Consider the following 144,179-nt stretch of genomic DNA (forward strand, 5'->3'; position numbering starts at 1 on the left):
GCGTCATTAAATTGCCGAACACCGAACCCGAACTTTTACTGAAAAGTATAAAACATATTTCAGGTCTTTCTGCAACCATGGGTCTAGGACAATTTTTGGGATAGTGTCAAAGGCAACTGTTTTCGGCTTTAGCCATTTTCTGTGTAGCATGGTATTCTCATTTAATGAATTATGGTAACAAAAATCTGTATTTCCTTCAATATCTTGCCACTCGTGTACATTTATTATGTGATGGAGAAATTAGTTCCATTTATTTATCAAGGTGGCATAATCAGCCTTGCAATTTGTGCTACAATACCATACAGTAAATGGTTTTTGATGGGTCCGACCCAATCAGACAATATTAGACTTTTATTTTTTCTTGCTGCTAATACTTTTTCCCCAAAACTTTTAGTGTTGTGCCAGAAATCAAACTCATGTTTGATGCCACTGTACTGTTCACAAATCATTTTACAAATTGAAACATGAATCATTTTTACATTTAGATTCTTTGCTAGTAGAGAATGCAAAGCGTTTTTACAAGCACATTTTTCCAAATTGACAGATGAAACACCAGGTGCAAGTTGCTGACTTTGCCATAAACGATAATAATGTCCTTTTTGATACTCGACGTAGACAGTTATATACCTCCTCATTTTACACTTCAATATTTTTTTGAAACACTTGCCTAGCAGTGCACCTCAACATGAAGATCAATTTATCCAGACAGCTTTAGAACACAATTAGAGATGTCCCGAACTATTCGCCAGCGAACAGTTCTCGGTGAACATTGCTTGTTCGCGTTCGCCGAGGCGGGCGAACATATGCGATGTTCGGTCCGCCCCCTATACGTCATCATTGAGCAAACTTTGACCCTGTACCTCACAGTCAGCATACACATTCCAGCCAATCGGCATACCCTCCCTCCCAGACCCTTCCACCTCCTATCAAAAAGCAAGGACAGCATCCATCTTAGATTCATTCTGAAGCTGCAGTGTTAGTTAGAGCAGGGAGAATGCTGCTGCTGCTGCTGCTGAATTAATAGGGAAAGCGTTAGCTAGGCCTGTGTTCTGTGTCCACTACATTCCTTAAAGACTCATCTGCTGTAAGGACAGCGTCCTAACAGCACCCCAAAAAGACCTTCTCAGGGCTTGTGCATCAGTCTGCTTTTTTTAAAATTTTATATATATATATATATATATATATATTACAGTTGCCTGCCCGTGTGTGAGCGGCCACAGGCCCACAGACTGTACTGTGTGCACACCACTCATATAGGGTGGCACAGTAACTTGCAGATAAAAAAAAAGTCATTTAATTTTTCCTCTGTAATATAATTGCAGTTGCCTGCCAGTGAGTGTCAGGCCCACTGACTGTACTGTGCCCACTGCCAGTGCCCACCACTCATATCGGGTGGCACAGTACCTTGCAGATAAAAAAGTAATTCAATTTTTCCTCTAATATAATTGCAGTTGCCTGCTAGTGAGTGTCAGGCCCACAGACTGTACTGTGCCCACTGCCCACCACTCATATAGGGTGGCACAGTACCTTGCAGATAAAAATGTCATAGAATTTTTCCTCCGTAATATTATTGCAGTTGCCTGCCAGTGAGTGTCAGGCCCACAGACTGTACTGTGCCCACTGCCCACCACTCATATAGGGTGGCACAGTACCTTGCAGATAAAAAAGTCATTAAATTTTTCCTCTGTAATATAATTGCAGTTGCCTGCCAGTGTGTGTCAAGCCCACAGACTGTACTGTGCCCACTGCCCACCACTCATATCGGGTGGCACAGTACCTTGCAGATAAAGTCATTTAATTTTTCCTCTGTAATATAATTGCAGTTGCCTGCCAGTGAGTGTCAGGCCCACAGACTGTACTGTGCCCACTGCCCACCACTCATATAGGGTGGCACAGTACCTTGCAGATAAAAAAGTCATAAAATTTTTCCTCTGTAATATAATTGCAGTTGCCTGCCAGTGTGTGTCAGGCCCACAGACTGTACTGTGCCCACTGCCCACCACTCATATCGGGTGGCACAGTACCTTGAAGATAAAAAAGTCATTTAATTTTTCATCTGTAATATAATTGCAGTTGCCTGCCAGTGAGTGTCACACCGACTGACTGTACTGTGCCCACTGCCCACCACTCATATAGGGTGGCACAGTACCTTGCATGGATAGTACTACTAATCTAAATAAAAATGACAGGCAGAGGCAGGCCACCCGCAGGGGCCGTCGTGGTTGTGGTGCTGTGATTTCCTTTGGCCCTAGAATAATGCCCAGTGTTCAGAGGCCACGTACCCTGAACTCGAAAAATTCTGAGGACATAGTTGACTGACTTACACAGGACACCCAATCTTCTACAGCTTCTGCTTGGAACCTTGACGCACCATCCTCCTCCAGCTCAGCTTCGGGCACCTCTCAAGTTACCACTTGCCCGCCCTCCGCCACCACCAACACTAGCACCACAGCCGCTTCACTTGATCTGTCAGAGAAGTTATTTACACATTAGTTGGAAGAAATGAGTGATGCGCAACTATTATTGCCAGAGGATGTAGATAACAGGGATATGTCTCAGTCAGGCAGCATTACACACATGGACGTACGGTGTGATGATGATGATGTTGTACCCGCTGCTGCTTCCTTTGCTGAGTTGTCAGATACAAGTGAAGCGGTTGATGATGACGATGTGTCCGTGGATGTCACGTGGGTGCCCGCTCGAAGAGAAGAAGAACAGGGGGAAAGTTCAGATGGGGAGACAGAGAGGAGGAGGAGACGAGTTGGAAGCAGGGGGAGGTCGTCGCAAGGAGCTAGTGGCACAGTCAGACAGCATGTATTGGCACCCGGGGTCAGCCAGACAGCACGCCAATCAACACATGCTGTTGCCACCACCAGAATGCCGTCATTGCAAAGCTCAGCAGTGTGGCATTTTTTGTGTGTGTCTGCCTCTGACAACAGCGATGCCATTTGCAACCTATGCCAAAAGAAACTGAGTCGTGGGAAGTCCAACACCCACCTAGGTACAACTGCTTTGTGAAGGCACATGATCTCACATCACAAACGCCTTTTTGATCAACACATGAGTACAAGCAGCACACAAACTCAAAGCCACCATCCTCCTCCTGGTCCAGCATCTTCAGCCACGTCAACCACTGCTGTCCTCCTTGCCCCCTCTCAACCACCCGCCACCCCGCCTCTCACCTTCAGCAGTTCCTGCTCATCTGCCCACAGTCAGGTGTCTGTCAAGGAAATGTTTGAGCGTAAGAAGCAAATGTCACATTCACCCCCTTGCCCGGCGTCTGATAGCTGGCTTGTCGGAACTCTTAGCCCGCCAGCTTTTACCATACAAGCTGGTGGAGTCTGAGGCCTTCAAAAAAAATTGTAGCTATTGGGACATCACAGTGGAAGGTACCCGGCCGAATTTTTTTTTAAAAAAGGCAATCCCCAACCTGTACTCTATTGTGGAAAAGGAAGTCATGGCATGTCTGGCACATAGTGTTGGGGCAAGGGTCCATCTGACCACTGATACCTGGTCTCTAAAGCACGGTCAGGGCAGGTAAAGCACGTACACTGCGCATTGGGTAAACCTGCTGACGGCTACCAAGCATGGAATGCGTGGCTCTGCAGCGGAGTTGGTGACACCACCACGACTTGTAGGCAGGCCTGCTGCCACCTCCTCTACTCCTCCTACTCCATCCTCTTCCATAACCTCCTTGGCTGAGTCCTCTTCTGCTGCTGCGTCTTGCTCCACATCAACTGCACCCCCCCAGCTCCCCAGGGGCTATTCCACATCCCGGATACGACAGTGTCATGCCGTCTTGGGGTTGACTTGCCTGAAAGCAGAGAGTCACACCGGACCAGCACTCCTGTCCGCCCTCAATGCACAGATGGATCAGTGGCTGACCCCGCACCAACTGGATATCAGCAAAGTGGTGTGTGACAACGGAAGAAATCTGTTGGCGGCATTGAATTTGGGCAAGTTGACACATGTGTCGTGCATGGCACATGTGTTGAATCTGATCGTATAACGCTTTGTGTATAAATACCCAGGCTTACAGGACGTCCTCAAGCAGGCCAGGAAGGTGTGGCCATTTCAGGCGTTCCTACACGGCCATGGCGCACTTTTCCGATATTCAGCGGCGAAACAACATGCCAGTGAGACGCTTGAATTGCGACAGCCCGACACGTTGGAATTCAACACTCCTAATGTTCGACCGCCTGCTCCAACAAGAAAAAGCCGTCAACGAGTATTTGTATGACCGGGGTGCTAGGACAGCCTCTGCGGAGCTGGGTATTTTTTTGCCACGTTACTGGATGCTCATGCGCAATGCCTGTAGGGTCATGCGTCCTTTTGAGGAGGTGACAAACCTAGTCAGTCGCACCGAAGGCACCATCAGCGACCTCATCCCATTTGTTTTCTTCCTGGAGCGTGCCCTGCGAAGAGTGCTGGATCAGGCCGTAGATGAGTGTGAAGAGGAAGAGGAAGAGTTGTGGTCACCATCACCACCAGAAACAGCCTTATCATCATCGCTTGCTGGACCTGCGGCAACGCTGGATAGAGGAGTCTGAGGAAGAGGAGGAATGTGGCTTTGAGGAGGAGAAAGACCAACCACAGCAGGCATCCCAGGGTGCTCGTTGTCACCTATCTGGGACCCGTGGTGTTGTATGTGGCTGGGGGGAAGAACATACCTTCAATGAGATCAGTGAGGACGAGGAACGGGACATGAGTAGCTCGGCATCCAACCTTGTGCAAATGGGGTCTTTCATGCTGTCATGCCTGTTAAGGGACCCTCATATAAAAAGGCTGAAGGAGAACGACCTGTACTGGGTGGCCAGGCTACTAGACCCCCGGTATAAGCAGAAAGTGGCTGAAATGTTACCGAATGACCGGAAGTCGGAAAGGATGCAGCAGTTCCAAAACAAGTTAAAAAGTATGCTTTACACAGCGTATAAGGGTGATGTCACAGCACAACGGGAATCTAACAGGGGAAGAGGTGAAAGTAATCCTCCTCCTACCACGACCACGCCGGCAAGGACAGGACGCTTTACAGACGCGTTGTTGATGGAGGACATGCAGAGCTTTTTAAGTCCTACGCATCGCCACAGCCCTTCGGGGTCCACCCTCAGAGAACGACTCGACGGACAGGTAGAAGACTACCTCGCCTTAACTGCAGATATCGACACTCTGAGGAGCGATGAACCCCTTGACTACTGGGTGTGCAGGCTTGACCTGTGGCCTGAGCTGTCCCAATTTGCGATAGAACTTCTGGCCTGCCCTGCTTCAAGTGTCCTGTCAGAAAGGACCTTTAGCGCAGCAGGAGGTATTGTCACTGAGAAGAGAAGTCGCCTCGGTCAAAAAAGTCTAGATTACCTCACCTTTATTAAGATGAATGAGGCATGGATCCCGAAGGGACTGACAGTGGGGGATGCATTTGACTAAAAAAGGGCTGATGAGATGCCTTGGGCTAAAAATGGTCCCCACGCTGCTGTATTTAATCTCTGCATGCTGGATGACTTGCGTGACTTCTCCGCCACCAACTAGAGTTCAAGCCGCAATGTTTTAGTATACTTTCTGCCTGGAAACCATCAATTTTTTCCTACAGCAGCGGCTGCAATAATACCAAATTTTTCAGGCATGTGTACATGCCTAATTTTTCTGGCCTCTGGTGCTGCACTGTGGCTGCAAAAAAACAAGCAAAAAAAAGGCACATACAAGTGTCAATTCCCCTTCGTGATCGTTACCTTGTTGTGGTGAAGGGGCTTGCGTATCACAATGAAGCGATCACCTCTATGAGTGTGTTGGCAATGTTGGCACACCCCAGATGATAAGGTCATTGCTTCATTGTGAGCAGAACAAAAGCGATCGGCTGGATAATTTTGCATAGAAAAAACATAAATTTTATTTGTGATCATCTAAGGTGATCATTAAAGCCTACTAGGCCAACAATGGGCCCACACTGCAGAATTATTGTTTTCTGGGTCACTTAACTGTCACTGAACTACCTCAACACGACCATAGGCTTTGAAAAACCGCCATCCCAAACGTGCGCACGAGCACAGTCATCACTACACCAAGATTGACGCATAGAGGAATAAAATTTATGTCATGAGTGTGTCAACTATTGACAACTCTTTGCGGTTGTCTAAAATCTATTCGATACACGTCCCCTGATAGGGGACGTAACAGGGATTAAACTGATAAGAATAGTACTACTTAACACACCACTCATAGAGGGTGGCACAGTACATTGCACGGCGCACGCGCCGTGCCCCAAATTGGAAGTAAGAGGACCGACCAACCATCTTTTTCCATCTCCCGGTTCCTAAAATCTATTCCATACATTGGCCCCTGATAGGGGACGTAACAGGGATTAAACTGATAGGAATAGTACTACTTAACACACCACTCATATAGGGTGGCACAGTACATTGCACGGCGCACGCGCAGTGCCCCAAATTAGAAGTAAGAGGACCGACCAACCATCTTTTTCCATCTCCCGGTTCGTAAAATCTATTCCATACACCGGCCCCTGATAGGGGACAAAACAGAGATTAAACTGGTAAGAACAGATTTTTTTTATTTAAAAAAAAGAGGACAACATCTGCAGAGCTGGGTATTTTTTGGCAGCGTTACTGAATGCTCATGCACAATGGCTGTAGGCTTATGCGTCCTTTTGCGGAGGTGACAAACCTGGTCAGTCAAAACCAAGGCAACATCATCGACCTCATCCCAAATGCGTTTTTTCTGGAGCGTGCCCTGCGAAGAGAGCTGGATCAGGCCGTAGATGAGCATGAAGAGGAAGGGTTGTGGTCACCCTCACCACCAGAAGCAGCCTTGTCGTCGTCGATTGCTGGACCTGCGGCAACGCAGAGAGAGGAGTCTGAAGAAGAGGAGTCAGAGGAGGAAGGTGGCTTTGAGGAGGTGGAAGACTAACCACAGCAGGCGTCCCAGGGGGCTTGTTATCACCTTTCGGGGACCCTTGGTGTTGTACATGGCTGGGTGGAGGAAGAGACCTTCAATGACATCAGTGAGGACAAGCAACGGGACATGGCTAGCTTGGTATCCAACCTTGTGCAAATGGGGAGTTTGAGGTTGTGCAAATAGACTGTTTGCGGTTGTTTGCGGTACGTTAAACGGGGAGTTTGGTCTGTCAGAGTTTGGTCTGTCACTGTGAAGTGGGCGTAACCCTTACACTACCTGATCGATACAACATCATACCTGATCGTATACACACACTGGATGTTTTAAAGCACGTTATTCCAAACAATTTAGGAATGTTAGGTGATTTATGCCCTTTATAGATTAAAACCCGACTCTGCGTCAACTACGTAATTTTCCATGGGAGTTTTGCCATGGATCCCCCTCCGGCATGCCACAGTCCAGGTGTTAGTCCCCTTGAAACAACTTTTCCATCACTATTGTGGCCAGAAAGAGTCCCTGTGGGTTTTAAAATTCACCTGCCTATTGAAGTCTATGGCGGTTTGCCCGGTTCGCCCGTTTGCGAACATTTGCGTTAATTCGCGTTTACCACTCACGACGCGACACCTCTAAACACAATGTATTTTTCATCTTGAGTAGTTTGCGGATATACAGTACTTTGCTATCATAGTAAGTTTTGTGGTCAGTTCTCAGTTAACATCTGTGTAATAGGTTTGTGATAATCAAGATCTCTACTGCTCACTTCCGTTACTTTTCAGCTTTCAGGTACATACAGATGTAGCAGGGGTAACACACACACTCTTAAATCAAATTTGTTACTCATCTCGTTATCTTGAAATAAAAGCCATTGAAAAGCAATTACTTAACGCATTTAGTTGCATTTAGTTTAGATAACATGTCTCATGAAGCATGTGTGTTAACCCTGCTACATTGTATGCTATTGGTGCTAGGATTTTGTCAGTTTGATCAAGTATCAAACTGTGTTTAATGGAGTCCAGAATAGAATTGGTTCATTCAAGACAAGTTCTATCAAATGTGGAACCTGTTTGTCCAGACTTCCAAAATTGGCTCAGGGTTGCTAACCATTGCAACTGTAAGCTCTTCAGTTTGCTTCTTTTTCTCTGGTATTTTTTTCCTCCTTCCTCCTCTTTAATACCTTTTTGGTTATAATATTTTTGGCCTTCCTCACTTCTGGCCTTAGTTTACTGCATTGTAATTTCTAGTCTTGGGTATACATTCTGGATAGTGACTTATCTGTTTCCGTCATCTGGTCTTTTTGGATGACTGCCACATTTGCTGTTGTGTCAGAGGAATAGCTGCTTATATCCAGTAGTATGTGCTATTCATAATTAGGGCACATAGTTGTATTTTCACAATGTGAAGATGATATCTGACTGTCATTTTCCACTCTTCTTATATTGTAATTGTGTTCTTGTTTTTAAAAATAATCGGCAAAACATTTTTTTCACTCTACGATTCAATTTTGCGTTCATGACATAGCTGTCTGCTGTGAAATGTTTGGAGTAAGAATCCGTTTTTTTCCATCACAAATAAGTTGCATGAATCCATCTAGATCAGGAAACTCTTGTACAGTGTTAGCCACCTGCGATTAATGTTATTTTTAGGAAATCCATGCAGAATCACGCCAGGATCACAATATATTTCCCCCGGAAAAACATTCCAGGACCACACAACCTGGCATTTTAGAGTTTGGTAAAAACTAAAGAAAAAAAAATATTTTAAATTGATTGGGCCTCTTTTGTATGATACCTATCTCTGGGTGAATTGGGTTCTGTTAGTGAGTTAGTGAGTTTTCCTCTATTCTGTACACTGCTTGTCTTGCTTGAGCACACAGCATTATCATGATTGTTAATGCTATGTGCCGCTGCTTGACTTTACAGTTGATGTAAAGTTATCAATATGATTGTGTAACAGTAAGTTTAAACAGAGGCAAATATCATTATAAATCCTGATAATGACCTGTGCTCCAGCAAGACGAGCAGTGTCCAGAACAGAGAAGAATGCTCAAACAAAACGTTATTCAACAGAAGCGCTGTCTTTTATATGACAGGGCCATGTGGCTATTTTAAATATATATATATACAGTTAATTTGATCATGCCTGCTGTTTCGGTAGGATTTGATTCTGCTGAATCCATCAACGTAGTGTGCAGCCATGCGCTGCTGCCATTCAGTACAGCCACTTTCACAATTATGTTGGCCAGTATCGATCCTGCCGCTGTACTCCAAATAGAACATAGTGTGACTGGATCTTCAACAGTACCAATTAAAGTGAATGGTGCCCGACAGACTGCCCTGAACACACGACTGAACATGTTGCTGAAGAATACAGCTGGCTGTGTTCCAGCCAGAAAAAGCATGCAGGATGAAATGAGCGATAGTGTAAAGTAGAGATGAGCGAATCAAAGCTGACGAAGTGGAATTCGATCCAAATTTCAGGAAAAATTTGATTTGCAACTAATGCAAATTTCCTCCTAAAATGGTGGCTACACGTGTGAGGACATGGGACATGGGGCAAGGAACTCTGGGAAGGCGGGATCACCCAGATTGACATACCTGCAGCAGCCAGTCGGCCCTGTGATGTCAAGGCCCTATAAATACGGCAGCCATTTTAGATTCTGACATTTTCCAGCGTTCAGAGTGCAGGGACAGACATGTGAAGGCGCTAGGGACAGCAATTGGAAAAACCTCTATGTTTAAAAAAAAATAAAAATAAAAAAAAGGTTTTATAGGTGCAGGGAAAGGATAGGGAGGAATCATTTCACAGCATCTTAGTGCAGGGAGAGACATCTGAAGGCACTAGGGACATTGATAGGAAAGTGATTTACAAGTGCAGGGAACGAATATTTGGGGATCCAAATAGTCATTAGAAAGCTATCATTCAAGCTTTTTGTTATTAGGCTGCAAGTGCTATGTTGAAAAGCCTTTAGTAGCTTATATCTTAGTATCTTATTCAGTACGACAAGAAAAATATATACGCATTTCCCTTCTGCAGTTATTTCTGTTGAAAGTGTATAGGGGCGTATTACAGTAAAAAAATTAAAATATATACGCACTGCACTGTTGCAGTTATTTCTAGTGAAAGCGTATAGGGGCGTATTACAGTAAAAAAGAAAAATATATACGCACTGCACTGTTGCAGTTATTTCTGATGAAAGCGTATAGGGGCGTATTACAGTAAAAGAAAGATAAATATATACGCACTGCACTGCTGCAGTTATTTCTGGTGAAAGCATATAGGGGCGTATTACAGTAAAAAAAGACAAATATATACGCACTGCACTGTTGCAGTTATTTCTGGTGAAAGCGTATAGGGGCGTATTACAGTAAAAAAGAAAAATATATACGCATTTCACTGGTGCACTTATTTGTTGCAAAAGCGTTCAGTGGCCTATTTCATTACACTACTTCCTATAGAGGACCCTATCTGGGAAGGGTTTATTTATTACTTTAAACACTAATGCCTACACGGCTACTAACCACTCTTGTCTCAGACTAATAAAACATAACTTTTACTTATTCATGTTAAGAAACTAGTGAAAAAATAATTGTGAGCTACCTAAAGGATTAAAAACACTGTGCCCCATGAGATTTGCTGTGTGTGAAGGGGTCTATAAGGTGCATAGGTTGGCGGGAGTGCACTAACACCGCTCAACAAAGCACCATCAACCCAGCTGTATAAACAGGTTCAAATCTGTGCCTGATATGTACTTGGCCCCCGTATCTGGGGTATATAGAGTATAGACACCAAGGTTAGATAAGCCTGGTGGTAGCGTATGTTATTATATCAGGCACACAGATCACTACAATAGCTCTGTAGGGTCAGCAGATTTAAAACCTAAATTCCGCCCCCCAACATGTTTTGCCAGCTATTCTTGCTTCATCAGGGGTGTCGGGCAGACCTAGCTTGGTCTCCCAGAATATCTTTGATGAAACAGTTTGATCATTCGGGGAGCATTAATATTACTCACCGGTTCCCAAAAATTATTTTCAGACACATAACTTTGCCACTTAACGAGGTATTGTAGATGGTTCCTGAAAATTCTGGAGTCCAAGATTTTCTCTACAACAACCTGTTCTTGCCCTTCTATCTCCTCCACTGCATTAGGAGATATATGGGCAAGAACAGGTTGTTGTAGAGAAAATCTTGGACTCCAGAATTTTCAGGAACCATCTACAATACCTCGTTAAGTGGCAAAGTTATGTTTCTGAAGAGAATTTTTGGGAACTGGTGAGTAATATTAATGCTCCCCGACTGATCAAACAGTGGAAAAGGGTTGGGCACAGCAGGCTTTAGTAGAGGCACATGAAAAACAGGATGAATCTTCATAGATCGTGGGAGCTTGAACCGAACAGCTACTGGACTAATTATCCCTATAATCTTATAAGGCCCAACAGACTTTTGTCCTAGTTTTAATGAAGGAACCTTAAGTTTCAAATTTCTAGTGGTAAGCCATACTTTATCCCCTATTTTAAAGATTGGCGCTGGTCTACGAAATTTATCTGCCGCCTTCTTGTAATTTTCTTGAGCCCCCTCTAATGTTCCTTTTAGTAGTTCTTAATTTTGCTGTAATGCAGAGATCCTTTCCGCGACTGCTGGAATATGTGAAACAGCAGGGAATTTGGGAAGAATATTTGGATGATACCCCAAATTTGCAAACAAAGGTGTTTGCTTGGTGGAGGCATTTTAGGAGTTATTGTAAGAGAACTCAGCCACAGGAAGCAGATCGACCCAATCATCTTGTAAATGACAGATATAGCATCGAAGATACTGTTCCAGAGTCTGATTTGTGAGTTCAGTTTGTTTATTAGATTGCGGGTGAAAGGCGGTTGATAGATTAATATCAATCTCAAGTGCTGTGCAAAAACTACGCCAAACTTTTGATGTAAACTGCACCCCACGATCTGAGATAACTTCATCAGGAACTACATGAAAACGAAACACATTCTGAACTACAAGGTCAGTGGTATCTTTGGCAGAAGGTAGGCCGGTACATGGAATGAAATGTGCAGCCTTGGTGAGCCGGTCAGCTACTACCAGAATTTAATTTTTTCCCTTCGAGATAGGTAGATCTACGATAAAGTCCATGGAAATAGAACCCCAGGGACGAGAGGGGACCGACAAAGGCTGTAATAAACCCATGGGTGAAGAATTTGGAGTCTTGCATCTAGCACAAAGTTCACATGACATGACATATTTCCTTACATCCTGTTGATAATTGGGCCACCAAAAGAAACGGGATAAAAATTCATGTGTCTTCTGCACTCTTTTGTGACCCGCAATCTTGGAATAATGGACTAACTTTATAATTTTCAGTCTTATTGTTTCAGGTATATATAGCTGCTGCCCATGGGTCCACACCTTGTTCTTAGGCATTAAATGCACATCATCAGGTGGTCGAGACAGCAAGGAGTCGGTGTCATAGACCTTTTTTATCTCTTCAAGCAAGTCTTTATTATGGATCACTCCCACAAAATTAGACTCAGGAACAATAATCTTGAGCGGAATCGTAGAAGTGGAATCATTGGAAAATATTCTAGATAGAGCATCTGCCATGCCGTTACGGAAATGGGCCTGTACGAAATTACAAAGTTTAATTGATTGAGGAAGAGACTCCAATGAGCTTGGCAAGGAGATAAATAGGGATGAGCGAACCCGAACGGTATAGTTCGGGTTCGTACCGATTTTTGGGGTGTCCGTGACACGGACCCGAACCCGAACATTTTCGTAAAAGTTCGGGTTCGGTGTTCGGCGCTTTCTTGGCGCTTTTTGAAAGGCTGCAAAGCAGCCAATCAACAAGCGTCATACTACTTGCCCCAAGAGGCCATCACAGCCATGTCTACTATTGGCATGGCTGTGATTGGACAGTGCAGCATGTGACCCAGCCTCTATTTAAGCTGGAGTCACGTAGCGCCGCACGTCACTCTGCTCTGATCAGTGTAGGGATAGGATGCAGCTGCTGCTGTTAGGGCGAGATTAGGCAGTGATTTATTTACTGAAGTGATCGATATACAGCTGTGTATCATACAACCTCAGCTATTCAATTGCTCACTGTTTTAAGGCTGCCCAGAGCGTTTTTCAGTCACTTTTTTCTGGGGTGATCGGCGGCCATTTTGTGTCTTGTGGTGCGCCAGCATAAGCTGCCACCAAGTCCATTTTTAACCATCAATAGTGTGTTTTTTTTTTTTGCTATATCCTACATCAGGGGCTTGGCTGTGCTTGCTATTTTAATGAGTGGTAAAATACAATTGCCAAAATAGCAGTACCCTAAATCTGGTGTTTCAGCTGTGGCTAGCCAATTGTAATACTGTCTGCTGTCTGCCGAAGCACAGTTTTTGTTCTGGGTTGAATACAATTCCCAACTTAGCAATTCCCTAAATAATTGTTTTCTGCTGTATCAGGCCAAGTTTAAATCTATCCATAAAAGGGTATATTAGATTGAAGGTGCTGATAGGGTCATCCTCAATAACTTCACACGCTACCGTGCATTTCCAAGTCTAATTCTGTCCGTAAAAGGGATACCTGTCATCCAGGGCCTAAATACTAGGCCTACAATTTATATTCAGCTAAATCTGTCGTTACTGCTGTGCCTGTATTAGTGTAATACGGTACCTAAATAGATAGCCAGATAGTGTTAGGTGCCTGTAAAAAAAGGCCTGAATTTGGATTCAATACATTGGGCCAAATAATTTTTTTCTTATTGTGGTGAACGGTAACAATGAGGAAAACATCTAGTAAGGGACGCGGACATGGTCAAGGTGGTGTTAGTGGACCCTCTGGTGCTGGGAGAGGACGTGGCCGTTCTGCCACAGCCACACATCCTAGTGAACCAACTACCTCAGGTCCCAGTAGACGCCAGAATTTACAGCGATATTTGGTGGGGCCCAATGCCGTTCTAAGGATGGTAAGGCCTGAGCAGGTACAGGCATTAGTCAATTGGGTGGCCGACAGTGGATCCAGCACGTTCACATTATCTCCCACCCAGTCTTCTGCAGAAAGCGCACAGATGGCGCATGAAAACTAAGCCCATCAGTCTGTCACATCACCCCCATGCATATCAGGGAAACTGTCTGAGCCTCAAGTTATGCAGCAGTCTCTTAAGCTGTTTGAAGACTCTGCTGGCAGGGTTTCCCAAGGGCATCCATCTAGCCCTTCCCCAGCGGTGGAAGACATAGAATGCACTGACGCACAACCACTTATGTTTCCTGATGATGAGGACATGGGAATACCACCTCAGTACGTCTCTGATGATGACGAAACACAGGTGCCAACTGCTGCGTCTTTCTGCAGTGTGCAGACTGAACAGGAGGTCAGGGAGGAAGACTGGGCGGAAGACGATGCAGGGGACAATGAGGTCCTAGACTCCACATGGAATGAAGGTTGTGCCACTGACTTTCAGAATTCGGAGGAAGAGGCAGTGGTGAGACCGAGCCAACAGCGTAGAAAAAGAGGGAGGGCAAAAGCAGAACACCCGCCGCCAAAAGAGTCCGTCTGCTACTGGCCACCGCCATCTGGGACCGAGCACCCCAAAGGCAGCTTCAAGGAGTTCTCTGGCGTGGCAGTTCTTCAAACAATGTGCTGACGACAAGACCCGAGTGGTTTGCCATCAGAGCCTGAAGCGAGGCATTAACGTTCTGAACCTTAGCACAACCTGCATGACCAGGCACCTGCATGCAAAGCATGAACTGCAGTGGAGTAAACACCTTAAAAACAAGGAACTCACTCAGGCTCACCCTGCTACCTCTTCTGATGCTGCCGCCTCGGCCTCTTCCTCCGCCTCTGGAGGAACGTTGGCACCTGCCGCCCAGCAAACAGAGGATGTACCACCAACACCACCACCTCCGTCACCAAGCATTTCAACCATGTCACACGGCAGCGTTCAGCTCTCCATCTCACAAACACTTGAGAGAAAGCGTAAATTCCCACCTAGCCACCCTCGATCCCTGGCCCTGAATGCCAGCATTTCTAAACTACTGGCCTATGAAATGCTGTCATTTAGGCTGGTGGACACAGACAGCTTCAAACAGCTCATGTCGCTTGCTGTCCCACAGTATGTTGTTCCCAGCCGCCACTACTTCTCCAAGAGAGCCGTGCCTTCCCTGCACAACCAAGTATCCGATAAAATCAAGTGTGCATTGCGCAACGCTATCTGTGGCAAGGTCCACCTAACCACAGATACGTGGACCAGTAAGCACGGCCAGGGACGCTATATCTCCCTAACTGTCACACTGGGTAAATGTAGTGGCGGCTGGGCCCCAGGCGGAGAGCTGTTTGGCGCACGTCCTTCCGCCGCCAAGGATGGCAGGGCAACATTCTTTGCCTTCTGTTGCCTCCTCCTCCTACTCGGCTTCCTCCTCCTCTTCTACCACCTGCTCATCCAGTCAGCCACACACCTTCACCACCAACTTCAGCACAGCCCGGGGTAAATGTCAGCAGGCCATTCTGAAACTCATATGTTTGGGGGACAGGCCCCACACCGCACAGGAGTTGTGGCGGGGTATAGAACAACAGACCGACGAGTGGTTGCTGCCGGTGAGCCTAAAGTCCAGCCTGGTGGTGTGCGATAATGGGCGAAATCTTGTTGCAGCTCTGGGAATAGCCGGTTTGACGCACATCCCTTGCCTAGCGCATGTGCTGAATTTGGTGGTGCAGAAGTTCATTCGCAACTACCCCGACATGTCAGAGCTGCTGCATAAAGTGCGGGCCGTCTGTGCGCGCTTCCGGCGTTCACATCCTGCAGCTGATCGCCTGTCTGCGCTACAGCGTAACTTCGGCCTTCCCGCTCACCGCCTCATATGCGACGTGCCCACCAGGTGGAACTCCACCTTGCACATGCTGGACAGACTGTGCGAGCAGCAGCAGGCCATAGTGGAGTTTCAGCTGCAGCACGCACGGGTTAGTCGCACTGCGGAACAGCACCACTTCACCACCAATTACTGGGCCTCCATGCGAGACCTGTGTGCCCTGTTGCGCTGTTTCGAGTACTCCACCAACATGGCCAGTGGCGATGACGCCGTTATCAGCGTTACAATACCACTTCTATGTCTCCTTGAGAAAACACTTAGGGCGATGATGGAAGAGGTGGTGAGGATAGGGAAATGAATTAAAATAAAAATAAAATAAATTAAAATTAACCAATATCAATTGGAGAGAGGTCTCACGGCAGAGAATCAAGCTTCATGTCATAGCAGAGAATCAGGCTTCACGTCACCCAACACTGGAACAGGCCATTGTCAGATATTTAGGCCCCGGCACCCAGACAGAGGAGAGAGGTCCCATAGCAGAGAATCAGGCTTCATATCATAGCAGAGAATCAGGCTTCACGTCACCCACCACTGGAACAGGCCATTGTCAGATGCCGGGGCCTAAATATCTGACAATGGCCTGTTCCAGTGGTGGGTGACGTGAAGCCTGATTCTCTGCTATGATATGAAGCCTGATTCTCTGCTATGGGACCTCTCTCCTCTGTCTGGGTGCCGGGGCCTAAATATCTGACAATGGCCTGTTCCAGTGTTGGGTGACGTGAAGCCTGATTCTCTGCTATGACATGAAGCTTGATTCTCTGCTATGACTTGAAGCCTGATTCTCTGCTATGCCATGAAGCCTGATTCTCTGCTATGGGACCTCTCTCCTCTATCTGGGTGCCGGGGTCTAAATATCTGACAATAGCCTGTTCCAGTGGTGGGTGACGTGAAGCCTGATTCTCTGCTATGACTTGAAGCCTGATTCTCTGCTATGACTTGAAGCCTGATTCTCTGCTATGACATGAAGCCTGATTCTCTGCTATGGGACCTCTCTCCTCTGTCTGGGTGCCGGGGCCTAAATATCTTACAATGGCCTGTTCCAGTGGTGGGTGACGTGAAGCCTGATTCTCTGCTATGATATGAAGCCTGATTCTCTGCTATGGGACCTCTCTCCTCTGTCTGGGTGCCGGGGCCTAAATATCTGACAATGGCCTGTTCCAGTGGTGGGTGATGTGAAGCCTGATTCTCTGCTATGACATGAAGCCTGATTCTCTGCTGTGACATGAAGCCTGATTCTCTGCTGTGACATGAAGCCTGATTCTCTGCTATGACTTGAAGCCTGATTCTCTGCTATGACTTGAAGCCTGATTCTCTGCTATGACTTGAAGCCTGATTCTCTGCTATGACTTGAAGCCCGATTCTCGGCTATGACTTGAAGCCTGATTCTCTGCTATAACATGAAGCCTGCTCTCTGCTATGGGACCTCTCTCCTCTGTTTGGGTGCCGGGGCCTAAATATCTGACAATGGCCTGTTCCAGTGGTGGGTGAAGTGAAGCCTGATTCTCTGCTATGCCATGAAGCCTGATTCTCTGCTATGGGACCTCTCTCCTCTATCTGGGTGCCGGGGCCTAAATATCTGACAATGGCCTATTCCAGTGGTGGGTGACGTGAAGCCTGATTCTCTGCTATGCCATGAAGCCTGATTCTCTGCTATGAGACCTCTCTCCTCTGTCTGGGTGCCGGGGCCTAAATATCTGACAATGGCCTGTTCCAGTGGTGGGTGATGTGAAGCCTGATTCTCTGCTATGACATGAAGCCTGATTCTCTGCTATGACTTGAAGCCTGATTCTCTGCTATGACTTGAAGCCTGATTCTCTGCTGTGACATGAAGCCTGATTCTCTGCTATGACTTGAAGCCTGATTCTCTGCTATGACTTGAAGCCTGATTCTCGGCTATGACTTGAAGCCTGATTCTCTGCTATAACATGAAGCCTGATTCTCTGCTATGGGACCTCTCTCCTCTGTTTGGGTGCCGGGGCCTAAATATCTGACAATGGCCTGTTCCAGTGGTGGGTGATGTGAAGCCTGATTCTCTGCTATGACATGAAGCCTGATTCTCTGCTATGACTTGAAGCCTGATTCTCTGCTGTGACATGAAGCCTGATTCTCTGCTATGACTTGAAGCCTGATTCTCTGCTATGACTTGAAGCCTGATTCTCGGCTATGACTTGAAGCCTGATTCTCTGCTATAACATGAAGCCTGATTCTCTGCTATGGGACCTCTCTCCTCTGTTTGGGTGCCGGGGCCTAAATATCTGACAATGGCCTGTTCCAGTGGTGGGTGAAGTGAAGCCTGATTCTCTGCTATGCCATGAAGCCTGATTCTCTGCTATGGGACCTCTCTCCTCTATCTGGGTGCCGGGGCCTAAATATCTGACAATGGCCTGTTCCAGTGGTGGGTGACGTGAAGCCTGATTCTCTGCTATAACATGAAGCCTGATTCTCTGCTATGGGACCTCTCTCCTCTGTCTGGGTGCCGGGGCCTAAATATCTGACAATGGCCTGTTCCAATGGTGGGTGACGTGAAGCCTGATTCTCTGCTATGATATGAAGCCTGATTCTCTGCTATGGGACCTCTCTCCTCTGTCTGGGTGCCGGGGCCTAAATATCTGACAATGGCCTGTTCCAGTGTTGGGTGACGTGAAGCCTGATTCTCTGCTATGACATGAAGCTTGATTCTCTGCCATGAGACCTCTCTCCAATTGATATTGGTTAATTTTAATTTATTTTATTTTTATTTTTATTCATTTCCCTATCCACATTTGTTTGCAGGGGATTTACCTACATTTTGCTGCCTTTTGCAGCCCTCTAGCCCTTTCCTGGGCTATTTTACAACCTTTTTAGTGCCGAAAATTTCAGGTCCCCATTGACTTCAATGGGGTTCGGGTTCGGGGCGAAGTTCGGGTCGAGTTCGGTTTCCGAACCCGAACATTTCCGGGAAGTTCGGCCGAACTTCTCGAACCCGAACATCCAGGTGTTTGCTCAACTCTAGAGATAAACATTTGGTAGATCTAACAGATTCCAAATTGCAGTGATCAGTCAGAACTATTATTTGCTGTGAGGTTCCTTGAAGATTATGTCTCCATTCCTTAAAAGCTGCAATGATAGCTAACAGTTCTTTATTCCCCACATCATAATTCTTCTCAGCAGGGGATAAACATTGGGAGAGAAAAGCACACAGATGCAATAAACCCTTGTCTCCTGTTCTCTGAGACAGAATAGCCACTATAGCACAGTCTGAAGCATCTACTTCCACAATGAAGGCGAGTTCTGGGTCGGGGTGAACTAATACAGGGGCTGTAGTGAACTTGGACTTTAGGAGACAAAAAGATTCCTGTGCTTGGGGAGACCAGGCAAAAACATTTTTTTCTTAGTCAACTGTATAATAGGAGTAATTATTTCTGAGAAATTCTTAATGAAGCGTCTATAGAAATTGGCAAATCCTATGAAACATTGAACATCTTCTATGCTCCTGGGAGTAGGCAGGTCTACTGTTGCTTTAATCTTGCTAGAGTCCATGTGTAGACCATGAAATTATATAGCCAAGGAATTGGATCTCAGTTTGGTGAATATCACATTTTTTAATCTTAATGTGGAGTAGTAAAGTTGATTCTTTCTTAGTGAGTCTCAGATGTCTCTGATGTTCTTCCATAGAGTTGGCGAAGATCAAGATATCGTCCAAATAGATGACAACAAACTGGTCCAGAATATCTCTGAAGATCTCATTGACGAGATGTTGAAAAGTGGCCAGGGCATTGTAAAGACCAAAAGGCATAACATGACATTCGAAATGTCCGTAACATGACCTAAAAGCTGTCTTCGATTCATCTCCAGATCTGATACGGACCAGGTTATAGGCGCCTCGCAGGTCTAACTTGGTAAAAATGTTTGCTTGTCGCACTCTCTCCAAAAGCTCGGGGATCAATGGTAGAGGATAACGTTTTTTGATTGTATTGTTAAGTTTTTGGTAATCAATGCAATGTCTTAGAGAAACGTCCTTCTTCTTAACAAAGAATATAGGAGCCCCTGCCGGTGAGGAAGATGGGCGGATAAACCCCTTAGCCCGATTTTTTTCTATGTAGTCCTTAAGGGTTTTTAGTTCAGGGCCTGCCAAAGGGTAGATGTTTCCAAAAGGTATAGATGCACCAGGAAGCAATTCTATAGGACAATCGTAGGGTCGGTGTCGGGGGGCTTGTCCGCATTTTGTTTATCGCAAACATCCGCAAATTCCTTATATACAGAGGGTAACTATTACCTTATTATCTTGAGCAGGACTTTCTGAACCTTGTTCAGACTGAGCTGTCAAAAGAACATCCTCTGCTGGGAAGCTTATTTCTTTGGTTTCCCAGTTGATAACAGGGTTATGTGCTTGCAACCAGGTAGGCCTAGAATAACAGGGAAATGTGGAGAAGAGATCAATAGAAATGGGATGTTATAATGATTTCAAGTGGTTCCGTCTCTTGATCCACTGGCCCTGAGCTCAGTAGAGATCCATCTACGGTCTCCATTACCACGAGTGAGAGTTTTTTCTGAAATTTAACCCTATGACTTTGAGCAAAAGAAAGGTCCATGAAATTGGCAACAACACCGGAGTCCACCATAGCAGAGGTGGATATCCACTGAGAGTTAATCAAGAACTTAATGGGAAGGAAGCAATGGGAGTCTTTACAGTATTCTCTTTCTTAATATGAGGGGCCACCGATGAAATGGAATGGATGATTGCTTTCTCAGATAATTCAGTTTCCGAAGCAATTGATTCTCCATCTGAAAAGTCAGAATCTGTAATAACTGCCACAAAGCTCCGCGGACGGCTAGGGCAGTTGATAAGGAAGTGGTCAGACTTTCCACAGTAAAAACTATACTTTCAGTCTGTGCTCCCTTCGATCAATGCTTTCATGTCTTATTATGGAATCTACTTACATAGGCTCAATTCCTGATTCTCAGTAAATCTTTCCTTGGGGTTCCTTGGAAATGGAGACAGGAAAAGAGGGGGACTGCATAGTATCATAATTCAAGGTATCCCATTTCTCTTGTCGTGGTTCAGACAGTCGGGTATCGATTCAAATGCAATGGTTAATAAAAGCATCCAAACCTAAAGCAGCCTCCGCACGGGCAAGTTCATCTTTTAATGTGCTGCATAGTCCTTTCCAAAAAAAAAAACATTTTCGCTGCGTCGTTCCAAGCGGTGAACTCCATTGCATACTCGTGACAGGGCGTCTGCTCTGGCGCAATGCTAGTAATGCTGCTTCAGCTGTAGCACCTCAATTGGGGTCGTCAAACATTTGACTCGTGGCATAAATAAAGTTCTCTAAGTGATTTAGCCGGGCGTCTTGAGTCTCAATCAACGGACTAGCCCAGGCAATGGCTTTATGTGTCAGCAGCATAATAATACAGTACATTATACTTTAGTTCTATCAGTAGGAAACTGAGTTGAATTTGCATCAAATTATTGCCTAACTTGATTGAGGAATCCCTGGAATTTGTCGCGGTCTCCGCCAAATCTGAATGGTGGCAACTTAGGGGTCATTGCAGGCACTGCAGCATGTGGTACAGAAACTCTATTCTCCAAGTGGACTATCAGGTCAGATAATGTCTGCAGGGTACCAGGTAGCTCTTAAATCACTTGTCCATAAATTTAGATGTTGTGGGAAGTCTGTCCTTCAAAGGCGTCATATTTTTTTTTAAGTCTGCATCTTGGTGTGCATAGCCATAGCAGTCCATTGAGTATTCTGTCATGGTACTAGTGGAATACTGCTGGAATCCAATGGCAGGGACAAGGCCTAAACACAGGAGGCACCGCAGTCTTGAACAGGAGGAAGCAGGAATGCAGACGAAGGCAGGTGTCCATGAGTAGCAAGGTAAACCGCAAGGAAGTTCCAGGCGAGAGGACTGCACAAGCAGGGGCTAAAACACAATACTCAAGCAATGAGTAACAGGCTTGAGAGGTTTATATATGAAACAGAAAGTAAGATGGCACCTAGCAGAGACACAATCCACCATCTTAACTGAGTGAAAACTTAAGGGCAAGACAGTCTGAACTAAACAGACATAATAGGATGATTCCTGACACGTCCGTATGGTGTGGGGGGAATCCGAAGACCCTTTCCATCTCCGTGCTCTGTTATATGTGGTAAAATCTTTATTAAAGTATTTTGGTGGAAAAACTAATTTTATTCCGCGTTCAGCGCTGCACTTAAAGTATATACGTTAAAATCTTTTGTGAATTATTTTGGTGGAAAAACTAATTTAATTCAGCGTTCAGCGCTGCAGTTATATGTGGTAAACTCTTTTATGACTTATTTCGGTAGAAAAAAATATTGTATTCAGCGTTAAGCACAGCACTTATATGTGTAGTGTCCCACTACGTAAAGGTGGGCACTACTTAAGGGTCAATTGGGTCATGTTGTTCCCCACCTCCTGTGGAGCATGGTCATGGTATTTTGTATTGCATTGTAATGCATATTTTCATGTCATTTCCTGTGTACCAGGCCTGCTAGGGGTGTAGTTTCTCCTCCTAAGCTGTAGAGGGAGCTAGGGAACCCCCTAGTATATATAGACAGGCCTAGTCCAGCTGGGGGGTGTGTGTTTGAGTCCAGGAGAAGATCCTCCTGAGTTATTCTGCACCCTGCAGAGTACAGAGCAGAGCTAATCCTATACAGCCAAGTGGAAAGCTGAGGGGCAGAAGTTTATTGTCGGCAAGAGAATTGATACCAGAGGAGGTTTCCCTACCCAAGGATAAAGCCAGTTATTAGGCATACGGGCCTTGGAGAAAGCCAGACAGGATTCTGCAGAAAGTACAGCCTGATCTGTGAGTTTAATTCCCCCTGAGTTATCTTGCTAGGATTCTACCTGCCACCTGGGTAAAGCGTGCCTGCTACTAAATATTCTTCATATGGAACTGTTTGGAGTTTGTACATAGTTTGAACTGTTCAGTAAAGAAGAATTCTAGTTCACTGCAAGCGTGTGTACCTCCATTATTCCTCCTAACAATCGGTGTGCCACCGTTACCGGCACTGGCGTCACGAACTGTAAGGGATCTTGCCACAGGCACGCTAAACCTTCAACACCCAGGGCGCCTCACCTATCACCCGGCCTGGTCCCCATATTTAGAGAGTGCCCCAGAGGATCTACTTGCCAGCCTCTTCATCACTGACTGTACGCCTGCCCAGGGTATACTACAAACCGTGAGTACTAAGAGCAACCCTCGGTCTGTCTACTGACCCGCGTGACCTCACACTCGCTCCCCCTGAAGGACTGGCGTACTGCATATGCGGTCAAATCTTTTGTGAATTATTTCGGTGGAAAAACAAATTGTATTCAGCGTTAAGTGCTGAACTTATATGCGATCAAATCTTTTGTGAATTATTTCGGTGGAAAAACTCATTTCATTCAGTGTTCAGTGCTGTAGTTATATGTAGTAAAATCTTATGTGACTTATTTCGGTTGAAAAAAAAATTGTATTCAGCGTTAAGCGCAGCACTTATATGCTGCAAAATCTTTTGTGACTTATTTTGGTGAAAAAAATAAATTCATTCAGCGTTTAGCGCTGTAGTTATATGTGGTAAAATCTTATGTGACTTATTTCGGTGGAAAAAAAAACCTGTATTCAGCGTTAAGTGCAGCACTTTAATGTGGTAAAATCTTTGGTGACTTATTTTGGTGGAAAAAAAATTGCATTCAGCGTTAAGCGCTGCATTTATATGCAGTAAAATCTTTTGTGACTTATTTCGGTGGAAAAAAAAAATTGTATTCAGGGTTAAGCGCTGCACTTATACGCGGTAAAATCTTTTGTGACTTATTTTGGTGAAAAAACTAAATTCATTCAGCGTTTAGCGTTGTAGTTATACGCGGTAAAATCTTTTGTGACTTATTTTGGTGGGAAAAAAATTGTATTCAGCGTTAAGCGCTGCACTTATATGCAATAAAATCTTTTGTGAATTATTTAGGTGGAAAAATAAATTTAATTCAGTGTTCAGTGCTGCAGTTATATGTGTTAAAATCTTTTGTGACTTATTTCGGTGGGAAAAAAAATTGTATTTAGCGTTAAGCACTGCACTTATATGTGGTAAAATCTTTTGTGAATTATTTCGGTGGAAAAACAAATTTCATGCAGTGTTCAGCGCTGCAGTTATATGTGGTAAAATCATATGTGATTTATTACAGTGGAAAACAAAATTGTATTCAGCTTTAAGTGCAGCACTTAAATGCGGTCAAATATTTTGTGAATTATTTTGGTAGAAAAACTAATTTATTCAGCGTTCACCGCTGCAGGTACATGTGGTAAAATCTTTTGTGAATTATTTCGGTGGAAAAACTAATTTCTTTCAGCGTTCAGTGCTGCAGTTATATGTGGTAAAATCTTTTGGGAATTATTTCAGAGGAAAAACTAAATTTCCACCTCCTCCATTAACTTCCGCCTCTCTTGATTCTCATCCTCAACACACACTGACTTGACACCCCTCCAGCTATATATATAAGTGGTGCCAGCACCACCTAGGGGCGAATAAAGGTAAATGACACTGCCAGCCTGTTTAAGGGAATTACAGCAAGATAGCACAATACATTTGATATGACATTTAGCAACAGTTTAAAGTGCCCACATAGTGGGACACTGCATCAAGATGAATCAGGCGTGGATCAGCCAGGATTTCCACACACCAATGCCTGATGCATCAGACTAGATCATCCATGGTGCCACACCAACAATTTGACAAAAGAGACCAGTTTCTTCTGGCTACCTGCCTCAGCTACTATTCTGATGCTGTTACCCGCCTGATGCCACACATCTGATGCCAAGTGCACCTTCTTTCATCCACCATCTTCAGCGGGTACTGGTATTGCCACCAACCTCCACAGTATAAAAAAGAAAAATTGTAACAGCACAATGAAAAAATTGAGGTAAAAACCATTCCTTACTGTGGTGGTGCCCGCCGTGTCAGAAGCCAGTCTCAAACTTCCCCAACTTCAGATGCATTTGTAAAAGAAACCGCAGCACTCTCCAGTCTTGATTCTTTTTAAAAATTTTACAAATGCAACCTCCACAGTATGTCACCTTGCCACTGTGGCCTCCTGATGCTGCTGCAACCTCAATACTCTGTCATTGTGCTGCTCTGTGGTGTCCTCATGCTGCTGCCACCTCCAGACTCTGTCATTGTGCCACTCTGTGGCCTCCTCCTGATGCTGCTGCTGCCACCACCTCCGGGCTAGGTCATTGTGCCATTCTGTGGCCTACTCCTGATGCTGCTGTTGCCGCCACCTCCAGACTCGGTCATTGTGCTACTCTGTGGCCTACTTATGCTGCCACCACCTCCAGACTCGGTCATTGTGCCACTCTGTGGCCTACTCCTGATGCTGCTGTTGCCGCCACCTCCAGACTCGGTCATTGTGCTACTCTGTGGCCTACTCATGCTGCCACCACCTCCAGACTCGGTCATTGTGCTACTCTGTGGCCTACTCCTGATGCTGCTGTTGCCGCCACCTCCAGACTCGGTCATTGTGCTACTCTGTGGTCTCCTCATGCTGCTGACACCTCCATACTCTTTCATTGTGCTGCTCTGTGGTCTCCTCATGCTGCCTCCACCTGCAGACTCGGTCATTGTGCCACTCGGTGGCCTCCTCATACTGCCACCATCTCCAAACTCTGTCATTGTGTCACTCGGTGGCCTTCTCCTAATGCTGCTGCCGCCATCTACGGACTCTGTCATTGTGCCACTCGGTGGCCTCCTCATACTGCTTCCACCTCTAGACCCTGTCATTGGGCCATTCAGTGGTCTCCTTATGCTGCTTTCACCTAACCACTATGTCATAGGTCCACTCTGTGAACTTCTCATGCTGTTCCCACCCTCCCCACTTCATGACTCGTCCACTATTTTGGCTTTCGGCCTGGCTGACATCATCATTTATTTGACACTTCTTCTGATCTGTCAGAAGGAAGGAAAAATGAGACGCACAACAGATCCTGTCTGTGTAGCAGCTTTAAGGCCTGTATGGTCCCATAAGAATTGGCTTGTGATTTGGTAGCCAAAAGCAGGAGTGGGTAGAAAACACAGAAGACATGCAAATATTCCATTCACGTGTCATCTCTGTTTTACATCCACTCCTGTTTTTTTTTTGCTTTAGCAATACTGATGGATTATTGAGTAAATGCTGACCGAGTGAAGGCGTATGCTCCACAGACAGGATCCGTTTTTTACGGGTTATTGTTCTGACGGATCAGAGGAAGGGCAAAATATTCAGTGATGTCAACACAAACTTACTGCTGACACCCTCTCCACTTTGTCGGGGGGCTCTACTTGTATAAGCGTTTAATAGAACAGGTTCTGTAGACATCTATGTGGAATCCGCTGACGACGGTATAAAAGGAGTGCGCTTCTTCTTGGCACTAACATCAACCTGTAAGGCTGAGTTGATACTTGAGTTATTTTGGCAGTTTTGGCACTGTGACCAGCCAAATTAGTGAATTATGCAGTGATTCTAAGAGCGACGCCTGTCATCTGCATGTCATACTGATTGACAGTATTATTTTACTACCAAAGCAGGCTCCCTATGCGTGTTACTGCAAGGCACAGTGTTCTACACCACTATAAAGACTCTCAGCAGCCAGGAAATAGCAATTTCTCAACGCCATTCGCCGCAAAAAAAAATTGAATCAAAGCAAATTTTTCTGAAAAATTCGGCGAACCGGCCAAATCGAATTTTTTCAGAATTTGCTCATCTCTAGTTTCAAGCTAACAACATAATTTTTGAGAAATTCAAAGAAAACTAAAAGTATTTTTCTAACACTATATTAATTTCCTTGAACGACTGGTATCCACAGATGCACCAATGGGAAGACAATAGATGGCAATGTTTCCAAAACAATTTCTGCTGAGACAATGCGTGAAAATCGCAATTAGATTGACTGCTTTTGCCTGAATTTGGGAATAGAACAGAGCCCATGGAAATCCTTGTATATTTATTACTTTTTTTAAATACCTTGAACAACAGGTATCCGCTGTTGCACCAATGGGAACACACTGGATGGAAATCTTTCCAAAATGATTCCTGCAGAGACAATGTGCTAAGATTCAAAACAAAAAAATATGATATTCACAGGTATTCATGAATAGTGCAGAGTTCATACTGCAATTATTAGGTCAGTTATATACATAAATTATTGAAAGCCAAAAGCCTGTGTGGTTCATAAACACAGAACTGGGGCTGACCTGTCCACTATCACTTATCTCTGACTCTGAGTATGCTTCAATCTTGGTTTGGACTCAAATTCAATGATGCAAAGAAAATATCAAATTACTGACATGTGAATTCAGCCTCACACATATATTTCTAAATTTATATAGAATTCAAAGTGGTTGATGTTTTATTAATGGGAAGACAAAGCAGCAATTATAAGTTTGAAATATAAAATAAGGTCAAGAACAAGTGGTTAAAGAAATGTTCTACATTCAAATTAGTTATACTGCACAGATATGTGCCTCCTTGAGATTGGTTATGCTAACCAAATTTGTGCCACTCTCAAATTGGTTAAACTGTCCAGAAATGTGTCCCCCCTCAGATCAGTTATGCTAACCAGATATTTTCCACGCTCAAATTGGTTATACTGCCTAGATATGTGTCCCCTTCAGATTGGTTATAATAACAGATATGTGCTTCCTCGATCTGCATTATGCAACCCAGATATGTGCCCCCCTCAAATTGGTTATTCTGCCTAGATATGTGCCTCCTTCCGAGTGGTTATTCTTCCCAGATATTTCCCCCCTTCTGAGTGATTATGCTGCCCAGATATGTGCCTCCTTCAGATTGGTTATGCTGCCCAGATATGTGCCCCCTTCACTGTTGTTAGCCTGCCAAGACTGATGCCCCCTTCAGAGTAGTTATACAGGCAAGATATGTGCCCCTTTCACAGTTAAGAAAAAAAGATACTCACCTAGTTCCTCAGAATCTTTTATTATTAATGAGTAGTGTTGAGCACGAATATTCGAATCGCCAAATGTATTTGCGAATATAGCCACTTCGAGAATTCGGGAATATTTAGAATATAGTGCTATATATTTGTATTCACGAATAGTGTTGATCGCGAATATTCTAATCGCGAATATTGACACTCAGCAAGATCCCTAGCAACCAGTAGAAAAGTTGTCTACCCCTTAGTGGTGTTCGCGAATATTCTAATAGCAAATTTTTATCGCAAATATATTACATTGCCGATTTTTGCGATCAAGTAACTAATAACTGGAGATCACGAATTCTCGAATTTGCGAATTTATGGTGAATATTCAGCCAAAGATTCGCAAAATATCGCAAATTCAAATATTGCCTATGCTGCTCATCACTATTAATGAGAACACTGCGCTCAGACTGGGGGAAAATGTCAGGGCCGGAAACTGTGTGGCTGGGCCCTTTCTGAGGCAATGTGATCGGGCATGCGGTGTTGCATGTCGCCGCCCATCACATTTTCAGTCTCCCATGAAGGCATATCGGGAGATGGAGAAGACTTGACAGCATTCATTGAAAGAAGCCTGTAATGTAGAGCCGCAGTGGATGGACTGGATGAAAATGGGACAGTAAAAGTGGAATATTCATATAGAAAACACAGCATATATAGGGTTTGTAGGGCATGAAGAAGCTATATGTGCGAAGAAAAAGAAAATAGCAGTTACAATTTAAATAGTAGATTAAACATGTCCTATTATGTAAGCCATACCCATTATTGCCTCTGTCAAGAGCTCTCCCAGATTGACATCTCTGCACACATGTGCTGGGTCAACACACAAGACACATGCATGGGATAATAAATATGTTTCCTGTTGTTATTACAGAAACAGCTTCACTATGTGTGTATCTACTTGTGCAACATGACTGCCTGTCTTATAAGTTCTTCTCAGTAAATTACTATTCACCTCTTAGATACCCGAACAGTTAACTGAATACAAGGGATCAAATAATGAGTGTGATGCCATTAGAGATGAGTGAAGCGACTTTGGATACTACATCCAAAGTCACTTCATTAAAAAATTTGTTATAATACTGTACGGAGATTTTTCTCCGTACAGTATTAGAATGTATGGGCTCCGATGAGCCGAAGTACGCATGCGACTGTTCAATAACTTCGGTAATTGATTATTACAGTGAAAAACCTTTGAACCAAACTTGGCTTTGGTTCCAAGGTACCACTCGGAACCAAAGCCAAGTTTGGTTCCAAGTTTTGAAGTGGTTTTTCACTGTAATAATCAATTACCAAAGTTATTCAACAAAATCACGCACGACTTTGTGAATAACTTACTTCGGCTCGCCAGAGCCCATACATTCTAATACTGTACGGAAAAGAATCTCCATACAGTATTATAACGAATTGTTTAGCGAATCGGCTTCGGATGAAGCATACGAAGCTTGCTTCAGTCATCTCTAGATTTCATGTTTAGTCTTAATAAATTATCATATCACTAATCTAGGACAAACCATTATTAGGTCAAACCATTATTAGTCAAGGTTTACTGGCACTGGTATAAAAAAATGTAATAAACGACAAAGCAGCATACAGATGAAGTCGATAAATGAGTCCTATTTTTGAAAAAATCTATATGAATAAACTAAAGAACCCTTAAAACTATAGATTTTATTAATACACTTAAAATGACCTTGACCGGTCAACCAATACACATATACACTAAATGGGATGAGAAAGGGTCCAGGATTGAGTTAACAAGAGGATATCAATCGTTAAAGGGACAGTACTATCCCTATTATGTTCCTGATTGATCCTCAGCCCAGAAGTATCACCTAATGGTGGTGACCCCCCGTCCTCGTGCCTATCCTAGATAACCCTAGTTAGCCCTGAACAAAAGTACCCTGTCACCCTGACACAGACCTACCGGAACCGCAGTTATCCTGGACCTTGGTGGGGCTGAACGCCAGTCAGTGGGACATCTAAATTTATCAACCATCCCACTATAGGTATATATATATCTTTTTTTTCACCAGCCCCACCTTTATCTATAAGCCCACTTTTTTGTTTTGTGTGAGCACCCGTCTTTTGTACCCCCTGATGAACCTAAAGAGTGGGGGAAACGCGTTGGAGTGACAGGGTACTTTCTTCAGGACTAACTAGGGTTATGTAGGATAGGTACGAGGACGGGGGGTCACCACCATTAGGTGATACCTCTGGGCTGAGGATCAATCAGGAACATAATTGGGATAGTACTGTCCCTTTAACGATTTATATCCTCTTGTTAACTCAATCCTGGACCCTTTCTTATCCCATTTAGGGTATATGTGTATTGGTTGACAGGTCAAGGTCATTTTAAGTGTATTAATAAAATCTATAGTTTTAAGGGTTCTTTAGTTTATTCATATTGATTTTTATTAAAAAAATGTCAGCAGAATAACCAAGGACTAGAACAATTCTACACAAACAAAATTTTTACAAACCCCCCCAATTTTTTATGAAACGTTTGTAATTCATCACACTGGAATCGCTCAAAATATTGGCCACCATTTTATAGATCAGAACACACAGAAGAAAGCATGTACCTCCAAAAATTTATAATTTTTTGACAATTTTTTATATTAAAAAAAATCTGACAGTGCAGGCTGTTTGTTACCACTGGCTAGCATTCATTTACCAATAGTCATGTATGTTGCTGTTACTTCACCATTGATGCTGTCTTGGCGTAAATAACTTTTCAGGGCAATCAAGGCACTTTTCATTTGTTTATTAAGACTGGAATGGATTTTAAAAGAATTTTGAGAAATGTGTATATATATATATATATATATATATGTACTTACAGTGGCATGCAAAAGTTCAGGCACCCTCGGTCAAAATTACAATTACTGTTACTGTGAACAGTTAAACACGCTGAAGATGAAATGATCTCCAAAAGGCATAAATTTAAAGGTGCCACATTGCCTTTGTATTTTATGCAAAAACAAAAACCGTCATTGGCTAGTATCACAGCTTGTAAACGCTTTTTGTAGCCAGCCAAGAGTCTTTCAATTCTTGTTTGAGGAATTTTCATTCATTTTTCCTTGCAAAGGTCTTCCAGTTCTGTGAGATTCCTGGGTTGTCTTGCATGCAGTGCTCTTTTGAGGTTTATTCACAGATTTTCAATGATGTTCAGATCACCTTACACCTTTTGAGGTAGTCTATTGTGGATTTTGAGGTGTGTTTAGGATCATTATGCCTTTGTAGAAGCCACCCTCTTTTTAAAAAGTTATCAACACAGAAAGTTCAAAACTTCAAAGTACAAAGTTCTGTGTTCAGCACCAGGGACAACACATTAGACTCGTCAAATAGCTGTGTATCACAGGGAACGTTCCCGGTTGTTGTTGCCACTTTGATAACTGTTGATAACTTTTGAACCACAAGAGATATTGCAAATCTACTTTTGGCAATCGATTTCTGAACTGGTCTTCCTTGATACAATACATGACCCCATACCATTATAAAAAAATTCTCCTTGATCTTATATGGCGGCTTCCATGTTGGCAGTCATGTTCCGAATATAGCCTAAAAGATAAGCACCCTCACCCATTACTTGCTGGGGTATTCAGATATTAAATTTCCCCTTTCGTTTCTGAAATAGAAGGGTGTCCTGAGACTTTTGACTCACCCTATATATGTAAAAAACCCTAGGTCTACTGGTCGATGATGTTTTATGCATCATAGTTGCACTGGACACTGCACAACGGTGCATTTTTTTAATAAAAAAACCTTTTGCCAAGTTGCTTCAATTAACCACCTCAGCCCCCAGTGCTTAAACACCCTGAAAGACCAGGCCACTTTTTACACTTCTGACCTACACTACTTTCACCATTTATTGCTCGGTCATGCAACTTACCACCCAAATGAATTTTGCCTCCTTTTCTTCTCACTAATAGAGCTTTCATTTGGTGGTATTTCATTGCTGCTGACATTTTTACTTTTTTTGTTATTAATCGAAATTTAACGATTTTTTTGCAAAAAAATGACATTTTTCACTTTCAGTTGTAAAATTTTGCAAAAAAAACAAGATCCATATATAAATTTTGCTCTAAATTTATTGTCCTACATGTCTTTGATAAAAAAAAAATGTTTGGGTAAAAAAAAAATGGTTTGGGTAAAAGTTATAGCGTTTACAAACTATGGTACAAAAATGTGAATTTCCGCTTTTTGAAGCAGCTCTGACTTTCTGAGCACCTGTCATGTTTCCTGAGGTTCTACAATGGCCAGACAGTACAAACACCCCACAAATGACCCCATTTCGGAAAGTACACACCCTAAGGTATTCACTGATGGGCATAGTGAGTTCATAGAACTTTTTATTTTTTGTCACAAGTTAGCGGAAAATGATGATTTTTTTTTTTTTTTTTTTTTATTACAAAGTCTCATATTCCACTAACTTGTGACAAAAAATAAAAAGTTCTATGAACTCACTATGCCCATCAGCGAATACCTTGGGGTCTCTTCTTTCCAAAATAGGGTCACTTGTGGGGTAGTTATACTGCCCTGGCATTCTAGGGGCCCAAATGTGTGGTAAGGAGTTTGAAATCAAATTCTGTAAAAAATGACGAGTGAAATCCGAAAGGTGCTCTTTGGAATATGGGCCCCTTTGCCCACCTAGGCTGCAAAAAAGTGTCACACATCTGGTATCTCCGTATTCAGTAGAAGTTGGGGAATGTGTTTTGGGGTGTCTTTTTACATATACCCATGCTGGGTGAAAGAAATATCTTGGTCAAATGCCAACTTTGTATAAAAAAATGGGAAAAGTTGTCTTTTGCCAAGATATTTCTCTCACCCAGCATGGGTATATGTAAAATGACACCCCAAAACACATTCCCCAACTTCTACTGAGTACGGAGATACCAGATGTGTGACACTTTTTTGCAGCCTAGGTGGGCAAAGGGGCCCATATTCCAAAGAGCACCTTTCGGATTTCACTCGTCATTTTTTACAGAATTTGATTTCAAACTCCTTACCACACATTTGGGCCCCTAGAATGCCAGGGCAGTATAACTACCCCACAAGTGACCCCATTTTGGAAAGAAGAGACCCCAAGGTATTCACTGATGGGCATGGCGAGTTCATGGAAGTTTTTATTTTTTGTCACAAGTTAGTGGAATATGAGACTTTGTATGAAAAAAAAAAATAAAAATCATCATTTTCCACTAACTTGTGACAAAAAATAAAAAATTCTAGGAACTCGCCATGCCCCTCACGAAATACCTTGGGGTGTCTTCTTTCCAAAATGGGGTCACTTGTGGGGTAGTTATACTGCCCTGGCATTCTAGGGGCCAAAATGTGTGGTAAGGAGTTTGAAATCAAATTCTGTAAAAAATGACGAGTGAAATCCGAAAGGTGCTCTTTGGAATATGGGCCCCTTTGCCCACCTAGGCTGCAAAAAAGTGTCACACATCTGGTATCTCCTTATTCAGTAGAAGTTGGGGAATGTGTTTTGGGGTGTCTTTTTACATATACCCATGCTGGGTGAGATAAATATCTTGGTCAAATGCCAACTTTGTATAAAAAAAATGGGAAAAGTTGTCTTTTGCCAAGATATTTCTCTCACCCAGCATGGGTATATGTAAAATGACACCCCAAAACACATTCCCCAACTTCTACTGAGTACGGAGATACCAGATGTGTGACACTTTTTTGCAGCCTAGGTGGGCAAAGGGGCCCATATTCCAAAGAGCACCTTTCGGATTACACTCGTCATTTTTTACAGAATTTGATTTCAAACTCCTTACCACACATTTGGGCCCCTAGAATGCCAGGGCAGTATAACTACCCCGCAAGTGACCCCATTTTGGAAAGAAGACACCCCAAGGTATTCCGTGAGGGGTATGGCGAGTTCCTAGAATTTTTTATTTTATGTCACAAGTTAGTGGAAAATGATGATTTTTATTTTTTTTTATTTTTTTCATACAAAGTCTCATATTTCACTAACTTGTGACAAAAAATAAAAACTTCCATGAACTCGCCATGCCCATCAGCGAATACCTTGGGGTCTCTTCTTTCCAAAATGGGGTCACTTGTGGGGTAGTTATACTGCCCTGGCATTCTAGGGGCCCAAATGTGTGGTAAGGAGTTTGAAATCAAATTCTGTAAAAAATGACGAGTGAAATCCGAAAGGTGCTCTTTGGAATATGGGCCCCTTTGCCCACCTAGGCTTCAAAAAAGTGTCACACATCTGGTATCTCCGTATTCAGTAGAAGTTGGGGAATGTGTTTTGGGGTGTCATTTTACATATACCCATGCTGGGTGAGAGAAATATCTTGGCAAAAGACAACTTTTCCCATTTTTTGATACAAAGTTGGCATTTGACCAAGATATTTATCTCACCCAGCATGGGTATATGTAAAAAGACACCCCAAAACACATTCCCCAACTTCTACTGAATACGGAGATACCAGATGTGTGACACTTTTTTGCAGCCTAGGTGGGCAAAGGGGCCCATATTCCAAAGAGCACCTTTCGGATTTCACTCGTCATTTTTTACAGAATTTGATTTCAAACTCCTTACCACACATTTGGGCCCCTAGAATGCCAGGGCAGTATAACTACCCCACAAGTGACCCCATTTTGGAAAGAAGAGACCCCAAGGTATTCGCTGATGGGCATAGTGAGTTCATGGAAGTTTTTATTTTTTGTCACAAGTTAGTGGAATATGAGACTTTGTATGTAAAAAAAAAAAAAAAAAAAATCATCATTTTCCACTAACTTGTGACAAAAAATAAAAAATTCTAGGAACTCGCCATGCCCCTCACGGAATACCTTGGGGTGTCTTCTTTCCAAAATAGGGTCACTTGTGGGGTAGTTATACTGCCCTGGTATTTTCCAGGGGCCCTAATGTGTGGTAAGTAGGTAAATGACCTGTGAAATCCGAAAGGTGCTCTTTGGAATGTGGGCCCCTTTGCCCACCTAGGCTGCAAAAAAGTGTCACACATCTGGTATCGCCGTATTCAGGAGAAGTTGGGGAATGTGTTTTGTGGTGTCATTTTACATATACCCATGCTGGGTGAGAGAAATATCTTGGCAAAAGACAACTTTTCCCATTTTTTTATACAAAGTTGGCATTTGACCAAGATATTTATCTCACCCAGCATGGGTATATGTAAAATGACACCCCAAAACACATTCACCAACTTCTACTGAATACGGAGATACCACATGTGTGACACTTTTTTGCAGCCTAGGTGGGCAAAGGGGCCCAAATTCCTTTTAGGAGGGCATTTTTAGACATTTGGATACCAGACTTCTTCTCACGCTTTGGGGCCCCTAAAATGCCAGGGCAGTATAAATACCCCACATGTGACCCCATTTTGGAAAGAAGACACCCCAAGGTATTCAATGAGGGGCATGGCGAGTTCATAGAAAAAAAAAATTTTGGCACAAGTTAGCGGAAATTGATTTTTTTATTTTTTTTTCTCACAAAGTCTCCCTTTCCGCTAACTTGGGACAAAAATTTCAATCTTTCATGGACTCAATATGCCCCTCAGCGAATACCTTGGGGTGTCTTCTTTCCAAAATGGTGTTATTTGTGGGGTGTTTGTACTGCCCTGGCATTTGAGGGTCTCCGCAATCATTACATGTATGCCCAGCATTAGGAGTTTCTGCTATTCTCCTTATATTGAGCATACAGGTAATGAGATTTTTTTTTTCCGTTCAGCCGCTGGGCTGAAAGAAAAAAATGAACGGCACAGATTTCTTCATTCGCATCAATCAATGTGGATGAAAAAATCTCTGCCAAAAAAAGAAAAAGGAGGGGAAAGGCGTCTGCCAGGACATAGGAGCTCCGCCCAACATCCATGCCCACTTAGCTCGTATGCCCTGGCAAACCCGATTTCTCCATTCACATCAATCGATGTGGATGAATAAATCATTGCCGGGATTTTTTTTTTTATATATACAAAGTGTTTGCCAAAGTATATGAACACCGCCACCTCCTCAGCTCATATGCCTCGGCAAACGTATCTTTTACTGCAGAGGAGAAATCTCGTCTTGCAGCGCCGCATACACCGACTTGCGTGTAATCTGACAGCAGCGCAATGCTTCTGTCCGAATGCACATCAGTGCTGCAGCTAGTCGATCGGTTGGTCCACCTGAAAGGTAAAAAAAAAAAAAAGAAAAAACCAGGCCGCAAAGCAATAACTTTATTAACTTTAGAACAGAACATATTAACTTTTTTTTACTTTTGTAACTTTTTTACTTACCGGTAATTTTTTTTTTGTTTAGTTTTTTTTACCTTTATAGAACAAACCTCTCCTTCCCCATGGGACAATGTGCAAAGCGCAAATCGCCCAAAGATGTGGCGAAGTACGTTATGCACTTTATCCCAGGTGAAAGGAGAGGTTTGCAGCAGCTGTGAGTAAAAGGGCCCTAATAGCCCTGTGTGCCTGTCCTGTGAGATGCAATCCCTATGCTAGGTGTACCTGTGTGTGGTACTTCCGGAAACACTCACCTAAGCATAGGGCAGGGTGGTCAGGGCAGTCAGGACAGAAATAGCGGGTGTCACGCCTTATTCCACTCCTGCTACAGACACGACATTTTTTTCGGGGTGGCGGTTGGGTTGAGGTACCAGCAACGACACTGGGGAAATGTCGCTCGTGTAGACGGCTAACTACACTGGTGGATGGGGCCACGGAACCTCCTGGGTAAAGGAGGTTCGCGATGATCTCTTCCTGGAATTTGAGGAAGGATCCTGTTCTCCCAGCCTTACTGTAGAGAACAAAACTATTGTACAGCGCCAATTGAATTAAATATACAGACACCTTCTTATACCAGCGTCTGGTTCTGCGGGAAACTAAATAGGGAGCCAACATCTGGTCATTGAAGTCCACCCCTCCCATGAGCGCATTATAGTCGTGGACTGAGAGGGGCTTTTCAATGACACGGGTTGCCCTTTCAATTTGGATTGTCGTGTCTGCGTGAATGGAGGAGAGCATGTAAACGTCACGCTTGTCTCTCCATTTCACCGCGAGCAGTTCTTCGTTACACAAGGCAGCCCTCTCCCCCCTTGCAAGACGGGTGGTTACAAGCCGTTGGGGGAAGCCCACGCCACAGGCGCAAATCCGTTCTAGAAACAAATGCCTAAAGAGGGCCACACTTGTGTAAAAATTGTCCACATAAAGATGGTACCCCTTGCCGAATAAGGGTGACACCAAGTCCCAGACTGTCTTCCCACTGCTCCCCAGGTAGTCAGGGCAACCGACCGGCTCCAGGGTCTGATCTTTTCCCTCATAGATCCGAAATTTGTGGGTATAGCCTGTGGCCCTTTCACAGAGCTTATACAATTTGACCCCATACCGGGCACGCTTGCTTGGGATGTATTGTTTGAAGCCAAGGCGCCCGGTAAAATGTATTAGGGACTCGTCTACGCAGATGTTTTGCTCAGGGGTATACAAATCTGCAAATTTCTGGTTGAAATGGTCTATGAGGGGCCGAATTTTGTGGAGCCGGTCAAAAGCTGGGTGGCCTCTGGGACGGGAGGTGGTGTTGTCGCTAAAATGCAGAAAACGCAGGATGGTCTCAAATCGTGTCCTGGACATAGCAGCAGAGAACATGGGCATGTGATGAATTGGGTTCGTGGACCAATATGACCGCAATTCATGCTTTTTTGTCAGGCCCATGTTGAGGAGAAGGCCCAGAAAAATTTTAAGTTCGGAAACTTGGACTGGTTTCCACCGGAAAGGCTGGGCATAATAGCTTTCCGGGTTTGCGGTTATAAATTGTGTGGCATATTGGTTGGTCTCTGCCACGACTAAGTCCAAGAGCTCCGCAGTCAAGAACAGCTCAAAAAATCCCAGGGCCGAAGCGATTTGAGCCGTCTCAACCCGAACTCCAGACTGGGCGGTGAAAGGGGGAACTACAGGTGCGGCTGAAGTTGGTGACTGCCAATCAGGGTTTGCCAGCACCTCAGGGACTCTAGGGGGTCTACGGGCCTGTCTGCGCGGTGGCTGCGACGGGGTAACTACTGCACGTGCCACCGTACCAGCTTCAACTGCCCTTCTGGTGCTCGCTACTTCACCAGGGTGTACGGCAGTGCTGGTACTAGGTCCAGGAAGGGCTGCGCTGCTGGTGTATGCCTCACCACGTGATCCGGCAGCGACAGCCCCACTCTGCTGCTCTTGAAGCGGATCCTGCGTAACCTGTGGTCTAGCGACACGGGGCCGGGTACGCCTGGTGCTGCCAGGGACCTCAACCTCCTCGTCCGAACTTTGGGTCAGAGAGCCACTGCTTTCTACAGGTTCATATTCTGACCCGCTAGATTCGTCAGATGAGGGTTCCCACTCCTCATCCGACTGGGTCAGAATCCTGTAGGCCTCTTCAGAAGAATACCCCCTGTTTGACATTTTGGACTACTAAATTTAGGGGTATTCCCTGAGACTACCCAAGAAAAAAAGCAAACCTGTCTTACAAAGGGGAGGCTAGCGAAGTACCGGAGGCCGCTGCGGTTGATAAAAAATATCAAAACAGATTTTTTTATCGCCGCAGTGCGTGTAAAGTGAATGTGCAGTGATCAAAAAATAATAATTTTTTGTCACTGCGGTGGGGCGGGCGTGGGTGAACGCACGTGTGGGCGACCGATCAGGCCTGATCGGGCAAACACTGCGTTTTGGGTGGAGGGCAAATTAAAGTGACACTAATACTATTATAGATCTGACCGTGATCAGTTTTGATCACTTACAGATACTATAAAAGTACAAATGCTGATTAGCGATACGCTAATCAGCGAATAAAAGTGACTGCGGTGCGGTGGGGTGGGCGCTAACTGACGCTAACTACCTAACCAAGGGGCCTAAACTATCCCTAAAACCTAACAGCCAATACCAGTGAAAAAAAAAAAGTGACAGTTTACACTGATCACTTTTTTTCCTTTCACTAGTGATTGACAGGGGCGATCAAAGGGGTGATCAAAGGGTTAATTGGGGTGCAGGGGGGTGATCTGGGGCTAAGGTGTGCTGTTTGGTGTACTCACTGTGAAGTCTGCTCCTGTGCTGGATCCAACCGACGAAAAGGACCAGCACAGGAGCAGAGAAGCCATATAACAGATCATATTTACTAATAGGATCTGTTATCTGGTTTGTGATTCGATTTTTTAAAAATCAGCAACCTGCCAGCGACGATCATTGGCTGGCAGGTTGCTGATGCAACTCTCCTCGAACTTTTGCCGGCCCGCGATGCGCATGCGCGGGCCGGCTGTGACCGAAATCTCGCGTCTCGCGAGAAGACGCGCCGGCGCGTCCACTCGGAATGAAACAACCACCTCCAGGACGCGTCTGTGCGTACAGCGGTCCGGAGGTGGTTAATATAAAAGGGAATCTGTCAGCTCCAAAACACCACCCAAACTAGAATAAGCAATGCAAGTGATGCAGTGTCCAATTATGTTATTTTTACCTTCTTACTCATTTTCAATCTGACTCTGTGCTCCGACAAACCAGCGGTAAAATGCATTGAAAGGACTTTCATGCTCAGGCACATAATGGAGAGAACTCAAAGAGTAGTCCTCTCAATGCATTTTACTGCTGGATTGTTAGAGCACAGTATCAGACTGCAAGTGATTATAAAGATAAAAATTTTTAGGCCACTCGTTCAGAGCAAGACATTGCTTCTTCTCATACAACCGTGCATGTAGAAACACTGGCAAGCATCTGTCCCCAGTAAGGTACAATTTTTGGGATGTTTTTTTTTAAATACAAGAAATCTGACAGTGTATGTAGCATATTTTTAAACAGGCTATTTGTTTCTACCATCTACTATTCCTTTACCAATAGCCAGATGTGTCACTGTATCTTTAAGATTTCTAATGCTATCTTGTTGGTAAAGAGCTTAAAAGTAGTTGCATACAGTCCTCGGAGACCACAGAATGTCATACACAACTGTTCAGGGCAGTCTGAACACTTTTGATTCGGGTGGAATTTATTCGTACTCAAATTGAATCTTCTGACCGATTCCTTAGAATTGGACCCAAACCGAGTTAGGCTGCATTGTGTACTATAAGGCCCCTTTCACACGAGCAAGTTTTTCGCGCGGGTACAATGCGTGAAGTGAACTGTTCCTGACCCATTCATTTCAATGGGTCTGTGTACATGAGCGTTGCTGAACATGCGAACATATGGCGATGTCCGCCAGCGCCATATTCTTTTGCATTGCTTTGACCAATGACACACACATCAGGTGGAACAGGACAGCCAATTAAGACGTTTCAGCACATGGACATACCCCCACCCTAAAACAGAACCCGATCTGGCAGCCATTTTACATTCTGTGTTTTGCCAGTGTAGGGAGAGGTTGCTTTGTGGAGCAGGGACAGACTGTTAGGGACACCAAACTCTAGCTAATAGGGCCACAAAAGTCCTTTTGAGGACTGGAATAGGTGTGCTATTGATAGGTGTGATATACTGAGGGGTGTGATATACTTATAATATACTTTCTAACATAGAAAGTATATTATAGTGCATTTGTATTGTGCAGCAGTTGTGTGTGGTTCTGCTTCGATACTGCAGCTATATAGAGGGACAAACGCTATTGAAATAACTAATTGAAACTGGTGTGATATACCTGTTGACCCCCAAAAAACTGATTGAGGGGTAAAATATATGCTTGCTTCCACAAAATACTGATTAAGGGGTTTGATATACCTGCTTCAACAAAATACTGATTGAGGGGTGCGATATACCTGCTTCCACAAAATATTGATTATGGGGTGCGATATACCTGCTTCCACAAAATACTGGTTGAGGGGTGCAATATAACTGCTTCCACAAAATACTGATTAAGGGGTTTGATATACCCGCTTCCACAAAATACAGATAGAGGATTGCGATATACCTGCTTCCACCAAATTTTGATTAAGGGGTTCTCTATACCTGCTTCCACAAAATATTGATTGAGGCATGTGTTACACCTGCTTCCACAAAATACTGATTGAGGGGATTGATATACCTGCTTTCACCAAATATTGATTGAGGCCTGCGACACACCTGCTTCCACAAAATACTGATCAAGGGGATTGATATACCTGCTTTCACCAAATATTGATCGAGGCCTGTGATACACCTGGTTCCACAAAATATTGATTGAGGGGTGCGCTATACCTGCTTCCACCAAATATTGATTGAGGCCTGCGACACACCTGCTTCCACAAAATACTAATCAAGGAGATTGATATACCTGCTTCCACCAAATATAAATTGAGGCCAGCGATACACCTGCTTCCACAAAATACTGATTAAGGGGTGTGATATATCTGCTTCCACCAAATATTGATTGAGGCCTGTGATACACCTGCTTCCACAAAAAACTGATTAAGGGGATTGATATACCTGCTTCCACCAAATATAAATTGAGGCCAGCGATACACCTGCTTCCACAAAATACTGATTGAGGGCTGCGATATAACTGCTTTGACCAAATATTGATTGAGACCTGCGATACACCTGCTTCCACAAAATACTGATTGAGGGGATTGATATACCTGCTTTCACCAAATATTGATTGAGGCCTGCGACACACCTGCTTCCACAAAATACTGATCAAGGGGATTGATATACCTGCTTTCACCAAATATTGATCGAGGCCTGTGATACACCTGCTTCCACAAAATATTGATTGAGGGGTGCGCTATACCTGCTTCCACCAAATATTGATTGAGGCCTGCGACACACCTGCTTCCACAAAATACTAATCAAGGAGATTGATATACCTGCTTCCACCAAATATAAATTGAGGCCAGCGATACACCTGCTTCCACAAAATACTGATTAAGGGGTGTGATATATCTGCTTCCACCAAATATTGATTGAGGCCTGTGATACACCTGCTTCCACAAAAAACTGATTAAGTGGTTTGATATACCTGCTTCCACAAAATACAGATTGAGGGTTGCAATATATCTGCTTCCACCAAATATTGATTAAGGGGTTCTATATACCTGCTTCCACAAAATAATGATTAAGGGGATTCATATACCTGCTTTCACCAAATATTGATTGAGGCCTGTGATACACCTGCTTCCACAAAATACTGATTACGGGTATTGATATACCTGCTTTCACCAAATATTGATTGAGGCCTGCGATACACCTGCTTCCACAAAATACTTATTAGGGGTTATATATACCTGTTTCCACAAAAAACAGATTGAGGCCTGCAATATACCTGCTTCCACAAATACTGCTCTTCTCTAGGGACTTTGGCAAAGGGTAATTTAAAAAAATGACAGGCAGAGGAAGAGGCAGGCCATTCCACAGTGGTGGTAGGGGTCGGGCAGGTGCACCAGGCCGAAGCCTAAATGGGGAGTTGGAGAAGGTGCGTGCGATTACGTCAAAGGATGCACCAGAGTTGGTTGAGTGGCTCACTCAGCCTTCTGCTTCTGCACCCTCCTCATCCTCTGTATCTGCACCCTCCTCACTCTCTGCTGTGTGCACCCCCAAAGACACCACCACCACCACGACCATAGCCCCTCCACTCGAGTAAGAGGAATTATTTTCCTATCCATTCCCAGACCTTACCGATGCGCAGCCATTCTTGGCATCGGATGAGGAAGAGGAGGTAGCACCCAGCGGTCTGACGACAGTACCCAGATCAGCCCAAGGAGGGTGGTCCCCGCTGTTGCTGCCTACTCCGAGATCTCTAATGTCAGTGGTGGTGAAGGTGACAATGACGTGTCGATGGACGCCACGCGGGTGCCCACAAGAGGAAGAGGAGGGGTGTTCAGAGGGAGAGACGGAGTAGCAGATAGGGAGGAGAAGGAGGAGAAGCAGGCACTCACAGTGCATCGGAGGCAAAAAGCAGACTGCAAATGTATATAGAGCGAGCCATCCACCATGCACGGTGACATCTTGCGCTCCCAGGACGCCGGCACATGGCTCCGCAGTGTGGGCTTTTTTTAACGTGTCAGCTGCTGACAATAGTGTTGCCATCTGCAGCCTGTGCTGTCAACGCATAAGTCCCGGTAAGCCCAACACTCACCTAGGCACGACCGCCTTAAGAAGGCACCTGGCCTCCCATCACAGAGTCCAGTGGTAGCAACGCCATCAGAACCCACAAAGCCACACTCCCGGCGCTCCACATCCTGCCTCTTCTCCTTCTCCTCTCTCCTCCCATTTGTCCTCATTCCACCTTCCCCTGTGCCGTATTTGTGTTCACCTGACCGACTGACCACTGGCTTGTCAGAACTGCTAGCCCTCCAACTACTGCCATATGAACTGGTGGACTCGGAGGCCCTTTGAAAAATTTGTGGCCATTGGCATATCGCAATTGAAAGTCCCCGGAAGGAAATATTTCTCCCAGAAGGGCATCCAAGAACTATATGGCCACGTTCAGCGGCAAGTGTACATATCTTTGGCACACAATGTCGGTGCCAAAATACATCTGACCACTGACACATGGTCTAGAAAACACAGGCAGAGAAGGTACATAACTTTTACTGCCCAATGGGTGAACCTTCTGACGGCCGTCAAGCATGTAACCTGTGGCACACGTGTGGATTTTGTGTTACCGCCATGGATTGCATGCAGGCCTGCCTATTCTTCTCCTCCTCCTCCTCTATCCTCCGTCTCCTCCTCAGCTACCCTCCGTCTCCTCCTCAGCTGACTCCTCCTTTTCCACTGCTACAGCCTCTTCTGCTGCACCACCCAAGCTTCCCAGAACCTATTTGACGTGCCAGGTGAGAAGTTGCCATGCTGTGCTGCGGCTGTTGTGCGTGGAAGCCAAGAGCCACACGGGTCCTGCGCTGCTTTCAGCTGTGAGGTCACAGGCCGATCAGTGGCTAACCCCGCTCAATTTGACAGCTGGTAAAGTGGTGTGCGACAACGGTGCCAATCTGCTGAGCGCGCTGAAACAGGGCAAAATGACACACGTGCCGCGCATGGCACACGTCCTGAACTTAGTTGTGCAGCGATTCGTTGCCAAATACCCCGGGGTCCAGGACGTCTTGGGCAGGCCAGGAAAATCTCTGGCCATTTTAGAATATCTTACATGGCCATGGCTCACCTTGCTGACGTTCAGCGGTGACACCACCTGCCCGTCAGACGTTTGATTTGTGACAGCCTGACGCGATGGAACTCCACCTTGTGTATGCTTGATAGGCTGCTCCAGCAGCAACATGCCGTTAACGACTACCTGTACGAACTCTGCACCGGGACAGATTCTGGGGAGTGTGGTTTATTTTCACCGCGCCAGTGGCTGCTCATGCGCGACGCATGCAGACTTCTGCGGCCATTTGATGGAATCACCAAACTGGTCAGTCGCAGCCAGGGCACCATCAGTGACATCCTACCTTACACCTTCTTTCTGGAGCTTGCATTGCATTGTGTCATTGATCAAGCCATCGAGGAGCAGGAGCTGGAAGATGAGGAAGTCGCAATGCTGAATTAATTCCCAGGGGGGGCTACTCCATCTGAGACAAGTCAGCAGGGGTCTGAAGAGGAGGAGGATGGTGGCTGGGGGCAGGAGGAGGAGGAGCAGGAAGAGCAGGCCTTGAGGGGGACTTTAAACTTTTCGGGGATCCCTTGTGTTGTCCGTGGCTGGGGAAAGGAGACCGAGGAAGACATTATTCTGGGCGATGAGCAGGAGAGAAGGCGCTCCATCACTTCCAATTTAATGCAAATAGGGGCCTTCATGCTCCAGTGTTTGAAGAGGGACCCCCATATAAAAAGCATAAAGGGCAAGGACCAGTACTGGGTGGCAACGTACTTAGACCCTGGGTACAAACATAAAATGGCAGACATGTTACCAGCATCACAGAGGGCTGTCAAAATGCAGCATTTCCAGGCCTTGCTGCGAGAGATGCTGCATTTTGCTGTTGCAGGCGCTGGCAGAGGAATTACCACCCACAGCGAAACAGGTGTGGGTACCAATCCTACCGCGCCAGCAAGAAGATGGCGGTTTGAAGATGTGTTGGTCACTTCGGATATGAGATCATTCTTGCAGCCAACCCATCGACAGCCGCCCTCTGGATCAAGCCTCAGGGAACGCCTAGACCGACAGGTGTACGACATCGGGTTAACGGTCGATGTGGACGCTCTGAGAAGCAAGGAACCCCTGGACTACTGGGTGTGCAGGCTTGACCTGTGGACGGAGCTGGCACAATTTGCCATGGAACTCTTGGCTTGCCCCTCGTCCAGTGTCCTGTCCGAAAGGATGTTCAGCGCAGCAGGGGGGATCGTGACCGATAAGCGCACTCGCCTAGCTCAGGACAGTGTGGACTACCTCACATTTCTAAAAATGAATGAGGCATGGATCTCGGAGGAATTCAACACCTGTGAAGACCAAGTTTAATTGAATTTCCTCATGCCAGCGCACACATATCAGCCACCACCCAGAACAAAGAATGGTCCTTATCTTATATATACAGTATACAGCGGCATAAAAGCCCTTTTCTACCTCTACTCCAGTGGCCTACAGTAAAATTGTTATTCACTGACTGCCTAATGTACCTCTAGCCACATAATCACTTGCTCTTTTCTGTCAGGTGAATGCCTAATTTTTGGGGCCTGTACTAGCCTACAGTAAAATTGTTATCCAGTGACCGTCTAATGTACCTCCAGCCACATAATCACGTGTTTTTTTCTGTCAGGTAAATTCCTAATTTTTTGGGCCTGTACTGGCCTACAGTAAAATAGTTATCTAGTGACCGTCTAATATACCTCCAGCCACATAATCACTTGTTCTTTTCTGTTAGGTGAATGCCTACTTTTTGGGGCCTGTACTGGCCTACAGTAAAATTGTTATCCAGTGACCACCTAATGTACCTCCAGCCACATAATCACTTGTTCTTTTCTTTCAAATGAATGCCTAATTTTTGGGGCCTGTACTCGATTGGCCTAAAGTTAAATTGTTATTCAGTGACCACCTAATGTACCTCCAGCCACATAATCACTTGTTCTTTTCTGTCAGGTGAATGCCTGATTTTTTGGGCCTATACTGGCCTACAGTTAAATTGTTATCCAGTGACTGCCTAATGTACCTCCAGCCAAATAATCATTTGTTCTTTTCTGTCCAGTGAATGCCTGATTTCTGGGGCCTGTACTCCACTGGACTACAGTAAAATTGCTATTCAGTGACCGCCGAATGTACCTCCAGCCCCATAATCACTTGTTCTTTTCTGTCAGGTGAATGCCTAATTTTTGAGGCCTGTACTCCTGTGGCCTAAAATAAAAAAATTCTAGTTTCCCTTTAAGACGCATACAAATGGCCCTTGATTAAAATAAAAAAACGTTGTGGGAATTTTTGCCATTAATCCCCCTCTGGTATGTCACTGTCCATGTTGTGGGACTATTTGTGCACTTCTAGTAAGTATTTGGTGGCTGCAAGTATGACCTGAAGGTCAATGTTTGTCTATTACTATCTACAACTGCAGAATCTGAATTTTTTTATATGAATTTTGACAATTGTATAAAAACTTTTACCCCATATATCCTAAGGAAAAACCTGAAGCCATGTATCATTATCAACTTTAACAAAAGTGATTTTGAAGATACATTTTCTAACCTCCTCCCAAAAGTATTTCATTTGACATTAAAACAATTCATGTAAATCAGTTTTGACATTTACCTCTATGGCAGTGTATTTTTAACCTAAAAGGAAAAAATAATCAAATGATAATAATAAAAAAAAATAAACACAGATTTTCCTTAACACCTTAAGGACCCTGCCATATTTCACCTTAAGGCTACGTCTACACGACGACATTTGTCGCGCGACTTTTGTTGCATTAATGTCGCGCGACAATTTTTATAATGGCAGTCTATGGTGTCGCACCGCAACATGCTGCGACTGCGACGCAACAGTCGCAGAAAATCCATGCGACTGTTGAGTCGCAGTCGCAGCATGTTGCAGTGCGACACCATAGACTGCCATTATAAAAATTGTTGCGCGACATTAGTGCAACAAAATCTTGCGCTACAAATGTTACAGTGTAGTTGTGTCCTATCTGTCGCGCAACTTATTGTCGCACGACGAATGTCGTCCTGTAGACGTAGCCTAAGGACCAGGTTATTTTTTGCAAATCTGACATATGTCACTTTATGTAGTGATAACTTTAAAACACTTTTACTTATCCAGGCCATTCTAAGATTGTTTTCTCATGACATATTGTACTTCATGACAATGGTAAAATTTAGACAAAAAAAATTATTTTTATTTATAAAAAAAATACCAAATTTACCAAAAAAATTTAAAAATTAGCAAATTTCCAAATTTTAATTTCTCTACTTTTATAATAGATAGTAATACCTCCAAAAATAGTTATTACTTTACATTCCCCATATGTCCGCTTCATGTTTGGATAATTTTGTGAATGCCATTTTATTTTTTGGGAACGTTAGAAGGCTTAGAAGTTTAGAAGCAAATCTTAAAATTTTTCTGAAAATTTCCAAAACCCACTTTTTAAGGACCAGTTCAGGTCTGAAGTCACTTTGTGAGGCTTACATTATAAAAACCACTCAAAAATGTCCCCATTTTGGAAACTACACCCCTAAAGGTATTCAAAACTGATTTTACAAACTTTGTTAACCTTTTAGGTGTTCCACAAGAATTAATGGGAAATGGAGATGAAATTTCAGAATTTCACTTTTTTGGCAGATTTTCCATTTTAAGCAATTTTTTTCCACTAACAAATCAAGGGTTAACAGCCAAAACTTTTTTATATTTATTGCCCTGGTTCTGTAGTTTACAGAAACACCCCATATGTGGTTGTAAACTGCTGTACAGGCACACGGCATTGCGCAGAAGGAAAGGAACTCATGGTTTTTGGAAAGCAGATTTCAATGGGATAATTTTAAGCTGCCATGTCACATTTAAAGACACCCGTGATGCACCCCTAGAGTATAAACTCTAAAAAAAAGTGACCACATTTTAGAAACTACACCCCTCAAGGTATACAAAACAGATTTTACAAACTTTGTTAACCCTTTAGGTGTTCCACAAGAATTATTGGAAAATGGAGATTAAATTTCAGAATTTCACTTTTTTGGCAGATTTTCCATTTTAATCTATTTTTTTCCACTAACAAAGCAAGAGTTAACAGCCAAAAAAACTCAATATTTATTGCACTGATGCTGTAGTTTACAGAAACACCCCATATGTGGTCGTCAACTGCTGTACGGGCACACGGCATTGCGCAGAAGGAAAGGAACGTCATATGTTTTTTTGGAAAGCAGATTTCACTGGGATAATTTTAAGCTGCCATGTCCCATTTGAAGCCCCCCTGATGTACCCCTAGAGTAGAAACTCCAAAAACGTGAGCCCATTTTGGAAACTACGGGATAAGGTGGCAGTTTTTTTTAGTACTATTTTAGGGTACATATGATTTTTTTGTTGCTCTATATTTAACTTTTTGTGAGGCAAGGTAACAAAGAATAGCTGTTTTGGCACAGTTTTTATTTTCTGTTATTTATAACATTCATCTGACAGGTTAGATCATGTGGTATTTTTATAGAGCAGGTTGTTACAGAAGCGACAATACCAAAAATTACTACTTTTTCTGGTTGTTTGTTTCAGTTTTACATAACAAAGCACTTTTGAAAAAAATGGATTGATTGCTACTATTATAGCGTGCATATGATTTTTTGATCGCTCGCTATTACACTTTTTGTGATGTAAGGTGAAAAAAATTGCTTTTTTGACACCGTTAATTTTTTTAATTTTTTTTTACGATGTTCACCTGAGGAGTTAGATCATGTGATATTTTTATATAGATGATTATTACGGACGTGGCAATATCTAATATGTTAACTTTCTTTTATTTATGTACGTTTTACACAATGATATCATTTTTGAAACAAAAAAAATCATGTTTTAGTGTCTCCATAGTCTGAGAGCCATCGTTTTTTTCAGTTTTTGGGTGATTACCTTATGTAGGGTATCATTTTTGCGGGATGAGATGACGGTTTGATTGGCACTATTTTGGGGTGCATATGACTTTTTGATCGCTTGCTATTACACTTTTTGTGATGCAAGGTGACAAAAAAATTGCTTTTTTGACACCATTTTTTTTTTTTTTTTTTTTACGGTATTCTTCTGAGGGGTTAGATCATGTGATATCTTTATAGAGCAGGTTATTACGGACGCGACAATACCTAATATGTCTACTTTTATTTATGTAAGTTTTACAGTCAATGATATCATTTTTGAAAGAAAAAAAAAATATGTTTTAGTGTCTCCATAGTCTGAGAGCCATAGTTTTTTAAGTTTTTGGGCGATTGTCTTAAAGGGATTCTGTCATCAGAAATGAGCCCTATAAGCTAAACATATGGCGATGTCCCTTGTAAAACACTGAATCCTAAAGTGAGTTTATCAAATGCCCCTGTGGCTCTATATTCATAAAAAAGCGGTTAATATCACCTGTCAATCACTTCAAAATGTGTCCAAGGGGACGTCTCATGGTGAAAGGTGCCCGGCTGCAGCCATGTCGTTTAGGTGCCCAGCGCCGCCTTCTGAGCTGAAATCGCCACCCTCCCTTTCATGCGGTCAGCCTACCTCACGTCATCACTGCCTCTCTAACCACCGCTCGCTTCATCCAGATCCTGCGAGCTTTGAACCAGGCTGTAGGAGGTTGGATGGCTGGGATGGGCTGTAATAGGGCAGTCAGTGGAGGTTCGAGCGAAGTGCGCCTGCCGGCGCATGCGCACTTCGCTATATGAGGCCGCTGCCAGTAATCCGCACGGGTGCATCAGGATATACCTAGTGTGCACGCGCGGGATCTTGATGAAGCGAGCGGTGGTTAGAGAGGCAGTGATGACGTGAGGTAGGCAGATCGCATGAAAGGGAGGGCGGCGATTTCAGCTCAGAAGGCGGCTCTGGGCACCTAAACGACATGGCTGCAGCCGGGCACCTTTCACCATGAGACGTCCTCTTGGACACATTTTGAAGTGATTGACAGGTGATATAAACCGCTTTTTTATGAATATAGAGCCACAGGGGCATTTGATAAACTCACTTTAGGATTCTGTGTTTTACAAGGGACATAGCCATATGTTTAGCTTATAAGGCTCATTTCTGATGACAGAATTTTTTTTTTTTGGGCGATTGTCTTAGGTAGGGGCTAATTTTTTGCGGGATGAGGTGATGTTAGATTGGTACTATTTTGGGGGTATACGCCTTTTTGTCTTTTAGTGTTGTAAGGTGACAATTTTTTTTTTATTTAGCACAGTTTTTATTTTTTGGACGGTGTTCACCTGAGGGGTTAGGTCATGTGATATTTTTATAGAACACGTTGATACGGACGTGGCAATACCTAATATGTCTACTTTTATTTTTTTCCCTATTTTTTACAATATTTTTCCCTTTTGGCAAAAGAATATTTTTTTATTTTACTTGAAACTTTTAAAAAACAATTTGGGAAAACTTTATTTTTTTAAACTTTTTTTAACTTTATTTTTTGTCGCATTCTGGGACTTTTACTTTTTGGCGTCTGGTCCCCTTTACAATGCATAACAATACTTCTGTATTGTCATGCATTGTCTGTAAGCGCATTATACACTGTAATACACTTACAGCCTTCCTGCCTGTGAGATCTCACAGGCTCTCCCGGAAGGCAGCCACGATGCCTAAGGAAGGCATCGTGCTGCCTTGCATGCCATCGGGTCCCCGTCACAGCAGCGCAGGGACCCGATGACTGCTTCCTCCCTGCATGGACATCGCAAGTGACGTGGTCAGTGCTGACCGCGGCTGTGCAGGGGTTAATGCGCCGGCATCGGTGATTTCACCAATGCTGGCGCATGCAGCAGGGGTCTGGCTATCAGTGAATGCCGGACCCCTGCCGCTGATTGGGTGGGCACAGCTCCTGCACCCGCCCGATCACAATGACATACATGTACTTCTCTGGTCCTTAAGTTAATGTACAGTACAGACCAAAAGTTTGGACACACCTCATTCAAAGAGTTTTCTTTATTTTCATGACTATGAAGGCATCAAAACTATGAATTAACACATGTGGAATTATATACATAACAAACAAGTGTGAAACAACTGAAAATATGTCATATTCTAGGTTCTTCAAAGTAGCCACCTTTTGCTTTGATTACTGCTTTGCACACTCTTGGCATTCTCTTGATGAGCTTCAAAAGGTAGTCCCCTAAAATGGTTTTCACTTCACAGGTGTGCCCTGTCAGGTTTAATAAGTGGGATTTCTTGCCTTATAAATGGGGTTGGGACAATCAGCTGCGTTGAGGAGAAATAAGGTGGATACACAGCTGATAGTCCTACTGAATAGACTGTTAGAATTTGTATTATGGCAAGAAAAAAGCAGCTAAGTAAAGAAAAACGAGTGGTCATCATTACTTTAAGAAATGAAGGTCAGTCAGTCAGCCGAAAAATTGGGAAAAATTTGAAAGTAAGGGCTATTTGACCATGAAGGAGAGTGATGGGGTGCTGCGCCAGATGATCTGGCCTCCACAGTCACCGGACCTGAACCCAATCAAGATTGTTTGGGGTGAGCTGGACCGCAGAGTGAAGGCAAAAGGGTCAACAAGTGCTAAGCATCTCTGGGAACTCCTTCAAGACTGTTGGAAGACCATTTCAGGGGACTACCTCTTGAAGCTCATCAAGAGAATGCCAAGAGTGTGCAAAGCAGTAATCAAAGCAAAAGGTGGCTACTTTGAAGAACCTAGAATATGACATATTTTCAGTTGTTTCACACTTGTTTGTTTTGTATATAATTCCACATGTGTTAATTCATAGTTTGGTATGTCTGTAAGGGCTCGTTCACATGACCTTTGGTGTCCCGTTCCAGTATTGCGAACTGCATTTGCGGATCCGCAATACACGGGCACCGTTCCGTTGTCATTCCGCATTACGGATGCGGACCCATTTATTTCAATGGGTCCGCAAATCCGGAGATGTGGAACGGAAGCACGGAATGGAACACTACATAAGCACTACAGAGTGCTTTCTGGGGTTCCGTTCCGTGCCTGCGCACCCCAAAAAGATAGAACATGCTCTATCTTTTTGCGGAACGGAGGGATTGCGGACTCATTCAAGTGAATGGGTCTGCGATCCCCATGCGCCTGCCCCACGGAAGGTGCCCATGCATTGCGGACCGCAATTTGCGGTTCACAGCACGGGCACGGGACACCAACGGTCGTGTGAACGAGCCCTAACTGGAACTCAAAGTTTAAGTGTTTCATATTCCATTTGTGAAACTGTAAAATATAATTTGCTAATATTCTTAAAGGCTCTAAAAAGCATTGATTTGCACCAGAATTGGTGGTGCACACTTGATACGCCAAATATATGAAATGTATATGCCACAAATTTGTTTCATTTATGACATGCTAGACACAAGTAATTCTTAGACAAGTTTCATGGAAACACTTTGCTATCCTATTTTGCACCTTGTTTTGTAGTATTTTTAGTTTTTGGGGCATGTTTTGGACAAAAAATTATACCAGCTCTAAAAAGTAACATTCTGAGAGTATAATGCCCTATATGGCTCAAATAGGGAATTTTGAGGTATATTGTGTCATATTTTCCCATCTCCACTTTCTAAAACAGCATCACAGAATTTGAAACCTTTAACAATCCAAATCATAAATTTGGTGAAAACTAAAAATGGCCGAGGCACAATATTCTGGCACAAAATAAACATATCTTAACAATCCTGCCCCACTGTATCCTGCAGAACAGAAAGTAATTCTATAGAATCACAAAGGTGTAATAAATGTCACAGAAAAGGCTGCTTAGAATTATATGTACCATGTTGTTATTTTAATTATCCTCACTCAGCTTTCTTTGAATCAGTGCCCCTTGGTTGACTCTCAGAGAACATGACCAGAAATTCTCCCTCTATCTGGTATCTTTACTTATTCATTTAGTTTCTGCTTCATCAATTCACTCTGCTTGTATAGGTTCTATCAAGATGTTTCATTTTCTCATCAGTCCACAGCTCTTAAAACATTAAACTGTTCTGGCAAGCTTCTTCCAGAAGGGACTAATAAAACATTCCCACCTTATTCTGAGGGTTGAAAGTAACTAAATTTGTTGATCACTTGGTTGCAAAGACTATAAGTTTCAAGAGTATATAATTGACTGTTTTGCCCTTAGCATCAGTTAAAAAGGGACTACTTTTAGCAATATTTCCAATAGGGGATTCTTTAAGGTTAAAACTGTAGTTTCCTCCATCTACTAGACATCTAGGCAAAAATCTGTAACAACTGCCTTTCCCTCACAATGGTTTTAAGCAGCTTGGCCTAGGCAAAACTACTACCCCTGTACCCCTTATGCCTACAATACCTTAGCATGTCTCCCAAAGTAAACCTTCAGAGTAGAGATAAGCGAACTTTCCTGAAATTCACTGTGTCAGATAAGTCTAAATTTTTCAAAAAGTTCAGTTCACACCCAAATTGATTTGTCACCTTTTGAAGTTGCTCCAATTGCCCTGAAAATTGGTTTATAACACCATCTAGTCTCCAAGGACTCAACATTTTTTTATGAAAAGATGTTATCTCTTTTTGTTACATTTTTTTTTACAAATTTTTTATATTTCCCCACCCCCGGCATTTTAGTCTTATAAACAGAGTGACAGCAATAGCAAATAATGTCACAGTGACACTGATATATATAGCTGTGGGTAAATGTATGTTTGACGGTGTTAACAGCGTGGTTAAAAAAAAATCTACATCATCGCATGAGTTATGCTTTTTCTTATTAGAAAGCTTAAAAAAATTGTCCCTTATTGGGGGCAGATGTGTTTAAATACGCACAATGCTATGTGGAAATAACATTGGCAAACAAAAAAGATGCCTCAATGGGATCAGATCAGATCCCTGTCCCTGTTTATACATATGTGCATATTAATGTCAGAAGAAAGAGTGGCTTGCTCTCCACAAGAGGGAAGGAATGAATGCAAGTTTTTATAAATGCACAAGAAGGACTTGCTTGTTCTGCACAAGCATCCCAAAATTATACTTTAAAGGGGTTGTGTCATGAACCATAGTCTACATTTTTCAAGCCAGCACTTTTTATCTGTCTTACTGAGCTGGTTGAACATGCTCAGTTTAAATCGTCAACTGACACCAACCATGTGTTCTTTTAAGAAGCTGTGACAGTTACAGGGAGAGAGCTGCAGCAGAAAGTCACACCCCTTGAACTGTCAGGCTCAAAATAATCTAGCAGAGCAATTGGAGCAGTGAATGTGGAGATCTCTGGACCCATGTGCAGTACAGGACTGGTTAGAAAGGTATTGTCATGTACTATATGATGTCTGAATTATATTTTTTTCATCAATCATGACATAACCCCTATAAGGGGGACAGAATGACAGCCCATATTTATAAATGCACAAGTGTTGATTGTCAGAAGAAAGAGTGGCTTGTTCTGCATGAGCATCCAAAAATTATGCCTTAAAGGAGGGCAGAATGTCTGCCCGTATTTATACACGCACAAGTGTTAATTGTCAAAAGAAGCAGTTGCTTGTACAAGCATCAAAACATTCTGACTTAATGGGGGCAGAATACCTGTCTGTATTTATACATACAGAAGTGTTAATTGTCAGAAGAAATAGTGGCTTGTTCTGAATGAGCAGTAGTAGTAGTACAGTGTAGATGTAGAAAGAGTAAAGCAATAGTGGCATGTGGCCACAATAATAATGGCACCAATAGCAGTACAACATTGAACAGACAAGGCAATACAGTAGATGTATGTGTGGCTGTTTAGGGATAGTAGTACTGGTGACTGTGTAGTGGAATGGCAGTGGCAACGACAGCAGCAGCAGCATGGTACAGAACATGATGGTATGCAGGCAGACAGCAGTAGTGGCATGATGACGGCATAAGAAGCAGCCATACAGTACAGAGCGTGGCAGAAAGTGGCATGATAGTGGCAGCGGAGGCAGCAGCAGTCATATGGTACAGAACATGATGGTAGGCAGACAGTGGCATGATGGCAGCAGTAGCAATACTGTAAGGAATGTGATGGTAGGAGGGGAAAAGTGTTAGTGGCATGATGGGGCACCGTCAGCAAGGGAATATCTATTTATCAGTCTCAGCCGGAGAAGTGTAAACATTTCTCAGGTGTTTACACAGAGTTTTTTGTAATTTGAAGACAAAGGCGCAATTAACAAACTGCACACTACTATTCACAATTAAATTTGTGAATAGTACAGTGTTTGCTGTCAAATATCTTTGTATGCTTTTAATATCACTGGTTCAGTGAAAACTTTTATACTTAAAACACATGGTGTTATGCAATGATATGCCTGATACCACTAATATAAGGATGCAGTGTTGGCAGTGAAATTTCTTTGAACTATGTATGCTTTTAATACCACTGGACTTGTTTAACCCTTCCCGACCTTTGACGTACTGTTACATCATGGGAACCAATGAGTTCCCGCAATTTGACGTAATAGTACATCATAGTGATCCCGGAGCGGTGCGCGGGCGATCACTGGGGCCCGGCAGTCCGTGGTAGCCGGGCCCCTGCTGTATCCACCGGCATCTCTGTAAAAGCCGATGCCGGCAGATTAACCCCTTATATGCCGCGGTCCGCGCTGACTGCGACATAGAAGAGGTTTGTGTCGGGTGAGGGACAGCATCGAGTCCCCGCGCTGCTGTGGAGGGGACCCGATGCGACACAAGGCATCCGGATGCCGTGCAGAGGCTGCCCAATGCCTTGCATGGCATCGGGAACTGCCTGCTACGGGAGCCGAGGAGATCCAGCCTCAGGCTGGATCTCCTAGGCAAGCTGTTAGTGTATGACTCAGTGTCATACACTAAGGCCCCTTTCACACGGGCGAGTATTCCGCGCTAATGCGATGCGTGAGGTGAACGCATTGCACCCGCACTGAATACCGACCCATTCATTTCTATGGGGCTGTTCACATGAGCGGTGATTTTCACGCATCACTTATGCGTTGCGTGAAAATCGCAGCATGCTTTAAATTCTGCGTTTTTCACGCAACGCAGGCCCCATAGAAGTGAATGGGGTTGCGTGAAAATCGCAAGTATCCGCAAGCAAGTGCGGATGCGGTGCGATTTTCACGCACGGTTGCTAGGAGACGATCGGGATGGAGACCCGATCATTATTATTTTCCCTTATAACATGGTTATAAGGGAAAATAATAGCATTCTGAATACAGAATGCATAGTAAAACAGCGCTGGAAGGGTTAAAAAAATAATAATAATAATTTAGCTCACCTTAGTCCACTTGATCGCGATGCCGGCATCTCCTTCTGTCTCCTTTGTTGAATAGGACCTGTGGTGAGCATTAATTACAGGAACAGGACCTTTTGATGACGTCACTCCGGTCATCACATGGTACGTCACATGATCTTTTACCATTGTGATGGATCATGTGATGACCGGAGTGACGTCATCAAAGGTCCTGTTCCTGTATTTAATGCTCACCACAGGTCCTGTTCAACAAAGGAGACAGAAGGAGAGGCCGGGCTACGCGATCAAGTGGACTAAGGTGAGTTAAAAATGTTATTTATTTTTTTAACCCCTAAAGCGCTGTTTTACTATGCATTCTGTATTCAGAATGCTATTATTTTCCCTTATAACCATGTTATAAGGGAAAATAATACAATCTACAGAACACCGATCCCAAGCCCGAACTTCTGTGAAGAAGTTCGGGTTTGGTAACCAAACATGCGCGATTTTTCTCACGCGAGTGCAAAACGCATTACAATGTTTTGCACTCGCGCGGAAAAATCGCGGGTGTTCCCGCAACGCACCCGCACATTTTCCCGCAATGCCCGTGTGAACCCAGCCTAACAGGCAATGCATTACAATACAGATGTATTGTAATGCATTGCAGAGTGGATCAGACCCCCAAAAGTGAATGTCATAAATAAAGTAAAGTAAAAAAAATAAAAGTGTTTTTAATAAAATTTATAAAGTAATAAAATTAATAAAGTAAAAAAGAAAAAAAACGCCCCTTTCCCCTTATTTTATGATAAAAAACTGAAAAAAACCCACACGTATTAGGTATTGACGCGTCCGTAATGACCGTCTCTATAAATATATCACATGATCCACCCTGTCCAATAAACACCATAAAAAAATAAAATAAAAACTATGTAAAAAAAAGCAATTTTTGTCACCTTACATCACAAAAAGTGCAACACCAAGCGATAAAAAAGGCGTATGCCCCCCAAAATGGTATCAATAAAACCGTCACCTCATCCCGCAAAAAATGAGCCCCTACCTAAGAAAATCGCCCAAAAAATAAAAAAATTATAGCTCTCAGAACATGGAGACACTAAAGCATAATTTTTTTGTGTCAAAACTGCTATTATTGTGCTAAAGTGAAAAAAATAGAAAAAAGTATACATATTAGGTATTGCCACATCCGTAACAAACAGCTCTATAAAAATATCACATGACCTAACCACTCAGGTGAACAACGGAAATGTTTTTTTTTTAAAAAGCCATTTTTGTCACAATACATCACAAAAATTGCAACAGCAAGTGATCAAAAAGGCGTATGCCCCCCAAAATAGTACAAATCAGACCGTCACCTCATCCCGCAAAAAATGAGACCCTACCTGAGAGAATCAGTAAAAAAATAAATAAGATATGGCTCTCAGACTATGAGACACTAAAATATAATTATTTTTTGCTTCAAAACTGCTATTATTGTGCTAAAGTGAAAAAAATAAAAAAAGTATACATATTAGGTATTGCGTGCGTAACGATCTGCTCTATAAAAAAGTCACATAACCTAATCCCTCGGTTAAACGCTGTAAAAATAAAAAATAAAAACAGTGACAAAACATCCATTTTTTTGTTACCTTGCCTCACAAAAAACATAATATAGAGCAATACAAAATCATATGTACCCCAAAATAGTACCAATAAAACTGGCACCTTATCCTGTAGTTTCCAAAATGTGGTCACTTTTTTGAGTTACTACTGTAGGGGTGCATCAAGGGGGCTTCAAATGGGACATGGCCTCTAAAAACCAGTTCAGCTAAATCTGCCTTCCAAAAACCACATGGCGTTCCTTTCCTTCTGCGCCCTGCCGTGTGCCCGTACAGCAGTTTATGATCACATGTGGGGTGTTTCTGTAAACCGCAGAATCAGGGTAATAAATATTGAGTTTTGTTTATTGGCTTTTAACCCTTGCTTTGCTACTGGAAAAAATTGATTAAAATGTAAAATCTGCCAATAATTCTGAAATTTCATCTCCATTTTCCATCAATTCTTGTGGAACACCTAAAGGGTTAATAAATTCTGTAAAATCAGTTTTGAATACCTTGAGGGGTGTAGTTTCTAAAATGGGGTAATTTTTGGGTGGTTTCTATTATGTAAGCCTCACAAAGTGACTTCAGACCTGAACTGGTCCTTAAAAAGTGGGTTTTGGAAATTTCAAGATTTGCTTCCATACTTCTAAGCCTTCTAACGTCCCCAAAAAATAAAATGTCATTTTCAAAATGATCCAAACATGAAGTAGACATATGAATGTAAAGTAATAACTGTTTTTGAAGGTATTACTATCTATTATAAAAGTAGAGAAATTGAAATTTGGAAATTTTTCAACATTTTTGGTAAATTTGGTATTTTTTTATGAATAAAATTATTTATTTTTTTACTTATTTTTATCACTGTCCTGAAGTACAATATGTGACGAGAAAACAATCTCAGAATGGCCTGTATAAGTAAAAGCGCTTTAAAGTTATCACCACATAAAGTGACACATGTCAGATTTGCAAAAAATGGCCTGGGCAGGAAGGTGAAAACAGGCCCGGGGTTAATGGGGTTAACAATGTAATTTTTGTGCTATAAAACTCATTGTGTGATGCAATAATGCTTCTGCTACTAGCAATATGACAATGATGTGTCGGCAATGAAATCTCTTTGAACTATGTATGTGTTTAATATCACTGGACTGGTTCAAAAGTGAAATTTTTGCAATATAAAACACATGCGATAATGCTACCACTAATATAACGATGCAGTGTTGACAGTGATTATTTTTTTAACTAGGTATACGTTTAGTATCATTGGTTTAAAAATGGCCTTATTGACAGAAAAAGCTTTTTCTATAATGCAGCGTGTTTAAAACACGGACAGATATACGGTAATGCTATTAGAGTGCCATGATGGCAATAATGAACAGGTTTTTTTTTCTTGCAGGGGATTTTTTTTTTTTATGTAGAACTGCTACATTGAATTGCTACAGGAGCAGCTTTAGGCCTCTTTCACACTACCGTTTTTATTTCCGTTTTGCGTGCCGTTTTTTGCGTTCCGTAAACGGAACCATTTATTTCAATGGGTCCGCAAAAAAAACGGAATGTACTCAGTATGCATTGCGTTTCTGTATTTCCGTTTTTCCATTCCGTTGAAAGATAGAACATGTCCTATTATTGCTCGCAAATCACGTTCCATGGCTCCATTCAAGTCAATGGGTCCGCAAAAAAAACGGAACACATACGGAAATGCATCCGTATGTCTTCCGTATGCATTCCGTTTTTTTTCTGAACCATCTATTGAAAATGTTATGCCCAGCCCAATTTTTTCTATATAATTACTGTATACTGTATATGCCATACGGAAAAACGGAACAGAAAAACGGAACAGAAACACAACGGAAACAAAAAAACGGAACAACGGATCCGTGAAAAACGGACCACAAAACACTGAAATAGCCATACGGTAGTGTGAAAGAGGCCTTAAGCACAGTGTGACCAGACCCCTGTGATCAACTCCTTCCAAGCTTTTCCTCAAAGCTACTCCTGATCAAATACCCTAAAATCTACACCATTATATCTACTATTTCTCATTACCTATTGCTTGTGATTCTGTAATCTTTTTTGGCACACTCCTTCCAGTTCAAAAGACAAACATACTATGGCGCTTGTGCTGGTTCAGCTAGGCATCTCCCTTCACCCCCCCCCCCCCACTTTCTTAATCCCAATTGGCTGACCAGGCTGTCAGCCTCTAAGCCAATCAAAGTAAGCCTTCTCCCCACTTCCATCCAATGTATTATGATCATCCGTCTTCTTTCTCTTGCATGGTTTTTCCACACCAAAACTAACAATAAAATGGCGCTAGGCACTGTTTTTACTCGACTCCAAAGCAAATCGCAAAGAATTAGATTGGTAGACAATTCTTTGTGAAGTTCGTAACAAATCTGATTTGTTTACACTTGATTGTCTCATTCTTAGTTTGGAGGTAATTAGTGATGAGCGAGCACCAAAGTATTCGGGTGTTGCTATATTTGTGTGCTCGGCCGAGCACCCAAGTATTATGGAAGTCAATGGGAGACAACCAGGTACCCCCTGCTTGGAAGAGGAGAGGATGTCTGGTTCATAAAAAAAGATTAGAAATTGATGGAAACCCCATCAAAAAGGTTTGGAAAAAGCATTAAGAGGATAGCTGGATGCGTCTTAGACTCCTATTATATACAACATACAATAGACAACCACACAAAGACTGCATGCCAAAAGCCAGGTATGTGCAAGCCATAAATCTATCCATGAGACAGATGACAGGCTAAGTCAGCATACCTTACAATGGCAGCCTTGCACACTATGAGATATTCCAAACCAGCTCTCATCTGGCTGAGAACCAGTAAACCTCAAAGTAATTTTGCATCTGTTGGATGGCTTGGGTGGACCTGCACACCTAGATCAATATCATTAGGGGGACAAAAAGTTTTCCGATTGTCCTAACATAATATTCAATAACCTTTCTATACAGTTTTGTCATGTAAAAACTCATTTGCATAAACATAGGCATATGGGAAATACATTCAAATGAGCAGATTCTGCCTTGTTTTTCATAATACTAGGAAAACCAATAGATGGCGCTATTGAGTTATGAATAGCGCCCTCTATTGGTTTCACAGTCTTATGACAAGATAAATATTCTGGTCAGAAGACTATGAAACCAATAGAGGGCGCTATTGAGTTATGAACAGCGCCTTCTATTGGTTTACAGTCTTGTGACAAGACACATATTCTTGTCAGAAGACTATGAAACCAATAGAGGGAGCTATTGAGTAGAGATGGCCTGGCGGTTCGCCCGGCGGTCGGTTCGCGGTGAACTTCGCTTGTTCGTGACCCATGACACATCCATCAGGTGGTACAGGACAGCCAATTGAAAAGTTTCAGCACATGGACATACCCCCTACCTTATAAATAGGCCTGATCTGGCGGCCATTTTACATTTTGTCTTTTGTCAGTGTAGGGAGAGGTTGCTGTGTGGAGCAGGGGCAGACTGTTAGGGACACAAATCGCTAGCTAATAGGTCCACAAAAGTCCTTTTAAGGACTGGAATAGGTGCACTATTGATAGGTGTGCAGTCAGGAGTGGTGTAATACACTTATAATATACACTGCTCAAAATACACTGCTCAAAAAAACTGTCCACTTAGGAAGCAACACTGAGTGACAATCAATTTCACATGCTTTTGTGCAAATGGGATAGACAACAGGTGGAAATTATAGGCAATTAGCAAGACACCCCCAATAAAGGAGTGGTTCTGCAGGTGGTGACCACAGACACTTCTCAGTTCCTATGCTTCCTGGCTGATGTTTTGGTCACTTTTGAATGCTGGCGCTGCTTTCACTCTAGTGGTAGCATGAGACAGAGTCTACAACCCACACAAGTGGCTCAGGTAGTGCAGCTTATCCAGGATGGTACATCAATTCGAGCTGTGGCAAGAAGGTTTGCTGTGTCTGTCAGCGTAGTGTCCAGAGCATGGAGGCGCTACCAGGAGACAGGCCAGTACATCAGGAGACGTGGAGGAGGCCGTAGGAGGGCAACAACCCAGCAGCAGGACCGCTATCTCCGCCTTTGTGCAAGGAGGAACAGGAGGAGCACTGCCAGAGCCCTGCAAAATGACCTCCAGCAGGCCACAAATGTGCATGTGTCTGCTCAAACGGTCAGAAACAGACTCCATGAGGGTGATATGAGGGCCTGACGTCCACAGGTGGGGGTTGTGCTTACAGCCCAACACCGTGCAGGACGTTTGGCATTTGCCAGAGAACACCAAGATTGGCAAATTCGCCACTGGCGCCCTGTGCTCTTCACAGATGAAAGCAGGTTCACACTGAGCACATGTGACAGACGTGACAGAGTCTGGAGACGCCGTGGAGAACGTTCTGCTGCCTGCAACATCCTCCAGCATGACCGATTTGGCATTGGGTCAGTAATGGTGTGGGGTGGCATTTCTTTGGAGGGCCGCACAGCCCTCCATGTGCTCGCCAGAGGTAGCCTGACTGCCATTAGGTACCGAGATGAGATCCTCAGACCCCTTGTGAGACCATATGCTGGAGCGGTTGGCCCTGGGTTCCTCCTAATGCAAGACAATGCTAGATCTCATGTGGCTGGAGTGTGTCAGCAGTTCCTGCAAGACGAAGGCATTGATGCTATGGACTGGCCCGCCCGTTCCCCAGACCTGAATCCAATTGAGCACATCTGGGACATCATGTCTCTCTCTATCCACCAACGTCACTTTGCACCACAGACTGTCCAGGAGTTGGCAGATGCTTTAGTCCAGGTCTGGGAGGAGATCCCTCAGGAGACCGTCCGCCACCTCATCAGGAGCATGCACAGGCGTTGTAGGGAGCTCATACAGGCATGTGGAGGCCACACACACTACTGAGCCTCATTTTGACTTGTTTTAAGGACATTACATCAAAGTTGGATCAGCCTGTAGTGTGTTTTTCCACTTTAATTTTGAGTGTAACTCCAAATCCAGACCTCCATGGGTTAAAAAATTTGATTTCCATTTTTTTATTTTTGTGTGATTTTGTTGTCAGCACATTCAACTATGTAAAGAACAAAGTATTTCAGAAGAATATTTAATTAATTAAGATCTAGGATGTGTTAGTTTTGTGTTCCCTTTATTTTTTTGAGCAGTGTACTTTGTAACATAGAAAGCATATTATAGTGTATTTGTATTGTGCAGCAGTGGTGGTGACTGGTGAGCGGTTCTGCAGCGATACTGCAGAAACAAAGAGTGACAAACGCAATTACAAAAAATAATTATAACTGGTGTGATATACCAGTCGCCCCCCAAAACGACTGATTGAAGCGGGGTGTTATATACCAATATACACTGCTCAAAAAAATAAAGGGAACACAAAAATAACACATCCTAGATCTGAATTAATTAAATATTCTTCTGAAATACTTTGTTCTTTACATAGTTGAATGTGCTGACAACAAAATCACACAAAAATAAAAAAATGGAAATCAAATTTTTCAACCCATGTAGGTCTGGATTTGGAGTCACACTCAAAATTAAAGTGGAAAAACACACTACAAGCTGATCCAACTTTGATGTAATGTCCTTAAAACAAGTCAAAAGGCTCAGTAGTGTGTGTGTGGCCTCCACGTGCCTGTATGACCTCCCTACAACGCCTGTGCATGCTCCTGATGAGGTGGCGGACGGTCTCCTGAGGGATCTCCTCCCAGACCTGGACTAAAGCATCTGCCAACTCCTGGACAGTCTGTGGTGCACCGCGACGTTGGTGGATAGAGCGAGACATGATTTCCCAGAAGTGCTCAATTAGATTCAGGTCTGGGGAACGGGCGGGCCAGTCCGTAGCATTAATGCCTTCGTCTTGCAGGAACTGCTGACACACTCCAGCCACATGAGGTCTAGCATTGTCTTGCATTAGGAGGAACCCAGTGCCAACCGCACCAGCATATGGTCTCACAAGGGGTCTGAGGATCTCATCTCGGTACCTAATGGCAGTCAGGCTACCTCTGGCGAGCACATGGAGGGCTGTGCGGCCCTCCAAAGAAATGCCACCCCACACCATTACTGACCCAATGCCAAACCGGTCATGGTGGAGGATGTTGCAGGCAGCAGAACGTTCTCCACGGCGTCTCAAGACTCTGTCATGTCTGTCACATGTGCTCAGTGTGAACCTGCTTTAATCTGTGAAGAGCACAGGGCGCCAGTGGAGAATTTGCCAATCTTGGTGTTCTCTGGCAAATGCCAAACGTCCTGCACGGTGTTGGGCTGTAAGCACAACCCCCACCTGTGGACGTCGGGCCCTCATATTACCCTCATGGAGTCTGTTTCTGACCGTTTGAGCAGACACATGCACATTTGTGGCCTGCTGGAGGTCATTTTGCAGGGCTCTGGCAGTGCTCCTCCTGTTCCTCCTTGCACAAAGGCGGAGATAGCGGTCCTGCTGCTGGGTTGTTGCCCTCCTACGGCCTCCTCCATGTCTCCTGATGTACTGGCCTGTCTCCTGGTAGCGCCTCCATGCTCTGGACACTACGCTGACAGACACAGCAAACCTTCTTGCCACAGCTCGCATTGATGTGCCATCCTGGATAAGCTGCACTACCTGAGCCACTTGTGTGGGTTGTAGACTCCGTCTCATGCTACCACTAGAGTGAAAGCACCGCCAGCATTCAAAAGTGACCAAAACATCAGCCAGGAAGCATAGGAACTGAGAAGTGGCCTGTTGTCACCACCTGCAGAACCACTCCTTTATTGGGGGTGTCTTGCTAATTGCCTATAATTTCCACCTGTTGTTTATCCCATTTGCACAACAGCATGTGAAATTGATTGTCACTCAGTGTTGCTTCCTAAGTGGACAGTTTGATTTCACAGAAGTGTGATTGACTTGGAGTTACATTGTGTTGTTTAAGTGTTCCCTTTATTTTTTTGAGCAGTGTACTTTCTTTACAGTGTATGTGGGTACTGCAGCATTTGTTTGCTGTTTTGCTGCATTCCCTCTGCTACACACAGTGACAAACGGTACTGGAAAAAATAATTATAACTGGTGTGATATACCAGTCGCCCCCCAAAACTGATTGAAGCGGGGTGTTATATACCTTCTTCCACAAATACTGCGCTTCTATAGAGACTTTTGTCACAGGGTCATTTAAAAAATGACAGGCAGCGGAAAAGGCAGGCCCTTCCGCAGGGGTGGTAGGGGTCGGGCAGGAGCACCAGGCCAGAGCCTAAGTGGGAAGTTGCAGAAGGTGAGTGTGATTACGTCAAAGGACGCACAGACTTGGTTGAGTGGCTCACTCAGCCTTCCGCTTTTGCACCCTCCTCATCCTCTCTATCTGCACCCTCTTCACTCTCTGCTGTGAGCACCCCCAAAGACACCACCACCAACACCAACACCACCATATCCCCTCCGCTCAAGTCACAGGAATTATTTGACGATCCATTACAAGACATTTCCGATGAGCAGCCATTCTTGGCATCGGATCAGGAAGAGGAGGTAGCAACGGCAGCCACTCAGCAGTCTGACGACAGTACCCAGATCAGCCCAAGGAGGTTGGTCCCCGCTGTTGCTGCCTACTCCGAGATCTCTAATGTTAGTGGTGGGAAGGTGACGTCGATGATGACGTGTCGATGGAAGTCATGTGGGTGCCCACAAAGAGGAGGGGAGTTTAGAGGGAGAGATGGAGCAGCAGATAGGGAGGAGAAGGAGGAGAAGCAGGCAGAACTTACATTGCACAGGAGGCAAAAAGCAGACTGCAAATGTATCAGAAGCGAGCCATCCACCATGCACGGTCACATCTTGTGCTCCCAGGATGCCGACACATGGCTCCGCAGTGTGGGCTTTTTTTAACGTGTCAGCTGCTGACAATAGTGTTGCCATCTGCAGCCTGTGCTGTCAACGCATAAGTCACGTTAAGCCCAACACTCACCTAGGGACGACCGCCTTAAGAAGGCACCTGGCCCCCCTTCACCGGGCCCAGTGGGAGCAACGCCGTCAGAGCCCACAAAGCCAAACTACCGGCGCTCCACGTCCTGCCTCTTATCCTTATCCTCTCTCCTCCCAATTGTCCTCCACTACACCTTCCACCATGCCGTCCTCACATTTATCTGGCAAAAGGCAGGCTTCCGTGGCCCAAATGTTCGAGCGTAAAAAGATGATGACGCCGGATAACCCTCTTGCCCAAAGGTTGACCTCTGGCTTGTCTGAACTTCTAGCCCGCCAACTACTTCCATATAAATTGGTGGACTCAGAGGAGTTTAGAAAATTTGTGGCCATTGGAACACCGCAATGGAAGGTCCCAGGAAGGAAATATTTCTCCAAGAAGGGCATCCCAGAGCTATATGGCCGCGTTCAGTGGCAAGTGAATGTATCTGTGGCACACAGTGTCGGTGCCAAGATACATCTGACCACTGACACGTGATCTAGCAAACATGGACAGGGAAGGTACATAACTTTTACTGCCCACTGGGTGAACCTTCTGATGGCCGTCAAGCTTGCAACCCATGGCACCCGTGTAGATTTGGTGTTACCGCCACGGATTGCATGCAGGCCTGCCTCTTCTTCTCCTCCTCCTACTCCATCCTCCCTCTCCTCCTCGGCTGACTCCTCCTTTTACATTGCTACCGTCCCTTCTGCTGTGCCCCCTAGGATCCCCAGAACCTATTCGACATGCCAGATGAGATGTTGCCATGCAGTGCTGGGTCTGCTGTGCCTGGAAGCCAAGAGCCACACTGGTCCTGCACTTCTTTCAGCTTTGCATTCACAGGCAGATCAGTGGCTAACCCCGCTCAATTTGACAGTTGGTAAAGTGGTGTGCGACAACGGTGCCAATCTGCTGAGCGCATTGAAACAGGGCAAAATGACACACGTGCCGTGCATGGCACATGTCCTGAACTTAGTGGTGCAGCGGTTTGTTGTCAAATACCCCGGGATCCAGGACGTCTTGAGGCAGGCCAAGAAAATCTCTGGCCATTTCAGAAGATCTTACACGGCCATGGCTCGCTTTGCTGACATTTAGTGGCGACACCACTTGCCCGTCAGATTTCTGATTTGTGACTGTTCAATGCGATTGAACTCCACCTTGTATATGCTTGATAGGCTGCTTCAGCAGAAACGTGCAGTTAATGACTACCTGTACAAACTCTGCGGCAGGACAGATTCTGAGGAGCTTGGTTTTTTTCACCGTGCCAGTGGCTGCTCATGCGCGTTGCATGCAGACTTCTGTGGCCATTTGATGAGATCACCAAACTGGTCAGTCGCAGCCAGGGCGCTATCCGTGACATCGTACCTTACGCCTTCTTTCTGGAGCATGCATTGCGTCGTGTCATTGATCAAGCCGTCGAGGAGCAGGAAGATGAGGAAGTTGAAATACTGGATGAATTCCCAGGGGGGGCTACTCCATCTGAGACAAGTCAACAACAGGAGTCTGAAGAGGAGTCAGAGGAGGATAGTGCCGGGGCAGAGGAGGAGCAAGAAGAGCATGCTTTAAACCTTTCTGGGAACCCTGGTGTTGTCCGTGGATGGGGGGAGGAGAACGAGGACGACATTATCCTGGATGATGAGCAGGAGCCAGGCCACTACACCGCTTCCAGTTTAGTGCAAATGGGGGCCTTCATGCTCCAGTGTTTTAAGAGGGACCCCCGTATAAAAAGCATAAAGGGCAAGGACCAGTACTGGGTGGCAACGTACTTAGACCCCCGGTACAAACAAAAAAATGGCGGAAATGTTACCACTATCACAGAGGGCTGTTAGAATGCAGCACTTCCAGGCCTTGCTTCGAGAGATGCTGCATTCTGCTTTTGCGGGCGCCGGCAGAGGAATTTCCACTCACAGAGAAACAGTTGCAGGTATCAATCCAACAGCGCCTGCAAGAAGAGGGCGGTTTGAAGATGTGTTGGTCACTTCGCATTTGAGATCATTCTTGAAGCCAACCCATCGACAGCTGTCCTCCGGATCCAGCCTCAGGGAACGCCTAGACCGACAAGTGTCCAACTGAGAAGCGAGCAACCACTGGACTACTGAGTGGGCAGGCTTGACCTGTGGCCAGAGCTGGTAAAATTTGCCATGGAACTCTTGGCTTGCCCCTCGTTCAGTGTCCTGTCCGAAAGGATGTTCAGCGCAGCAGGGGGGATTTGCGCACTCGCCTAGCTCACGACAGTGTGGACTACCTCACATTACTAAAAATGAATGAGGCATGGATCTGGGAGGAATTTCACACATGTGACGAGTAGACCATGTTTGATTGAAATTCCTCATGACAGCCCACACATATCCGTCACCACCAAGAACAAATCATGGTCCCTGTCTTAAATACAGCGGCATAAAAGGCCTTTTATGTCCATTGAATGCCTAATTTTTGGGGCCTGTACTGGCCGAAACTTACTTATTTATCCTGTGAACTGCTAATGTACCTCCAGCCACAGAATAAAAAGTTCTTTACTGTCAGGTGAACGCCTATTGGCACATTTTTGGGGGCTGCACTGTCCGACACTTACTTATTTATCCTGTGAACGGCTAATGTACCTCCAGCCACAGAATACAAAGTTCTTTGCTGTCAGGTGAACGCCTATTGGCTAATTTTTGGGGCCTGTACTGGCCGACACTTACATATTTATCCTGTGAACACCTATTTTTGCTGACTGTAATTCGAAATCAATGAGTCTTCAACCGTTCCACTAAATTGCAGAAGGGATGCGGACCCATTTTACAGACGTGTGAATGGACCCTTAGGGTCCATTCACATGTCCGTAAAATGGGTCCGCAGCCATTCAGCAATTTTGCTGAAATTGGAAAATGAATGAGTCCGCACCGTGGCGCCGGTAAAAAATAGAACATTTACTAACAATAGGCATTTATATTATGGTTGTAGTCATGTGCGGTCCGCAAAAATGCGGAACGCACATGGCCATTGTCTGTGTTTTTCGTATACGCTATTTGCGTATCCGAAAAACCATAACGGATGTGTGAATGAACCAAGAAACATATGCATTTTACATGTATTTACCGACTGCTGTCAGTTCTGGCTGATTTAGGCCGAGCTATGTGTAGGACTTAGGGTCCATTCACACTTCCGCAATTTTGTTCCGCAAATTGTGGACCCATTCACTTCCGGGTTTGCATTTCCGTTCCCGAAAAAAATAGAACATGTCCTAATCTTTTCCGAAATTGCAGCATGTTCTATTAGTGCCGGCGATGTGCGATCCGCAAAACACATTACGGACGTGTGAATGGAGCCTTATTCTAAAACAGAGCAATTTTACAAAAAAACGAAATACACGTTATAACTGTATAAACTATTTATATAACATATTAGAAAAAAATAAAATAAATTTAAGGCAACTTTTCCAATAGCAGTAGCATCTCCTGCACCCCCTTCATGGCATGGCGGTGCCTCTCCTCCATGGCCTTCATTCGCTCCTGAATGGCCAGCATATCCTGGCGGTGCTCCTTCACCATTTTTGCCATTTTGGCCTTCAATGTCTTCATCACTGTTGGTAAAAAAAAAAAAAAGAACATTATTTGCAATTCTTATTAAACCTTTATTTTGTGGTGCATATGACTTTTTTATCGCTTGCTATTACACCTTTTTGTGATAAAAGTTGTCAAAAAAATTCTTTTGGAGAGTTGTTTTTTGTTTTGAAAGGTGTCCACCTGAGGGGTTATTTCGTGTGATATTTTTATACAGCTGGTTGTTACAGATGCGGCAAGACCTAATATGTTTCCTTATTTTTTAGTTATTTCCGTTTTACACAATAAAACCATTGTTGAAACAAAAACAATTCATGTTTTAGTGTCTCAATAGTTTGAGAGCCATATAATTTATTTTATTCGCCGATTGCAAATTATAGTAATAGGCGAGCACACTTCATTTGGCATGTGGATAAAATTTAATTAAATCACTCAATAGTAATACACGTGTATATGCAGGTAAAATAGAACAATGATAAATACTAAAAACTATTAAAATAAATAGATGACCATATGTAGGGTATAAGCCTCAAAGCTATATAGTCCAGCAAAAGTTCAAAATGTAGTTCCCAATACGTGCAATGTTGGTATGCAATAGGTGGTATTAATTATGATCCCTTAGGGAAAAGTCCATAGATGTATATATGGATTTGTATCCAATAGATTGCTATGCAAATATTGGAGGACTCAGTTGTTCCCGGAGTAGCTTAGGAGATCCGCTTTATGAATAAAGTGTTCCAATCGACATCAAAAGTTCAAGCCTTCATATATTTGTAGCTTGTAATAACAGCTTAGACGTTCTTACCTTCCTCTGTATCGAGGATCCAAGACGCTGGTGTTTGTTAGCGTCTTCCTCCTTGCCTCTCTAGCCGGCTTACCCGAAATATCGCGGGAGTTTGAGCGAGACTTGCAACTTGGTCCGTGCTTGTAGCTCTTCCGGCTTGGTGCAGAGGAAGGAATCTTGCGGTCCTTGGTTCTTTAGTGCCGATGTTAGTTCGACTATCCTGGCCACGCTTATGACTACGGAGGTGCTATTCCCAGGTATCTGATCCGGCCCAGACGCGTTTCGGGAATAAACTATCCCCACCCCACTGATGAAGGGATAGTTTATTCCCGAAACGCGTCTGGGCCGGATCAGATACCTGGGAATAGCACCTCCGTAGTCATAAGCGTGGCCACGCTATGAAATTTGAATTGCCAGGATAGTCGAACTAACATCGGCACTAAAGAACCAAGGACCGCAAGATTCCTTCCTCTGCACCAAGCCGGAAGAGCTACAAGCACGGACCAAGTTGCAAGTCTCGCTCAAACTCCCGCGATATTTCGGGTAAGCCGGCTAGAGAGGCAAGGAGGAAGACGCTAACAAACACCAGCGTCTTGGATCCTCGATACAGAGGAAGGTAAGAACGTCTAAGCTGTTATTACAAGCTACAAATATATGAAGGCTTGAACTTTTGATGTCGATTGGAACACTTTATTCATAAAGCGGATCTCCTAAGCTACTCCGGGAACAACTGAGTCCTCCAATATTTGCATAGCAATCTATTGGATACAAATCCATATATACATCTATGGACTTTTCCCTAAGGGATCATAATTAATACCACCTATTGCATACCAACATTGCACGTATTGGGAACTACATTTTGAACTTTTGCTGGACTATATAGCTTTGAGGCTTATACCCTACATATGGTCATCTATTTATTTTAATAGTTTTTAGTATTTATCATTGTTCTATTTTACCTGCATATACACGTGTATTACTATTGAGTGATTTAATTAAATTTTATCCACATGCCAAATGAAGTGTGCTCGCCTATTACTATAATTTGCAATCCCTTGTTTTGAGAGGGTGGGTGTCCCTCTAACTAGGCTAGCAGCACCTGTTCCTACATTTCGTTTGGAGTGAGCCACCATCTTTGATTTTTACAAATTTTATTCGCCGATTGTCTAATGGTAGGGGCTCATTTTTGGCCGAATGAAATGACAGATTGGTGCTATTTTGGGGGCATATGCCTTTTTTGATAGCTTGGTGTTGCACTTTAGTGATGTTAGGTGACAAAATTATAATTTTTTTTAAATGTTTCTATTTTTTTATTTTTACAGTGTTCACCTGAAGGGTTAGGTCATAGGATATTTTTATAGAGACGGTCGATATGTACACGGCGATACAAAATATGTCTGTTTTTCTATTTTTTACCTTTTTATTTTATTTTATTTAAAGTCTTTATACACATTGACGATTTAAATCTAAATACGTTAGTTAGTGATATTTATGATGATTATTTAGTTTATTAGTTTGTGATATTTCAGTAGAGTATAGTTTTAATTTGTTTGTTAGTTAGTGATAGTTCAATGAAGTTTAATATAATTTATTTGTTAAGTTAATGGTTTTAATGTAGATTAAAGAGTTATTGTCCAGTGTTCTTTTTTTGTATTACTATAGTGTATGCTGTCCCCTCATTGTTGGCCCTTTTTAATGTTTATGTACATGTTATGGATACATAATCATATTGCTATGTGCACATATTTACCCTCCTGGCAGGAGCTGGTGATCTCCTCCTCTTCCTCCGAGTCCTGAGATGGGGCGGTGCTGGAGGGTCCAGCACTTTCCACCTCCACCTCTTTAACTTCTCCCACATCTGGTGGGGGTGGCTCAATAGGCTGGGAGGGTCCGGCCTCCTCCTCCTCTTCCTCCTCAACCTCCACCACCTTCACGGCCTTCGCCGATCGCCTTCTACGAATGGTGGGAATAGGAACTTCTGTAATCACAGAATGTTTAGATTTTAGAGAAACAAGTAAGAAGTCTTAACAACATTAAATATCAAGAAATTCCAATATGGAGGGATCTATATATAATTGCAGTGGCTGCCAGCGTTATGCCGTATAACTCTTTCAAAAATGAACAGCATGCAAACAGACATCCCCTCCACAGTATCTTGATGAAACAATAGGGAGAGAGGAGACCCATGTGATGGGATTATCTCCTGAGTGTATCATAGTATGATCTACTTCTCTACACCAGAGTCGGCTACTTCTTAATCCCATCACTAACACAATAGAACAAAGGGACAAATAAATTTGTTTGTTAGTTAGTGATAGTTCAATGAAGTTTAATATAATTTATTTGTTAAGTTAATGGTTTTAATGTAGATTAAAGAGTTATTGTCCAGTGTTCTTTTTTTGTATTACTATAGTGTATGCTGTCCCCTCATTGTTGGCCCTTTTTAATGTTTATGTACATGTTATGGATACATAATCATATTGCTATGTGCACATATTTACCCTCCTGGCAGGAGCTGGTGATCTCCTCCTCTTCCTCCGAGTCCTGAGATGGGGCGGTGCTGGAGGGTCCAGCACTTTCCACCTCCACCTCTTTAACTTCTCCCACATCTGGTGGGGGTGGCTCAATAGGCTGGGAGGGTCCGGCCTCTTCCTCCTCTTCCTCCTCAACCTCCACCACCTTCACGGCCTTCGCCGATCGCCTTCTACGAATGGTGGGAATAGGAACTTCTGTAATCACAGAATGTTTAGATTTTAGAGAAACAAGTAAGAAGTCTTAACAACATTAAATATCAAGAAATTCCAATATGGAGGGATCTATATATAATTGCAGTGGCTGCCAGCGTTATGCCGTATAACTCTTTCAAAAATGAACAGCATGCAAACAGACATCCCCTCCACAGTATCTTGATGAAACAATAGGGAGAGAGGAGACCCATGTGATGGGATTATCTCCTGAGTGTATCATAGTATGATCTACTTCTCTACACCAGAGTCGGCTACTTCTTAATCCCATCACTAACACAATAGAACAAAGGGACAAATAAATTTGTTTGTTAGTTAGTGATAGTTCAATGAAGTTTAATATAATTTATTTGTTAAGTTAATGGTTTTAATGTAGATTAAAGAGTTATTGTCCAGTGTTCTTTTTTTGTATTACTATAGTGTATGCTGTCCCCTCATTGTTGGCCCTTTTTAATGTTTATGTACATGTTATGGATACATAATCATATTGCTATGTGCACATATTTACCCTCCTGGCAGGAGCTGGTGATCTCCTCCTCTTCCTCCGAGTCCTGAGATGGGGCGGTGCTGGAGGGTCCAGCACTTTCCACCTCCACCTCTTTAACTTCTCCCACATCTGGTGGGGGTGGCTCAATAGGCTGGGAGGGTCCGGCCTCTTCCTCCTCTTCCTCCTCAACCTCCACCACCTTCACGGCCTTCGCCGATCGCCTTCTACGAATGGTGGGAATAGGAACTTCTGTAATCACAGAATGTTTAGATTTTAGAGAAACAAGTAAGAAGTCTTAACAACATTAAATATCAAGAAATTCCAATATGGAGGGATCTATATATAATTGCAGTGGCTGCCAGCGTTATGCCGTATAACTCTTTCAAAAATGAACAGCATGCAAACAGACATCCCCTCCACAGTATCTTGATGAAACAATAGGGAGAGAGGAGACCCATGTGATGGGATTATCTCCTGAGTGTATCATAGTATGATCTACTTCTCTACACCAGAGTCGGCTACTTCTTAATCCCATCACTAACACAATAGAACAAAGGGACAAATAAACTAACACATTCATTGGGAGTCTCAGTGCAGTGTTAACCCTTATTGCGTTTATGGATTCACACCATGCAACTTTAATGGGGAATAGGAAAGATGTGGCCTATAAACTCAACCAAAAAATCATGGTTTATAGTTCCCTCTAACCCAAATAGGTCAGAGTGGGGGTCTCCATAGTCCTGGGTCCATAGTCCGTAGGAAGGAGGCTAGCCCTCAGGCTTCTACTGCAGACACAGTGATGGTTCACTCCGTCACTTGTACGAAATCAGCAGGTTACATCCGAAATGTCTATCGCGCTGTGTGTTTAAATATATACTGTATATACAATACAACCACAGCTAGGTTGAGATATTTGATGTAATTTGGTTAATTTGGGGCGTGTCCTACCAAGTACTAATTCATCAGTTGTAAAGGGATGAAATACTTATTTGCATTACTGTATATACAGTACCTTCCATATGTATTCACCACCCTTGACTTTTTGCTTATTTTGTTACATTACAGCCTTCTGTTAAAGGTTTTGTTAATCTGAATTTTATGTGATAGATCAGAACACAAGTCGGTGAAGTGAAATAAGAAAAATATATAAATAAAATTATTGTTTAGAAATAGAAAACCGAAAATTGCCATGTGAGTATGTATTCACCCCCTTTGTTCGGAAGCCCATAAAAAGCTTTGGTGCTACCTATACCTATTACTTTCAGAAGTCACATAATTAGTCAAATGATGTCCACCTGTGTGCACTCTAAGAGTCACATGATCTGTCATTATATATACACACTTATTTTGAAAGGCCCCAGAGGCTGCAACATGTAATCAAGAGGCATCACTAACCAAACACTGCCATGAAGACCAAGGAACTCTCCAAACAAGTAAGGGACAATGTTGTTGAGAAGTACAACTCAGGGTTAAGTTATAAAAAAAGAGCCAATTTTTTGATGATCCCCAGGAGCACCATCAAATCTATCATAACCAAATGGAAAGAACATGGCACAACAGCAAACCTGCCAAGAGTCAGACGCCCACCAAAACAGGGCAAGGAGGGCATTAATCAGAGAGGCAGCACAGAGACCTAAGGTAACCCTGGAGGAGCTTATCCAAAGCAACTTGGAGCTGTTATTGCCGCAAAAGGTGGCTCTACAAAGTATTGACTTTAGGGGGGTGAATAGTTATGCACATTGACCTTTTCTGTTATTTTGTCCTATTTGTTGTATGCTTTACAATCAACCAATTTATGTTGTGGGCATGTTCTACAAATGAAATAATCCATGTTAATTCCAGGATGTGAGGCAACAAAAAAAGAATGAAGTCAAGGGGGGTGAATACTTTTGCTTAGCACTGTATACATTACAAGTCGTTGGCAAAACATACAAAAGTTATTTACGCATCTACCTGGGCATTTTTCGTCCCGGATTCTTTTTACAAACCGGAGGTGTCTGCGCTTCATGCTTGACCATTTTTTTATGATGGCCAGACCTCAGTGTTTGACACCCGTTTTGCACCAGATCTCAAATGACAGCTCATGCACTATCCGCTGCTTCTCGGCGTGGGACCGGGTGCAGTCATATCCACAACCCAACATCCGCTGCAAGATAAAAATGCAAGCATATAATCCCAATTTTTTTAAATAATAGTATTGAAAATAATTTACTCAAGTAAACTGCAAATAGTATTTAAGTCTTTTAAGTGGAAATATTAGATTTAGGCCGTCTGCACACGGGCGTGTTTTTTCACAACTACGGACCGTAAAAACCCATCCTGCCGTTCTGCAGAGTGGACGAGCGCACATCGTCATTGGTTGCTATGATGCCGTGCGCTTCCGGCCACCGCCGCTGGACTGTGGTATACTTGTATGATCTATACAAGTGTATTACTGTACAGCGGTGGCGGCAAGAAACGCACGGCATCATAGCAACAATGACGCTGTGCACTCGTCCACTCTGCAGGACAGCAGCCTGCATTTTTACGGTCCGTAGTTGTGAAAGAACAAGCATGTGTGCATGCGGCCTTACTGTTACGGTTAGAAGATGGGATTGTATTGCGACTGTATGTGGGTGTGGTATGAGCTATCAGATATTGTCCAGCTAAGCAGAGATGTACCTGTATAGTGAAGTGACGGTACGGTACGGGGCATACAGCTGGTTCGCCTCCCCGTGGTGCACCCTGGGTAACTCTAAATGAACCAGCAAATACTGGCGGTATGACAAAGAAAGCTTCTCCTGAGTCCTGACCGATAGGACACAAATTATAATCTATAAACGGTGTGTGTGTGTGTTCGGTATATAGTGTGTGTCTGTGTGTGCGCGGTATATAGTGTGTGTGTGTGTTTAGTATATAGTGTGCGGCATGACAATGGATGTGCAATGTGCATGTGAAAGATATTTCTCTGCTTTCCATACACATATGCTACTAACATAGTGGGTTTGATGTCACAGGAATACTTACTGCAACAATCAATAATATCTAGTGAGACCTTATAAAATGTGAAGTTTTGTGCACTTAAGAAAAATTAGAATTGCAGAAGTTCGCACTGGCGATTTTTTTCTAACACTCTTTATGCATATAACATAGTACATAAGGCCGAAAAAAGACATCTGTCCATCCAGTTCAGCCTGTCATCCTGCAAGTTGATCCAGAGGAAGGCAAAAAAAAACCTGTGAGGTAGAAGCCAATTTTCCCCACTTTAGGGGAATAAAAAATTCCTTCCCGACTCCAATCAGGCAATCAGAATAACTCCCTGGATCAACGACCCCTCTCTAGTAGCTATAGCCTGTAATATTATTACACTCCAGAAATACATACAGGCCCCTCTTGAATTCCTTTATTGTACTCACCATCACCACCTCCTCAGGCAGAGAGTTCCATAGTCTCACTGCTCTTACCGTAAAGAATTCTCTTCTATGTTTGTGTACAAACCTTCTTTCCTCCAGACGCAGAGGATGTTCCCTCATCACAGTCACAGTCCTGGGGATAAATAGATGATGGGATAGATCTCTGTACTGACCCCTAATATATTTATACATAGTAATTAGATCTCCCCTCAGTCGTCTTTTTTCTAAAGTGAATAACCCTAATTATGATAATCTTTCAGGGTACTGTAGTTGCCCCATTCCAGTTATTACTTTAGTTGCCCTCCTCTGGACCCTCTCCAGCTCTGCTATGTCAGCCTTGTTCACAGGAGCCCAGAACTGTACACAGTACTCCATGTGTGGTCTGACTAGCGATTTGTAAAGTGATAGGACTATGTTCTTATCACGGGCATCTATGCCCCTTTTGATGCAACGCATTATCTTATTGACCTTAGCAGCAGCTGCCTGACACTGGTTTTTGCAGCTTAGTTTGCTGTTTATTAAAATTCCTAGATCCTTTTCAATGAGTGTTTTACCATTTAGTATGTACAGGTGACTTGCATTATTCCTTCCTATGTGCATAACCTTACATTTGTCAGTGTTAAACCTCATCTGCCACTTATCTGCCCAAGCCTCCAATCTATCCAGATCCCTCTGTAGTAGTATACTGTCCTTTTCAGTGTTAATTACTTTACACAGTTTAGTGTCATCTGCGAAAATTTATACTTTACTATGCAATATAAAGCGATTGTTCAGACATGCAGGTGAAATGTAATCAAATACAATACTTTAATGTAAGATTACTTAGTCACCAGGAGTTCTTCCTCTTATTCGCTGAACTTGGTTCCTACCATCGCTTCCATGTAATTTCTAGTCGGAGCAAACCAGTTGCTGTAGTAGGCCACGCCTTCCTAGCTCATGTGCTCTTGCGATTAATACTTTGCAGAAATTTCGCATATAAAAAAATAATGCTTGTAGATCGCAGATTCGCTAAATACTTCTGGTATGTCAGTGTCCATGTTGTGGGACTATGTGTGCACATCTAGTAAGTATTTTGTGGCTGCAAATATGAGCTGAAGGTTTTTCAGGTTCGCCTGCCATTAAAGTGAAAGGGGCCTGCCACAAACTTGCGGTTCGCGAACATTTGATCGCGTTTCGAACCGTCTCGGTCGATGTTCGTTCCATCAGTACTATTGAGTTATGAACAGCGCCCTCTATTGGTTTCACCGTCTTATGACGAGACAAATATTCTTGTCAGAAGACTATGAAACCAATAGAGGGCGCTGTTCATAACTCAATAGCGTCCTCTATTATATAGTCTTCTGACAAGAATAGACAAATATTCTAGTGTAGCAAAAGGCTACACTAATAAGCTTGTCATAAGACTGAGTCTAATATTCTTGTCAGAAGACTATGAAACCAATAGAGGGCACTATTGAGTTATGAACAGCGCCCTCTATTGGTTTCATAGTCTTCTGACAAGAATATTTGTCTTGTCATAAGACTCAATATCACCATCTATTGGTTTTCCTAGTCTTATGACAGCTGAAAAACAAGGCAGATTCTTTTCATTTACATGTCTTTCCCATATGCCCATGTTTATGCAAATGAGTTTTTACATGACAAAACTGTATAGAAAGGTTATTGAATATTATGTTAGGACAATCGGAAAACTTTTTGTCGCACTAATGATATTGATCTAGGTGTGCAGGTCCACCCAACAGATGCAAAATAACTTTGAGGTTTACTCGTTCTCAGTCAGATGAGAGCTGGTTTGGAATATCTCATAGTGCACAAGGCTGACACACACACACACACACACACACACACACACCACTGCGCTCCACCCTTACCCCTGGCCCTGCCTACTTGCCTTGCGAGTCCTAATGACAGGGGACAACTGGACGGCAATCCCTAACTTGGAATAAGTGCAGGGATGACAGACAGACAAACAACAGGATGTGAACGGACCAAGTCAATACCAGGAAAGCTACAAAGTACAAAGGGAGCAAGCAGAGAAATGTCAGGAGAAGCCGGGGTCATAAATACCAGGAGAGCAGCAAAGTACACAAGGAGCAGGCAGAGGATCGTCAGGAATTCAGCAGGAGGTAAGTACGCCAGGAAAGACCAAATCACAGGTGGAACCTAAATTAACAGGCAACCTGTGGCCAGCAGGCTGCCTGTATTTATAGTGGGGAGTGAGGGTCATGTGACGTGGCCAGCGTCACATGACCGACAGACCAACCAGTCGAGCACCGAGTGATCAGCTCGGCGCTCAAGGCAGACTTAGGAGCAGGGAGCCACCCAGCTAGTAACGCTGCCCTGGGAATGAGGTCAAACACAGATTCTCATTCCCAAAGCTAAGCAACAGGTCTGCGGGTAATGGGAGACCGAGTACACCTTCGGAACCCCGTTACAGGCATATAGCCTTTGTGTGGTTGTCTATTGTATGTCGTACATAATAGGAGTCTAAGATGCATCCAGCTATCCTCTTAATGCTGTTGCGAAACCTTTTTGATGGCGTTTCCATCAATTTCTAACCTTTTTTTATGAACCAGACACTCTCTTCTCTTCCAAGCAGGGGGTGGCTGGGGTTCTTTCATTGACTTCCATTGTATTAAATTGTATTCGAGCACCCAAATTATTCGGCCGAGCATGCTTGCTCATCACTAGAGGTAATGTATACTAATTTCACAAAACGACTAAAAATAATGTGCAGGTAGAACATCTGTAGTCCTGTCAGTTAGAGTAACAGCTAAATATGATTTGTATTTTACCTGCAGCCTCCTCCAGTGCCTTGAAAAAATATGCATACCCTTTGACATTTTAACTTTACACCCAAAAACTTAAATCCATTTTTATTGAGATTTTAAGTGATAGCCCAACACAAAGTAGCAAGTAAGGGTACTTTCACACTAGCGTTGTTAGAATCCGGCAGGCAGTTCTATTGCCGGGACGTGCCTGCTGGATCCTGAAATCCGTCAGCTTTTTCGGGGTCTGGATCCGTTAGACGTATTCATTGAAATACCGAATCAGTCTTTCCGGTATCATCCGGAATAACGGATCCGGTATTTATTTTTTTCGAAGCTAGAAAGAACTGCCAATGCGCAGATCTGAAAACTGTATCTGGCGATGCAGCAATTTCTGGAACACTTGGTACCGGATCCGGCATTAATACATTTCAATGAAAAGTGCGGTAGTGTTCTGGGATTTTGCCTGGAAAAAATACCGCAGCATGCTGCTGTATTTTGTACTGTCAAATACAATACAAGGGACGGAACGGAAGACATACTGATGCAATTTGCATACTGAACGGATTGCTTTCCATTCAGAATGCATTAGGACAAAACTGATGCGTTTTTTTCCGGTATTGAGACCCTTTACCGGATTTCAGTACCGGAAAAGAATAACGCTAGTGTGAAATTACCGTAAGTGTGAAATGAACAAAAAATTATATATGTATGTTTAGGGTGGCTGTCCTGCTGGAAGGTGAACCTCCGCCCCAGTCTCATTTCTTTTGCTGCCTCTAACTATATTCCTCCACTCTTAGACTAACTGACTTTAGTAAAGACAAAGTTAGATAGAGATGTAGGGTGTTTCCTTGTGTCTGTTCACTTGAATGGAGCTTAGCCCCGTCCACGCTAGTTGATACCAGTCGTAAACAGTGAGAAGGCTGCACCGCTGCTAGAGCCCTGCTGCCTTCTCAAACAGATGATCGATGGGGGTCCTGGTGTCGGACCCAGCCGATCAGATGCTGATGATCTATCCAGAGGATAGATCATTAGTTAAAACAAAGTGCAGAACCCCTTTAACTTTAATAATTTAATTTATTTTCATTTTGAGGGATATCTTTTCCATTCACACGTCCGCAAAATGGGTCCGCATCCGTTGCGCAATTTTGCGGAACGGGTGCAGACCCATTCATTTTCAATGGGGCCGGAATGTGCTGTCCGCATCCGCATTTTCGGATCCGCACTTCCGCATCTGTGCTTCCGTTTCCGCAAAAAAATAGAACATGTCCTATTCTTGTCTGAAATTGCAGACAAGATTAGGCATTTTCTATTATTGTGCCGGCGATGTGCTGTCCACAAATTGCGAAATGCACATTGCCGGTGTCCGTGTTTTGCGTATTCGCAAAATACTCACGGACGTGTGAATGGACCCTCATAGTAACATTATTAAAGGTTACGTTTTATCTTTATGTACAGTACAGACCAAATGTTTGGACACACCTTCTCATTCAAAGAGTTTTCTTTATTTTCATGACTATGAAGGCATCAAAACTATGAATTAACACATGTGGAATTATATACATAACAAATAAGTGTGAAACAACTGAAAATATGTCATATTCTAGGTTCTTCAAAGTAGCCACCTTTTGCTTGGATTACTGCTTTGCACACTCTTGGCATTCTCTTGATGAGCTTCAAGAGGTAGTCCCCTGAAATGGTCTTCCAACAGTCTTGAAGGAGTTCCCAGAGATGCTTAGTACTTGTTGGCCCTTTTGCCTTCACTCTGCGGTCCAGATCACCCCAAACCATCTCAATTGGGTTCAGGTCTGGTGACTGTGGAGGCCAGGTCATCTGGTGCAGCACCCCATCACTCTCCTTCATGGTCAAATAGCCCTTACTTTCAAAGTTTTCCCAATTTTTCGACTGACTGACTGACCTTCATTTCTTAAAGTAATGATGGCCACTCGTTTTTCTTTACTTAGCTGCTTTTTTCTTGCCATAATACAAATTCTAACAGTCTATTCAGTAGGACTATCAGCTGTGTATCCACCTGACTTCTCCTCAACGCAACTGATGGTCCCAACCCCATTTATAAGGCAAGAAATCCCACTTATTAAACCTGACAGGGCACACCTGTGAAGTGAAAACCATTTCAGGGGACTACCTCTTGAAGCTCATCAAGAGAATGCCAAGAGTGTGCAAAGCAGTAATCAAAGCAAAAGGTGGCTACTTTGAAGAACCTAGAATATGACATATTTTCAGTTGTTTCACACTTGTTTGTTATGTATATAATTCCACATGTGTTAATTCATAGTTTTGATGCCTTCAGTGTGAATCTACCATTTTCATAGTCATGAAAATAAAGAAAACTCTTTGAATGAGAAGTTGTGTCCAAACTTTTGGTCTGTACTGTATATTCTAATGGATTGCCTTCCTTGTACAATGTTATAATATACTTTCTATGTTAGAAAGTATATTATAGTGCATTTGTATTGTGCGCGGTTCTGCTGTAATACTGCAGGTATATAGAGGGACAAGCGTTATTGGAACAAATAATTTCTACTGGTGTGATATACCAGTCGCCTCCCCCAAAAAACTGATTGAAGCGAGGTGTTATATACCAATATACACTGCTCAAAAAAATAAAGGGAACACAAAAATAACACATCCTAGATCTGAGTTAATTAAATATTCTTCTAAAATACTTTGTTCTTTACATAGTTGAATGTGCTAACAACAAAATCACACAAAAATAAAAAAATGGAAATCAAATTTTTCAACCCATGGATGTCTGGATTTGGAGTCACACTCAAAATTAAAGTGGAAAAACACACTACAGGCTGATCCAACTTTGATGTAATGTTCTTAAAACAAGTCAAAATGAGGCTCAGTAGTGTGTGTGGCCTCCACGTGCCTTTATGACCTCCCTACAACGCCTGTGCATGCTCCTGATGAGGTGGCGGACGGTCTCCTGAGGGATCTCCTCCCAGACCTGGACTAAAGCATCTGCCAACTCCTGGACAGTCTGTGGTGCAACGTGACGTTGGTGGATAGAGCGGGACATGATGTCCCAGATGTGCTCAATTAGATTCAGGTCTGGGGAACGGGCGGGCCAGTCCAAAGCATCAATGCCTTTGTCTTGCAGGAACTGCTGACACACTCCAGTCACATGAGGTCTAGCATTGTCTTGCATTAGGAGGAACCCAGGGCCAACCGCACCAGCATATGGTCACACAAGGGGTCTGAGGATCTCATCTCGGTACCTAATGGCAGTCAGGCTACCTCTGGCGAGCACATGGAGGGCTGTGCGGCCCTCCAAAGAAATGCCACCCCACACCATTACTGACCCAATGCCAAACCGGTCATGGTGGAGGATGTTGCAGGCAGCAGAACGTTCTCCACGGCGTCTCCAGACTCTGTCAGGTCTGTCACATGTGTTCAGTGTGAACCTGCTTTCATCTGTGAAGAGCACAGGGCGCTAGTGGAGAATTGGCCAATCTTGGTGTTCTCTGGCAAATGCCAAACGTCCTGCACGGTGTTGGGCTGTAAGCACAACCCCCACCTGTGGACGTCGGGCCCTCATATCACCCTCATGGAGTCTGTTTCTGACCGTTTGAGCAGACACATGCACATTTGTGGCCTGCTGGAGGTCATTTTGCAGGGCTCTGGCAGTGCTCCTCCTGTTCCTCCTTGCACAAAGGCGGAGGTAGCGGTCCTGCTGCTGGGTTGTTGCCCTCCTACGGCCTCCTCCACGTCTCCTGATGTACTGGCTTGTCTCCGGGTAGCGCCTCCATGCTCTGGACACTACGCTGACAGACACAGCAAACCTTCTTGCCACAGCTCGCATTGATGTGCCATCCTGGATAAGCTGCACTACCTGAGCCACTTGTGTGGGTTGTAGACTCCGTCTCATGCTACCACTAGAGTAAAAGCACCGCCAGCATTCAAAAGTGACCAAAACATCAGCCAGGAAGGATAGGAACTGCGAAGTGGTCTGTGGTCTTACCTGCAGAACCAATCCTTTATTGTGGGTGTCTTGCTAATTGCCTATAATTTCCACCTGTTGTCTATCCCATTTGCACAACAGCATGTGAAATTGATTGTCACTCAGTGTTGCTTCCTAAGTGGACAGTTTGATTTCACAGAAGTGTGATTGACTTGGAGTTACATTGTGTTGTTTAAGTGTTCCCTTAATTTTTTTGAGCAGTGTACTTTCTTTATAGTGCATTTGGGTACTGTATAATGAATTTGCGCATGCGTGTACGCAAAAATTATTTTACCGATATTTCGCATTGAAAAAAATAATGAATGGAGATCGCAAATTCGAATAATACATCTGGTATGTCACTGTCCATTTTGTGGGACTATTTGTGCACTTCTAGTAATTATTTCTTGCCTGCAAATATAAGCTGAAGGTTTTTCAGGTTCGCCTGCCATTAAAATGAATGGGACCCGCTGCGAACTTGCGGTTTGCGAACATTTGATTACGTTCGCGAACCATCCCGGCAGATAATCGTCCATCACTATTCATCACCTTATACTAGAGGCGCCTGAAGCATCAGAGACCAAGTTTAGGCCTGCAAATAGTTAGTTAGTTAGTTAGGACTGCATTCTTGGCAGGTTTTACAGAATGTTTTTGTGGCACAGTATTGACTTGCAGGCTTTGCTGTGCACGCCATCGCAATTGGTCTGTCCAACCGGACAGGGACAGTGACTGTGGGCCCGGGGTTTAAGATCTTTGGTGCACCTTCACATTGTTATGCGACCCTCTCTGTGAAGCCATGTGAATCCATGCCCCAAGAACCGGTTGGGAAAAAAACGGGGGGGAGGAGAGGGAAGAAATTTCTTTGGGGAAGATGAGCTGGGGGCAGCCGGGAGGCTTTTCTTCCCCTCAGTCAGCCACAGGGAGCCATGTCTGTTGCTCTAGTGACTGAGGGATCATTGAGGATGCTGACACGGTCTGCTATGTACTCCTTCACCATCTTCCAAAAATTTTCCCTCCTTGTGACACTAGGACGCGCATCAGGGTGAGGGTGCTGGTGGGGTGTCATGAAACTGTCCTAGGCTTTGGAGAGTGTTGCCCTGCCTCTGATGGAAGTGCTGTGTGTTCCCCTTGTCTCCCCTCCTCGGTTGGCCAAGGAACTACGGATTCTGCTGCCAGCATTGTCAGATGGAAATTTTTGGAGCAATTTTTCAACAAGGATCTTCTGGTATTGCACCGTTTTGCTCGTCCTCTCCACCACAGGAATGAGAGATGAGAAGTTCTCTTTGTAGCAGGGGTTGAGAAGGGTGAAGAACTAGTAATCCGTGTTGTCTAAAATGCGCATAACGCGCGGGTCGCGGGAAAGGCAGCCTGACATGAAGTCAGCCATGTGTGCCAGAGTACCAACAGGCAAGACTTTGCTGTCGTCATCAGGAGGATGACTCTCAATCTCCTCATCCTCTTCCTCCTCTTCTGCCTACCCAAGCTGAACAGATGGAATTAAACTTCCATGGGTACTACCCTCTGTAGCGGAGGCAACCGTCTCCTGCTCCTCCCCCTCTTCATCGTCCAATTCGCGCTGAGAAGACGAACAGAGGGTGGTTTGGCTATCACCCTGTGTAATGTCTTCCCCCATTTCCACATGCAAAGCGTCGTCCTTAATTGTGAGCAGCGAGCGTTTGTGTATTCCCAGAAGTGGGATGGTTTCGCTGATAATAGCGTTATCGCCACTCACTATATGTGTTGATTCCTCAAAGTTTCTTAAAACCTCACAGAGGTCAGACATCCATGCCCACTCCTCGCTTGTGAATAGCAGAAGCTGACTGGAAAGGCGACGACCATGTTGCAGCTGGTATTCCACTACTGCCCTTTGCTGCTCACAAAGCCTGGCCAATATGTGGAACGCGGAGTTCCAGTGTGTACTCACGTCGCACAACAGCCGGTGAGCTGGCAATTTCAAGCGCTGCTGCAGCGTCAACAGATCGGCTGAAGCTGTTGATGACTTGCGGAAATGTGCACACACGCGGCGCACCTTCGCCAGTAGCTCGGGCAGATTGGGGTAGGTTTTCAGAAACCGCTGAACCACTAAGTTAAAGACGTGGGCTAGGCATGGGATGTGTGTGAGCTTGCCGAACTCCAAAGCCGCCACCAAGTTACGGACATTATCAGACACAACCATGCCTGGTTGTAGGTTGAGTGGCGAGAGCCATAGCTCAGTCTGGTCTCTTATTCCCTGCCACAGCTCTGCGGTGGTGTGCTGTTTGTCCCATAAGCATATCAGATTCAGCACGGCCTGTTGCCGCTTCCCCACTGCAGTGCTACACTGCTTCCAGCTACCGACTGATGACTGACTGCTGCTGCACGTGGATAAATTGGAGGTGGAAGTGGAGTAGGAGGCAGAGAAGTGGGGTTCGGAGCCACTAACGTTGGTGCTGGCGGTAACCCTGATCGACGTAGGGCCCACAATCCTTGGTGTTGGTAGCACCTGTGCCATACCAGGGTACGACTCGGTCCCGGCCTCCATAACATTCACTCAGTGTGCCATCAGGGAAATGTAGCATCCCTGGCCGAATGCACTTGTCAACATGTCTGTGGTTAAGTCGAACTTCCCAGTAACTGCTTTGGTCAGGGCACGTGTGATGTTATGGGACACATGTTGGTGTAGGGCGGGCATGGCACACCTTGAAAAATAGTGGAGGCTAGGGACTGTGTAATGAGGGAAGGCCGTCGACATCAGGCTGCGGAAGGCCTCAGTGTCCACAAATGGAAAGTAATTAGGAAAGCTGCTCATTTAGTGCTATGGCCTGTGGGTGGGTGGCTGGGTATTTGTGCTTGCATCCAAATTCCTGGGGTAAGTACATTTGTATGGGGGACACGGAAGTGGATGTTGTCGCTGATGGTGCTTGCAAAGGTCCAGGTGCAGGGTGGGAGGCATCCGGGCCTGCGCCTTCGACAGGGGATTGGCCAGCAAGTAACATAGTGGAAGAGGAGGCAGTGATGTGACCCAGGCGTTTGTTACTTATTACGGTGCTTGGATGCCATGTGGCGGATTATGCTGGTGGTGGTGAGGTTGCTAGTTTTCACGCCCCGGCTCATTTTTGTATGGCACAGGTTGCAAACTACTATTTTTTTGTTGTCCGCACTTTCCTCAAAAAAGCGCCATACTGCAGAACATCTACCCCTTGGCAAGAGAGATTGCTGCAAGGGGGTGCTCCGTGGAACAGTTGCAGGCCTGTTTGGTGTGGCCCACCTTCTCCCTTTTGCCACCCCACTGCCTCTTCCAACATTTGCGGTGCTGCAGATGAAGCTGTAAGGAGCCCAGAGGGGCGTTATTCTTTCTCCACGGTGCCCAGGATCGCCCCTCTGAAGTGCCGTGCCCGCCTAAATTTGAAAACTAATAACTCCTCCAAGTTCAGCTAAATCGCCTCCCAGAGGCGAGGCTAAGTGCTCCCTCCCCCTCCCCCAGCGCCGCGCTCAGCGGCAAACACCCCCGATCCTCCTCTCACCTGCAACCGAAATCCCGCACAGGCGCAGTGCCGGCTATTTCCTGCGCCTGCGCTGATAAGACGACTGAGGGCAACAGCTTCAACAGCGTCACTGGGCATGCGCCGATCCCAGTGACGTGTTCGCTGTTTGCTCAGCCAGCTAAATCGCCGGCACTGCGCCTGCGCAGGATTTCGGTTGCAGGCGAGAGGAGGATCGGGGGTGTTTGCCGCTGAGCGCGGCGCTGGGGGGGGAGGGAGCACTTAGCCTCGCCTCTGGGAGGCGATTTAGCTGAACTTGGAGTTATTAGTTTTCAAATTTAGGCGGGCACGGCACTTCAGAGGGGCGTTCCTGGGCACCGTGGAGAAAGAATAACGCCCCTCTGGGCTCCTTACAGTTTCATTTGAATATCATAAGAAGCGTCCTGTTCCTGTAATTAATGCTCACCACAGGTCCTGTTCAACAAAGGAGACAAAAGGAGATGCCGGGCTACGCGATCAAGTGGACTAAGGTGAGTTAAATTATTATGAATTTTTTTTTAACCCCTCCAACGCTGTTTTATTATGCATTCTGTATTCAGAATGCTATTATTTTCCCTTATAACCATGTTATAAGGGAAAATAATGCAATCTACAGAACACCGATCCCAAGCCCGAACTTCTGTGAAGAAGTTCGGGTTTGGGTACCAAACATGCGCGATTTTTCTCACACGAGTGCAAAACACATTACAATGTTTTGCACTCGCGCGGAAAAATCGCGGGTGTTCCAGCAACAGACCCGCATATTTTCCAGCAACGCCCGTGTGAAAGAGGCCTAAATGTGTTTTTTCATAATGTACTGATTACACTGTATTCCCATGCACCCCTTCCACCACAAAAAAGGGTATATGGTTCAATCTTCCTTTTCTCGTCCTCCTCCTCCTCCTCTTCCATCATATCAATATGCTTATTAGTCTGCCCTCACTCCTAATGTTGTAGAGGGTCAGCTCACCTGCAGGCCCTCACATATAATGTTTTAGAGGGTCAGCTCACCAGCAGGCCCTCACCTACAATCTTTTAGAGGGTCAGTTCACCTGCAGGCCCTCGCATATAATGTTTTAGAGGGTCAGCTCACCAGCAGGCCCTCACCTACAATCTTTTAGAGGGTCAGCTCACCGGCATGCCCTCGCATGTAATGTTTTAGAGAGTCAGCTCACCAGCAGGCCCTCATCTACAATCTTTTAGATGGTCAGCTCACCTGCATGCCCTCGCATATAATGTTTTTGAGGGTCAGCTCACCAGCAGGACCTCAACCAGAATGTTTTACAGGGTCAGCTCACCAGCAGGCCCTCACCTACAATCTTTTAGAGGGTCAGCTCACCAGCAGGCCCTTGCATATAATGTTTTTGAGGGTCAGCTCACCAGCAGGCCCTCAACCATAATGTTTTACAGGGTCAGCTCACCAGAAGGCACTCGCCCATAATTTTTTCAATGGTTTGCTAAGCAGCAGGCACTCGCCCATAATTTTTTCAATGGTCAGCTCAGCAGCAGGCACTCGCCCCTAATGTTTTAGAGTCAGCTCTGCAGCAAACCCTCACCCCTAATGTTTTAGATGGTCAGCTCAGCAGCAGGCCCTCGCCCATAATGTTTTAGAGGTTCACCAGCAGGCCCTTACTCCTAATGTTTTTGAGGGTCACCAGCAGGCCCCTGAGGATGTATGATACCCTTCTTTATGTGTAATAAAGAGTGTATTGGAGTGCCGATTCCTTGTAATTTTTGGAAGCCCTTTTACTTAGTGCATAGGCTTTATGAGTGTAGAAGTCCCACTACCTCAACAATTGTACCACAATGTGACTGAGGTCCTCCATTATGTGATATACAGGTTGTATCGGAGTGCCTCTTCCTTGTAATTTTTGGCAGCACTTGCACTTTATATCCAAGTAAATATATAGGAAAGAATTTTTCCTAATTTTTCCTCTACAATTGATTTTATCTTCGGTTTTGTGCTTATTATTGTCAGTCTGTAAAAGTGGTGTACTACTCGGACAACATTGTTCCCAGCAGCGACCTGGGAGTCCAATATGCATCCAGACCCATGTGCATCCTCCCTATGCTGTTCCTGAGCCATTTCGGTGGTGTTTCCATAAATTTCTGACCTTTTCCTATGAACCAGACACCCTCCCCTCTTCAGAGCAGGGGGTGCCTGGTTTAATGCTCGGGTTCTCCCATTGACTTCCATTGTGCTCGGGTTCTCAATAGAGCACCCGAGCATCCCGAGTTGTTCGACCCGAACACCCGAGCACTTTGGTGCTCGATCAACACTAGTAACCGTCATGTTTTCATCAAAAAATCTTATTTTAGCATATGTTATTGCTGCAGCAGCATTATGCATGAAGCAATCTTTAGTTTCTTCACATACCACTGTTTTCCTTTTCGAGTTTTTCCCTCAGTTACAGCAGTTTCTATATTTACAATATGAAGACCTTCTCAAGATGGCTCCTCTACCAGGCCAAAACTGCTTTCCCTCACTTCCCATACACACTTGCTGTTGCCAGCAGCTCTCTGCCAGCCAAACAGATTGGATTACGGAGAGACACGCCTCCTCAATCTGAAGCCTAATGTAGGCATGCAGTGTGGAGGGGCCGCCCCTCTGTCTTCTGTTTATACTAAAAGGAATACAGACAAGCCCTAGCAATGGTCTGTTAAGGGAGCAGTGGAAAGGGACAGAGGACATTAATGAAAGCTGTTATTATAAGGCAATTACAGATCTTTTGACAATCATTGACAGACTAACTGTGCCTAACTCTAATAAACTAGCAAATAAAATAAAATATTACAGTTACCCTTGAAATAATCCACCCAGTTTTTATATGGACATAGGCTGGTTGAGATGTTGTATGCTGCCTATCTATATGTAGTAAAGTCCTTCTCCTGTGCCATGTGTGCAGGGGGTGTGGGACTAGGGGCCCAGCTTGCCCAGGGCTCACCGGGGCATTGACCTGTACCCCTGTGGGCCAGTCTAAGCCTGTTTTCACACCAGGCTCTTATCCACAGCATCCCTCCACATCCATATCAATGGGCTTCCTCTCATCCCAAATAGAAACTGGGCAGAGCATTGCTTTATCATTGCTTTGACTCCTGGTCTCTCCTTTCATGTGTGTACACTGAAGTTTGGCCATTCCATCTTAGAACTGATGAACCAGAGTCAGCGAGCCCACATAGCAGATCAATTGCTAATATGCAAATACATTTCCTGCTGAATGTCTCCCACCAACTATAACTGGGGAAGGCTGTTGGTGAAAATGGCAGGTATATCATGCTGTATTACTGATGCACAACACCACCACAGCAGGGAGCATGTGTTATTATCAGCTCATGAAGTGTGGCATCTCACCAGGGAGACATTTTGCATATTCAGGCCTTTCAAAAAGATCACCAGATTTGTGAATAGGGACAACAGCAACATCAAGGATGCCACCCCCTTGATATTTATATCAGAACAAATTCTCATGCTAATGTTACAAGGGATGGTGGAAAAAGAACAGCTTCCACATCGTGCTATATACATGTTTAGCTCTTGGGGACCCATACAGAAGAAGCCTAGAGAAGAAAGAAAGGGGTGGGGAGGAGGATAAGGATGCGGATCTACCACTGGAGGAGTTGGTGCTCAGGAGGACAAGGCTGCTGCTGATGACAACTGATAATGGCCATGACCAGTTATCGAAGTGAGGGCAAAGTCTGAAAGAACTAGGCCCTCTGGCACTTTGTATCCTTGATTGCTTACATGCTGACAAGTGTATCATTAGCATCAAGCTGCGTCAGAGCTGTAAGTTGCATCATCAAACATAAGTAGACAAAATTGTTGGATAGCTATGTGTCACAATCTGCCATTTCTGACAGTGGCTATTTCTCGCTGGCCAAATCATGGTACAACTACTGTCTGCCTTTCCATCATTTTCAATACTGTATTGCTACTGCTGCCGCAACAGCTGCTTCTCCACCTACTGCAGCTACTACTACGCCTACACCGTTGCACATCTCCTGTCCATCAGATTTCATACTGTACTGCTGCTGCCACTGCAGCTATTACTGCCACTGCTACTACCTCTACACAGCCACAGACGCCAGCCTTTTTCCCATCACATTACAAAATATTCTACTGCTGCTGCAATAACCATTACTGCCACAGTCGTAACACCACTATACAGTCACACATCTTTTGCTTTGTCTGTCAGGTTCCAAACTGTACTGCTGCTACCCTTACACAGCCATACATCTCCTGCATTGTCCATTAATTTCCATACTGTACTGCTGTCACTACCATTACCCCCTACATAGCCGCACATCTTCTGCCTTGTCTGTGAGCCTCCCCATCCACACTGTACTGCTGCTAACCCCCAAAAAGGGAGAATATTTGCATGCTTGTTCAGAACAAGGCACTGTTTTTTCTGATGCTAAGATAAACATGACCAGACATCTGCCCCTGTTAAGGAATGATTTGTTGATCTCTTGTTCAGAATAAACCACTGCTTTTTTTTCAATAAAACTGTTTGTGTGCGTATAAACATAGCAGGTATCTGACCCCAATAAAGGACCATTTTTGGAATGTTATTTAATTTTAAAACACATAACAAATCCAAAGATGCAGTATGTTTTTAAATAGTCTGTTTGTTAACGCTGTCAACTATATACATTTGCTGCAATGCATAGTGATGTACACCGATATACACTCTCCCTGCAGATATAGCTGGTTTACATGCTTCTTGACAAATGAATTTTTGAAAACATCTCTAATGATTTCACAAAGTTTGCACAGGGATTTTCTGCTACTCTTCTCAAGCCCTGTCAGGTTGGATGGGGAGTCAGTGGATAGTCATTTTTAGATCTCTCCAGAGATGTTTGATTGTCTGTTACTGGACAACTCAAGGACATTCAGAGAGTGTCGCTAAGCCACTCCTGTGTCGTCTTGGCTGCGTAGGGTCATTGTCTTGTTGAAAGGTGAACCTTCTGCCCAGTCTGAAGTCCAGAGAACTTTGGATCATATTTTTATTAAGAATATCTCTGTAATTTGCTCCATTAAGCTTTCCCTCAAACCGTACCATTAGAGGCACAACTATGAAAGGCTGGGCTTCATAGCAAATTTTTGAATGGGCCCCCCTCCTTTGAGCATGAATATTTTGTACCAAAATGCACAATGATTTGTGCATGAGGCCTAAATATGTAAAAGGTGTTTTAAAAAGTAGCAAAACTATAGTAAATACTACTCACCTGTTAAATCCCCTGCCACTACTAATAAAACACTAACCTTCTATGTTCATGAGCTATTTTGCAGGTGGTCTCCTAATTTAGCAGATTGTGTTAGACATCCCCCTCAAATACCCGGGCAGTCATGGAGGAGGTCAGGAGGACAAAGAATGCAGCTGAGAACCAGATGCAGAAATCAGGTAGAAGACAAGGAGACACCGCACAGACCAGACACTGCAGACAGCTTCTGGGCCCTAACTTGCTGTTTCATGCTGTGAGACTTCCCTTCCTCTCTGACAAAACAGCTCTAGGCAGCTTAGGAAGAGGAGGACTGTGTGCATACACTGCAATGCTGTGTATCCTACACTCATTTGACTCCTTGTATTCCAGGCTGGGTCGCCCCCCTGACATTGTGGGCCCCTTAGCAGCCACTATGGCTGCTATAGTGGTAGTTCCAACCCTGTTGACCACTCTCCTATTCAGGTGAGGGCTGGCAGCCTTAGTCCTGGGGGACAAATCCAGTCAAGTGGCCCATTTTTAGACCCACACATTATTTTAAGCCCCTCCTTCATATAATAGGCCACTCCCAACAAACACTGTGCAGCTGAAATTCTATTGTTGAGGCCTGTCTCTACACATCATATGGAGAGGGGAGGGCATGTCCTGGCTGCACTGCCTGCTTCACAACATCTTCACATCTTCTAAACACCCTTTCCTGCCACCCCCAATACTATACTGCAGAAACAGTCCCCCTGGAAATACTACTACCACACAGATAGTGCCCCCTTCAACAATTTTGGCACACAGTGCTCTAAAAAATAACGGCGCCCAGACACTAATAGTATAAAGATAATGTCCCCCAAAAATAATTGTGCTAAGCTGATACTATGCCAGAGTGCCCCCACCCAAAGTAACAGTGCTCCCCAAAATCCCACCAATAGAAATAATTCTCTGCCAGAGCACACTTAGGAGTAATAATGCCCCTATAGTGCCCATACTAGTAATCATGTTCCTCATAGCCCCCCAGTAGTAGTAAGGCTCTACATAATACCTCCTAGTAGTAATAATTCTCCCTATTATATGACAGTACATGAAATACCCCCGCTTAGTGCCCGCAGTTGAGCTAATGTCCCCAAAATGTATGCCAGTATAAAATACCCCTATATAGTGCCCCAGTAAATGCCCTCATAGTGCTCCTCTCCCCCTTCCCTATAGTGTTCCCCATAATATGCCAGTAAAAAAAATGCCCCTACTTAGTGCCCCCAGCAGATGCTCCTATAGTGATCCTCTCACCCATAATGTGCCAGTACATAATGCTCCTTTTCAGTACCACCAGATGCCCCAACAGTGCTCCACTCCCCCATAGTACCCCCAAATAATGCCCTATAGTGCCTCCCATAATGTTCCAGTAAAAAAATCCCCCTTAGTGCCACCAGATGCCATTGTGCCCCCCATAATGTGGCAATAAAAAAGGCCTCTTTAGGGCCCCCACTTCCCCATAATGCCCCCAAATAATGCCCCTATAGTGCCAACAGATGCCCCATAGTGCCGCTCTCCCCTATAGTGCCCCCCATAATGTCCCAATAAAACAAAGCCTCTTTAGGGCCCCCAGATGCCCCCATAGTGCTTCTCTCCCAGATGGTGCCCCACCCATAATGTGCCATTAAGAAATGCCCCCATAGTGCCCCCCAAAAATGGGCAAGAAATAAATGCCCCAGAGTGCCACCCCAAAAAAATGGGGCTGTAAAAAATGCCAGATGCCCCCATAGTGCCAGCTCCCCCTGCAAAGGAAAAAAAAATGCTAATACTTACCTCTATCAGCAGTGATGCAATGCAGGCCTCTTCTGGCCTGTTTCCCCCGCTGTGTGCTGCCCAGCTCAGGCGGCGTGATGATAATGACGTCATCGCTCCGCCTGAACCGGCCTCTGATAGGCTGCAGGCATTAGTGCCTGCGGCCTATCAAAAGAACAGGGAAGGGAGACGCCTCTCCCTGCTCTGCCACAGCACAGGCATCGGTATCGCTGTCCTGAGGACAGCGATACCAATGAACATGGAGATGAGCGCTTCCACAATGGAAGCGCTCATCTCCTACTGCCCTCCTACTTCCCTGAGGAATAAAAAAAATAAATGATTTGTTAAAGACGGTCCAGCGGTAGTTTTTAACATGCTTTAGGGTGGCCTGGGGGGCAATTGCCTCCCTGCCCCCCGTCCCAGCCCGCCCCTGCGCCTATTCTCATTTGCTAAAAACACCCCCATAACATAATGCAGCCACCGCCATGCTACACTATAGGGATGGTATGGGCAGGTGATAAGCAGTGCTTGGCTTCCTCCAGACATCACACTTAGAGTTGAGGCCAAAAAGTTCATTCCTGGTTTTATCAAACCAGAGAATCTTGTTTATCAGAGTCTGAGAGTCCTTTAAGTTCTTTTTCAAATTCCAGATGGTCTTTTATGTGTCATTTACTGAGGAAAGAATTATATCTGGCCACTCTGCCATAAAGTCCAGATTGGTGCAGTTCTGCCATGATGGTTGACCTTCTGGCAGTTTATTCCATCTGCACACAGGATCTTTAGAGCTCAGCCAGTCTGACCATTGGATTCTTGGTCACCTCTCTTATCAAGGACCTTCTCCCCTGATTACTTAGTTTGGTGCTCTAGGAAGAGTCTTGATTGTTCCAAATTTCTTCTATTTACAAATTATGGAGGCCAATGTGCTCTTGCGCACTTTTAGTGCAGCATAAAAAATGTTGTACCATTTTCCAGATCTGTGCCTCCACACAAACCTGTCTATGATCTCCATAGCAGTTCTTTCTTCCTCATTGGCTTGGTTTTTGCTCTGATATGCATTATCCATTGTGAGATCATATTGATACAGAAACGAGGGACACCCAAAGTTAAATTTCAAGTGGGTATGAATACTTATGTCCATGCAAAATATAGCAAATATTTCTAAAATTCTGGTCTAACTTTCTTATTATGTGGCATTGACTGCAGATTGATGGGGGAAAACTGGAATTTTTGTTTATTTTAGCACTAGGTCTCAAAGATCTGAAGGCTTTCTGAATTCACTGGGTCATCGTGACTTTGACATTATTTTCTATTGCTGTCTTTGCTTCAAAACTTGGGGAGAAGGGGAGGGGGAATTGAAAAAAAAAAAGAGAAAGACAAGAGAGAAAAAAAAATTAGTCCCAGGATCTGGTCTTCTGCTACAGCAACAGCAATCATATATGGGGAGTTTTAAAGATATATTACATGTATCCTGTAGTAAATGTATACCCATGGGTAACAAAATGTCCAGTAGTAAAAGAAAACCAATATGGCTAAATAGAATTTACTGTACATAATAAGACAAAACCAAAACATTGAAAACATTGAAGGCCACTCTATCTACATCTGTACAAAGAGCTCACTAGAAAATGTAAAAATTTAATAAAGTTGGCTAAAATAGCCATAGAAAAATATTAAATAATGCATAAAATAAACTTCGCAGCAAGTGTCAATCTAGAATGGTTGCATCTGTATATCCCAAAAACTTTTATACATATATAAATGCCAAAAAGAAAACATGAAATAATACTGGACCTCTAAAAGATGATGGTGAGAATATGCTAGTAGAGGACCAAGAGAAAACAAAAAGTTGTACTTTTCTTCTGTGTTCATCAGTAAGCTGCCAGTACCACATATTTTTCGAGGGGCAAGGTTATCTGCCAAATATAACTTCTTAATACAACTTAACACAAAAAGTAGTACTGTTGTGTCTCGGCAAATTAAAAATTTATAAGGTTCGTGGCCCATATGGCATTCATCCACAGGTACTGAGGGAATTGATAGACCATAGTAATCAATTTTTTTTAGATTCTATTGTAACAGGATCAGTGCCACAGAACTGGATGATGGCTGATGTTGTATCAAGAAATATGTAAAATATTTAAAGGTATTCTAAGAGATGAGCTTCAAAAATGTATGTGTTATATAAATGTTAATAATTAATAACTGGTAACCAGTAAACAGGGTGTCCCTAACCAAGATGCTTGGTTTCTAAGAGGAGGTAAATGCAAATATGAATGTCGGTCATGTGGCAGATATGATATATCGGAATTTTTCAAAAAACATTCGATACTGTAGCACACAAGTACCTTGTGCTGGAGCTACAAATACTGGGACTTGGTGAGAATATATGAACATGGGTAAGGAATTGGTTAAGGAACAGAACTGGCTACTCAAAATTGGCTAAACAAAACAAAGATCTGTTTGGCCCAAATTATTGAACTCTTTAAGAATCTTGTGGACAGGACTGAAAATAAAGTATCAGTTTTTGCCATTGAAACAAAACTGTAGGGTACTTAAAGGGGTTCTCTGGGTTTAAAAAAAAAAATGCTTTCTTCTAACTTGTCGAAGAAAGATAGTTCAGTTAGTACTTATCCATCCATTGCTCTGCTAATGCTGCCATCTCTGCTGCACTCACACAGGCTGTGGGCTCTTCCGCTCATTTCCTGACCAGATAACTTCCCTTCTATTCCTACTCAACTTAATTTGCTATTATGTAGCTGAACAGGAAGAGAATGGAAGGCATCCAGTCGGGCCCTAAGCAGAAGAGCCCGCAGCCTGTGCAAGTGCAAAAGAGATGCAGCTGAACAGGAAGAGAAGGGAAGGCCTCCAGTCAGGACCCCAGCAGAAGAGCTTGTGTGAGTGCAGCGGAGATTACAGTATCAGCGGAGTACTAACTAAATTATCTTTCTTTTAAGGGTAAGAAGAAAGCATGGATTTAAGTCTGGAAATCCCCTTTAAAACCTAGGTAGATTGTCAAATATTACAGAAAGATCTATACAAACTGGCAGCATGGACAAGAACATGGCGGATGAATTTTAACATTGAGAATTGTAAAGTAATACACCTAGGCCCCTTTAATCGTATGGCTGCATATACATTAAATGGAATAAAGCTGGGGACAACAGAACAAGAAAAGGACTTGGGTATTCTAGTTACAAGTAAGCTAAGCAGCAGTCCTCAATGTCAGGCAACAGCAAAAAAGAAAGTAAGGTTTTCGGGTATATAAAAAGAGAGATTAAAAACCCTTAATCGCAATGTAATTGTAACGGGGTTCCGAAGGTTTTGCTAGCTGGGAGGCCCCTTGCTCCTAAGTCTGCCTTGAGCGCCGAGCTGACCACTCGGTGCTCGACTGGTTGGTCTGTCGGTCATGTGACGCTGGCCACGTCACATGACCCTCACTCCCCACTATAAATACAGGCAGCCTGCTGGCCACAGGTTACCTGTTAATTTAGGTTCCACCTGTGATTTTGTCTTTCCTGGCGTACTTACCTCCTGCTGAATTCCTGACGATCCTCTGCCTGCTCCTTGTGTACTTTGCTGCTCTCCTAGTATTCTGACCCCGGCCTCCTCCTGACGATCCTCTGCTGACTCCTTTGGTACTTCACGACTCTCCTGGTATTTATGACCCCGACTTCTCCTGACAATTCTCTGCTTGCTCCATTTGTACTTTGTAGCTTTCCTGGTATTGACTCGGTCTGTTCACGTTCTGTTGTTTGTCTGTCTGTCATTCCTGCACTTATTCCAAGCTAGGGATTGCCGTCCAGTTGTCCCCTGTCATTAGGATTCGCGAGGCAAGTAGGCAGGGCCAGGGGTAAGGGTGGAGCGCAGTGGTCACTTCCCTCCCCCCTGTGTGTGTGTGTACGCGACCGTTACAGATTAACAGGCCCAATAACCACTGAATAATGAATCCTCTGGTGACCCTGACTGACCATGTCTCTAATCTGACGCAGATGGTGCAGGAGTTAGGGGAAAAACTCAGTTCTTTTGAGTTAGGGCAAGGTTTTTCCACTCCTCAGGCCTCCAGTCCGCATTTTGAGCCCCAGATTAAGCTCCCAGAACCCTTTTCTGGAGACTGGAAGAAGTTTCTCTCTTTTAAGGAGAACTGCAAACTTTACTTCCGTTTGCGCCCCATGTCCTCTGGCCCCGAGAGTCAACGCGTGGGCATTATCATTTCCCGACTACAGGGTGATCCCCAGGACTGGGCGTTCTCTTTACCTGCTGGCGCCAGTTGTTTATCTTCTGTGGAGGGGTTCTTTCAGGCCCTAGGTACCCTCTATGATGAACCAGACAGGGCTCTAGTAGCCGATACGGCTCTAAAGGCATTGGTTCAGGGCAATCTACCTGCGGAGGATTATTGCACCCAATTCAGAAGGTGGTGTGTCCCCTCAGGATGGAACGAACCAGCCCTGAAGAGTCAGTTCAGGTCAGGTCTGTCTGATAATTTAAAGGATCTTCTGGTCAGTTATCAACTTCCAGAGACCTTAGAGGAGATGATGACCCTTGTTGTCCGACTTGACTGACGGGTTAGAGAGAGGCGACAGGAACAACAGTTCTCTTCCCAGATGGTGGTCCAGCCAGAGGCCTATCCCAGAGACAATGCTGAGGTCTCCACCGAGGAACCCATGCAGGTTGGCATGACCCGAGGGAATCTTCGCCGCAGACGTGGAGAATGCTTTTACTGTGGAGATCCTGACCATTGGATCAACCAGTGTCCTAAGAAGGTCCTCTCTGTCAAGTCTCCTAAGGCAAGGCAACCTAAAGACCAGGTACACCCTGATTTTTCTAAATGTAAGCTTTTGGTACCCATTACGATTTCTCTGGGAGTAGATAAATGGCCGGGTAAGGCCTTTATTGATTCTGGCTCAGCGGCCAGCTTTATTGACTCTGAGTATGCTGTAAGATTGGGTATTCCAATGTTTGCTTTACCAACTCCTATCCATGTCATGGCTATTGATGCTATTCCTCTTATTGGTGGTACGGTGAGCTCATGTACCTCAGAGATTTCTCTAACCGTGGGTGTGTGCCACTCAGAGATGTTCCCTTTTAGTCCTGGAGAACCTGGAGGTGGTACTAGGGTTGCCTTGGCTCCGACTACATAACCCCACTATAGATTGGTCAAATGGGGAGTTGGTGAAATGGGGGCCTAAGTGTGACTCGTGCTAGTCCGTGGTACAGGCTGGGGTCTCAGTATAGCCTGATACTTTACCCACTGTTGTTAGGGAATATTTGGATGTATTCTCATCACCAACCCCGGAGGTTCTACCCCCCCATAGACCTTATGATTGTACTATAGAGCTAGTAGAGGGGGCCAAGTTTCCTAAGGGGCGAATTTATAATCTTTCTAAGCCCGAACGCAAGGCCATGGAAGATTATATTAAGGAGAGCCTTGGTAAAGGGCATATTAGACCTACTGTCTCTCCTATGGGGCGGGGTTTTTCTTCGTTAAGAAAAAAGATGGTGGTCTTAGGCCATGTATCGATTACCGGAGATTAAATAAAATCACTGTCCAGAATAGATACTCCCTCCCATTGATTCCGGATTTATTTAACCAGGTTCTGGGGGCAACCTGGTTTTCCAAAATTGACCTGAAAGGGGCATACAATCTAATCTGAATCAAGGAGGGAGACGAATGGAAGACGGCGTTCAATACTCCGGTAGGACACTTTGAATATCAGGTGGTGCCTTTTGGACTCAGCAATACCAAAGCTGTGTTCCAAAACTTCATGAATGACATTCTTAGGGAGTTCTTAGGTAAATTTGTTATTGTCTATCTTGACGACATTTTGATATTCTCTCCGGACTTCGAATCCCATGTGTCTCATGTTAAACAAGTATTAGAGGTGTTGAGGGAGAATCAGCTATCCGCTAAGCAAGAGAAATGTGTCTTTGGTGTACAGGAGATTCTGTTTCTAGGGCATGTTCTGACTCCTCACACCTTCAAGATGGATCCTGGTAAGGTGCTAGCAATTAAGGAATGGGTAAGACCTTCATCCTTAAAGGCCTTACAACGGTTCTTAGGTTTCGCCAATTACTATCGTAAATTTATTATGAATTTTTCCGTAATTGCTAAACCGTTGACTGACCTTACTAAGAAAGGGGCGGATTTGGAGAATTGGTCTACTGAGGCCATTTCTTCATTTGAAAAATCAAAAAAGGCATTCAGTAGCGCTCCCATTCTGATCCAGCCTGATCAGGAGAAACCTTTTATTGTGGAGGTGGATGCGTCTGAGGACGGCGCAGGAGCAGTCCTTTCACAAGGTCCTGCTAGCCTCACTAACATGAGACCATGTGCCTTCTTCTCCAGGAAATTTTCTCCCACGGAGAGAAACTACGACATAGGGAATAGGGAGCTGCTGGCCATTAAATGGGCATTTGAGGAGTGGAGGCATTTTCTGGAGGGGGAAAGGCATTGTGTAACTGTTGTCACTGACCATAAAAACCTTATGTTTCTCGAGTCTGCTAAAAGGTTGAATCCCCGTCAAGCCAGATGGGCTCTGTTTTTTACTCATTTAGATTTTTCCATTACGTTCAGGCCGGGAAGTAAAAATGTGAAGGCGGATGCATTATCTCGGAGCTTCCATGCTTTTCAACCTACTGAGGTACCACCTGAATCCATCCTACCAGCAAAAATCTTCATAGCAGCTCTAACCCAGGATATCTCGGCTCACATTAGGTCTGAACAACATCTGGCACCGGTATCCACCCCAACAGATAAGTTGTTTGTTCCCGTACAATTTCGTCTTCAGCTGTTGGGTGAGTGTCACAATTCTGCCTTTTGTGGAAATCCGGGTGTTGAGGGCGCTAAGGATCTGGTTTCTAGATTTTATTGGTGGCCCACTCTAACTAGGGATGTCAAGTCCTAGAACTCGCCCTGCTGGTAACCTACGACCCCTACCCATTCCCAGTAGACCCTGGTCCCATATCTCGATGGACTTTATAACTGACCTACCGCCGGCGGAGGGTAAGACTGTAGTTTGGGTAGTGGTCGATAGGTTTAGCAAGATGGTCCATTTCATTCCCCTGTCTAAACTCCCGAATGCCAAAACCCTGGCGTCTATTTTTGTGAAAGAAATTGTTCGATTGCATGGTATCCCGGAAAATATTGTTTCTGACAGGGGTGTGCAGTTTGTGTCCAAATTCTGGAGGGCCTTCTGTTAAAAATGTAAAATTTCATTGTCTTTTTCCTCTGCCTACCACCCTGAGAGTAATGGGCAGACTGAACGCCTTAATCAGTCTGTGGAACAATTCTTGAGGTTGTATGTTGCTGATGACCAGCAATTATGGGTGAAATTTCTTCCATTGGCTGAATTTGCTTTGAATAACCGTGTCAATTCTTCTGCTGGGGTTTCACCTTTCTTTTGTAACCATGGTTTCCATCCCCGTTTTCATTCTGGGTCATCCGTCTCCTCCTCTAACCCTGAGGTGGATAGGCTCTCCTCTGAACTGTGCACAGTCTGGGCCCGGGTTCAATCGAACTTAGAAAAGGCTCAAAGTTCTCAGAAATTCAAGGCCGATAGGAGACGTTCAAGGGGGGTACATTTTCAGATTGGGGATAAGGTATGGTTGTCCTCCAAGAATCTCTCTCTTAAGGTAGATTCTAAAAAGTTTGCTCCTCGTTTTATTGGATCATATAAGATCACAGAGTTGATTAACCCGGTATCATTTAGGTTGGAGCTGCCTGAGTCATTTCACATTCATAATGTGTTCCATAAATCTCTGCTTAAAAAATATTTTGAATCGGTAGTACCATCGAAAGCCTCGCCTCTGCTGGTTCTTGTTAATGATGCTGTCGAGAATGTGGTGTCTAAAATAGTGGATGTCAGGAAGGTGCGTAATTCCTTGCAGTACCTGATTCACTGGAAGGGGTATGGACCTGAAGAAAGATCTTGGGTACCTGCCAGGGAGGTTCATGCTCCTAGACTTGTTCGAAAATTTCATTTAGAACACCCTGAAAAGCCATCGCCTGAAGTCTTGGGTTCGGTGGCCCCTCGTAAAAGGGGGGGTACTGTAACGGGGTTCCGAAGGTGCACTCGGTCTCCCATTAGCCGCAGACCTGCTGCTTAGCTTCTGGAGCGAGGATCTGTGTTTGACCTCGTTCCCAGGGCGGCTTTGCTAGCTGGGAGGCCCCCTGCTCCTAAGTCTGCCTTGAGCGCCGAGCTGATCACTCGGTGCTCGACTGGTTGGTCTGTCGGTCATGTGACGCTGGCCACGTCACATGACCCTCACTCCCCACTATAAATACAGGCAGCCTGCTGGCCACAGGTTGGCTGTTAATTTAGGTTCCCCCTGTGATTTTGTCTTTCCTGGCGTACTTACCTCCTGCTGAATTCCTGATGATCCTCTGCCTGCTCCTTGTGTACTTTGCTGCTCTCCTGTTATTCTGACCCCGGCCTCCTCCTGACGATCCTCTGCTGACTCCTTTGGTACTTCACGACTCTCCTGGTATTTATGACCCCGACTTCTCCTGACAATTCTCTGCTTGCTCCATTTGTACTTTGTAGCTTTCCTGGTGTTGACTCGGTCCGTTCACGTTCTGTTGTTTGTCTGTCTGTCATCCCTGCACTTATTCCAAGCTACGGATTGCCGTCCAGTTGTCCCCTGTCATTAGGACTCGCGAGGCAAGTAGGCAGGGCCAGGGGTAAGGGCGGAGAGCAGTGGTCACTTCCCTCCCCCCTGTGTGTGTGTGTGCGCGACCGTTACAGTAATATCACACCTTTAGTAATCCCTTGTCATGCCACATCTTGAATATGGTGGTCTGTTTTGGGCTCCTCATGCTATAAAGGATGTACAGTAGGTGTTTCTGACATTGTGTTTTTAGCACGACAGCGTCGCGCTGATACTCGGCGACATGCTGCCGAGATCTCGCACTCACTGGGATAGTGACAGCACATCCCAGCAAGCGCGTCATAGAAGCGACGGGAGATCCGACTTGGATTCCCGCCAATTCTACACGTGTGCGGCGTTTGTTATGAATCCTGAGGGGGAAGTCCCCGCCGAATTTTAAATAAAAATCCGGCCTGGGTCCCGCCCTCAGGAGCATACCGGGCCCTTAGGTCTGTTATGGGTTGTAAGGAGAGCCCCCCCTACGCCGAAAAAAACGGCGTAGGGGGTCCCCCTACAATCCATACCAGACCCGTATCCAAAGCACGCTACCCGGCCAGCCAGGAAGGGAGTGGGGATGAGCGAGCGCCCCCCCCCCCCTCCTGAGCCGTACCAGGCTGCATGCCCTCAACATGGGGGGTTGGGTGCTCTGGGGCAGGGGGCGCACTGCGGCCCCCCCCACCTCAGAGCACCCTGTCCCCATGTTGATGAGGACAGGGCCCCTTCCCGACAACCCTGGCCGTTGGTTGTCGGGGTATGCGGGCGGGAGGCTTATCGGAATCTGGGAGCCCCCTTTAATAAGGGGGCCCCCAGATACCGGCCCCCCACCCTAAGTGAATGAGTATGGGGTACATCGTACCCCTACCCATTCACCTGCAAGAAAAGTGGTAAAAACACAAATAAACCACACAGTGTATTAAAATATTTTATTTTTCTGCTCCGGAGGCCGCCCCCTGTCTTCTTTATTAGCTCTTTTACCAGGGGGGGGCTCTTCTTCTTCCGATATCCCGACGGGTCTTCTCCGCTATCCGGGGGGTCTTCTCAACTCTCCGGGGTTCTCCTTCTGTCTTCTCCTTCTGTCTTGTTGTCTCCTTCTGTCTTCTGTCTCCGGGGTTCTCCTTCTGTCTTCTCCGCTATCCGGGGGGGTCTTCTCAACTCTCCGGGGTTCTCCTTCTGTCTTGTTGTCTCCTTCTGTCTTCTCCTTCTGTCTTGTTGTCTCCTTCTGTCTTCTGTCTCCGGGGTTCTCCTTCTGTTTTCGCCTCTCTCTGTTGTTGACTCGGCGCACCCCGGTTCTTCGTCTCGCGAGACTCGGCGCACCCCGATTCTTCGTCTCGCGAGACGAAGAATCGGGGTGCGCCGAGTCTCGCGAGACGAAGAACCGGGGTGCGCCGAGTCAACAACAGAGAGAGGCGAAAACAGAAGGAGAACCCCGGAGACAGAAGACAGAAGGAGACAACAAGACAGAAGGAGAAGACAGAAGGAGAACCCCGGAGAGTTGAGAAGACCCCCCCGGATAGCGGAGAAGACAGAAGGAGAACCCCGGAGACAGAAGACAGAAGGAGACAACAAGACAGAAGGAGAACCCCGGAGAGTTGAGAAGACCCCCCGGATAGCGGAGAAGACCCGTCGGGATATCGGAAGAAGAAGAGCCCCCCCTGGTAAAAGAGCTAATAAAGAAGACAGGGGGCGGCCTCCGGAGCAGAAAAATAAAATATTTTAATACACTGTGTGGTTTATTTGTGTTTTTACCTTTTTTCTTGCAGGTGAATGGGTAGGGGTACGATGTACCCCATACTCATTCACTTAGGGTGGGGGGCCGGTATCTGGGGGCCCCCTTATTAAAGGGGGCTCCCAGATTCCGATAAGCCTCCCGCCCGCATACCCCGACAACCAACGGCCAGGGTTGTCGGGAAGGGGCCCTGTCCTCATCAACATGGGGACAGGGTGCTCTGAGGTGGGGGGGCCGCAGTGCGCCCCCTGCCCCAGAGCACCCAACCCCCCATGTTGAGGGCATGCAGCCTGGTACGGCTCGGGGGGGGGGGGGGGCGCTCGCTCGTCCCCACTCCCTTCCTGGCTGGCCGGGTAGCGTGCTTTGGATACGGGTCTGGTATGGGTTGTAAGGAGAGCCCCCCCTACGCCGTTTTTTTCGGCGTAGGGGGGGCTCTCCTTACAACCCATAACAGACCTAAGGGCCCGGTATTCTCCTGAGGGCGGGACCCAGGCCGGATTTTTATTTAAAATCCGGCGGGGACTTCCCCCTCAGGATTCATAACAAACGCCGCACACGTGTAGAATTGGCGGGAATCCAAGTCGGATCTCCCGTCGCTTCTATGACGGCTCTGTCTCCATCGCGGCAAGCCAGCTCGGCGCTGGCTCCCGCGATGGGGCTCGTATGTGCTCAATCTCGCCGAGAAATACAGCGAGATTGACACAAAATCGGGTTCACCTACTGTAGTAGAGCTAGAAAAGGTTCAGAGACGGGCAACCAGATCACTAAACAGGATGAATGATATTTTCTTATAATGAGAGGCTTAAAAATGTTTTCTTGTTCAGCTTGTAAAAAAGATGCTTTAGAGGTGATCTTGTTTACATGTGTGATCAATACAAAGAATTGGCACGTGATTTGTTAATTTCAAAGACCAGGGGGCATTCATTATGGAGGAAGGGTGATGTAGACATCAGTACAGGAAAGGACTCTTTACAGTCAAAGTAGTCAAACTGTGGATTGCCTTATCCAAGAAGTAGTGATAGCATATACTATGTCAGCATTTACAAATAGGACTTGCTTATCTAATATAATACCAAATGGCACTGAGGGTCACAATTAATCTAACAATTAATGTTAATTGATGTGAAAAATGTTGACTTGATAGACCTGTGTCTTTTTTCAAACTCTGCAACTATGTGACTATATAACTTCCATTCCTTTCCACTTCAGAAGTAATTTACTCATTTCCGTTTTACCTAATAGATCTCTTATCATTTTATTTAATTTTTAATGTATTATTCATTAAAATTCAGGGTTTAATTGTATATCTTTGAAGTGTGAGACCAAGACCCATTTTCTACATATCCACCATTAAAAGCTACATCTTCTTATGCTCGAAACCAAATAAATAAAATACACACACTGTATTAAAAACCATTATACGACTAGTGGAAGCTTTATCTAAAAATAGCATATCCTACTCTACAGGCCATGCGGATTACAGTGTGTCTGCATCTAAGATGAATATAAAACAATGTTGATCCACATTGTGGCATTGATTCAACTACCCTGGGCTCAACTGCTTCTCTTTAGAACCTATTTTCACTTGGTGTTACTATATACATTCACCTAAAGAATTATTAGGAACACCATACTAATACGGTGTTGGACCCCCTTTTGCCTTCAGAACTGCCTTAATTCTACGTGGCATTGATTCAACAAGGTGCTGATAGCATTCTTTAGAAATGTTGACCCATATTGATAGGATAGCATCTTGCAGTTGATGGAGATTTGAGGGATGCACATCCAGGGCACGAAGCTCCCGTTCCACCACATCCCAAAGATGCTCTATTGGGTTGAGATCTGGTGACTGTGGGGGCCATTTTAGTACAGTGAACTCATTGTCATGTTCAAGAAACCAATTTGAAATGATTCAAGCTTTGTGACACGGTGCATTTTCCTGCTGGAAGTAGCCATCAGAGGATGGATACATGTTCTCATTCTGTTTAAGCCAAATTCGGACTCTACCATTTGAACGTCTCAACAGAAATCGAGACTCATCAAACCAGGAAACATTTTTCCAGTCTTCAACAGTCCAATTTTGGTGAGCTCGTGCAAATTGTAGCCTCTTTTTCCTATTTGTAGTGGAGACGAGTGGTACCCGGTGGGGTCTTCTGCTGTTGTAGCCCATCCGCCTCAAGGTTGTGCGTGTTGTGGCTTCACAAATGCTTTGCTGCGTACCTCGGTTGTAACGAGTGGTTATTTCAGTCAACGTTGCTCTTCTATCAGCTTGAATCAGTCAGCCCATTCTCTTCTGACCTCTAGCATCCACAAGGCATTTTTGCCCACAGGACTGCCGCATACTGGATGTTTTTCCCTTTTCACACCATTCTTTGTAAACCCTAGAAATGGTTGTGCGTGAAAATCCCAGTAACTGAGCAGATTGTGAAATACTCAGACCGGCCGTCTGGCACCAACAACCATGCCACGCTCAAAATTGCTTAAATCGCCTTTCTTTCCCATTCTGACATTCAGTTTGGAGTTCAGGAGATTGTCTTGACCAGGACCACCCCCCTAAATGCATGGAAGCAACTGCTATGTGATTGGTTCACTAGATAATTGCATTAATGAGAAATAGAACAGGTGTTCCTAATAATTCTTTAGGTGAGTGTATACACAGGTATATACATAGGCTTGAAAAAGGCTCTAGCATTGAGCCGAAATGTTGCACCGCGCGGGTGATTAAAGGAGTTATTTTCTTATAACCTATTGGAGTGCCGTTCATTTTTCTGGAATATATATATATATAATATACAGTACAGACCAAAAGTTTGGACACACCTTCTCATTCAAAGAGATTTCTTTATTTTCATGACTATGAAGGCATCAAAACTATGAATTAACACATGTGGAATTATATACATAACAAACATGTGTGAAACAACTGAAAATATGTCATATTCTAGGTTCTTCAAAGTAGCCACCTTTTGCTTTGATTACTGCTTTGCACAAAGGGCCAACAAGTGCTAAGCATCTCTGGGAACTCCTTCAAGACAGTTGGAAGACCATTTCAGGGGACTACCTCTTGAAGCTCATCAAGAGAATGCCAAGAGTGTGCAAAGCAGTAATCAAAGCAAAAGCTACTTTGAAGAACCTAGAATATGACATATTTTCAGTTGTTTCACACTTGTTTGTTATGTATATAATTCCACATGTGTTAATTCATAGTTTTGATGCCTTGATAGTCATGAAAATAAAGAAAACTCTTTGAATGAGAAGTTGTGTCCAAACTTTTGGTCTGTACTGTATATATATATATATATATATATATATATATATATATAGATATATATTTACAAAAAACAAATAGAGCTAAGAAATGGGGGTCATTCTAGATAAAAGTGGTACAATGCCGACTATAAATGAGTAATGGAAGCTCTTAGTGCCCATCTACCAGGCATCAAGGTGGCTTCCGCAGATGGGTCCCTATCACTAAATATACTGCTTCACTTTGGACTTACTTAAGCCTACAATATTCAGGGCAGTGTAGGAACCAGCTACAAATGTACTCTGCTCAGAAGTCCAAGGGAGATGGGCGTGTCCAGTCTAAAAGGGGTGCCACCCCCAATATATTGCAAGAAAATTTAGACTAAAACCTTCAAAATCACAGGTGCATATCCATGAAGCAAACATAATTACAAAAAAACAAAATGGCTGCACACCATTATATGTAACAAATTTGTTCACACCGGGTATCTGCTGTGTATAGGGTTCCCACCCCAGTCGTATTATAATAGAAATCACAGCAATGCAAAAATTCCTTAAATTGCGTTTTATTTTGTGATACAGTAAATTCCGGAAACAACGTGTTTTCGGCTACATTAGCCTTTATCAGACACTATGAAAAGAAAAATAACCAATGGTATCATACACATGTGCAAAGTGCTTACATAGACAGATACAAAATATAATACCATGGACGACAAATAACATAAAGAAGATGGTATACAGATAGTTCATCCAGAGAACCATTGAATTATACAGAACTGCAATTTTGCAACTAGAACGTGCAACACTAATTAACATTATCAGCTACTTTTCTATGTAGGAAGATGTACGGAAAGCAGGATCCCCAGGTAGATGAAATGGTCGTTGATGTACATGGTCAAGGAAAAGACAATCACAGAGTGCCGAGTATATGTGATAAAACTATACAGATCCATGTGATCCCAGCATTGCAGAGGCTAAACATATACTAATTGGGAGGCAGGCGTACAGGATGGGTACTCAGTAAGTAATTGATATAATCAAATATATTCTTTTAGTTATTGCAGTATACATTTAGAAATAAACCTTAGCGCCAATCAGAAGGACCTACCTGTGCCGCGTGGTAATGAAATCTAAAGTAGAAAGACACACTCTTAGAGTAAGGTGCTGTCAGCACCAGTGGTTCTGTGTGTGCCACTTGCAGTTGTAAGTTCTGCTTAAAAAGGGAAGTAGGCGGGCCTGGAAGGCTGGTGCACATGAGACGGCGTGCGTTACATTTGCCGGAAGTAGATCGGCTCGTGGAACGCATCGGGTCATGTGATTGCGTTCCACAGACCGGAAGTAGTTCGGTCGTGGAATGCAAATACCAAGAACAGCACTGGGGACCAGGAGAAGGGGTGGAAAGTAAAATGAGGAGAAAAAAAAGTGTGATAGGAGACTGTATGTTGTTATATATATGGTAATAAGGAATATGGATAAAAAGATATAAAGATAAAAGTCTGCTATTTATTGTATATAGTGTTGGAATATGTGGTAGATATAATATGTATGTGAGATATGAATAAATCAGGTGTGAGATAAAGCTAAAATTGCGCAGTCTTTGTGGATCGTGCCAGAGTATATCTGTAGTGATGAAGTGTGTCGGATGGGTAAAGTGTGAATATCGGTATTATAGGTATATACGAGATAGGTAAGTGAGGTATGAGATAGGTATAATGTGTGTATGTGTTACGTGAAAAAGAAGATCATGTTAATGTGTGTCTGTGTTGTTGAAATAATACCTTACCATGTTGGGTATGAGTGAAACAGGTATAAGGAATAGACAGATAAAGGATATAAGGATCGGCACGTGGTCCAGGAGATGGGGTTCAGGAGGCCTGTGAAAAAAAGGGAGACAAATTAGTATAGTAATGAGATCGAACATGGTCAATACAGTTAGAGAAGCGGGAAAACACTGTTGTATCATAATAAACACTGGATCTCATATTCCTTATTCATTCCTTTTGGATAGAGCGTATGTAATGTGTGGATCCAATAGGCCTCTCTGAGCTTCAGGTTCCTGATTCTGTTGCCTCCTCTCCGGGATGGAGGCACTTGCTCTGTTATTTGATATTTGAGTTGTGAGATGGAGTGTTTGTATTTGTCAAAGTGTGCCGGGACCTGTAAAAGCAGATTTTTTTCTTCGTATCGTCGACTTATGCTGGCAGATTCTGTCTCGTGCTTTTTGTGTGGTTTCTCCCACATACGCTATTCCGCAAGGACATATTAAGTCCGAGTCGCAAGTAAAGAAGCCATTGATGTTATAGGATTTACCCATTTGGGGGTGTGTAAATTGAGAGCCCTTTTGTACATTGGAGCACTGAGAGCACGTCAGGCATGGGAAAGTGCCTTTCCTCTGAGTTTGAAGGAAAATTTGTCTGGGTAAACGTGTCTCAGAGCCCAAGTCTGCCCTCACCAAGTTATCTCTCAGATTACGTTGACGGCGGTTACAATACAGGACTGGGTTGCGGAATTCCTCAACTTTTGGATAAGCTTTTTTGAGTATTGGCCAGTGGTTACGAGTAATGTGGAGAATCTTATTGGAGCTGGGGTGAAAAGTATGGACAAATGAGATTCTTTTGCTATTGTCCCTTGGTCTTTTGTTTTTGGTGTTAATCTTAAAGGTATGTTCTGGATACCCCCTGGCCCTGAATCTTTGTTTCATTTCGTTTTCTCTCTCTTTTCATGTGATGGGCTCCACTATAGTCTGTACTCTTTTCAGTTGGGAGTGTGGAAGAGATTTCTTGGTCATAGGTTGGATGAAAGCCGTGTCAGATGTGAGTTTGCCTTGGGAATTAATTGTCACGACTGTCAAGAAAGGCTATGGACAATTTGCTGTGATAAATAGTGAACTGAAGCTCGGGCCAGATAGAATTAAGGTAATTATCAAAAGTGAGGAGTGATTCCTCTGTTCCATTCCAGAGGCAGAAAACATCGTCTATATACCTTCTCCATAATAGACAATGGGATACATAGAGTTGGTGAGGGTATATGTGGGTTGTCTCAAAGTGTGCCATAAAGCAGTTGGCATATGGGGGGCCACATTTGACCCCATCGCGGTACCCTGTATATGTAGGTAAAATGTATCCTGAAACATGAAGAAATTATGGTACAGTACTAGCTTAAGAAGGTCCAGACAAAGTGTGATGGTATCTTCATGTAAGTTGGTGTTGGACAGCATGGTAGTTACTGCGGTAGTTACTTCCACACTCCCAACTGAAAAGAGTACAAACTATAGTGGAGGACCCCATCACACGAAAAGAGAGAGAAAACGAAATGAAACAAAGATTAAGGGCCAGGGGGTATCCAGAACATACCTTTAAGATTAACACCAAAAACAAAAGACCAAGGGACAATAGCAAAAGAATCCCATTTGTCCATACTTTTCACCCCAGCTCCAATAAGATTCTCCACATTATTCGTAACCACTGGCCAATACTCAAAAAAGCTTATCCAAAGCTTGAGGAATTCCGCAACCCAGTCCTGTCTTGTAACCGCCGTCCACGTAATCTGAGAGATAACTTGGTGAGGGCAGACTTGGGCTCTGAGACACGTTTACCCAGACAAATTTTCCTTCATACTCAGAGGAAAGGCACTTTCCCATGCCTGATGTGCTCTCAGTGCTCCAATGTACAAAAGGGCTCTCAATTTACACACCCTCAAACGGGTAAATCCTATAACATCAATGGCTTCTTTACTTGCGACTAGGATTTTGTGGTATATCTCATAAAATGTCCTTGCGGAATAGCGTATGTGGGAGAAACCACACAAAAAGCATGAGACAGAATCTGCCAGCATAAGTCGACGATACGAAGAAAAAATCTGTTTTACCGATCCCGGCACACTTTGACAAATACAAACACTCCATCTCACAACTCAAATATCAAATAACAGAGCAAGTGCCTCCATCCCGGAGAGGAAGCAACAGAATCAGGAACCTGAAGCTCAGAGAGGCCTATTGGATCCACACATTACATACGCTCTATCCAAAAGGTATGAATAAGGAATATGAGATCCAGTGTTTATTATGATACAACAGTGTTTTCCCGCTTCTCTAACTGTATTGACCATGTTCGATCTCATTACTATACTAATTTGTCTCCCATTTTTCAACAGGCCTCCTGAACCCCATCTCCTGGACCACGTGCCGCTCCTTATATCCTTTATCTGTCTATTTCTTATACCTGTTTCACTCATACCCAACATGGTATTTCAACAACACAGACACACATTAACATGATCTTCTTTTTCACGTAACACATACACACATTATACCTATCTCATACCTCACTTACCTATCTCATATATACCTATAATACCGATATACACACTATACCCATCCGACACACTTCACTACAGACATACTCTGGCACAATCCACAAACACTGTGCAATTTTAGCTTTAACTCGCACCTGATTTATTCATATCTCACATACATATTATATCTACCACATATTCCAACACTATATACAATAAATAGCAGACTTTTATCTTTATCTTTATATATTTGTATCCATATTCCTTATCACCATATATATAACAACATACAGTCTCCTATCACACTTCTTTTTCTCCTCATTTTACTTTCCACCCCTTCTCCTGGTCCCCAGTTCTGTTCTTGGTATTTGCATTCCACGACCGAACTACTTCCGGTCTGTGGAACGCAATCACATGACCCGATGCATTCCACGAGCCGATCTACTTCCGGCAAATGTAACGCACAGCGTCTCATGTGCACCAGCCTTCCAGGCCCGCCTACTTCCTAGGCGCGCTTCTTGGCACCTTTTTAAGCAGAACTTACAACTGCCAGTGGCACACACAGAACCACTTGTGCTGACAGCACCTTACTCTAAGAGTGTGTCTTTCTACTTTAGATTTCATTACCACACGGCACAGGTAGGTCCTTCTGATTGGCGCTAAGGTTTATTTCTAAATGTATACTGCAATAACTAAAAGAATATATTTGATTATATCAATTACTTACTGAGTACCCATCCTGTACGCCTGCCTCCCAATTAGTATATGTTTAGCCTCTGCAATGCTGGGATCACATGGATCTGTATAGTTTTATCACATATACTCGGCACTCTGTGATTGTCTTTTCCTTGACCGTGTACATCAACGACCATTCCATCTACCTGGGGATCCTGCTTTCGGTACATCTTCCTACATAGAAAACTAGCTGATAATGTTAATTAGTGTTGCACGTTCTAGTTGCAAAATTGCAGTTCTGTATAATTTAATGGTTCTCTGGATGAACTATCTGTATACCATCTTCTTTATGTTATTTGTCGTCCATGGTATTATATTTTGTATATGTCTATGTAAGCACTTTGCACATGTGTATGATACCATTGGTTATTTTTCTTTTCATAGTGTCTGATGAAGGCTAATGTAGCCGAATACGCGTTAACACGTTGTTTCCGGAATTTACTGTATCATAAAATAAAACGCAATTTAAGGAATTTTTGCATTGCTGTGATTTCTATTATAATACGACTGGGGTGGGAACCCTATACACAGCAGATACCCGGTGTGAACAAATTTGTTACATATAATGGTGTGCAGCCATTTTGTTTTTTGTAATTATGTTTGCTTCATGGATATGCACCTGTGATTCTGAAGGTTTTAGTCTAAATTTTCTTGCAATATATTGGGGGTGGCACCCCTTTTAGACTGGACACGCCCATCTACCTGGGACTTCTGAGCAGAGTACATTTGTAGCTGGTTCCTACACTGCCCTGAATATTGTAGGCTTAAGTAAGTCCAAAGTGAGGCAGTATATTTAGTGATAGGGACCCATCTGCGGAAGCCACCTTGACGCCTGGTAGATGGGCCCGACACGTATGTGCGCTAAGAGCTTCCATTATTCATTTATACTCATTTATAGTCGGCATTGTACCACTTTTATCTAGAATTACCCCCATTTCTTAGCTCTATTGTTTGTATATATAATGGTGTGCAGCCATTTTGTTTTTTGTAATTACAAACCAGATTCCAAAAAAGTTGGGACACTAAACAAATTGTGAATAAAAACTGAATGCAATGATGTGGAGATGGCAAATGTCAATATTTTATTTGTAATAGAACGTAGATGACAGATCAAACGTTTAATCCGAGAAAATGTATCATTTTAAAAGGAAAAATACGTTGATTCAAAATTTCACGGTGTCAACAAATCCCCAAAAAGTTAGGACAAGTAGCAATAAGAGGCTGGAAAAAGTAAATTTGAGCATAACGAAGAGCTGGAAGACCAATTAACACTAATTAGGTCAATTGGCAACATGATTGGGTATAAAAAGAGCTTCTCAGAGTGGCAGTGTCTCTCAGAAGCCAAGATGGGTAGAGAATCACCAATTCCCACAATGTTGCGCAGAAAGATAGTGGAGCAATATCAGAAAGGTGTTACCCAGCAAAAAATTGCAAAGACTTTGCATCTATCATCATCAACTGTGCATAACATCATCCGAAGATTCAGAGAATCTGGAACAATCTCTGTGCGTAAGGGTCAAGGCCATAAAACCATACTGGATGCCCGTGATCTCCGGGCCCTTAAACGACACTGCACCACAAACAGGAATGCTACTGTAAAGGAAATCACAGAATGGGCTCAGGAATACTTCCAGAAACCATTGTCAGTGAACACAATCCACCGTGGCATCCGCCGTTGCCAACTGAAACTCTACAGTGCAAAGAAGAAGCCATTTCTAAGCAAGATCCACAAGCTCAGGCGTTTTCACTGGGCTAGGGATCATTTAAAATGGAGTGTGGCAAAATGGAAGACTGTTCTGTGGTCAGACGAGTCACGATTCAAAGTTCTTTTTGGAAATCTGGGACGCCATGTCATCCGGACCAAAGAGGACAAGGACAACCCAAGTTGTTATCAACGCTCAGTTCAGAAGCCTGCATCTCTGATGGTATGGGGTTGCATGAGTGCGTGTGGCATGGGCAGCTTGCATGTTTGGAAAGGCACCATCAATGCAGAAAAATATATTCAGGTTCTAGAACAACATATGCTCCCATCCAGACGTCATCTCTTTCAGGGAAGACCCTGCATTTTTCAACAAGATAATGCCAGACCACATTCTGCATCAATCACAACATCATGGCTGCGTAGGAGAAGGATCCGGGTACTGAAATGGCCAGTCTGCAGTCCAGCTCTTTCACCTATAGAGAACATTTGGCGCATCATAAAGAGGAAGGTGCAACAAAGAAGGCCCAAGACGATTGAACAGTTAGAGGCCTGTCAGTGCTCCAGACAAAAAAAAATGACCAGGAGCCATTGGCTCCTAAACTAAAAAATTTAGGAGCCAAATTACATTTTTTAGTCGCCAAATTTAAAATGCATATAATTAAAAAAAAAAGGACTTTGAGAAGATGAGACGCAGGTGCACTACATATAGGAGAAAACAGCACCACATGCCTCTCACATCCAGGGACATTTTCTGGGGAACAAGGTGACTAAAAATGGCGAATTGCGTGGTTTAGAGTTTTTTTTTCTGTTACGGCCTTCACCGAGTGGAAATATTTTATAATATTTTAATAGCTCACACTTTTTGGGACGTGGCGATATGTAATATGTTCTTTATTGTTTGTAAATTTTATATGTAAAACTGGGAAGGGGGCCATTTAAACTTTTAGTATTTTGGTGTTTTTTTTTTTTTTTTTAAACTTTTTATTTAATAACCATTTCTTCCCTTAGGGACTAGAACCTGGATCTTTTCATCCCTTGTGCTATTCACCCTGATAGAGCTCTATCAGGGTGAATAGGCTCTCTCACTCTCCCTGCTGCCCTGTGCTCTGTGCACACAGCAGCAGGGAGCTGAACATGGCAGCCAGGGCTTCAGTAGCGTCCTGGCTGCCATGGTAACGATCTGAGCCCCAGCAGTGTAATCTGCCACCAATGAAGGGGATGGGGACCCTGTGGCCACCATATAACAATGGGGGGGAGACGGGGACGACTTGTGGCCAGTGATAATGGGGGGGGGGGGGAGAGCGCACTGCACCACCAATGAATGTTTAAAGAGGACCTTTCATGGGTCCAAAGAATATGAACTTATCAGCAGGCTGCATAGAGCGGCGCCCAGGGATCTAAGTGCACTTACTATTATTCCTGGGCGCCGCTCCGTTCGTCCGCTGTGGCCCCCGGTATTTTCAGCATTCAGAGGAAGGAGGAGGAGACCACAGTGTCTCTCCGTCTCCATAACAGCAGCGCTGTCCAATCACAGCACAGAACTCAGAGCCAGGGAGAAAAAAAACCTCCCTGGCTCTGAGTTCTGCGCTGTGATTGGACAGCGCTGCTGTCAGGGAGAAGGACAGACACTGGTGTCTCCTCCTCCTTCCTCTGAATGCTGAAAATACCGGGGGCCACAGCGGACGAACGGAGCGGCGCCCAGGAATAATAGTAAGTGCACTTAGATCCCTGGGCGCCGCTCTATGCAGCCTGCTGATAAGTTCATATTCTTTGGACCCATGAAAGGTCCTCTTTGACTCCTTCATACAATTGTCTGCAGCGGTATCACAGACCCGGCACCCGGCCTCAATAACAGGGCATGCAATCTGTGGCACCTGAGGGGTTAATGGCCGCGGATCGCCTGCCCTGTTATTGAGGCCGGGTGCCGGGTCTGTGATACCGCTACCTATACTTATGTTTTACATTCATTGGTGGCGCAGTGGCGACAGCTCCTCCCCTCCTCCTCCCCTGCTATCTCCCCATTGGTGGTAGTGGCGGCAGCGTCACAGTGGAGAGGGAGGGACTCCTTCATTCTCCACTGTGCAGTGTGCTACTGAAGAGAACTTAGGCTGCGCAGGATCGCGGCGGTACAGTCGCAAATGGCGACAAGACTAAAAAGTCTTGTCGCCATCTGCAAATTTTAAGGCGCATTGGCGACCGTTTTGGTCGCCATCTGGAGCCCTGCCTGTATTAGACAAGAATGGGAGAGCATTCCTATTTCTAAACTTGAGAAACTGGTCTCCTCGGTCCCCAGACGTCTGTTGAGTGTTGTAAGAAGAAGGGGAGATGCCACACAGTGGTGAAAATGGCCTTGTCCCAACTTTTTGGGGATTTGTTGACACCATGAAATTCTGATTCAACATATTTTTCCCTTAACCTCTTAAGGACATAGGGCGTACAGGTACGCCCTTGTGCCCTGGTACTTAAGGACACAGGGCGTACATGTACGCCCTGTGTATTTTCGATCACTGCCGTGCGGCTGGCAGTGATCGGAACCCGGTGCCTGCTCAAATCATTGAGCAGGCACCTAGGCTAAATGCGCGGGGGGGTCCCGTGACCCCCCCATGTCGGCGATCGCGGCAAACCGCAGGTCAATTCAGACCTGCGGTTTGCTGCGATTTCTGAAGTTTCTGGTCCCCGCAGTCCCTGACCGCAGGGATCAGAAACTTTATATGCCAAAAAAAAAGTTTTATTTACCCCCCCCTGCACCCCCGAATGATTTTTATGGTGGCGGGAGGTGCAGGGGGAGGGTTGCGGGCGGTGTGGGCGGTGCGGGAGGCGGGCGGTGCGGCAGGCGGGATCGCGATCCCCCGCCCGCCTCCCCTTGTATAATCGTTGGTGTCTAGTGGGGATACCAGGGTGCCAGCACATTGCTGGCACCCTGGTATAAACGGCTGACATCTGCGATGCGATGTCAGCCGTTTAACCCTTTCCATACAGCGGTCCGTACGGACCGCTATATGGAAAAGGTTAACAGCGCAGGGAGCTCCCTCCCTCTCCCATCGGGGGGCTGCTGTGCCTTTGCAGCCCCCCGATGGGGAGGGAGAGAGCCCCCAGAGAGCCCCCCGAGAGATCCCCTCCTTACCCTTCCCCGTCTGCGAAGTTCTGAGCAGTACTGAGCAGACGGGGAAGGTTCCCATGGCAACAGGACGCCTCTCAGGCGTCCTGCTGTCCATGGTGCTGAACAGATCTGTGCTGAATGGCATAGATCTGTTCAGTGTAAGTAAAATACAGTACAGAACAATATATATTGTACTGTACTGTATTATTCAGACATCAGACCCACTGGATCTTCAAGAACCAAGTGGGTCTGGGTCAAAAAAAAGTGAATAAAAGTGAAAAAAAAGTAAAAATCAAAAAACACATTTATCACTGATAAAAAATGAAAAAAATAAAATTCCCTACACATGTTTGGTATCGCCGCGTCCGTAACGACCTGATCTATAAAACGGTCATGTTACTTTACCCGAACGGTGAACACCATAAAAATAAAAAATAAAAAACTATGATGAAATTGAAATTTTGCCCACCTTACCTCCCAAAAAAGGTAATAAAAGTGATCAAAAAAGTCGCATGTACGCCAAAATTGTAACAATCAAACCGTCATCTCATCCCGCAAAAATCATACCCTACCCAAGATAATCGCCCAAAAACTGAAAAAACTATGGCTCTTAGACTATGGAAACACTAAAACATGATTTTTTTGGTTTCAAAAATGAAATCATTGTGTAAAACTTACATAAATAAAAAAAAAGTATACATATTAGGTATTGCCGCGTCCGTATCGCCCGGCTCTATAAAAATATCACATGATCTAACCCCTCAGATGACCACCGTAAAAAAATAAAAATAAAAACGGTGTAAAAAAAGCAATTTTTTGTCATCTTACGTCACAAAAAGTGTAATAGCAAGCAATCAAAAAGTCATATGCACCCCAAAATAGATGCCAATCAAACCGTCATCTCATCCCGCAAAAAATGAGACCCTACTTAAGATAATCGCCCAAAAACTGAAAAAACTATGGCTCTTAGACTATGGAGACACTAAAACATTTTTTTGGTTTTAAAAATGAAATCATTGTGTAAAACTTACATAAATAAAAAAAATTGTATACATATTAGGTATCTCCGCGTCCGTGACAACCTGCTCTATAAAATTACCACATGATCTAACCTGTCAGATGAATGTTGTAAATAACAAAAAAAAAACGGTGCCAAAAAAGCTATTTCTTGTTACCTTGCCGCACAAAAAGTGTAATATAGAGCAACCAAAAATCATATGTACCCTAAACTAGTACCAACAAAACTGCCACCCTATCCCGTAGTTTCTAAAATGGGGTCACTTTTTTGGAGTTTCTACTCTAGGGGTGCATCAGGGGGGCTTCAAATGGGACATGGTGTCAAAAAAACCAGTCCAGCAAAATATGCCTTCCAAAAACCATATGGTGTTCCTTTCCTTCTGCGCCCTGCCATGTGCCCGTACAGCTGTTTACGACCACATATGGGGTGTTTCTGTAAACTACAGAATTAGGGCCATAAATAATGAGTTTTGTTTGGCTGTTAACCCTTGCTTTGTAACTGGAAAAAAAATATTAAAATGGAAAATCTGCCAAAAAAGTGAAATTTTGAAATTGTATCTCTATTTTCCATTAAATCTTGTGCAACACCTAAAGGGTTAACAAAGTTTGTAAAATCAGTTTTGAATACCTTGAGGGGTGTAGTTTCTTAGATGGGGTCACTTTTATGGAGTTTATAATCTAGGGGTGCATCAGGGGGGCTTCAAATGGGACATGGTGCCAAAAAAACAGTCCAGCAAAATCAGCCCTCCAAAAACCAAACGGCGCACCTTTCACTCTACGCCCCGCTGTGTGCCCGTACAGTAGTTTACGGCCACATATGGGGTGTTTCTGTAAACAGCAGAGTCAGGGCAATAAAGATACAGTCTTGTTTGGCTGTTAACCCTTGCTTTGTTAGTGGAAAAAATGGGTTAAAATGGAAAATTAGGCAAAAAAATGAAATTCTCAAATTTCATCGCCATTTGCCAATAACTCTTGTGCAACACCTAAAGGGTTAACGACGTATGTAAAATCAGTTTTGAATACCTTGAGGGGTGTAGTTTCTTAGATGGGGTCACTTTTAGGGAGTTTCTCCTCTAGGGGTGCATCAGGGAGCTTCAAATGGGACATGGTGTAAATAAACCAGTCCATAAAAATCAGCCTTCCAAAAACCAAACGGCGCACCTTTCACTCTACGCCCCGCTGTGTGGCCGTACAGTAGTTTACGGCCACATATTGGGTGTTTCTGTAAATGGCAGAGTCAGGGCAATAAAGATACAGTCTTGTTTGGCTGTTAACCCTTGGTTTGTTAGTGGAAAAAATGGGTTAAAATGAAAAATTAGACAAAAAAATGAAATTCTCAAATTTCCTCCCTATTTGGCAATAACTCTTGTGCAACACCTAAAGGGTTAACAACGTATGCAAAATCAGTTTTGAATACCTTGAGGGGTGTAGTTTCTTAGATGGGGTCATTTTTGGGTGGTTTCTATAATGTAAGCCTCGCAAAGTGACTTGAGACCTGAACTGGTCCCTAGAAATTGAGTTTTTGTAAATTTCGGAAAAATTTCAAGATTTGCTTCTAAACTTCTAAGCCTTATAACATCCCCAAAAAATAAAATATCATTCCCAAAACAATTCAAACATGAAGTAGACATATGGGGAATGTAAAGTCATCACAATTTTTGGGGGTATTACTATGTATTACAGAAGTAGAGAAACTGAAACTTTGAAATTTGCTAATTTTTTTCAAATTTTTGTTAAATTAGGTATTTTTTGGTGCAAAAAAAATTTTTTTTTTGACTCCATTTTACCAGTGTCATGAAGTACAATATGTGACGAAAAAACAATCTCAGAACGGCCTGGACAAGTCAAACCGTTTTAAAGTTATCAGCACTTAAAGGGACTCTGGTCAGATTTTCAAAAAATGGCCTGGTCCTAAGGTGTAAAAAGGCTGTGTCCTTAAGGGGTTAAAATGGTACATTTTCTCAGTTTAAACTTTTGTTCCATGATTTATTTTCTATTCTGAATAAAATATTAGAAGTTGGCACCTCCACATCATTGCATTCAGTTTTTATTCACGATTTGTATAGTGTCCCAACTTTTTTGGAATCTTGTTTGTATGTTTGCTTCATGGATATGCCTGTGATTCTGAAGGTTTTAGTCAAAATTTTCTTGCTATAGATATATATTGTGGGGGATTCGCTCTGGTAGGCAGGTTAGCGGACGCAGTATAGAGGCAAAGGACCAGGTTGTAAATCACTCTTCAGTGTTTATTCACACTTATAACATAACACAACAGTCACTTTTCAGGCTTGGTGCTTGTTCATACACAGAAAAACTAAATAAAGTTCACCTGGTATCCTGGGTGTCAGTTCACACTCGGCTGAATGCTCAGCCTCAGAAAGTCTACTTGCAGGCTTTAAGGCGGCCTGCTCGCCTGACACACGGTCTTCAGACCTCAGCACAGAGATCTCCAGAGCCCCACTGTCAGAGGTAGGTAATCCACACCACCTGACAGTGCTGGCTGTTTTTTATCAGCCTGCAAAGACCCGTCCTGGAACGTGGGGAGTAGTCACCCAGCCAGCACTTTGACTACTCCCAGTAAGAGCCATCCCGGATCAGCTATTTACAGCCATACTAAAATGCAAAGTGTCAATCAGCATTAGCTGCCGCTGACACATGAAAATAACGGCTCTTACTTCACCGAGGCCAGGAACCTCGGTGACACATACCTACCATCAATGAAGACCCCTTGTACCTTCCTACATACCTCCCTCCTTTGTTCAGCCCTGAGGGGGTGAACACAAGTCAAACAGTGTACCCGGGACAGGGCATCCGCATTTCCCTGTAACCGGCCTGCCCTGTGTTTCACAGAAAATTTTAATTTCTGTAAAGAGAGAAACCATCTGGTGACCCAGGCATTTCAGTTCTTGACCTGGCTCATCCATTTGAGAGTGGAGTGGTCGGTCACCAGATGGAACTTTATCCCCAACAAATAATAGCGGAGAGACTCGAGTGCCCACTTGATAGCCAGGCACTCTCTCTCCACTATACTGTACCTGGTTTCAGCTGGGGTAAGCTTACAGCTGAGGAAGACAACGTAATGCTCCTCACCGTTGACTTCCTGAGACAGTACAGCACAGAGTCCTACTATGGAGGCATAGGTCTGTACTATAAACTCCCTTTTGAAGTTGGGCGTCACCAAAACCAAGGACCCACACAGGGCCGACTTCAAAGCGGAGAAAGCCTCTTTCGCCTGATCATCCCAGTGGACCATCCCTGACTTGCATCCCTTCAAGAGCCCTGTCAATAAGGTGGCCACTGTACCAAAGTGGGGGACAAACCTCATATAATATCCCACCATTCCCAGGAACTACTTTACTTGCCTAGTAGTGACAGGTCGGGGCCAATTCTGTATCGCCTCTATTTTGTTCACTTGGGGTTTGATGACTCTGTGCCCAATGACATACCCCAGGTATTTAGTCTCCTCTAACCCTATTGCACATTTTTTTGGATTAGCTGAGAGTCCAGCCTTTCGAAGGGAGTCCACTGCAGACTGTACTTTTGGTAGGTGACTTTTCCAGTCGGTACTGTGAATGACAATATCGTCCAGGTAAGCCGAGGCGTACCGACGATGTGGACGCAGCACAATGTCCATGAGCCCTTGAAAAGTGGCAGGGGCGCCATGCAGACCAAAGGGTAACACCTCATATTGGTACAGCCCCTCTGGTGTGATGAAGGCAGTTTTCTCTTTGGCAGCCTTCGTCAAGGGTACCTGCCAGTACCCTTTGGTGAGGTCCAAAACAGAAAAATACTGGGCTTGGCCTAACCTCTCAATAAGCTCATCCACCCAAGGCATGGGATACGAATCAAATTTAGAAATCTAATTTAGTTTGCAGAAACAGAACCATAACGTCCCATCCGGCTTTGGTATTAAGACTATCGGACTGGCCCATTCACTTTTCGACTCCTCAATTACATCTAGTTGTAGCATTAGCTGCACTTCTTCCAAGATGGCTTGTCACAGAGACTTGGGTACCCGGTATGGTTTAAACCGGACTCTGGCCTGAGGCTCAGTGACAATGTCATGTTGGATGGTATAAGTGCTTCCAGGGAGGTTCGAGAACACATCCGTGTTCCTGCTGACGAACTCCCTGGCCTCCTGAATCTGTTTAGAGGAAAGGCTGTCAGCAATCTTTACTGTAGCAACTGCTTCCCTTGTATCAGACCGTGGGGCTGGAAACTCTTCCCCTAGAAAACTCGGCCGCAGGATGTCGCCCGTACTGGTCTCCCTATCTTTCCAAGTTTTAAGTAAATTCACATGGTACACCTGCTCCGGCTTTCGCCGCCCTGGCTGGTGTACCGTACCTTGAAGGTTACCTCACCAACTTTTTCGAGTACTTCGTAGGGTCCCTGCCACCTAGTCAGGAACTTACTGTCCACGGTCGGTACCAGAACCAAAACCCGATCTCCCGGGTTAAAGATCTGGACCCGAGCCTGCCGATTATAGACCCTACTCTGGAATCTCTGGGCTGCCTCCATTTGTTCCCTAACAAGCGGCAACACTGTCTCCATCCGCTCTTGCATCTGAGTGACATATTCAATTACACTTTTATACGGTATGGGTTGTTGTTCCCACGCCTCTTTGGCTATGTCCAACAGACCGAGAGGATGTCAGCCATATAGCAGTTCAAAGGGCGAGAACCCAGTAGAGGCCTGGGGCACCTCTCGAAATGTGAACATGAGATAGGGCAGAAGAAGGTCCCAATCCCTCCCATCCTTAGACACCACTATTTTTAACATGTTTTTTAATGTTTATTTAAACCTCTCTACCAGGCTGTCTGTTTTTGGATGATAAACGGACATCAGTAGCTGTTTTATGTGCAGTAATTTACAGAGTTCCCTCATGACCTTTGACATAAAAGAGGTCCCCTTGTCGGTCAGAACCTCTTTAGTTAGACCCACTCGGGAAAACAGCTCCATTAACTCCTTAGCTATGAGTTTGGCCGATGTATGCCGCAGGGGCACCGCCTTCAGGTACCGAGTGGCATAGTCTAGGACGATCAAGATGTGTTGGTGCCCTCTAGCAGACTTCTGTACTGGGCCTACGAGATCCAGAACGATTCGCTCGAACGGAACCTCAATAATCAGGAGAGGTACCAGGGGACTACAGAAATATGGCTGCGGGCTAGTTATCTGGCAGGTTGGGCAAGACTTTCACCTCTCTGAACACACTGGGCCACAGTGGGCTAGTAAAACCACTGTAGAATCCGGTCCTGCGTGTTCTGCCATCCCAGGTGTTCCCCAAGAACATGTTGATCGGCTAGCTCCAACACGAGCTTGTGATACGACTTGGGCACCACCAGCTGTTCAATATGCTCACCCCGTAGTTGGTTTACCCGATACAACATCTTACCATGAACCACAAAACGGGGAAACATAGACTCGGTCCTCGGTTGTTGAGGTTCACCATCAACTATTCCAACATTTTCCAGGCCCGAGATAGTGTTGGATCCCGGTGCTGTTCTGTACCGAAATTTCCCCGGAGACGTTGAGATCTGCCAACTGAGGATCGGGTGGCAAATCATCCACGTCTCCCACCATTACACTCAGCGGATTTGACTCCCCCCTCTTCCACCCCTACTGCTGGCCCTTCGTTCTCAGGTTCCCAGGGTTCCGGTTTCCCCCCTGAGCAAGGCCACTCTACTGGGGTTATACCTGTCTTACGGGTATCGGTAACTTTTGTATCAGGCCACAGTGCCAGGAAACCCGTGAAGTCTCTCCCAATTATAAGCTCATAATGAAAATTGGTGGCGACGGCCACCTCGTGAGTCCACCTGCCGGCAACCGTCGACAGAGACACCAGGGCGGTTGGATAGTCCTTTAAGTCTCCATGGATGCACACGACCCTGACTTTTCGGCCAGTGTGCTAGGCGGGCAGCACCAGGGCAGCTCTTACCAGGGACACAGACTCCCTGAGTCCAGCAAAGCCACTGTCAGAGTGTCTCCCACTTCCACCTGGCACAGGTGGCTATTGTCTATAGTCTCGGGGGTACCTGTTGCACACAGCTTCCTGGCATACAATGAGTGGCGGTAGCCATAGTTAGTATCCATGGGTTTTCCCTGATGGGGACATTCGGCCCTTTATGCAACCAGGCTCCTGACACAGCCAGCAGACCATCGGAGCTGGGTCTGCAGGGGGTACATCCCATGCGGGTTTTGCTGGCACCAGCCGCCAGGTCTCGGGTGAAGATTTCCTGGTTTTGACTTCCCCCCTTTCCAAAAGAACCCCCCTGTAGATTCCTGGTACCCTCATAGCGCTCCACCAGGTCGAACAGCTCAAGGGAATTACCAGGAGACACCTGGCCGATCCAGGGCTGGAGAGGGCACGGCAAAGCCCTCCAGAATACATCAGCCAACAGACGGTCCAGCATAGCAGTGGAACTCAGCACGTCAGGCTGCAGCCATTTTTGCAACCGGTGTAACAGATCATAATACTGAGATCTCGCGGTTTCAGCCGGGTTAAACTCCCACTGATGCACCCGCTGGGCCCAGACCAACACATTCACCCCAGTCTTGCCAGAATATCACCCTTTACTGTCGTGTAATCGGCCGCTTGATCATACGGTAAGTCGAAAAACACCTGCTGGGGTCCGGATGCCAGGAACGGAGCGACAACCTCAGCCCATTGATCTCGGGGTAGCTTCTCCCTCACGACCACCTTTTCGAACACCGCCAGATAGGTCTCAACGTTGTCCGAGGTGGTCATCTTAGGGATCGCCGCACGGACCGCTTTCCGGGCATCGTGGACGTTCTGGGGCGCTCCTGCCGCTTGTAAAGCCATCACATGCTGCAATAGCAGCTGGTTGGTTTCCTGCTGTTGCTTATTAGCCTCCTGCTGCTGCAAGTTAGCTTCCACAAGGGTTTTCACGACAGCTTCCATTTTGTCAAGGGACACCGGTTGTAATCTAGCTGGTTTGATGTAAGACATACAACCGTGCCCAGAAAAACAAAAAATATTCGGCCTTCGGGCCAGCCTCACTGCGCTTGCCTGCATCCTCCACCAATTGTGAGGATTCGCTCTGGTAGGCAGGTTAGCGGACGCAGTTTGGAGGCAAAGGACCAGGTTGTAAATCACTCTTCAGTGTTTATTCACACTTATAACATAACACAACAGTCACTTTTCAGGCTTGGTGCTTGTTCACACACAGAAAAACAAAATAAAGTTCACCTTGAGACCAAGACCCCTTTTTTACATATCCACCATTAAAAGCTACATCTTCTTATGCTGGAAACGAAATAAATAAAATACACACACTGTATTAAAAACCGTTATACAACTAGTGGAAGCTTTATCTAAAAATAGCATATCCTACTCTACAGGCCATGCGGATTACAGTGTGTCTGCATCTAAGATGAATAATAGCAATGTTGATCCACATTGTGACATTGATTCAACTACCCTGGGCTCAACTGCTTCTCTTTAGAACCTATTTTCACTTGTTGTTACTATATATACACAGGCGTATATATATATATATATATATATATATCTTGTGGGGGATTCGCTCTGGTAGGCAGGTTAGCGGACACAGTAAATCACTCTTTAGTGTTTATTCACACTTATAACATAACACAACCGTCACTTTTCAGGCTTGGTGCTTGTTCACACACAGAAAAACAAAATAAAGTTCATCTTGTATCCTGGGTGTCAGTTCACACCCGGCTGAATGCTCAGCCTCAGGAAGTCCACTTGCAGTCTTTAGGGCGGCCTGCTCACCTGAAACATGGTCTTCAGACCTCAGCACAGAGATCTCCAGAGCCCCACTGTCAGAGGGAGGTAAGCCTGCCAAGACCCGTCCTGGAACGTGGGGAGTAGTCACCCAGCCAGCTAATATGATATGTGGTACTACACTTTGGCCTCTAATTAACCGTCGTCCTTAGTCACCTAGTTGGGACAAAATGAAATAACAAGATTACATTTAAATATCTGTTTTATTGTAAACTGCAAAGTGTAAAAATAAAAGAAGGAACTGAAAAAAAAAATCGAATTAGTGGCAAGTGTAAAAAGCTTTATTCCTATACAAGGTGCAAAGAAACCTTTTACCCTTCTGACAGTCATGATGCTTTGCATTTCCTCAGTGTGGTTCACAAGCTACACATGTAGTTCCTCTGTATATCATGTTTATAGCTCACCAACAAACACATTGTCATGTGATTCATCAAGTGTGAACTGACTTTAACAATTTTTACTAAAACATGCAGTACCAAGTGATTAGAAGCTGAACAACATCATATTGCCTTCTGCTAACTGGGAAATATCTTTTGCAAACTGAACCAGACCTTAAAAAACATTCAATACAATATTGTAGACAGAGCCAAGTGGAATACATCAAAGAATGCCTTCATGCAGATGTTTCATGCAGAAGAAAATTAGGTCAGAGACCACTTCAGTTTCAGCTTCTACCAGCCTTGTTACAGAGCTCCCAGTGAATTCCTAATGAGTAGCTTCTAGGGCACTTTTTTCTCTTATCCAGTCACAAACTACCACAGACAGATGAGTTTTTTTTTTTTTTTTTGCCGCATTGGATCTTTTTTCTTTCTTTAAAAAGCTCCTCTCAGATTCAGCATTCCAGAATTCAATCAGATGACTGGGCAGATGCAAAAAGACAAATAAAACAGAATGTACGTGAAGCTTGAAGCTACAAGGCAGAGCAATGTTACACAGAATATGGAAGCTGAAGAAAGATGATGCGTCTAAGATTTCATACCATGTATAAGAAGGCACAATTATTTTAGGCCATTATGTTGCCAGATAATAACATCCAGAAATTGATTTCTCAGTAGCTTGCAAAACCTAAACAAAACTACTCAATTTACTGGTAAAAACAGTAAATGAGCATCAAGCATTAAGTGGACAAGCTCAATGATAAATGAGGAAAGAAAATAGTCATGTTGGAGAGAGAGCAGCTGCTGCTGGGGACAGGTTTAAAATATTTCAGAAACCGGAAAAATATTTCAGCTATATGACTGGTATGATCTCAGTCATACTCATTTCTTTTTCAAAGTGACCAAGCATTTAGGGATGATTTATTAAAACCGGCATTTTAGAAGCCAATCTTAATAAGGCCCTGCGCTGGGGTGGATCCGCCAAAGTTGGCGCTGGCCTCTACATAACTGTCGGCGGATCCACCGCTGCATCTAAATCTACACTAACTCCCTTGCTGGCTGGTGTATATTTTAGTCTCTTTCTACACCAGAAAACTGACATAAAGAAGATAAATGTGGCAGGCCCACTGGCCCCACCGATCCTCGTTCTCTCCTGTTTTAGGAAAGTAGCAAAGGTGGCGGATAAACTCCACGTGTGCAAAGATTTTGCGCAAATGGTCTTTAAAAGGTTGCAAACATGCAATGTGTGACTTTTTCACACCAGAAAACTGGTGTGCAATATTGATAAATCAGGCCCACAATGTTCTATATTTATTGGTTGGAAAATTGATACCCTAAAAGAGTGGACAAAAAATACACACACAAGAAATCATTCATTTTGTCAAATCCGTATTTTATGTCATATGGAAGATATGTGTTCGGTAAAAACAAGGAATATTAGTAAAGCTAGAAATATAGACATACAACAATTCAAAAGCGAAATGTAAATACTGTAGATAATAAACTAATATGAAAGAGTTCACAATTTCATAATAAACCAAATAACACCATTTACTTTTCCATTCTTCTGATCCGTTTCTTGGATGGATCAGAACAACGGAAAAATAAACGGTGATTTGAACCCGGCCTAAATTACTAATCATTACTCAAGAAGGCCTATTTAGTTTAATAATAGAAATCTCCTTTAGGGCTCATGCACATGACCGTATGCCCTCCGGTCATGTGAGTGGGCCATATGTCCTGGAGCCGCAGACACCGTGCACACAAGAGCGCACAGCATCATAGGTTACTATGATACTGTGCGCATCGGGCCGCCCGCGGGACTATTGTCCTGCACTCATATGATATTATGACAATAGTCCCGCAGGCGGCCCGAAGCGCACAGTATTATAGTAACCTATGATGCTGTGCACTCCCGTGCGCACGATGTATGCCGCTCCGGGACATATGGCCCACTTACGGACCGTATGTCTCGGAGAGCATACGGTCGTGTGCATGAGCCTTTAATCTGAAAGCTGCCACTGCAGCAGGTCCAACTACCTTTACCTTTGGTGGCCAGCTAGTCATTTTCCCTGTGGTGGTCGCAGTAGAGGTAATGTAGTTTAACATTGTGCACATTCAGATAGATAACTATTCATCTGACAGATGGACAGGTCAAGTCCACAAGAGCAGGCTTATAGAGGGGGGTCCATAGCGAGGGACTGATAGAAAGACCCTTTTAGCTCTGTATGTCTAAAACAGTTTTGTTTATCACAAGCAAGAATAAATAGAAGAGATTAGAGTTATAGTTATAAATGTATTAGAAATACACAATATTTTTATTAATCACTTTGGAACAAGGGTGTATGCTCCAGCAGAAGAAGCCCACATGGTGGAAGAAGGGCAGCTCATTTATTCCCCAGTGGGTGGAGGAAACTTCAACAAGGCTGTCTAGAGGGAATCTTAACAACCCTCACTCTAAGGGCTTGTTCACGCGAACGTACGGGCTCCGTGCCCTTGCTGTGGACCGCAAATTGCAGTCCGCAATGCACAGGCACCGACTGCGGGCCAGCTGCTTGCGGATCGCGGACCCATTCACTTGAATGGGGTCCATGATCCATCCGTTCCGCAAAAAGATAGAGCAAGTTCTATCTTTTTGAGGTGCGGAGACACGGAACGGAACCCCATGGAAGCACTCCGTAGTGCTTCCGTGGGGTCCCGTTCCTTGCTTCTGTTCCATTCCGCACCGCATCTCCGGTGCCCCGTCTATTTGGGGACCCGCCGAATGCGGGCCGCAATACGGCAACAGAGGGGCAACGGCCGTGTGAATGAGCCCTAAAAAGGATGAGTGGTTGGGCAAGTGAATAAGCACTGGGCATCCCTTAAATGAGCCGCAAAATGGAAGGAACCCCATGTTCTCTTTCTGTGCCCCTGAATTTAAATTAAAATTACAATTTCCAAATAAATTTAGTATAACCAAGATATAAAAAAGAACTTTGAAATACATGCATATCTTCACAACAGCTGCCTAAGAAAACAGGGTGCATAAAATGCCCCTCGTATGGATTATTCAGACCTTCTCTGGAATAAGGGGTTACCTTTAAAGGATAACTGTGATATTTTTTATTTTATTTGCTAGTTTATTAGAGCTAGGCATGTATACCTGAGTTAGTCTGTCAATGATTGTCAAGAGATCTGTAATTACCTTATAATAACAGCTTTCATTAATGTCTCCTGTCCCTTTCCACTGCTCTCTTAAAAGACCGTTGCTATGGCTCATCTGTCTCCGGCTAGGAAGACAGAAGGGCGGTCCTTCACACTGCTTGCCTGCATTAGGCTTCAGAGTGAGGAGGCGTGTCTCTCAGTAATCCAATCTGATTGGCTGGCAGGGAGCTGCTGGCTACAGCAAGTTTGTATGTGACCTGAGGGAATGCAGTTTTGGCCTCAGAGAACTGCAGAGGAGCCATCTTGAGAAGATCCTCATAATGTAAGATTCAAAACAGCTGTAACTAAGGGGAAAACTCAAGGAAAACAGTGGTAAGTGAAGAAACTAAATATTGCTTTATTCATAATGCTGCTGAAGCAGTAACATATGCTAAAATTGATTTTCTGATGAAAATAATAGTTATCTTTTAAGCTTGTTTTTTTTTTTTTTTTCTTGCGCATACAGTATATGGGTAAAATTCTGTATAAATAAATTAGGAAGATTAGAGAAATTGACCTTACTAATTTTACAAGAGATGCTATTAGAGGTGATGCTATATCAAGTATTTCAAATTATGAGAATTACATTTTATTTCTATTGATTGATCAATGACTTTACGATTTATGAAACTGTCTAAATGCAAATTGTCTTTGTTGCTTGATAACATTGTTAGCTTTTAATCAGCTATAATTCAGTTTACTGAATAGAATTAACAGAATCTGGAGACTTTTTGCTAAGGGGAACTGGCAGCTTTACCATATGAGCAAATAAAGGGCATCAACCACAACTATCACACAAAATTGAAAGCCATCACTGATAAAAAAAAATAAAAAAAAAGAGAGAGAGACAATACATGATGTAAATGGCTAATGGGTTGTAAACTTTTGAACCGGAGCATTTTATTTTTTCATTTATTGCTTATTTAATTACTTTAAGGATTACACTGATAGTTTAATATGAAAGACAACTGCAACCACAACCAGTGTGGCGCTATAGTGTTACCTACACTCTTTGACCTACACTCTTTGTGCAGCTCCCCACTTATTCTCTTAGAAGGAGAGCAGCCAATGATACATAAATAGTATATGAGAATTTGCCTTGCTACACTATTAACATAGCACACCATATGTGGCGACTGGTAGTTTTGTGTTTTGTCTGATCACTCTTTTCTCACTTTGCTTAAAGGATTTGTCCACCCTCGGATGTCTTACTTTCAGACCGTGTCATTTATGGCACATACAGCATGTCCTATAAGTAGATTATTTTGATACACCAAAATAAGAAAGTGTATTTTTCATGATAACAACACACTAGTCAGCACTACAGAGTCTTTAGCACCATTTTAGATATAGCTGCCACTACACTTGCACACAGCAGCATTAGAGTTTTGTGTCGTTGCATGCAGTGACAAAAAATGATGATACCTTCATAATTGTATCTAATAATGGCGCCATCATCTGCATGCAGTTTAGGGAAATGTCCAAGATTAAATCGCAGTATCAGTGCTGTAAATTCAAAGAACAGGGAAGCAATATACACCTATCTCTAGAATGGGGAGTCAAAAAAGAAGGAGGGTACACAGTGCAAGCACAGCCACCCTCCATTCACCTCTATGGGAGCTCGGCTATTTTCAGAACTCCCATGGTGAATGTAGAGGTGGCCATGCTTGCCCAGTGTGCTCTCCATTCACTTCTATGGGAGTTCCAAAAAAAAGCCAAGGTTGTTTGCTCAGCTCTTTTTGGAACTCCCATATAAGTAAATGGAGGGCATGCAACACATGTGCATTGCGCTCTCCTTTGCTTTGCTGTTCTGGAGACAGGTGGGACCCACACCTATCTGACATTGGTGGCATATCCAAATATGTGAGATGGGCCAACACTTTAAATGGAGTGAAAGTAGGACAATGGATATAGAGAATAAAGTGTGATAAATACAGAATGATGAATGTCAGAAGCTTCTCAAAAGTCCCCAGCATGGCTCCATTCTACTTCCTAGTCCTCAGTATGACTTCTCTCCCCTCATTCTGTAGCATAGCCTCCACTCTCATCCTCCCAAACAAGGCTAACATGTTTTCCCTGAGACAAATGCTCCTTTGTCATTAGGCAGTGGTAGACTGTGCTAGAGCTTATAGCGCTGTTTGAGCTCTGTTCACATGCAACATGACAACAACTGCACACAGAACATGCCAACTTCCCTCCCCTTGCTCCCTCTTGTCCTCTAGTAACTGGCACATTACTCCTCTATGCTGTATTCAATCAGTGCTCTGAATGAGCAGGCAAGAGAAGGGAGTCCAACCTTGGCCAATGTCTCCCTTCCTCTGGCTCCCTCCCATTCTCTGCTTAGCCTTGTTTTCCCAGATACACATCAGTATAGAGAGAAGGTCAAATAACTGACGCATGTGATGTGCCATGTGTTTTTAAAGTGGGGTCCCTGCAAAAAGAACTATTCAAAAAGGGTGATCACTGGTCAGAATGAGAGGCAGTCTTTTTAAAGAAAACTACTGCACCTAGACTGTAATGTAATTGAACATTAAAAAAAAAAGGTCTTTATAGAGGTGGTCCTTTCAAAGAGGTGGTCTTTTGTGTAGTTTTTTACTTTTGTAGCATAGTCAAGACTCATTCTCATGGCAGGGCTTTGTGACCACAGCCTAAACTATGGTACATTGAGTCTATATAGCTACATACTAAATAGCCAAAGGAATAACATCTTGTGCAGCAAGGAGAGGTAAGCGAGCGATCAGTTGGGGTCTCAGTATTCAGACCCCCACTGATCAAAACTTTTAATATGTCCCTATAATATATCAAAAGACATGTCTTCATCCTTTTTTACTTTTTTCTCGCATGCAATAGAATTTTCCTGTCTACATAAACTTTCCATGCCTTAAGGTTGTGTCTTGAATTTTCTTCTGTGAGGCTTTAGTATGATATTTCACTGGAATAAAAAATTATTTGATCACATCTTGACAAAAAATGTTCAGCACCTGCAGCCGGCAATAAAAAAAAAGTGAGTTACAATCATTTAATGTTCCAGGATCTTATTCAGCCATGGTGAATCGTTGGCTGTTTTTATTTATGCAGCCATAATTAGGTAGCCTGCAGATGGCAAAGACATTCTAATAGAATCATACCCATAAATCTAGTGTGTTCTTTAACAGCTTTTATATTGTGTAACAAGCAGAAAAGGATAATAATGCTAGTAGGTCAAACACTACCCCTTGCTTGCTACATAGTAATTACATTTATTACGAAATTAACTGTGCCTTGGTTGCTGTAGTTCCTTGTATTTTTCAAGGTTAACATACTAATGATCTGCAGACCAAAATTATTCTTCATCAGTATCAAGATGCACAAAAACACAGGTCTAACTTGGTGATTGTGACAATGTTTACGTTATTTCATTGCAATATAATAACTGCTAAAATATTACTTCACCGTCTATATAAAAATAACAGTACATAGTAACTGCTTTAATAAAAATGACCATAGAGCTGAGACCAATTTATTCAATCCATTACTGTAGATAATCTTTTATGATACACATAGGAGTGGAAATTATAAATAACTCAGATGAAAAAGGAGGGGGGGGGGGTGCTCAGCCAAATGCACTGGTAGCAAATACCCATTCACCGTCCATTAAAGGCTATGGACACCTTTGAAGGCATTCTACTCATTTTGGGCTAAAATCATTTTTTTATGTTCTTTATAAAAAATGTTCAACATTTTTAAAGTTCTACAGCTTTCAGATTCGCTGTATCTACAGACCATTTCTTTCTGCTTTAGGCTACTTTCACACTTTTATTATTGTTGTTGTCCTCTGCCGGAGCTCAATACTGGCAAAAAAGGTTTCCATTTAGTCCTCATGAATTCTGAATTGAAAGCGATCTGTTCAGGATGCATGGGGATGTCTTCCATTCCGTTAGTATTCCGTTTTGCAACCGGACCCAAAAACGCTGCAAGCTGCAGTTTTGTATCCGATCATAGAAATGGAAAAAAATCTGATCAGTCACTGAACACAATGTAAGTCAGTGGTGATGGATCCGTTATTTTTAGAAGCCTAAAAAAAATGTGTTTTTTCCGTTTTGATTTTACACAACCACGGGACGGGTGCATCCTAATGCGCAAAATTTAAACGGATCCATCATTGAGATGCTCTAACAGCTTGATATGTATCCCTTAGTAGTCCTTATCTCTGACATCCTGACAGCTCATAAACATTCTTATCAGACTGATAATTTAACTATAATAAGTGTTTATGAGCTAGCAGGAAAATATAGATAAGGCCTACAGATCAAGCTGTCAGAGCAGCTTTGTCACGTAAGGATGGAGTGTGCACCGCACCTGAGGTCCACCCACACCTCTGTCCCTGCCTACTTGCACGTTCCGCCCTAGGCGACGGTGTACCACTTGATGGCGGTCCCTAATCTGACTACGTGCAGGGCCTTAAAGGTAAGAATATAATAAATGAGAAAACAACATGCAAAGTGACAGGCAGGCACAGAGGGGTTAATCAAATATCAAGGCCAATACGAGCCGAGATCAGGAGCCAGGAGGTTACAAATATACAAAAGAGAAAAACAAGATAAAGTCAAACACACGCCGGGGTCAAAGCCAAGAGGTCATGTCAAATGCAAGGAGGTAGCAAGAGCGAGGTCAAAATACGGAACCGAGGTCAAAACACAGCAAACACAAACAGACGATATGCTGGTGAATGAAACAAGACCAATCACAGGCAACCTGTTGCTAGCAGGCTTCCTGTTTAAAGGGAACCTGTCACCAGTTTTATGGTGTCCTAACTAAGGGCAACATAAATAAGTGACTGATTCTCTTAGCAAAATGCTGGGTCACTTTCTTTAATTGACCCAGTCAATCTGCCAACATCTTGTATTGAAAAGCTCCAGCTGATAATGATGAGTCATGAATATTCATGAGCTCCTACCGGCTGCAGATTGACAGTTATTTTCCATATGAATCAGCAGCAGGTGGGCAGGGGAGTGGCTATAGCTCTGAATTCAATATACGCTGGACTCAATGACATCACGCTGGACTCAAATCAGCTCATTAGCATGCGGCACGTGGCATCTTTGTGTGTATATTATGAGGTAACTATTTGTCACACCAGTAAGTGAATACATCTAAGGCACTTTTTAGTAGTTAATGATTGTATATAATTAGTTAGATTATAATCAATCATCCACATGACAGGTTCCCTTTAAATAGCCCTGGCTTGGGAGTCACATGATGTGACCAGTGTCACGTGACTCACAGTACATAGCCCAACACAGCTGAGCACCGATCATCATTATCTGCGCTCAGCTCCTCTGCTGCTCGCCTGCCACCATGGAGACGAGGACACAGGCTGCGTTCTTGATCCTCTCCTTGCGCAGGGTGCCGGCGGCGCTGTGAATGAAGCACATGTCGCCGGCCCCTCGTTACAAGCTCCCTGTTAGATTCAGTGTGAAGCAGAAAGAAAGAAGGTAGAACAAAAGCTATTGCAATTTTTTTTTAAATAAAGACCAATTGTACATAGCCTTTAACAACTATTAGACATAGGGGAAAAAAGCAAAGTCAGTGGCTTTGAATTTTTTGCCTCCTATAGAATTTATTGGACAGTGATCACATACATTAAACCACTTTTCTGATGTGAATGGAGTTCCTCATTCTGAGGGTTAGTGGCTGGACCACAACAGTTCTGAACTTTATTGAATATCTAGTCAATATGCAATAAAAGACTGTCCTGGGAAACCCACTGTAAAGTAACTGTACTGTATTGATTGTGAAGAGAACATTACAAGCTTTATTTTCAAAAGTAGGGGCTTTTTTATTTTAAAATTATTGTTTGGTTTAGAAAATCCATTTTCATACACCCTGTTAGGGAATACATGGGGAGTGCACTGTTCAGGCCCCTCATCTCTGGTACAGCATGGAGAGCAGTTGCTAAGGGCTTTCCCTGTCCTGAATTACATAGGCAGCCCTCTGATTTTAATGGGCACTGTAGGGAAATTAAACTGTAACTGTAACTGCCAGGTTTCTCCAGGTTTCTTTTTTTTAATGCTTTTTTTTTTCATTTTGGGGAAAGAGGGGTGATTAGAATTTTTTTTATATATCGCCATGGCATCACTGTTCAGTGCACCAACATTCATAGCTAATCTGTTCTGTTAGCGATACAGTTGTTATATACTGTAGCCAACAAACAGTTGCCTGGGACCTCCAAAAGAATGGGCAGTTTCAAAAATGATGCTGTAGCGGGCAAAAGTATCAGCAGAAGAATGGCTGGTTGTAGCAGCTGCAGAAACAGACCAGAGCTGCCACTGTCATGCAGCAGTTGTGTTTGACCAACAATCCAGCTGTACTGGAATAGTTGAGTCACTCTTCACAACCATCTCAAGTTACAAAAGATACACACAGCCAGGTATCGGTAGGTTCCTCACGGTGTGTAGATGCTGTTGAGCAGGGTGCCCCACTTACTAGTGCCCCAACAAGATGAACAGCGCCATCTATTATATTCATAGTCTTATGACAAGACTAATAGTCTTGTTACAAGACTCATAGTCTAATAGTTTTGTCATAAGACTATAAAACCAATAGATGGTGCTGTTCATGACTCATGAACAGCGCCATCTATTGGTTTAATAGTCTTATGACAAGACTATAAATCCAATATATGGCGCTGTTCATGAGTAGTGTAGATCGCACATTTTCAATGCAAATGTTTTTTCAGCTGAAAAACAAGGCAGATTCTGCTCATTTGCATGTCTTTCCCATATGCTCATGTTTATGCAAATTAGTTTTTACATGACAAAACTGTATAGAAAGGTTATTGAATATTATGTTAGGACTATCAGAAAACTTTTTGTCACCCTAATGATATTGATCTAGGTGCGCAGGTCCACCCAAGCCATCCAACAGATGTGAAGCAACTTTGAGGCTTACTGGCTCTCAATCAGATGGGAGCTGGTTTATAATATCTAATATTGCATAAGGCTGCCATTGTAAAGTATGCTGACTGTTATCTGTCTCATGGATAGATAGTTGGCTTCCACATACCTGGCTTTTGGCATATAGCCTTTGTGTGGTTGTCTATTGTATGTCATAGATTATGGAAGTCTAAGACGCATCCAGTCATCCTTTTTATGCTGTTTCCAAACCATTTTGATGGGGTTTCCATCAATTTCTAACCTTTTGTTGCGAACCAGACACCCTCTCTTCTTCAGAGTTTCACCCTCTCTTCTGCCTGGTTTGATGCTCTGGTCTCCCATTGACTTTCATTGTATTAAATTGTACTCGAGCACCCGCAGTATTTGGCCGAGCACTGCAATGTTCCGAGCATAGCGATGCTTGAGCCGAACAGAAGTTCGGCCGAGCATGCTCACTCAACACTAATTATGATGTAGCTGATCACACTTGGGAGCTTGCATCCTCATCATCAGGGTGGAAGCAGTGGGAGATTCGGAGCCAAACGCGAGATGGGTACATTGTCTGCTACTCAGAAGACTACCTGTGAGGAACACGCTAGCAGTGCACAAAATGCAGAGGCAGGCAGGCATCATGCAGTGGTGGAGGGAAAATGCAATACTTGGCAGTGTGTGAATTTTTTAGAATGTCACTGGGGGACGTTAGTGCGGCACTATGAAGGATGTGTGGGCAGAAGGTGAGGCATGCACAGGGTGCTAATGTTTGCACGACAGCACTCGTAAACACATGGAGCATCACCATAAAGTTGTCACGGATGGTGTTGCAGAAAGCTGGAACTTATAAATAAACATCCGACTGGCTTGATCCCATACTAAGGAGCATATGGGTGAGCCCTATAAACCCCTAGAGCTCTCCCTGACTGCTATGCCCATGCAAAGGTCTTTATGGTAGACAATTGCATGCCCACGTACCTTATACTATGTGACACCTGAAAACCCTATAATAGTGAGGGGACACGACCACCGGCTCCCTGCACTTAATACGGACGAAGTCAGGGTCACCTACAATCAAGCCAGCAAGGAAACACAAATAAAGGAAACAGACTTATCTGAGGAATCAGGAGAAGAGGTATCCAGCAGTGAACAACTCATCCAGGAAAAAGTTTAAACCGCAAAGTGAGGCAGTATGGGAGGGAATATAAAGGGAGACAATTAGTGTAAATAGGTGACAGCTGGGAGAAGGAAAGGAGATGACAAAATGAAACCAAAACAAAGAACGTCATGCAAGAAGTAGCGAAGAACGTCTAACAGACCTTCTCACAGAGCTGGCGGTGACAAAAGTGGTGTGGGAAAACAGTACCACTCATTTAGTGTTACAGCCTGATGCAGCAGCAGCTGTATCTTCCACTGGCCAGCACCCCCTCTCCAGCAGTCAAGCTTGACAGCATCAGCAGAAGGAAGTTGTCGTTCCTTCCTATACTTGTGCCCACCCAAGGTGGAGAGTCCCAAGCTGACGTTACTTTTACCAAAAAGCTGTACCAGCCCTGCACACGTACATTGAGGAAAAGGTCTGCCAGTCCTTGGGCTTCTTGGTGTCGGGTAGAATTCACATCAGCGCTGATGTATACAGTTGTAATTATGGCTAAGGGCAATATATGTCATTCACAGCCCACTGGGTAAATGTCGTTCTGGCCCAGGCACATCAGAAACTTGGCCAGGTGATGGCAATGCCGCCTCCGCATTGTAATCATGTGATTTCTGTGCCAATATCCTCCTCTGCCTCCTCATCCTCGACCTTGTCCTCATAGTCCCCTCCAGGCACAGTTCACAGTGGTTCTCCAGCATATCAGCTATGCAAAGCTAGGCATTGTCCCACAGTTCTGCACCTCATCAGTCTGGGCAAACAGAGCCACACCTGTGAGGAACTGCCCAGCGTCATCAATAAAGACTTGTTGCTGAAAGTGGCTGAAGTGCATTCACAATTTCATGGACATTTTTAACAGCTGTTGCAGTTCAGGGGAAGACTTGAAGAACTGGGTAACAACGAGATTGAAGACCGTATGGGCGCAGCATGGGTTATCCGTCCCTGATGCAGCGCAGACAAAATGTTCTTACCATTATCAGTAAACATGGTTCCTATCTCCAGTTGGCGAGGAGACAGCCAATGATGGATCAGAAGAACAGAAAAATAAACAGCCTTTCTGCCACTGCTGCCACTGTCCCCACTCTGTTATGAGGACACTGTTGTCACGGTTACTGCCACCCTTCCCACTTTGTCATGGGGCCACTACTTATGACTTAATATTAGGGCCCTGCACAGTGTTATGCTTTCCCTCCACTCTCCCTGCACTCTCCCTGCACGCTCCATGCAGTTTAACTTCCGAACCTTCACACTGAATTTGGGCCACCAAGTGGGAAGAGTATGATTAGGTGGATTGGCCTGGGTATACCTGATTTATTGTGATTTATGGAGGATTAATTCGGAACAAATCTAATTTCTTGTCGCATTTCAATAGCTATGACTTTTTTAATTTTTATGTCGATGTAGCCATACGGTGGTTTGTTTTTTGTGGGACAAGTTGTAGATTTTAAAGAACCATTGTAGGGTACACGACTAACTGATTAACTTTTATTAACTATTTCTGGGAGGGGGATAGAAAAAACAGCAATACTGCCACTAAGTTTTTTATGTTGTAAATTTGGTAGCATAAATTATAAGATAATTATGTATCATGCGTCGGTACAGATGCAGCAAAACCAAATATGTAGAGGTATTTATTTTGCTAATATTTCCATTGAAAAGCTTTTGTTTTAATGTAAAAAGGTGTGTTTTTTAATTTGGATATTTTTATTTTTTTTGAGTTTTGAACTTTTTTTAGCCATTTACTATTCCCACAAGGGGACAATAACAGGCAATCTTTTCATCGCTTTTATAATGCATTGTACAGCTTATGCTGTACAATGTATAATTCTGCGAGTACTATACTGTCACAATCAGGGTATGCACTTGAGATCCTGAGGGGAAATTAAGACCAGTATTTAAATAGCACCTGTCAGAAGGATTAAGCTAATTAAACTAGGCATATTGCTTGTCTTGTGAAAATCAGCAGCAGCATTCCCGAGAAAAATGACTTTGATTTATGCAAATTAGGGCTCCAGTGCATGGAAGGGTATAGCCAGCACTGGAAAGCTGATGAGCTGAGGTGCACGGCTCGTCAGTGCACTGAGACCCCAATTTGCATATATATTTTTTTCTTTTTCAGGCATTGTTTTAATCAGCAGTATCAACCCTACTCAACAGTATATCTGGTTTAATAGAGTTGATCCTGCTGAGCACTGCTCATTAAGAGGTACTTTTCACCCTCGCTTGTAGAACCTTTGTCAGGAATGGAGTCCGCAACCAACGTCCTGCCTGATGAGGTGTCCTCCAGCCTCTGCATCCAGACAGGGAATGAACAAAGAAGTCGCCATACAAGCTTACTATGCTCTTTCCAAAACTCCCATATAAGTGAATAGAAAGAGACCCACACATGGAGCCACATCACATTCAAACTCTATATCGATGCAGCGGTCACCTCACCGGGCAGAATCCTGTGGATATTCCATTTCTATGCCATAAATTACTCTGATGGGAATGTCCTTTTAATATATGGTATAACTTTCCATGTTCTTTAATGGCTGAACTTGATAACAAGAATCCTCTTATAGTTTGTCAGTAAAGCTGTTTCTGACTTTTCTATGTGCAGGTAATGGTTTGTTTATTAGGGCCAAAATAAGTGTAGTGAAACACAGTATTTTATGGGACCTTTTCTGCAGTCTTGTACAAAGGATATAGCATAGTGTCATTTGTTTTATTTGTCAGCAAGCCAGCTGTGATATCAGTTGAAGAGCATTTACAGTAATTCCACTGCTAAGCTGGAATCACTCATCATAAGCACACAAAGGAATTCTGGAAATTTCACAACTCAGCAGATAGATGGCTGTCCTTGGTGAGAAGAAGGGGAGAAGCTTTCTTCAGAAGTTTCACTGGCTTATAACTTGTCAGGTTGATCATGGTAAATTTCATTATTAATAATTCTTATTTCTGGATAGTGGATGCAGGGTGCTTGCAAACTGTAAGGACTCCTTGAATTGAGTGTTTATGTAATAGGCATTGAGCGAAACTAAAGCTGCCTATACATCAGATAACTGTAGGTTAAATGCTTGTTTGGCCAAAGCTACCTCTCCTGATCCTCCCATAGTTATGCATGCTCAGGTCAGGCAAGCATGCATATTTATTGAATGGGAGAAGGTAGAAAGTCACTGCCATACTTCTCTGGCAGCAGTTTATCTCTCATCTAACAAAAGGATCAGACTTTGAAATCCAACATGCCCAATCCATATCTCCCAGATAAGAGTTTGGAGGCTGCCGTACATGTTAGTTGATTGGCTGTACCTGCCAAAATCATCCGATTCAGCCAAAACCCATCCAAAGTGTATGGCCTGTTTAAGGCATTGTACAGACATGCTTAAAACGTGAAGGCAATATAACCAGATAACTAGCAAATAGTATATAATACATAATATATGCAAGTAACCACATACCGTTGTAAAAGTGATATCTCCACATGAAGACCGCGACACGCGTTTTGGTGGAAACCTTCCTCTGGCGTGCCCCCATAGGAAGGTTTCCACCGAAACGCGCGTCGAGGTGTGTGGTCTTACTGTGGAGATATCACTTTTACAACGGCATGTGGTTACTTGCATATATTATGTATTATATACTATTTGCTAGTTATTAGTGATGAGCGGGAGGTGCCATATTCGATTTCGCGATATTTCGCGAATATTCGCATGAATATTCGTGTTATATTCGTCGAAATCGAATATTCGCAATTATTCCAATTATCGCGAAATTATTTTTTCGCATATTGCGAAAATTTATCTTGATAGTATAAGGCAACGTTCCTATGCTAATGACTATGGCTAGGCTAATATGTGTATTTTACGAAATTTCGTAATATTGCTCTAACTTCGTCTCTTAGAATATTACGAATATTCTAAAAGACGAAGTTAGAGCAATATTAAGAACATTTGCAAAAGTCGAAATTGCGATGCGAGTAATATAACACGAAATAGTCGCATGAAGATTTAAACTTAGCACTGCTATATTCCATATTCGAGCCTAATATGGAATATAGCTGTGCTAAGTTAGCACTGCTATATTCCATATTAGGCTAGAATATGGAATATAGCTGTGCTAAGTTGAAATCTTCATGCGACTATTTCGTGTTATATTACTCGCATCGCAATTTCGACTTTTGCAAATGTTCTTAATATTGCTCTAACTTCGTCTTTTAGAATATTCGTAATATTCTAAAAGACGAAGTTAGAGCAATATTACGAAATTTCGAAAAATACACATAGATTGTATTTAAGCTAATATACTGCTATAGTAATAATTTTTAATAGTGTACATATTTTACAAAACTTAAGTTCAGAAGAGGCAAAAAAAAATTACAGGAAAAAAAGGGATTATAGCACTATATTAGCTAAATTACAATCTATATGTGTATTTTACGAAATTTCGTAATATTGCTCTAACTTCGTCTTTTAGAATATTCGTAATATTCTAAGAGACGAAGTTAGAGCAATATTACGAAATTTCTAAAAGACGAAGTTAGAGCAATATTAAGAACATTTGAAAAAGTCGAAATTGCGATGCGACTAATATAACACGAAATATTCGCATGAAGATTTCAACTTAGCACTGCTATACTCCATATTCTAGCCTAATATGGAATATAGCAGTGCTAAGTTAGCACAGCTATATTCCATATTAGGCTAGAATATGGAGTATAGCAGTGCTAAGTTGAAATCTTCATGCAAATATTCCGTGTTATATTACTCGCATCGCAATTGCGACTATTGCGAAATTTCGTAAAATACACATATAGATTAGATTGTAATTTAGCTAATATGGAATATAGCAGTAAGTTGAAAACGCCACTGACTGGAGCAGCCAGGAAGCCAGGAATCCAAAGGACAGGTAAGAACAACTTATTCGATTTCGATTTCGAACAACTTATTCGATTTCGGGAATATATAGAACGATATTCTAAATATTCGCGAAATCTCGAAATTGCGATATTCGAGAAAAAAATTCGCAATTCGAATATTCGCGCTCAACACTACTAGTTATCTGGTAGGGTAGGGATACAACCTCTGTTGTATAACAGGGCTTGTCTCTGTACTTCATCTATATGGCACTTTGCACTTTATATGGTTAGATGCCCATTCAGTAGGTTAATTTTAGTATCCTCTTCCTACATTCCTCTTTAATGCCATACCCATAATTTATATCTCCCAGGGGTGTACAGCACTTTATATTTATACGTTTGTCATTCGTTTTGGATGTTTGTTAATATGCATTCTAATAAAATATATATTTTTATAGCAAATTAGTCTCAGCGTTTTGTTATAGGTCTTTTCATGTTGCTGAGCTAGCTTTGCTAGAGGGGTTTATGTTATTTGACGCTTTTTGAGCTTTCATGTAACCTATTTTTGGTTCAAATTTCTATAGAATAACTAGAAACAAAGGGGGAATTTATCCTTTCCACACACCACTTTTCTGACTTAAAAAAAAGTTACATACATAAGACTTTTGAAATGCTCAAGTGGCATTTCACCGCTGCCCTCACCATTTTCCTGAAAAGGGGGCTTCTTGAGGGCCGGGATAGGACCAACGGCCCTGTCATAGTTATCTTCTTTCATGCCAGTTCTTTCTGGAGTAGAAGAAGACTGAAATCTATGCAAGCTAGGCAGGGCCGCTGATAGGCCAGTACAGCTGGCCCAGTTGTACCGGGCCCGGCTGGCAGGGGGGCCCGGGCTGCCGACTCCCGACTCGTAGGGTTGCCACCCGTCCGGGATTCACCCGGACAGTCCGGGTTTGTAATCCTGTGCCCGAGTACAAGCCTTTCTTAGACCCGGGCACAGGATTATTCATTCAAACTGCAGTGTGGTCCGACCGAGACTCCGATCGCATATTTAAGCTGTCACTCCGGGTGATCAGCTGAGCGCAGCGCTCCCGAGCCTCCCCTCCTCCCTCCTCCCTCCTCCCTCCTCCAGTCTACACACTACAGTACAGTGATGCCAGGCAGCGCTGTGTTCACTCACTGTTCAGGCTCCTCCCCTCGCTCCTCCCCTGCCTCCTAGTCCCTCCCTCCCTCTCTCTGATAAGGAAGTGATGACATCAGAGAGAGAGGCAGAGGGAGCTCCGTGGGAGAAATCATTCTTCTTCTCCTCTCCAGTCCAGCTCCAGCAGCCTGCCCATGTAGTGCCCACTGTGCCCTGCCTGCAGACAACCTGACCAAGACAGTCCTGACTCCTGAGTCCTGACACCTGTCCTAGTCTGTCACTCACTTCTAAAAAGGTAGAAATATAAAACATTTGAATTGTGTAATTGTATGTAACAGTGTGGGCTTCTGTCACCCCACTAAACTCTTTTTTTTTGGCTTCTTATAATCCCTATACTGCGATATATGAATACATAATGTTATTAGTCATTTTGGTTCAGTAGATAATGAATAAAACAGATTTTTATAATATGTAAATTACCTGTCTACCAGCAGGCAGGGCGGTTACTTGCTGGTAGCATCCGCATCCTCCTATCATAATGACGCCCCCTCCTCATGTTGATTGACAGGGCCAGCGAACGCGATCGTCCTCTGGCTGGCCCTGTCTGCTATCAAGTTATTGCGCCTGCGCCGTAGCGGTCTTCAGTCGGCACAGGCGCACTGAGAGGAGGACGCTCGCTCGGCCGCTCCTTCCTCAGTGCGCCTGCGCCGGGTGTAGATGTGACGTCATTGGTGTAGGCGCACTGAGGAAGGAGCGGCCGAGCGAGCGTCCTCCTCTCAGTGCGCCTGTGCCGACTGAAGACCGCTACGGCGCAGGCGCAATAACTTGATAGCAGACAGGGCCAGCCAGAGGACGATCGCGTTCGCTGGCCCT

Source organism: Bufo bufo, chromosome 2 (genome assembly GCF_905171765.1).
Source record: "Bufo bufo chromosome 2, aBufBuf1.1, whole genome shotgun sequence".
Lineage (NCBI taxonomy): Eukaryota > Metazoa > Chordata > Amphibia > Anura > Bufonidae > Bufo > Bufo bufo.